This window comes from Enhydra lutris, unplaced genomic scaffold (assembly GCF_002288905.1).
Source record: "Enhydra lutris kenyoni isolate GAN:26980312 unplaced genomic scaffold, ASM228890v2 scaffoldscaffold15, whole genome shotgun sequence".
NCBI classification, from domain to species: Eukaryota; Metazoa; Chordata; class Mammalia; order Carnivora; family Mustelidae; genus Enhydra; species Enhydra lutris.
Window position 1 is genome coordinate 2,362,182 of NW_019154099.1, and position 113,119 is coordinate 2,475,300.

Here is a 113,119-nt window from a genome sequence, read left to right on the forward strand (position 1 = left end):
TTAGTTAGTCAATAGACTTCTTGTACAAATACAAACATTTGCTGGACATGTGAGTGAATTAAATTGCAGGGATGGTTTGGGAGTCAGAAATCTCCTGGGTCACTCTATAGATTTAAACAGCTACCTGAGTCTAAGGTTTCTCTAGGGCAATTCAATTCAAGTTATTTTTATCCTAAAGAAGTTTGATGTCCTAAGTGAAGAAACAAAATAATGTAAGTGTGTTATGATGTTCTTGATTTTAATTCAATTTAATATTTTTGAGTAGCCAGCAAGATCTGAGTACTCATAGTATGAAGAAAACATTGGTGTCTAATTTTAGTCTCAAAAACTTGAATTTTTGATCCCTAAATATTAATAATAATTGTCCTATTAAGTAATTAAAATATGCTGAGCATTGTACTGCCTACTTTAATGGTGTAGGTATTTGTATCTCTACAATTTAACTTACTGGAGCTTTGAAAGTTTAAGAAACACTGTGGTCACAAGTCTAGTACGAGCCAATGATTTTTTTTTTTTCCTTAAGTAATCTCTAAGACCAAATGGGGCTCAAACTCATGACCTGGAGATTGAGAGCTGCTTGCTCTACCAGTTGAGCCAACCAGGTGCCCCACAACTCTAGTGAAATACGGGAATTGAACACAGCTCTATGGCAGTGCTGTCCCATAGAACTTTCTGTGGTAATGTTCTGCATCTCTATGGTGCGATATGGCAGCTAAAATGTGGAAGCTACTGAGCATTTGAAGTGAGACTAGTGTAACTGAGGAAATCAGTTTTTAATTTTATTTTAATTAAAATTAAAATTTAATAGCCACATGTAGTGGTTGCTCAGGACATCACATTATCTGGCCTATAAATGTTCAAGCTGCTGTGATCTCATGTGTAGTACATTTAGGTATCAAAGATAGCAAATGTAAAGAAGTAGTTGGAGAAAAAAATTTTATCAAAATCAAAATCATTTATTATTATTATTTTAAAAAGTTTTATCTGGGTTTAGTGGAGCCCCTAAAAAAGTCACTTAAATTGCAGTATTTAAAGGGAGGTAGACCCCAAAGTTAAATGACTTATAAAATTTAGGCAGAAAAAACTTCTTTTGGAGAATTTCTATTATATATTTTGCTTGGTGATTATTAACATATTGACAATGTTGATTATAAGGGACATAGCAATTTGGAAAAAGGAAAAAAATGTTCCTGGAACTGTACTCTTCCTGCAAGAGTCAGATCTCTAGGCATTTTCCAATCCAGGGAATCACAAATTCCCCAAGTATCAGGAACAGAGTAATATGTTTACAATCAAACTAACGAAACTTTTTTTTTTATTAAAGATCCTATTTATTTGAGAGAGAGAGGGAGAGAGCACAAGCAGGGGGAGTAGCAGAGGCAGAGGGAGAAGCAGACGCCCCACTAAGCAGGGAGCCCGTTGTGGGATTTGATTCAGGAACTCCAGGATCATGACCTGAGCTGAAGGCAGATGCTTAACTGACGGAGCCACCCAGGCACCCATAACCATGCTTTTTTGCTTTCTACTTTCAGATGTTTCCTGCCTCCAGTTATCTTGTTTTTCATAAAAGGTTTTAGAGCTGAATATTTACAAATCAGCATCTTTAATGCTCAATATTCATAAACAGACTACGTCTCCAACAAACAGTGACATATAAACAACACATAGATGCCTACTTAGTAGAGCTCTAGATGATAACCCCTTTTTTGTCTGACCTCTGGATTTACCTTTCATTGGGCTAGGTTTTCTCCCAGCTCTGCCAATTCGACAGTCAAGTCTCTTTTCTGTAAAGACCAGTTTTCTTGCACTAGTTCAATTCATCATTTCTTAGTAACGAGTCTACCTAGATTTACTTTCTTTTTCTTTCAATTGACTACAGCTTTACTGTCTTGTGGAAACCCCTTTGTTTGCACGAGATCCAGGGAGAATCTCCATGTGCTGCAGGCCAGAAGGGGGAACATGGTTCTCAGGGGCAAGGGTCCTGCAGGACACAGGTACTTGGCCAGTCCCTGCAGATGGCCTGGCTGTAGGTTGTGGAACTATTCCTGGCCCCATCACTCTCTGTGTCCACCCTCAGAAAAACAAATCACAGATGTGAGCACTGGAATCAGATTGCCTGGACCCTATCTCCTCCTAACCATGCAGGGGTTACTAAACATTTTTTGGCCTCATGCTCTTTATCTATAAAATGGGACAGAAATAGTTTCTATCTGATAATATTGTCATGAGGATTAAATGAAAGTGATCCAAGTAAGGGTTTAGCATACTTCCTGGAATAATTATTTGTTGTTGTTATTACTGGTTATTATTATTATTTAAAGACCATAATCCCCCTCCTTACTATGGTGTGATTTTTTTATGCCATGAAGAAAAATATTTATGTTTTCTCCTCCAGTTGGTCAGTTTCAAGTTTTTTCTCTACTCCAGTTTCTGTTTTATTCATCCATCTAACATTTATAGAAGCCCCATAAAGGGCCAGGTACCATCTTAGGGATGGGGACAGAATATGGAGTGAGCCACATTTCCTCCAGGTCCTCATGTTTACTAGAAGAGATAACACAAAAACAGATACCATTCACATGGTTTAATAAAGTCATTCACACCTTAATGTGAGGAAATATTCCTTATCTGAGATGAATACTTGAGAGTGAAAACTGTGACTTGGGGTGACTGAGTGGCCTATAGCGTTTGAGAGACAGCAGATCTGGCATGCCGGACACAGTGGGGGATTCTGGAAGGTCAGAAGGTCTATGAAGGACTGGACACCAGTGGAAAAAAGTCAGAACGCTCAGCTCCAATTACGATTATTTACCACCTTTGGATTTCTCATTTATAAAATAATGAGAAATAGAAAGGATAGATGATCTCAGGGACTCAGAGAATTACACCTGTAGAAGAAGCCTGGAGATCATCCAGTCCAACCTGCTTCTTTTATAGGTAAGAAACTTGTGATTTAAGAGAGGCAAAATAACTTGTTCCAGGACATATAGCTTGTTATTTAAAGAATTGGAAGTCACTAAGCTTCTGAGACAGTGTTCCTCTCTAGAATATCATTTGGTTCTATAGCTGGGATATTGTAAACTTATAATTAAGGTCCAGGATCATGACCTTGAGATATGGAGAGGTCCTTAAGTATATTTGGAATTATTGAATCATGCTTTTTATAACTACAGTATGCTCACTGCGATTTTAACATTAAGTTTATTTTACCACATTCTGATTACTTGAGAATTGTACTGGAAGTGTAATGTATGTGTCTTGGGTCCATGGGCCCATCATTACAAAATGAAGCCACTTTATTTGTATTATCTGCATTATTATGTAGGAGTGCCTACTGGCCAGATCCTGGCCACCCCCCTCCATGTGTTCCCAATTATTTCTGAGAGTTCTCAAGTTCTTCCTCTCTGACTTCTCACCTTACTGCCACAATGCTGTGTCTGCTGCTACTAACTTTTGAACTAGATCCTCAGGCTCCACCTGCCCCAGAAAGAGATAGAAATGATCATTCCAACTGTGTTCTCAGGGGGATTAGAGATGATTTATGTAAATGCCTGGCATGCGGAAGTATTCGGAAAATGTAAACTCTTATTATTTTAAATTTCTTTACCACCAGAGTTTCTTGAAGCAAAGCTAGGTGGTTGAGTTGATGAATTTCAGTGTCATTTTCTTCAATTTTCTGTATTCACGCTTTGCTTTAGGTGCTCTTAACAGAGTAGTGCAATAGTTAAACATGATTATGAGAGAAGGAAGTTCATTCATTCATTCACTCATTCATTCATTCAGAAAACATGCACGAGATTCAATTTCTAGGCTGGGGAACACAAACATGTACAACCCATTTCATGGGTTTAGAGGTGACCGTGAGAGAGAAGACTACACAAATTGCAGCAATACAAAACAGTATGTAAATTCCTCTTTCAGGGAGGAAGATATCACTCCTGGTTGGAAAGACAATTAACAACTAATATTAATGGAGCAGTTTCAGAGCACTTCCACATGCATTTTAGAACTTGATTCTCACAAAAACCCTGGGATCAGAACTCTCATTTGCAGATGAGAAGACAATTCAGGGCAAATAAAGTGGCTTACCTGGGCTTGCTCTGGTAGGAAGTCAGCCCTAGGGTCTGACTGTTCAGGTTCTGAAGTTCTCTCCACTGCATCATACTGGGAAAGCTTCACAGAGAAGTGACTTCATGGACTGAGCATTTAAAGAGGGACCACTTTTGACAGGGAGAGGGCCAGGGCTTTTTAGGTAAATCAAACGGCAAAGATGTGAAGGCTCAAAAGGCTAAGACATATTTTGGAAAGGGTGAGTAGAACAGGTTAGCTGAAGCATAGTTATTTGTAGAGGAGTCAGAGATAAGAAAAGTACACTGCACTGTGGCTGGATCACACATGATCTGAACTACCAGACTAAGGAGTTTAGAAATGATTTGACAGACAATGGTAGAGAGGAAGGAGTGTGCTGAATACAGGGAGAATTAGGTAGATCTGGGGGTGGTGAGTCAGATTATGTGGGGAAGCTGGAGGAAGCAGGGGAACCAGTTAGGAGGCAGTGTCAAGGTAGACTTGTGGGTGGCACGGGCAGAAGAGCCAGATCTAAGAAGCACTGAATGATGTCTTAACATGATGACTAGGTGTGGGAGTTGAGAAAGAGGCAAGGAGTAAAGATGGCTCTCAGCTTTGAGTGGCATCCCTAGGAGAATGGTACCATTCTCCTAGGGACTCCAGGAGAAAGTTGGCCAACAGAGTACGCCAAATACGCCAACAGAGTTGGTGTATTTACCCGAGGAGCTGACTTTGAAGGAAACATGAGCTTCCTTTTGGTTCTGCTGTGTTTGTGTTGCATTCAGTGTATTGTCGCCTGATTACCCACTGAGAAGGTGGGTGGTGAGTCAGAAGGAGAAGAGTTTGACTGACTTCCCAGGCAGAGGGCTCTTCCTTTTTGTCTCTGTTCTGCTCCCCACCCCCCTTACTGTGTCTGATGACAGCAATGCCTGCTATGTGGTAAACACTCAAAATAAGTCTGGAAAAGAAATCCACGTAGAAGACTTGTCGGGAAAAGTTTTAGGGCAAGGGAGATTAGGGTGAGGGAAAAGAGATGGTTGCTAACCTATGGGAAACACCAAATTTGTGTCACTGTGATTTCCCAGAGATTAAGGACTCCAAGGCGTGGTGGCAGCTGCAAGTGGCAGAAATCTGGTGGAGTTAAGAATACGGAGTGAGGAGAGACTCTGGGGCCAGCATGTCATGTTTAAGTTGCTGGGGATAATGGCAAAGAGTAAAAATGTCTGAATTAGACCCAGGCAAGAGAGGCCCGTGCTCTGGATCCTGCCTTTTAAAGGACCTCACTCACTCTGTCTCTCTTCTGTATCCCCCCTTGCACTACCCACTTCATGGGGCTAAGAGGTCATGCTCACTGCTTCTAGATCCAGCTCTGGGTACCAGAGCTCTGGGATGCCCTGCTCAAATGCACAAGCCTGCATCCAGGGGCTACCCAGGCCCCTATCCTGGGTCTGTCCTGGTAGAGATATACAGTGCCACTACTTTGCACACTCCAGGCCTGAACAATGGCCAAGGATCATCCCTAGAGGTGAGTAGGGGGATATAAATAAAGTTTTGGGGGTAAGTGGCAGAACTTGAACTTCGCGGGTAGGGGTATGCACATGTGTGCTATTCCCGTGTAGGATGGAGCCAGGAGATGCAAAAGAAGGGAAACAAAAATTGGGGTTGGGGGTGGGGGAGGGTTGGCTTCCAGCCCTATTTGCATGCTCACATTCCAAAGCAGAAGTCCAAGGAGTCAGGGAATTTAAATTCAAGCCCAGACTTCCAGGTTGTAAAGAAAGTGCATTTGTCAATGTCAAATGTTAGAATATATTTTATTTAATTCTGTAAGTTTAATTTACACCTTCTCAATATTTATTTATTTATTTATTTATTATTTATTTATTTATTTTCAGGACCCAACACGGGTCCTGAACTCATGACCCAACACGGGTCCTGAACTCATGACCCTGAGATCCAGACCTGAGCTGAATTCAAGAGTTGGACACTCAACTGACTAAGCCACCCAGGTGCCCCTATATCTTCTCAACATTTAGATGTACTATGTAGACCTCCATTTGTGATCCTATCCTCATATGTTAGGGGTCTTCAGAGTCAGCAGGTTATAAAGATCGCCCCATTGTGAGTCTTGAGCTTCCTTCCCCTTTCTTGACAACCACCACACTTTTGGGGTGATAACTTGTTTTATTATCTGTCTCCTCTGATAGACATGAAGCTGTCTGGAGGCAGAAACCAGGCTGTCTTGTTTACAAATAGATCCTAGTGTTAGCACAATGACTGACACATGGTACGTGCTCACTAAATATGTTTAAAACTCTAAAATGATGAAAGACTTACACATTTGATGACAGCAAAAAGGGTGGAGAGAAGTGATGGAAGAGGGTAAAGTAACCTTTAAAGAGAATGCCTTGCTAAATTATAACATAAATGGAGCAGCAGTCTGGAAGTTTCTCTTGCAGTCAGTCAGGGAGACTGGCCAATACACACTGCTGTTGCCTTAAAAACTAAAGTTGGAGTTTCTATTCATTCTAAATTTTAGGTGAGTGCTATGGTTGTTTCCCTTCAAATGAGTGGTTGGATCAGGATCAGATATTATAACATGAGGGCCTAGAATTCTCAAGGGACTGATGCACTGAAGTGCATTTAAAAATGCAAACTGACATTTAAAAATGAAGAGAAAACACAGCCCTTTGGTTTCCTTTGAAAAACTGGATCTTTGGCAACAGTGGTCTGAAGTCTTTAAATGGGCCTGTGTTTATCAACAGGCCACATCCTTCCACTCACAAAACAAATGCCACGGCCATTGTAAGGCCTCTGAATTCATGACACCTGGACCGCGGGGTCTTTAAGGGCCCTTTGCTTCGGAAAAATGTCTTCTTTAACCTCTTTAGGGTTATATTTCTACCAACCTTTGAATTACCTCAGTATCATTTGAATTGTACTATAATGTTGCATACCTGCTTATATCTGCCATAGATGCTGAAACTGATTATCTCACATATAATCAAAGAAACCCAACTGCTCCAGAAAGCCACTTTCTGTTAGTGTTACTGATCGAAATTTCCTGTCATTAGTCCTCCGATGACCGGAAGGGAAGATACTAGATCGGAGAGTCTGCAGATGAGAATTTGACTGCTTCCTGAAGGCTGAGAAGATTATGTGTGGTGATGGAACTAGAGGGGTTAGGGACACGGAAATGCAGGAATTGCCAGTGTGAAGGTTGCAGAACCGGGTTTGGGAGGATGATGAAGAAACCGAGAAACAATGCTACAGCGCTGATTTGTTCAAGTATTTACTGAATATTCACAACGTGCCAAGAACTGTTTTGACGCGAGGAATTCAGCAATAAACCAACAAAAGTCCCTGCTCTCACTGAGCTTAATTCCATTGCAGTAAGCCAGGTCGCATATACATAAACACATCGCAAATCTACATGTCAGATGGAAATAATTACTATTTATAAAACCAAAGCAGAGCAAGGGAACAACGAATGAGGGTGGCTGCTATTCCAGGAGACCCCAAAGAAGCAAGGAAGCGAAGCACAAACCGTCGATTGGTTTCTAATTTTCTAGGCTATTGGGAGCAAGATGCACCTCCCAGGAAGCCCCGCCCCTCCCTCCCAATAGGGCGCAAGGTGCCATCTCCTGGAGAGCCCCTCCCACTTCTCCGCCCAGGGGCTGCCTTGGGGGCGGGGCTTCGCGCTCGGCGCACCGAGCGCCCGGCACTGAAAGCCGCGCGCGCAGAGTTCCCGGCATTCTTCCCGTTCTGTCAAGGCCGGGAGAATTAACCCCACTGGTACCTGGCATGCTGGGAACTGTAGTTTTTGCCCGCAGCTCAGCGTCTCAGGGGGCAGTGAAAGCCGCTCGATCCGGCTCCATTCCTGGCACATGACTTGCATCCTTCAGAGATTGTGGGGAGGCCCTAGGGGAGGTGGGGGTCATCCCGAGAACAGTCGGGTGGCGTCCAGACGGGGGCCGTCCCGGCCACGTGACCCCAGCAGGCCAGGCGCGCGCGGCTCCTCACTGCTATTCCCGCCCCGCCCCGCCCGGCAGTCGGCCTGCGCCTCCCCCGGCGCTGCTGCCACCTCGCGCTCGGAGGCGTCACGGAACGTGCTCTCCTCTCCCCCTCCCCCTCCCATTCCCTCCTGCCCTCCCCCACCTCCCCCTCCCGCGCCGAGACTCGCCGCCGCCGCCGCAGCCGCAGGAGTAGCCGCCGCCGGAGCCGCGCGCAGCCATGGCCGAGAACCCGGGCTTGGAGAACCACCGCATCAAGAGCTTTAAGAACAAGGGCCGCGATGTGGAAGTGAGTGTGCTTCCGTGGTCTGGGCCCGCCCGGCTCGCCCGCCTGGCCGCGGCGGCCCCACGGCGGCGGGGAGGGGCGGGGGACCGGCGCCGGGCTGGTTCTCGCCGGCTCGCGGTGGGTCGGAGTTGGCCGCCGCCTCCCGTCACCGTGGCCGCGGGCTGGGCGGAGCGGGCGACGGGACCGCGGGCCGGGCTGCAGCCACCCTCCGGAACTGCCGGCACGGGGACCGGGAAATGCCGGGGTTTTCGGCCCCGTCACGCGGGCGCGGCCTGCTGTCGGCGAGGAAGGGATGTGGAACTGAGGCGGGGTCCGCGGCCGGGGCCTCGCGGGCCGGGGATGCTGCCGCCCCTGTCCGTCGACCGCACCGCGGAGGGGGCGGCCGCGACTCGCGCGGGCCGCGGGTGCAGCCTCCCTCCCGGCGCGGCCCCCTCGGTGTCTCCCGCGCTGCCGCACATGGAGCTGGGGCTGTGCGGGTCTCCGCGCATATCTCCTGCGAGCCGGGCCCAGGCGGGCGGTGGCGGCCCGCCGAGGGGGGTGGGGACCAGCCGGGTAACTGACTTGTTTGAGGGTGGTGGATGGGGGAGGGTAGGATGCGCCAGGACCATTTTCTCATATTCCAGTGCTGTCCTTTGGACCAGTCTTGATAAGCTATTCCAGCTCATAGTCCTGTTACTGTTGGCATTTGGAGCAAGCTGAAGGTGGACAATAGTTTACCATCTATTGTGTTGAGGCTTTGGAAGAGACGTTGGTCGACCTCCGCTCACAGGACCTGTTTTCTTAGCCGTTCTTGTAGTGGGATTGTGCATGGGATAATAATTTCTTTGACATATTCTACCGGAATAAATTGGATACATAGCTTCTTAGGGCCTTGTATATATCTCTTTCTTCAAGCCGGTACAATTTCCATGTGGTTGCAAAACTGTAAACATCTTGGTCACTTAGTTCGTTGCTACTCAGCATGTTGCCATTGTTTTATTAAGGTGACATTAGCAGGTACTATTTGCAAACTCGGCTTATTGAAGCAGCGCTAGAGGTCTCTCTGCAGCTACTGAAAGCAATGTAGTATACAGCACAAACTTCCCTGGGACTCTGACCTCTGGAATTGTTAGGGAGAACGTGGCTTTAAGTCCACAGCGTCCTTTTCTAATACTAGGTGACATGATTTGCAATTTTGCAATTCTTGATGAAGGGCCAGTGTAACTGAGGAGTGTGCATTTTTCCTGTCTTAGAGAAGGTGGTGGAGAAACTGTCCGTGTTCTGTTTTGTAGAGAAACAGACAAAACCCAGGCGATTTTTCAGAGCTACAAAATTAAATGCTAATTGGGAAAAACCTAAGGAATTCCCATTTGAATAACACAAAAGTCATCTATCTCTATTCTGGTCATGGTTAAATTTTTTTTTGCGAGAAGTGTTTCTAAGCAAAAGTGAAACTTAGAATGGCAACAAGAACATTTTGGAACTGCCTCCTGTTATTGGTCCACTTGATGATAGTTAATTTTGAACTTTTCCCATCAGTAATTGTTTTTGAAGCTTACCACTATTATAAAGAAAAACTTACATTAGTTTGAAAAATACTCATATTGTTTGTACCAAAGAACTAATAACATTGTTTCCTCTCTTGGATATTGGTACAGGTTTTTGTTTTATTACTTGCCTATATTATTGTGTTCTGGGAGCTCAATGCTACCTCTTAAGGACTCCTGCACTTAATTGGTATGCAATAAATATTTGCTGATGATCAAAATGTAATTAATGACTTCTGTATGCATGAGAAATAGAGGCATTCCTGCCAAGCCTTTTAGCCTGAAAATAGTGGTCATAATATTACATTTCCCAGGATACATTAGGGTAACTAAGGCATGAAATAGCAGACATTCAAATGGTAGTTCTAAGGGGCGGACACTATACTAAGAACTTCATGAGACTTCATTTAATCCTTATAAGAATTTTATGAACTAGGTATAGCATTATTCCTACTTGACAGGAGGAAAGTACTTTAGGGGAGGAAACGGGAGAGTGCTTATGTAGCATGTACAATTTCATGAAGTGGGTATGAGCATTCATTCACTAATTGTCAATTGGATGTCTAACTGTTGGGTCTTGGGCATGCACAAGAGAATAAAATTCAGCCTGTACCTCAAGGAGTTTACAGTTCAGTGGGGTAATAGAAAAGTAAACTGATAATTACAATGTAGTACATCAATAAATATATTCTGAGAAAATTCTAACTTGGGGATGAGCAGTCAGGTGGGGGATGTTCTGGTTGATTTCTAGTGGATGAATTAGAGTAAGCTGATCCTGAAAGTTGAAAGAAAGTTGGCCTGGTAAAATGCAGGAAAAGGGAGGGCACAAGGAAGGGGCATTGCAGGCTTGTGGGAGGAGTAATTCAGCAGTCCTGAGAGAATGCAGTAGGACTGCTGAGAGAGAAGGGAATATGACTAAAGGGTAAACTGGGGTCAAATGTGGTAAGTGTCTCTGTTGTGGATTTAGGTATAACCAAGACTAGACACTGTATCTAACTTAGTTTTATCCTTTAGCAACTGTGTTAAATCAGAAACCTACACAACAGTTTAGCTTTGTGACTTAAATAGTTGTGATTATCAGGCTATTTCAGAACAGTGAGATGTACTTTGATGAGATGTGATTCCTACCTTTTCATGTGTAGGATATACAAAAGATAAAACATAAAATATACAACCAGCTGATACATAAATAAGGTGCTATGTGCAAGTATAAAATACATATTTTCTAAAGAAAATAAAAGTAAAGAGGAAATTGTGTATGGGGAGAGGGTGGAGGAAGAGCACAATTTCATAGTCAGTAAAGAATGGCTTCATAGAAAAGAGGTTGGTGAATTTTATAGGAAGTATGTGCTAAACTTGAACAGGGCACAAAAGAAATTAATGAATGAAATCTAAGGCGAGAAAGAGAAAGGAATAGTTTAGGGAGTGAAGAGATGAGACTTCCATATGGCCCGTGGTGGTCTGAGAAATATGTCTTAGCAAAGAGTTGCTTGGACACTTACTGACAGGGAGATCTGAAGGAATTTATTCCAGAGTAGAGTTAGAAGGTACAACATGATTAGAGCAATTGAAAAAGGTGACTGGCAGTAATATCTAAAATTAGTTCTGGAGGAATAATGCTCTCATCCCATATGTAAGGAGGAATTTTTTAAAAAGTTGAGATTGGGGATGGTCATAACATTGAAATAGGATTTGAACTTCTCCTCCTCCTCCTCCTCTTCTTCCTTTTTCTTCCTGTTCTTCCTAAAACTCAAGTAGAGAAAAGGGATAAAATGTGTCTTGAGGTCTGTAGGTATAGTTAAGGGAGGGGAGTAATTATCACAGATAGCAGTTTGGAGTTTGAGTAGGGGGAATGGATTTTGTAGCTAAAAACCAGGGAATAGATTGTGAAAAGGAAATTCTTAATTATCTTCATGTGCTTTGGAATGTGTGTTTTAATAGCAGTTCTTTTTATGTAAGGCATTGTTCTTGGACTTTTTTCCCTTTTACGAAAGTATTTAAAACTTTCCAATCTACTTACAGAAAAGTGCACAAAATGGAAATGTTCCATTTAATGAATAGCTATAAGTCAAACATTCTGGTAATTGCCACCCAGGTCAGCTTTGCTTTTTCTTGCCCCTGTATACCTCAAGAATGTAACATTTTTTTATCAGTAACAATAACTAATAACAATTATTTTAAAAATCTTAACATTTATTGTTTGCAATGTACCTGTACCAAGTATTTTATGTGGATTATTTAGTCTTCACAACAATCCTGGGAAGTATGTACTGTTATTATCCACATTCACAGCTGAGGAACCTTGAGGCCCACGATTCTTAAGTAACTAGCCCTACGTCATGGGTGAGGGGGTGTAAGTGGCAGGACCTAGGCTTCTAGTTAAGCAGTATGGCACTAACACCAAAACTCTTGCTCCTGTTCTTTGCCGTCTCTCCACTGCGTGGAGCCTTAGACCTGACTTGTATGAAATACATCTGAAACTTAATTAATGGGAAAAAATATTTAAGAAATCTTGGCTATTTCACAGAAGCTCCTGTCTTGGTGTTTTAGAACCTTGCTAATAAAAATTGTTGATATCTTAATTATCATTTGGTTTATTTGCCTTTTTCTTTCCTTTTTACTATTAGAAAGTTGCCTTATTAGTAAGGAGCTAGTTAGTTGGTTTCACCAAGGATGTAACAACCCGTATCCTTGGGCTTAACACTTAAACTTTATGCTTAAGTTTCTGATGCTGGGGATAATACACATTTTCTCATTTGCAAATTTGACCAGCATTACCAGACTTGCTTTTTTTTCTGGAACCTCTGTTGCTAAATGGTACTACCTAATTGCTCAAGCTTGAAACCTATCCTTGACTCCCTTCTCTTCCCTTCCTTCACTTTTCTGTACTGGTCAATTATCTGAAGAGCCCTCATAATTTTACCTTTGATATTGACCTTATTTACTATAGCTACACTAGTTTGGGCTGCTGTCTGTCTACCTGTGTTAAATATGATAGTGCACCTGATTTCCCTGTCACAAGTATCTTCCCTTCCCATTGTATCTTGTGGGTTGATCTTTCTGAAAAGTTTTCTTGTGTTGCTCTTTTGATAAGGTCATTCCCAATGCCTTCGGCATAAAATTAAAAGTCCTTAAGATACCGCACAAAATTCCTTTTTTCCCAGCTGTGATTAAGGACTTGAGATGGTGGAGTAACCAGTATGATTTCCTCTCCACGCCTCTGCACACGCTATTCTCTGTATACCTTCTTTTACTGTCTGTTTAGTGGGGCTCACTCTAGCAAACTCTTGCTTCACTCAGACTCCTTCCTATATCTCTGGAACACAAAGATTATAATTCTGCCATACCAAGTCATCCTAGTTAAAAAAAAAAAAACCAAAAAACAAAAAACAACCCTTCAGAAGTTCTGTATAGGGCCTTTCCTGACTGACCAATAACATACTCGTACTGTTACTTTCTAGTCTTTTCCGTCTCTGTAAAGCTTTCCTCAGTGAATTTTCCTTTACCTCTTTGGGATAAATTGCTGTGATCTACAACAACTTCTGTGTGTGTGTGTATATAGCTGTTAAATGTAGGCTCTGGGGAGGTGGGTGTGGGTATGGGGTAACTGGATGGTGTTCATTAAGGAGGGCACCTGATGGAATGAGCTCTCGGTGTTATGTGCAACTGATGAATCTCTAAATTGTACCCCTGAAACTGATAATACACTGTATGTTAACTAAGTTGAATTTAAATTAAAAAAATTTTTTTTAAAGAAGTAGTGGACTCTGTAAAGAATCTCACTGAGGGTAGAGAGCTTGGGCTGTGAGTGGTCACTTAATGACCAGTTTTAAAAATTCAATAAATACTCTTGAGAAGAGAGACTAGATAATATACCTAAAAACACTGTACATTTGGGAGTGAGTGGTACACTGTGATTCTAGGACATCAATAATTTCTTTTGGTGTTGACTCCATGGCATTGATATTGTTGCCTAGCCCTCCTCTGACCGTCTGTTCTGCTGTATTTTTGTAACATGAATTAATTCATACTTGAATGCTGAAGAGGAATTGAAGAATTCATGTTGGTTCATATTTGTTTTTTGAGTTTATTTTTACCAGCACATTAACTATTTAGCACTCCCGAGTAACAGCACTTGAACATAAACATGTGAAGTACAGAACATTGTTGAACACAGCAAGTCCAACAGTATGCACATGGCCCTTCACCCATATTCTGCCTCTAGGCTCCATTTAACCTGGAGTTCTGTCTTAAAGATGCTTATTGCCCTAACCACCTTGATGTATTACCCTCTTTTTTCTTAATTTTGCAGACCATGAGGTTTTTCAGGAATCTATATATCACACAGCATAGAGGTTATAATTATCTTTTCCTGAATTCATTAATGGCATAGAATCTCTCCTTGTCCTTCTGCCTCATTGATTACTTCTTTTTGGTTGATTTTGCCAACTTTTCGTCCTACCTATTAAGTTTAGGCATGTTTTAGGATTCTGTCTGTGACTCTGTTCGCCATAGATTACTTTTCTTGCCCACATCCAGCAGCTCCCTTAGTTTTAACTATCATTTCAGTGTGGGGGACTTAAATCTGTTTTAAGCATCTGCTGGAAATTAATCAATCACATGAACATCACATCAGCTCCTTAAGCTCAAAGTGTTTAAAACTATGTTCTGCCTTTTTTTCTTCTTTTTTCTGTTTATGGCATAATCATCACCCTCACTGCGACCTGAACTTGAAACTTGAGAGGCTTCTTGGACTCCTTCCTCATCTTCCACATTCAGTCAGATGTCGGTCACGTAGCTTGAATCTCTGTGCTGTCTCTGGATTTTGGCTCTGCCTCTCTATTCACTGCCTCCAGCCCCCTTTTGGGCTTCATACTTATCATCTGGCAATTTAAAAGTTGCCCCCAAAGTGGTGGTCTTTCTCTAGTCCGTGAGATCTTTCAGGGAGTCAGATAACTGATTATTTTTCCAGGTTCAACTTTCCTTCCCCTCTCTCCCTGCCCCTTTAAGCTCTAGCAACACTGAACTTCTTATATGCTTATACATAATCTGGAATCCTGCCCTCCCCTGCTTGCCAATGCTATTTCTATTCTCAGGGCAATCCTGCTGACTGGAATATCCTGCCCTGCCTCCTGTTGCCTGGCTAATTCCTACCCCTCTCTAAATACTCGACTCTAGGTTTAGCTCTTAGGAGAAACCTTTTTGGATCTCTCATCTTCCCAAGTTGAGTTAGGTACCATTCTTCGCTCCTGAATATATATCTTTCTCATTGCAGTTACGATAATGTATTTCAATTATGTTTTCTCTCTTTCTCCTACTAGATTGTGAACTTTTTGAGCACATAGACTCTATATCTCCTTTGCCTACTTCTTAGTACAGTGGCTGGAACAAAATAAGCACTAAAATATTTTTTGAAAGACTGTATCTATACTAGGTACCACCAGCACAATAATTTCCTTAGAATACATTTTTGAACCGATGCTTTTTATCTTTTAGTGCCTTTTCCTATTGCTTTCCAAATCAAGTTCAGACTTTTACTATAATAGGTAAAGTGTTGGGAGGTTAAGACACACGCATACTGAAATAATTTTAAAATTTTTTCTTAATTTTTATTTTATTTTATTTTTTAAAGATTTATTTATTTTAGAGAGAGCATGTGAGCAAGTTGGGGAGGGGCAGAGGGAGAGAGAGAGAGAGACCCAAGCAGACTTCACACAGAGGGCAGAACCCAACTTGGGACTCAATCCCCAGACCCCACAGTCACAACCTGAGCCAAAACCAATAGTCAGACACTTAACTGACTGTACCACCCAGGTGCTCCTCTTATTTTTTAATCATAGAGATATTCTAATATGTAGTAAGGTAGAGAGAATAGTATAATTCCATATGCACATCACTTGAATTTAATAAGTAACAGTTTGCTCTTTGTTTCATCTTTTGTTCCATCTGTATATATAACAGACATCATGACATTTTACTCCTGAAGACTTAAGGCTACTTCTCTAAAAATAATGCATTCTTACATAAATACCATATCACGCTGACACAATAATTTCCTAATAACGTCTAATCTAGTCCACATTTTAAATTCCCCCAGTTGTCTCTTACTCTTTTTTCCTTAACATTTGGTCATTAGAACCAGGATTAAACAAGGTCAGATCACATTTGGTTGTTTCCTAGGTCTTCTTTAATCTAGAATAGGCTCCTCCCCCCATTTTTTTTATTGTAGTAAAATACACATAACAGAATATACCATTTTAACTATTTTAAGTGTACAGTTCTGTAGCATTAAGTGCATTCACATTGTTGTGTAATGATCATCACTATTCCATCTACAGAACTTTTTCATCTTTCCTAACTGAAATTCTGACCTCATTAAATAGTAACTCTGCATTCCCTCTTTCCCCAGTTCCTAGCAACCTACCTTCCACTTTCTTTTTTAATTTGACTATTTTAGGAACCTCACATAAGTAGAATCATACAATATCTGTCCTTTTGTGACTGGTTTATTTCTCTCAGCATAATGTCTTCGAGGTTCATCCATTTGTAGCACGTGTCAGAATTTCATTTCTTTGTATGGCTGAATAATATTCAGTTGTATGTAGGTACCACATTTTGTCCATTCATCACTGGTGGACTTAGGTTGGTTGGCTGTTGTCCCGCATCATTTTATAAATGCTGTTAATTTGTTGAAGAAATCAGGTCAGTTTTCTTTTATTAGGTTGAACCACATGAAATTTCCATTTTTGAGTCAAGTTATTAGTCAAATATCAGCAATTTCATGTAGTTCAACCTAATAAACTGTCCTATTACTAGATATGTCTGTTTCTTTGTGATATTGCTTAACTTGTTCCCCCTATTTCTTACTACCCTCTGGATTTTCTGTAAACTGGAGGTTAGCTTCAGAGGCATGATTGTCTTCAGTTTAAGCATTTTTTATTAAAAAAAAAAAAATACTTCCATTGGTGATGCTGTGTACTTCAGACTATATCCCTACAGTGATACTAAGATCAGTGAGAGGGTTCAGGTAATAAAGAATAGATAAAGATAGTTCAGATAAAGACTAGGGATGCCTGGGTGGTAAATTTAATAAATTGGTTAAGTGTCCAACTCTTGATTTCAGCTCAGGTCATGATCTCAGGTGAGATGGAGCCCAGTGTTGGGCTCCACATTGGGCGAGGACCCTGCTTAAGATTCTCTCCCCCACCCCACCTCTTTGTTTCTCTCTACCCCTCCCTCCCTCTCTTGAATTAAAAAAAAAAAAATAAGAATAGTTTAATGTTACAATGTCATAAGCAATACATTTGGTAAAATGAATTTCAGTTATTTGGGTGCAATGTGATACAGACTGGGTAACACTTGAAGTGAAAGAGTAACCTGACTTCTTGGTATCCAGCAAAGGAGTTAGAAAATGTATCTGGAGAATCTAACTTCAGAATCAGTGACAGTCTCTTTCCATGACTGTTCCTAAGTTGACTTTGGTTTCTTAGCGTAGAGTTCAGCTGTATTCTCACTTACCAGTTTCTGTTCCTTTACTTTGAAGGTAAAGCAATAGTAGAATCTTAAGGAGGATATATCTGTACTATGTGCAGTTTTGCTATTAAGAAAAATTTTGTCACAGCCTAGGATACCAACATTAATAGTTAAAATATGGTAAAAATAAATCATGATTATATTTACTTGGAATTAGTCTTTCCCAATGGTTATGTTTTCTGGGCTCTACATTTTATTTGTTTACATATCAAACTTTCTTTTATTTTGAAATGTCATTGTTTCTGTGTCCTATACATTTCTCTGCCTTCTTAGTTAGAATCTAATTTACTTATTTTCTTGTTTCTTTAGAATTACCATTATGCATATGGATATCAAGTTTTACTTTTATATAAGTAATGCCTTTAGGTTCTTAAATTTGTAGAATTTTATCCTTAATTTCTGTGTTTGTGGAGTTCTTGCTCTTCATAATTCTTTTGACTGTCCTTCCCTTGCACAGTCAGCTTTCTCTTTGATATTGTCAGCGTGTTTACTTATAGTAGTTCTCTTCCCTTTTAATTTGATGCTTTGTATATCCTAGTGACTTGGATAATGGATGTATTAAACACATATTTATCATTTGCTATGGGCTGGGCAGGCATTGTTAATGCCAAAGATAATAAATATAAACAATATTGTCCTTGCTCAGTTTAGTGGGAGAGACTGATACCTAAGTATGCTCTTGAACAACATGGGGATTAGGAATGACCACCCTTGTGCTGTCAGAAATTCACATAAAACTTTTGATTCCCCAAACACTTAACTACAGATACCCTGCTATTAACTACAAGCCTTACAGATAAGATAAACAGTCAGCTAACACATATTTTGTATATGTATGTCTTATATACTGTGTTCTTATAATAAAGTGAGCTAGAGAAAAAAATGTTAAAACCACTAGGAATAGAAAATACATTTATAGTACAGTACTGTAAAAAAATTGTGTGTAAGTAGACCCAGCATAGTTCAAACCCATGTTGTTCAAGGGTGAGCTGTACTCTGTATAGCATGGTACAGGTACATAATTTGCAAAGTACCATGAGAGCATGGCGAAAGGTAGTGACTATACCTGGGGAAAGTGAATGAAGTTACGCAGAAGATCACACTTTAGCTAGGTCTTGAAGAATGAGTAGGAGTTTGCCAAAATGAAAGAAAAATAATGAATAACAGTGACTGTGTCATGGAGTCTTAAGTCGTGATGTGTTCAAGAAGTAGTTGATGTGGTGACCTTTCATACACTCCCTTCTTTTGGAAACGACATTCTGTTTTGACCTTTCTTGGCAAGGTACTTTTCTGCTATTAGATATCTTTTGGGGAGATTTTTAATCTAAGTGTTCCTGCCTCCTTTGGTTAATTAAAGTGACTTACTCTTTCTGGTTAACACAAAGCCTATCAAATGCAGTCCCTGGCATTTAAATCTTAAATGAGCTGATAGTGGGACCTAAGTTGTTTGCCTTGCAGAGGTGCTATGAAGAAATCTTTCATTAATTCCTGCCACTTAAATCTGCCGAGTTGTTTTCATCCCGAGTTTTTCATAGATTAGATTCTACAGCTTTTCATTTGGTTCTGTGAATTGCTCTATATTTTTCAGTAAATTCTCCCTGCACTCCTTCCCCCCCCCCCCCTTTGTTTCTTAAACTAACTCAAGTCTGTTTTTATGGTTGGCGCCATAACTCTAATTTAAGGTGACCAACTGTCCTGGTTTGCCCAGGACTGAGGGAGTTCTCAGGATGTAGGACTTTCAGTGTTCAAACCAGTAAATTCCTGACCAGATCTTAACAAGTTGGTCACTTTACTGTAATTGAAACAGTTTGGGAGTAAAGATAATGAGTTTGGGGAACCAAATGTTCAGAAATATCTAGTATGCGGCTGAAAATAATGTGTGCAGAACTAGCTTGCTTTGGTTATTTCACTCAGCAGTTTTTTGAATTCTGAACTAACTATGAGAGATAAAACAGTGAATACAATGATAACCAATAACTCCCTATGTACAAGGCACTATGCTTCTTGGAATAATAATAAGTAATTCTCACATAGTTGCCATTATACAGGTGAAGAAAATGAGTTAAGAAATCTGCTTAAGGGGGGAGCCTGGGTGGCTCATTGGGTTAAACCTGTGCCTTCGGCTCAGGTCGTGATCTCAGGGTCCTGGGTTCAAGCCCCGCATTGGGCTCTCTGCTCAGCAGGGAGCCTGCTTCCCCCACCCCCTCTGCCTGTCTCTCTGCCTACTTGTGATCTCTTTCTCTCTCTCTCTCCCTGTCAAATAAATAAATAAAATCTTTTAAAAAGAAAAAAAAAAAGAAATCTGCTTAAGAACATACAACTAGGAGGAGGCAAAACTGGAATTCAATCCTAGATTTCCTACTTTAAAGCCCTCTTCCCTTAGTAACCATTCTTCTACTGTGCCTCAGGATCCCTGCTCAAGGAATTTGTGGATTAATATGGAAATGATGTAAAACCAAATAAACACTTACAATGGAAGTATGTTGAGAAAACAGCGGGCACGTAGGAAAGACTCACCATGCGTGAGTCAGAGAAGGCTTCATGGAGATGATTGTGCTTAAGAGGAAACTGGAAAGTGTATAGGTCTTTCTTTGGTAGTAAATCTTGGGTGGGCCTGGAGATAAGAGACAGCATGATATATTCTGGGGAATAAAGTAAATCAGTATTTCTTACAGGTGGAGTGCTTGGAAAGTTGGATAGGATAGACAGGGTGGGCAGGACCAGATTGTGAAAGACCTCTCCTGGGTTTTGTGCATTTAAAACCATGGCTTGGGGCACCTGGGTGGCTCAGTGGTTAAACCTCTGCCTTTGGCTCAGGTCATGATCCCAGAGTCCTAGAATTGAGCCCCACATCAGGCTCTCTGCTCAGCGGGGAGCCTGCTTCCCCCTTTCTCTGCCTGCCTCTGCCTACTTGTGATCTCTCTCTCTGTCAAATAAATAAATAAAATCTTTAAAACCATGGCTTCAGTTGCATCATAGGAGATAGATTGGTGAGGGTGAGAAGGGAGCTAGAGAGGAACAGTGAGAAAACTCTCAGAGGTCTCAGAGATGGATGGTCTGACTAACAGCACTGGTACTGGGGTCCAGAAGCAGGAAAAGATTGTTTATTTGGCATATGTTAACCTTCTCTGTGTGTGTGGTTTGTTGTTTGTTTTTTTTAAGATTTTATATGTTTATTTGAAAGAGAGTGAGAGAGAGAGAAAGAGCCAGCGCTTGTGCCCAAGTCGCGGGGGATGGGGACAGAGGGAGAGAGAGAAGCAGATTCCCTGCCAGACAGGGAGCTGATGTTTGGCTTGACCCCAGGACTGGGAGATCCTAACCTGAGCTGAAGGCAGTTGCTTCACCAGCTGAGCTACCAGGTGCCCCATGTGTTACCTTCTAGAACAGATGTTAGCAAACTTTTTTTTTTTTGGTAAAGGGCCATAATATTTTTCAAAGTGTAAATATTTTAGGCTTTGAGGGCCATATTATTTATGTCACAACTATTCTTCTCTGCTGGAGCATGAAAGCAGCCATAGATGATAGGCAAACAGATGAGTGCGGCTATTCCAATAAAACTTTATTTATAAAAAGAGGTGGTAGGCTAGATTTGTCTTGTGGGCTGGATTTGGCTCAAAGACTATGGTTTACCTAACCTCGTTCTAGGATGATATGGCCAGTAGTGAAGATTTGGAATATAGTTCAAGCAATGATTTTTAGTGATTAAGATGATAATGTAGACGAGGGTTCTTGGGTATAAGAAGAAAAGAAGCTAGGGGAGGAAAGAACCCAAGGAAGTACATCATCTTAGGGCTGTAGTGAAAATGCCACTGAAGAAAAGTAGTGTATCAGAACTTAGGGGAGGAGAGTTTCCTGAAGGAGGGGCAGTAGTTGCAATATCAATGCTGCAGAAAGGAGAGGTATGGTGAAGGACCTGAAGTAAGCCATTCATTGTATTTGGCAATTAGGGCCAGGGAAAAGTGGAAAATAGACAGTGGAAGAGGCTGGGAGCTAGATTATGATGGAGTGAGAAGTGAATTGCTGTTGAGGTAGTAGAACCAGTCAGTAGAAACTCAATTTAAAAATTTAGTAGCCGTGGGAAGGAGGAACCAGAGGTTAGCGAGCAGAGGAAGTAGGGGTGGAGGAAGGCTCTTTGTTGTTTTCTATTTCTTTACACATATGAAATTGACTGTTGTTTGTAGGCTGAATTGAAGAAGCCAGAGTAAAAGAGTTAAGAGGCTGGCTAAGAAAAGGAATAAGTGATTGTGCCAGGAGTAAGCAGGGAGCTGTTAGGGAGGTGATGTAAGAGATGTTAAGTTGTGGTTGGATTTGGAAGTGCCTCAGGTGGAAATCACTTGAAGAAGAACAGACAGGAGTGAGGATGGGCTGAAGTAGGGTAGGGAAACTGAAACAGATTATTTCTAATAGCCTCTATTTTCTTTGACGTCGTTATCTCTAGAGAATAAAGGGTCTAAGAGAGGTAGTACGTGAAGAAAGGGTGTTTTGGAAAATGCAGGTTATTTGAGGAGGAAAATACCTAGGAATAAGGGCCCAGCTGAGTGAGACTATATTGTTATTTTGTAATAGTTGTAAATAGTTTTCAGTTGATTGTATCAGATTTAGCTGTAATTGCATTTTAGATTATAGTTAGAATTGTTAAACTAAATTCAGCGTATAGAGGTCATATTCAGTTGAATCATAAAAGAATTGAACAAACAGGAATATTAGGATTTAATGAGTCCAAATCCCGTTTTTCATAGATGTGGAAACTGAGCACGCACAGAAAGAATGAATGTTGTCCACTCATCTGGTTGGTAACCAGGGATATTTTTTTTTATTCTAGTACTTGTGTTATTTAACACAACACACTTAAAGATGACAAAAGCTATACTTTATTGATTGACTGATTGATTGATTATAGGCTCCATGCCCAGCATAGGGATTGAATTTATGACACTGAGATCAAGAGTCGCATGCTCTACCAATTGAGCCAGCCAGGTGTCCCAACAAAAGCTATATTTTAGAAAACTTTCAAACATATACAGAAGTACAGAGAACGAGATAATGAATTACCATGTACCATTTTAAAACAGTTACAGTTTATGGCTGTTTTCGTTCATTTATATCCCTTATCACTTCCATCTTCTTCTGGATTATTTTGAAGCAAATTCTAGACTTTTTTTTTTTTTTTTTTTTTTGAGAGAATGAGAGAGAGCAGAGGGAGAGGGAGAGAGAGAATCTTAAGCTGGCTCCATGCCCAGCTTGGAGCCTGAAGCTGGGCTCAGTCTCATGACCCTGAGATCATGACCTGATCAGAAATCAGGAGTTGGATGCTTACCCAGTTGAACCATCCAGGCACCCCCAGGCATCATTTTTTATGTGTTAGTATTTTAACATGTATGTCTAAAAGTTAGTTTGATTTTGAAACCAATTCTAACTTTGGAGTTTTTCCTCACACCAAGTACTTTCTCCCACACCAGGAGGGTATCCTACAATTCAGTTCAGTTCTGACACTATGTACCTGATAGCATCAAATCCCACAGGTTAAGGGCTTAGTTCTACAAGATTTCATGCTTGCCCCCTACCCCCTTTTGATCTACCAGGTATAGATTGGAGGTTCTCACAATCTACCCCTCCTCCTGTTTAATATGCTGGAGTGACTCACAAAACCCAGAGAAACATTTTACTTACTAGATTACCAGTTTATTATAAAAAGATACAACTCAGGAATGGCCAGTGGAAGACATGCTTTCTCTTGCAGAGTGCCACTCTCTGTGTACCTCCACGTCTTCACACCAGGAAGCTCTCTGCACCTGGTCATTTTGGATATTTATGAAGCATGCTTAATTAAATCATTGGCTATTGGTTACTGAGGTTAATCTCCAGCTCCTGTCCCTTCCCTGAAAGTTGGGGTGAGTGGAGGGACCAGAAGTTCCAGTCCTCTAATCACATGGTTGTTTCGCCTGGCAAACAGCTCCCAGCCTTAGGTGACCTAGGGGGGCTTTCCAAAAGTCACTTCATTAACATAATGAAAGACACCTTTATAGTTGTCAACACTTAGGAACCCCTGAGGGTTTTAGGAGCTATGTGCCAGGAACACTGCATGGAAACCAAATATATATTTCTTACTATAAATCATAGTATCACAGTAAGACATAAAGTATTATCCTACTTAAAAACCCCAAAACAGTGTTTGTCATATCATTAGCCAATTAAAAATATACTTTCTTTTTAATTTTTTTAATAGATTTTGTTTATTTGAGAGAGAGAATGAAAGAGCACAAGCGGGGGGAGCAGCAGGCAGAGGGAGAGGGAGAAGCAGGCTCCCCACTGAGCAGGGAACCCTTTGTGGGGCTCAATCCCAGGACTCTGGGATCGTGACCTGAGCTGAAGGCAGATGCTTAACCATCTGAGCCACCCAGGCACCCCAAAATTGTACTTTCAATATAAAATTTCAAAGTAAAAATACTTGCTATTATATCATACATTTGGAGACCAAAAGAACCTTCTTGGTCGGTTGTTTGGGGTTGGGTGTGACATAGAAAATTAATAAATAATATTTTAGATAATTTTTCCCTTCTCTACTCCAACTAAAAAGAGAAATAAAGGAATAATCTTACCTCTGTTAGAATAGGTCGATATTAATGTGTAGTTAATTTTTATGAAGGTAGTATAGAAATTGTTACAGAGGAGACTTCATGGAAATCAAGCTATATCTGTGTTTGCAATATTTTAATAGTGATTTTTCTTTCACTTTTTTAAAATGAAAATGACTAATGAATGCTCTACATTATCAGAAAGATATTAAAGTACTCTATGTGTCTTTGAAATAGCTTGATACATTCCAGTTTGTTATACCTTTACTGTTAAGAAAACACAACAAAAAGTTTTCGTATCAAAAGTAGAAGCATTAGAATTATAGAGAGATCAAGTGGGACAGCAATGGATTTGTGTAATGGTTCTTCTATATTAAAACACTATGTTCTGGGATGCCTGGGTGGCTCAGTGGGTTAAGCCGCTGCCTTTGGCTCAGGTCATGATCCCAGGGTGCTGGGATTGAGTCCTGCAGCAGTCTCCTTGCTCAGCAGGGAGCCTGCTTCTCTTTCTGCCTCTGCCTGCTTGTGCACACGCTCTCTCTCTTTCTGACAAATAAATAAATAAATTAATTAATAAATAATAAAATCTTAACAACAACAACGCTTTGTTCTTTCTTTGCATTCACTATCTCAGAATTGCAAAGCTGGTAAAGATTCAGCTTTTCTGGATGTCTTTTTGATGTATACAGAGGGTGTTAAGGTAGATGTTGTCATTTTTCTGTATTTAAGATAACAGTAGAGAGACAGGGGTAGAAAGCTGAACAGAGTATGGAGGAAGGTAGCTGGACAGAATTGAAATAACTAGAGATTGGGTAGTGTCTTCATCTTCCTCTTAAATTCACATGTGCAAGAAAAAAAGGAGTTAGTAGCCCGAGAAGGATGATCATGTTAGCTGGGTATTGGGCTATAGATGGTAGAGATGCAAACAAAGATGGTAGAGGAACAGCCTACAAACTTTGTGTTATACAGTGTTAATCTCAGCTAGCAGAGAGCTAGGATCTTTTTGTAAATTTTAAGCTTAATTTGCTAAGTTGAACCTAGTTCCAAGAATATATTCATATACGTGCATACACACACACACACACACACACATTATACATATATTATATAACATATAATATATATTATGTAACATATTATATATATATATATATATATATCTTGGTTTTAGAATAAGGTATAATTAGGAACATTTATTGAAGCTTTTTTTAATACTTCATAAAAACAAATTTTTAATTACTTCAGCATCTGGTGTTTTAAAAACATAGGAAGTGGATAGAATGTTTTGGGAATGGTGCTGCATAACACTGATTTGTGTACTAATTCATATTAGTAGTTATTCACTTACTAGTTAAACTTGTAGTATAACTAACTAGTTATACTATGCTTTTATCTTAAAGTTAAATTTATTTGAAGGGGGAAGAGAAGACAAAAATATAAATCATGATTTTAGTGAGAAAATTTCAGCACATAGATATATTCACAAATTTTAGGGAGAAAGTTTATAAACTGATAATTCCCAGGTAGAGCTATCACACTCTTTAATTATAAAATGCAGTTTACTCCTGTATGAAAATAAGTTCTCATTGACTGAAATCCTGTAGTAAGAGTGACAGTAATTTGATGTGCCTGAGTACTGCAGTCGGTTAAGTGACTTTCGGTTTTGGCTTGGGTAGTGATTTCATGATTGTGAGATAGAGCCCTGGGGATCTACTTAAGACTCTCTCTCCTTCCCCCTCTGACCCCACCCCCAAATCAATCAATCAGCCTTTTTTTTAAAAATATTTTATTTATTTATTTGAGAGAGAGAGAGAGAGACAGTGAGAGAGAGCATGAGCGAGGAGAAGGTCAGAGGGAGAAGCAGACTCCCCGTGGAGCTGGGAGCCTGATGCGGGACTCGATCCTGGGACTCCAGGATCATGATCTGAGCTGAAGGCAGTCGCTTAACCAACTGAGCCACCCAGGCGCCCCGGCCTTTTTTTTTTTTTTAAAGTGACAGTAATTTAAAATGCTTCTTCGTTCCCCTTGGACAGTTTACAGTTACTGTCATGGACTGTGGCTGCTGGTAGCAGTGTGGTGTTCAGTTATGCATTGCGTTTTGGGAACATTGTTTTTGCTGGAATAAAGGAATTTGTACTTAGATGTTTAAGTTCTATAAGGGTTCGATATTTGCTTTTTGTTTTCTAATCTTCATGAATGTGGGGCAAATACAAACACTTTTCCTCATCCTTTTGAGCTTTGAAACTTTGGGAAAGTAGAATATTTGAGAGACTTGGAGCTAAATTAATCTAGATTTGGAGTATAGAGGGAGAAAAAACATGGACTGTATACTGTGATTATGGTATAGTGCAGACAGCATTGTCACTGGTTATGACTCGTGCGAGTTCAGATTTAACATTGGTTGTGTAGGATACCCTTATGGTCTTGTGGAGCAGAGGGAAATAACGAATGAAATAAGATTCCTGCTTTCACGGGGCATTTAACTTAGTAGGGTAAGTAATACAGCTAAAGGTAAGTATAAGGTAGAATGCAGTGGTTTAATGAAAGTAGATAGTTTGAGAACACAGAGGAAGGACAGGTGAATTCCACCTTTGAAGATTTGGCAGAGCTTTATAGCAGAGCTGACATGAGGTGGACCAAACGTTTCATGGTTTGAACAAGATGTTGAATTAGAATAGCAGAGAAAAACACATTTTTTTTCCTTAAGCTAATTTATTTGTGACCATGTATGAATGAATTTCCCTCTGATTCGTTGCAGTGACCCAGAGCATTACCATGAAAATCTCTGTTTCCCATTTGGTGTACTGCCCTGGGGGCCAGCTGAAGACCTAGGTGGTGGAGTCCTTGCAGTCTTGTTTCTTAATCTCTGTGTACTATATAAATATTTCCTGTGTGCCATGATGTGAAAGAGATCAGGATTTACTTTTTTTTTTTAAGATTTTATTTATTTATTTGGCAGACAGAGATCACGAGTAGGCAGAGAGGCAGGCAGAGAGAGAGGAGGATACAGGCTCCCTGCTGAGCAGAGAGCCTGATTCGGGGCTCAATCCCAGGACCCTGGGATAATGACCTGAGCTGAAGGCAGAGGCTTTAACCCACTGAGCCACCCAGGCGCCCCAAGATCAGGATTTTAGATGAATTTTAGATTACTTAATACTTCATTCCTGGTCATAAGTTCTTTAATATATTGTTTAGCTTTTGTCAAAAATAGCTAGATAATACTCATAATAAGAACACATTCTGAGTACGTTGTATTAGTTACCAGTGCAGTCGTCTGATATATTAGATATTAGCTCCATGCAGTGATTAGGGGGCCCCCCCAGCCAGGTTTTTCACTTTCATTCTGTGATTTTGTATTTGTGAACATGATGGCATTAAGTGAGGATGTGTTACATTTAGGGTCATGACTAAACTTTAAAAATTATGTGATCAAAATATCCCTCCTTATGCTTTTCCTCTTGGTAAACATAGTAAGTACTGGACCTGTTTCTGAGAGAAATATGTATACTCTTCACAGCAGAATAGGTATGGGGGAGGAAGGAAGGTTGGGCAAATCTGTGTAGGGCAGCTTGAGAGGAAATCTAGAGCTGCCTTCCTCTCCCTTCCTCCCTGAAAAGGGAGAAGGAACTGGAAGACAAACTTAGTTTTAAAGTTTCGAATTTACAACCCTGAAGAAATCAGGCGGCTGGATACCCAGGCCTAGGTGTTACAGGAGCGCTCTAGTTGTGTGACTGTTGGCAAGTGTTGAATTCAAGCTCGGGCTCTAGATTCTGGGGCTAGTGTGACTTGAAATACCACCTCCTCCACCCCCAGTAGTATCAGAGAGGAGAAACTCTGACTTTCTTATATCACAGAAGGAGGCACTAAGATGATTCTAGGAGAGTGATAGTTTTGTGCCACAGATTTTCAGAACATGTTACTTTTTGTGTGTGTGTGTGTGTGAGGTGAAAGATATCTGATGCCTAAGGGTGTTTTAGGGGTCTTCAGAAAAGATTCAGCACCCTCTTACTCTTTTTGTTTAGTTCTTCTGCCTAAGAGACTTTAGTAATGTTAGTTTGGCTACATAACAGTACTATAAATAAAATGATCACTTTTGCTTAAAATAAATGTGACATTAATTAAATGTCATGTAAACATCATTGTAAGTTTTATTATAACACTGTTGAAGGTTAGCTATTGACCACTTACAAATTTTGTTTAATTATAAGGAATATATATCAACTGCCAAGTGATGATAAGCAGTACAACCAGTACATAATACAGTTTTTAATAAGAGAAAAAAATTAGAATGTTATTGGTAATTATATATTATAGGAAATTAATCTTTGAAGCAAATTAATTTAGGAAGGGTTTTACATAATTTGAGGATTTCTCAGTAGGATAATAAACTTCTTTTAAATCAGAGGTAATACACATAATTGGTAATATAAATTCAAAGGAGAAAATGAGACATGTCACCCTCCCTTGCCACCTCTCTTTCTGCAAGTAACAACTCCTTTTAATAAATTTTATTGGGGTATATTTATCCATCTTAAGTATTTAGCCTGATGAGTTTTGCAAATGATTACTTCCTTGTAAGCACAATCACAGTCAAGATGTGGAATATTTCTGTCTCCCTCAGAAGTTCCCTCATGTCCCTTTGCAGTCCTTTCCTCCAGCCCCAAGCAGATACTAGTCTGCTTTCTGTCACTCTAGATTAGTGTGCTTTTTCCACAATTTCATGTAAAGGTAATCTTAATACATACTCTTTTGTGTCTGTTTTGTGGTATAACTAATATTTTTTTGTTTACTTGGAGTTCAGTATTAGTTGCTGACACATATTCCACTATATGAGTATATCACAATTGCTTTACCATTCACCTGTTACTGGACATTTGGTTCTTTTAGTTTTTGGCAGTTATGAGTAAAACTGCTGTGATATTTGTTTACAAACAAATGTGTTTTTTTTTCTCTTGGATAAATACCCAGGAGTAAAATGACTGCATTATAAATAGTAGGTGTGTATTTGGCCTTAGAAAAAACTTCAAAACTCCTTGGGACCCCTGGGTGGCTTAGTCAGTTAAGCGTTCGTCTTCAGTTTAGGTCATGATCCCAGCCAGGGTCCTGGGATTGAGTCCCGCATGGGTCTCCTTGTGCAGTGGGAACCTGCTTCTCCCTCTGCCTCTGCCTGCTGCTGCCCCCGCTTGTGCTCTCTTTCTCTAACAAATAAATAAATAAGATCTTTAAAAAAAAACAACAACAACAACTTTGGAACTCTTTTTCAAAGTGGTTGTAGTATTTTATATTCCCACCGTAAGTAATGTGAGTTCCAGTTATTCCACACCTTCACCAGTACTTTGTATTGGTAGCCTTTTTAATTTTCAGCATGTAATGACTATATGTTGGTATCTCATTATGGTCTTAATTTGCATTTTTCTTTTTCTTTTTTTTTTTTTTTCAAAGATTTTACTTATTTATTTGACAGACAGAGATCACAAGTAGGCAGAGAGGCAGGCAGAGAGAGAGCAAGGGACGCAGGCTCCCCGCTGAGCAGAGAGCCCGATGCGGGGCTTGATCCCAGGACCATGAGATCATGACCCGAGCCGAAGGCAGAGGCTTTAGCCCACTGAGCCACCCAGACGCCCCTTAATTTGCATTTTTCTGATGACTAATGATGTTTAGCAATTTTTTGTTTATACACTCACAGGCTAGTTATAGATCTTCTTTGTGTAGTGTCTGACTCTTGTTCATTTTAAAAGTTGGGTTAATTTTTCTAACTACTAAGTTGAGTTTTTTTATAATCTGAAGATAAAAGTTCTTTGTCTGATACATGTATCATGAATATTTTCTCTCAATCTCTTGTTTGCCTTTTCATTTTCTTAACAGTGTCTTTTGAAGAGAAAAGGTTTTAAAGGTTTGAAGCCCAATTTATCAAATTTTCTTTATGGTTCATGCTTTGTGAAACATTTACCTACCCCAGAGTTTTCCTTATCCAAAGCTTTTTTTTTTTTTTTTTTGGCCGTGTTTCCTTCTGAATTTGTTACTTTCATTTTTTTGCATTTAGGTTCATGATTCATTTTGAATTAATATTTGTGTATACCATGAGATAAGTTCTTGCAGCACTTCAGTTACCGTGGCACTTTTGTTGAAAAGCAATTGACATGGGTGCCTGGGTGGCTCAGCGGGTTAAAGCCTCTGCCTTTGGCTCAGGTCATGATCTCAGGGTCCTGGGATCGAGCCCCGCATCGGGCTCTCTGCTCGGTGGCGAGCCTGCTTCTTCCACTCTCCCTCTCTGCCTGCCTCTCTGCCTACTTGTGATCTTTGTCTGTCAAATAAATAAAGTCTTAAAAAAAAAAAAAGAAAATCAATTGACATGTATACATATGGGTCTCCTTCTGATCTCTGTTCAGTTTTATTGATCTATGCCATTATCTCACTGTCCACCGCTCTAGGTTTGTAGTAAGTCTTTTTTTTTTTTAAAGGAGCAGTGTGTTTGTTATAACCCCATTGTTCTGAGAAAACATTTTATAGGAAATATGGGTATGATTAAGTTTTTTTTTTAATTTTTTTTTTAAGATTTTATTTATTTATTTGACAGACAGAGATTACAAGTAGGCAGAGAGGCAGGCAGAGAGAGAGGAGGAAGCAGGCTCCCTGCTGAGCAGAGAGCCCGATGTGGGGCTCGATCCCAGGACTCTGAGATCATGACCTGAGCCGAAGGCAGAGGCTTTAACCCACTGAGCCACCCAAGCGCCCCTATGATTAAGTTTTGAAGTCAGCTTATGTAATCTTCTAATGGTGTTCCTCCTTTTCAGGATTTTTTTTGGCTATGTAACAGACATCTGTAGAAAACTTTACCCAACAAGGTTAGAATATACATATACATTCTTTTCAGGTTTATAAGGGTCATTCTGTAGGCTAGATCATATGTTAGGCCATAATAAAGTCTCAATAAATTAAAGGATACTAAAATCACGCTAAATATGTTTCTTGACCTCAGTGGAATGAAATTCACAAATTATGTATGAATCAAACAGCACACTCCTAAGTAACCAGTGGGTCAAAGAAATTACAAGGGAATTGGGAGATGAAGAAGTTAGAGAGGAAGATTAGAAGAAATTTAAGATGAATAAAAATGAAAACACAGTATGTCAAAACTTACTGGATGAAGTTACAGCCATGCTCAGGAAAATGTATAGCTATAAATACCTGCATTAAGGGGCACCTAGATGGCTCAGTTGGTTAAATATTTTTTTGTTTAACCTTTTTTGTTTAACTCTTGGTTTTTTTGTTTAACTCTTGGTTTCAGCTCAGGTCACGATCTCTGGGTCATGGGATCGAACCCCATGTAGAGCTCTATGCTCAGGGCAGAGTCTGCATGAGATTCTTTCCTCTCATTCTCTCTCTCTTGAAGATAGATAAATAAATAAACAAATAAATAAAATCTTTAAAACTACATTAAAAATGAAGTATAAAGTAAACATAGTAAACAGAAGGTCGGAAATCATAAAGATTAGAGAAGACAAACATGAAATCGAGAATAGAAAAACAATAGAGAAAACCAGTGAAATCAAAAGTTGGTTCTTTGAAAATGTCAACAATATTGACAAACTTCTAGCTAGATTGATGGGGAAAAAAGAGAAGACTCAAATTATCTTATAGAAATAAATCAGATAATAAGGGAATACTGTGAACAATTATATGCCAGCAAATTACATAACCTAGATTAAATGGAAAATTCCTAAAAAGATACAAACTACCAAAATTGACTCAAGGGGAAATAGAAAATCTGAATAGATTTGTAACAGGTAAAGAGATTGAATCCATAATCACAAAACTTCCCACAAAGAAAAGCCCTAGACAGAAGGTAGAGGGAACATTTTCCCGCTCACTCTATGAGGTCAATATTAACCCATTACCAAACTAGATAAATGTATCACAAGAAAAGAATATTACAAACTCATGTCTCTTATGAGTATAGATACACATGTCCTCAGGAAACTGGGAGCAAACTGAATTCAGCAATATGTTAAAAAGATTATACATGGGCGCCTGGGTGGCTCAGTGGGTTAAGCCGCTGCCTTCGGCTCAGGTCATGATCTCAGGGTCCTGGGATCAAGTCCCACATCGGGCTCTCTGCTCAGCAGGGAGCCTGCTTCCCCCCCTCTCTCTCTCTCTCTCTCTCTGCCTGCCTCTCTGTCTACTTGTGATCTCTCTCTCTGTCAAATAAATAAATAAATTCTTTAAAAAAAAATTAAAAGATTATACATTATGACCAAGCAGATTTATTCCTGGGATGCAAATCTAGTTTAATATATGAAAATCAGTCAGTGTAATATACCATATTGATGGAATAAAGGACAAAAAAACCACATGGTCATCGTAATAGGTATAGATATAGCGTTTGATAAAGTTCAGCACCCCTTCCTAATAAAAATATTCAAACTAGGAATTGAAGGGAGCCTCCTCAAGCTGATAAAGAGCATCTACAAAATATCTACAGTTGGCCTCATATTAATGGTGAAAGATGGAAAGAAAGCTTTCCCCCTAAGATCAGGGACAAGACAAAGATATTCATTGTTCTTCCTATTCAACATTGTACTGGAGGTTCTAGGCAGGACAATTAGACAAAAAAAAAAAAAAAAAAAAAAACACAAAAAAAACTTTTTTAATGAAAAAAAAAAGAGCAGATTGAAAGTAAGTAAAACTATTCTCTTTTTCAAGATGACACAATCTTGTATATGGACAATTCTAAGGAATCCACTAAAAATCTACTGGAGCTCTAATATGAGTTCAGTCAGGATATATAAGATCACTGTATACATAGCAGTTGTATTTCAACACACTGTCAATGAACAATCTGAAATTAAGGAAACAGTTCCATTCACAAAGAATAAATACTGAGGAATAAACTTAACAAAAGTTTAAGACTTCTAATTGAAAACTATAACTTCATCAAAAGAAATCAAAGATCTAAATATTGTGCAGGCATGGATTAGAAGAGTTAATACTGGTAAACTGAGATAGATATTCCTTATATGATCTACAGATTCTATGCAATTCCTATCAAAGTCCAAGCTGGCTTGCTTTTTTTCTTTCTTCTTCTTGACATGTTGATACTAAAATTTACGTGGATATAAGTGACTCCAATTGTCAAAACAATATTGAAAAAACAAAGTTGGAAGACTCCTACTTAGCAATATCAAAACTTAATACACACCTACAGTAATCAAGACTGTGCAGTACTAGCATACGAATTAAACTCTACCTCACAGCATATACAAAAGTTAGTTCAGAGTTGATCAAAGATCTAAAGAACTATGAATGTCTCAGGAGAAAACAGGTATAGATCTTCATAACCACAGATTAAGCAGTGTTTTCTTAGTCTGACACTAAAAACACAAGTGATAAAAGGAAATGTCTAATTGAACTTCATCAAAATTAAAATCTTTTGTGCCTCAAAAGACACCAAGAAAATGAAAAGGCAGCCCACAGCTGGGAGAAAATCATATATCTGATAAGGAATTTTTACTTAGAATATATAAAGAACTCAGTAGAAAGACAGTCCAATGGGTACCTGGCTGGCTTTGTTGGTGGAGTGTGCAATTCTTGGTCTTGGGGTTGTGAGCTCAATCCCTACTTTGGGTGTGGAGATTACTTGAAAAAAATCAATAAAATTTTTTTTAAAAGTCCAATTTTTTGGGCACCTGGGTGGCTCAGTGGGTTAGGCCGCTGCCTTCGGCTCAGGTCATGATCTCAGGGTCCTGGGATCAAGTCCCGCATCAGGCTCTCTGCTCAGCAGGGAGCCTGCTTCCCTCTCTCTCTCTCTCTCTCTCTCTCTCTGCCTGCCTCTCCATCTACTTGTGATCTCTCTCTCTGTCAAATAAATAAATAAAATCTTTAAAAAAAAGTCCAATTTTTAAATGGGCAAAGGACTTGAGTAGAAAATCCTCTAAAGAAATTATACAAATGGCTAATAAGCACGTGAAAAGATTTTCAATATTATTAATTATTAGGGAAATGTAGATCAAAACTACAATGAGATATCCCTTCATACACATTAGAATGGCTAAAAGAAACAATAAATAACAGGGGTTGGAGGAGGATATGTAGCGGTTGAAAAACTCATATACTTCTGGTAGGATTGTAAAGTAGTGTAGCCACTTTGGAAAACATTTTTGCAGTTCTTCAAAATACAGAATTGCTGTATTACCCAGCAATTTTACTGCTAGATATATACCCAGGAGATATGAAAGCACAGGTACACAGGTATTCTTAGTCACATTATTTGTAGTAGGCAAAATGTGGAAACAACCCAGTGTCCATCAATTGATGAATGGAAAAGTGTGTTATATTCATACAGTGGATGAATTATTATTATTATTCAGTAATTATTATTATTATTCAGTAAGTATAATTATTATTATTCAGTAATAAAAAAGTGAAGTACTGATATGTGCTATACCCTGGATGAATCACAAAAACATTATGCTGAGAAACCAGACAAAAAAGCTCACATACATGATTCCATTTATATGAAATGTCCAGGCAGTCAAATTCAGATACAGAAAGTAGATTAGAGGTTGCCAAGAGTTGTGGAGAAGTACAGAGAATGATTGATAAAGGGTGTGTGGTTTCTTTTTATGATAATGAAAATGTTGTAAAGTTAAGTAATAGTGATGGTTGCACAACTCTGAATGTACTAAAAATGAACTGAATTTACCCTTTATAGAAGTGAATTTTATGGTATGTGCAATCTCTGAATAAAACTGTTATTAAAAGAAAAAAAGGTGAAGTACACCTAATATTAGCACAAATTACGTAATGAAGGCATTTTCAGAATGGAAAATTATATGTAATAAGGATAATGTGGAGTTCTGGTATTTAGATTCGAAGTTGTTGGGTTGGGTTTTTTTGTGACAGGGCAATGTTGTTAAGATTCAGATTCATAAGCTGTGAGTCTTTGAGAAAAAAAATCACTTAAGAAATGTCATCTTTTCTGGGAAATTCCTCTAATACTCCAGGGCAGAACCAGTTGGTGTTTCTAGTGATCACAAACAATGTAACCCATACTTAAAGGCTAAGAAAAGATTGAAAAACAAATTGTAGCCAACACTGTTCTAAAGTGGAGTATCTTTTAGTGGGATAAAATATGTATCTAGAATTCTATGTCCCTGTGCAGCTAAGTCGTCCTTTTCAGTCTGCATCCATCCCAGGAGGTGTTCTCTTCTCAATATGCAGTCAAGGGCCTTTTAATGGCTTTCTGCCATAAAAATCCCGTGTTCAGGAATATTAATAGGATTTAAAATGGAAAATACAGAGAGATCACAACCTGTAGAAAAGGAAAATAAACACTGATGACTACCTACTTTGTGATACAAACTGTGCTTTTGTTAATGTTTATTCTCATTTAATTCTCAGAACCATTTTTTAAGGTAATTTAATATCCTACTTTTGAAAGGTGCTATTATCTATGGATAAGATAAAAACAATGGGTGAGACAAGATCAATGAGAAAAATGATAAGCTCCGTTTTGAATATGTTAAGAGACTTGGGGTTTCTTGGGGAGTGATACAGGAGGCACTTCAGCTCAGGAGAGAGCGTTGAGCTTAAGTTTTAAGCTGCTCAAATTCCCAAGGGTGTTGGTTTTTCAGAATATACCAAAACCTGTTTGTTTACAAATACAGCAGTTTATTTAAAGTATGCTGGCTAAAGGGAGCCATAGTTGACAGGATGATTCAAGTCTGGCATCTGAAATTTACATCAGCTGCCTTTCCTCCTCAGAAGCTAAGCTTCCTTATACATTCTTTCCCTGTCCCCATCACACATTTTATTTTTTATGGATAGCATCTTAATTTGTTTTAATTCTGCACAGACTGATCAGCTGGAGTAGATAGTCGCTTTAATTTTTAACTAATTTTGTATTTTGGTGGGGGGGCTTATTCTTGAAGTCTTCAGATATTAGTAGTACTGTTTTAACAGCTTATCAACCAAAAGTAATGGTTCATTAATCAAGATTGTGTGGTACTGGCATAAGGATAGGCATACAAATCAATGGAATAGAACTGAGAGTCCAGAAATAAACTTTTACATTTACAGTAAATTGATTTTCAAGGGTGCCAAAGCAATTCAACAGTAAAAAAGTCTTTTCAACAAATGGTGTTGGAACAACTGAACTGGATATTCTGATGCAAAGGAATGAAGTTGGACCCCTACATTACACTATAAAATTAAGGGCGCCTGGGTGGCTCAGTGGGTTAAAGCTTCTGCTTTCAGCTCAGGTCATGATCCTAGGGTCCTGGGATGGAGCCCCGCACTCAGCAGGGAGCCTGCTTCCTCCTCTCTCTCTCTTTGCCTGCCTCTCTGCCTACTTGTGATCTCTGTCTGTCAAATAAATAAATAAAATATTTTAAAAAATTAACTCAAAATGTGTCAAAGACCTAAATGTAAATGTAAGAGCTCATCCATAAAAAACTATAGGAGGAAAAAAAAATCTGTTCAAATCTTTGTGATCTTGTATTAGTTAGTAGTTCTTAGCAACAACATCAAAAGCAAAAGCAATCATAAAATGGATAAATTGAACTTCATTAAAGTTAAAAATCTTTGTATTTCAAAAGACAACATCAAGAAAGCAAAAAGAAACCCACAGAATGGAGGAAAATATTTGCAAATCCTACTGATAAGGGACTTATATCTAGAATATATGAAGGACTCTTAAAAAACTCAATAATAGGGGTACCTGGGTGGCTTAGTCAGTTAAGCATCCAACTCTTTATTTCATCTCAGGTCATGATATCAAGGTCCTGGGATGGACCTCTGTGTCAGGCTCCCTGCTTGTACTCATGCACACATGCTCGTCTCCCTCTCTCTCAAATAAGTAAATAAATCGTAAAAAAACAAAAACAAAATCCTCGATAATTAAAAGACAGCCCAATTCAGAAACGAACAAAGTACTTAAATAGACATTTCTCCAAAGAATATATATAAATGGCCAATAAGCATGTGGAAAAATGCCAAGTATCATTGATCATAGGGAAATATGAATCAAAACCACAATGAGTTACCATTTCACAAAATGGATTTCACAAAATACTAGGATGGCTAAATAATAAAAACAGATATTAATAAGTGTTGGTGAGGATGTAGTGAAATTGAAACTCTTGTCATTGTTGGTAGCATTATAAAATGGTGTAGCCACTTGGGAAAACAGTTTGGCAGTCTCAGAAGGTTAAACATTAAGTTACCATATGACCCACTAATTCCAAGTCATATGCCCAAAAGAAATAAAACATATGTCTCCATAAAAATTTATTCATAGTAGACAAAGAGTAGAAGGAATCCAAATGTCTATCAGCTGATGAATAGATAAATAATATGTGGCATATCTTTATAAGGGAGTATTATTCAGCAGTAAAAAGGACTGAAAGCTAATTAAAAAGCTAACATGGATAGGGATGCCTGAGTGGCTCTGTTGGTTAAGCATCTGTGTTTGGCTCAGGTCATGATCCCATGGTCCTGGGATTGAGCCCCACATTGGGCTCCTTGCTCAGTGAGAAGCCTGCTTCTCCCTTTGCCTGCTGCTCCCCCTGCTTGTTCTCTCTCTCTTTCTGACAAATAAATAAAATCTTTAAAAAAAAAAAAAAAAAGCTAACACAGATAAACCTTGAAAACGTTACGCTGAGCAAAAGAAACCAATCACAGAAAACACATACGGTATGATTCCGTCTATATGACTATCCAGAAGAGGCAAATCTATAGAGCCAAAAAGTAGATTAATAGTTGTGTAGAATTGGGGAGGGAAGGAGGGTAGAATGGGGGGGGTGACTACTGCAGGATATAAGGATTCTTTCTATAGTGATGAAAATAACTCAAACTTATTTTGGTGATGGTCACACAACTCTGTACTAAAAGCTATTGTATACTTCAAATGGGTGAAACATGGTGTGTAAATTATATCTCAAAGCTGTTATGATACAAAAAAGTAGTGGTTCCATGATACATTGACTAATTGCAACCTAGACTATATAAAGGTAGAAAAAACAATATACTGTATTATTTTAAACACTAGATATAAATATTTCTCTATATTTAAAGATTATATGTTTCCTATTATGTGTATTCTGTCTGTGACCCTACTGAAAAGTTACACTTTAATATATTTCAGAATTCATCAGGAAACAAATCCAGATGATTCAGTTATTTATATGTAGTTGTTAATTGAAGCCACAGAAATATATGTGACATGCTAGGTAGAGTGAGTAAATGAATAGGCCTACAGGGTTGTAGACAGAACATAAGGAAGAACAACGTAGATGAGTGGAGGAAGAAGATCATAGAGGATGGTATGGAAGTTAAGGAGGTGAGAATGAATGGTTAACTGTTTTTCTGCAGAGATGCCATATAAGGATTGTGTTCCATGAATAGAAGGTTGCTGATGATCTTGGCAATAGCAGTGTCAGTAGAAATTTGGTTGAGAGTGGACTAAGTGAATGGAAGTGAAGACAGTATAGACCACTCTTTCAAGAATTTAGCTAAGGAGAAGAAAATGTAGGGTAAGGAAAGGCTTTTAAAAAAATAAGATGAAGGAGACATGATGATGGGAAATAGAGGTTGAAACATGGAAGAGAGGCAATAATTGATGAAGTAAGGCCCCTAGGAAGATTAGAACAAAGACAAGCATCTCTTGCTCTGTCATTTGTGATAGGATAAAAGGTGACAAGTTTGTCAGGGGATGCGGGTTATTAGGGATGGGATTGGGGAGGAGATTTGGATGTGCATGATGGGAAGTTGAGGGAATTGCTATTGATGGTTTCTGTTTTCTTCAATAGGAGACCTGGTCTTCTGTTAAAAAGAAGGAGAATATAGAGAAGGGGGGTTGAAAGCAGTAGTTTTTTGTACAGAATCAAAGACAACCTGGAAAGATTTCTGAAAAGCATTGAGATCTTGAGATTAGAGACCTGGAATTGGTAATACCCATAATGGAGGGAGGTTGAGTCTTTTTTTTTTTTTTCTCTCTCAACAGCACTTAGCCCAGCTTTTAGAGTGAGAATTGAAGTGACCCAAGGTGAGCTTTTTGCCAGGGCAATAAGCTAGAATCACAGGGGCCAAAACTGTTTTAAGTATGAAGTATGTAAGAAGGAAGTGAAAACAAGAGAGGATTGATAAATTGGGAGAAATTGAAGGAGTTAGAGATTAAGGTAATTTTTCTGGATCTAGGTCGATCTTTTGAATGGCTAATTAATGGAAAATTGTTCAATGCCTTAATTGGCTCTAGGGAGAGTTCTGCTGCTAGGGTCAGAGATTTTTTCAAATTAGAGAACACTGTACAGGGTTTTAAATTCATCATATTAAAATGTTGAGCATTTCATAGTTTTTGAATGAAGTGTAAAACATCTAGAAATTATCATAACTGGACAGGCAGCTCTGTGGCTGGTTCTTGATTGCTACAGAATCTTGAGTCATGGAGAAACTGAAATTTAGGAAAAAAGAAGAGCCTTGGTATGTCCCTGACCAGTCTCTTGAACTGGATTATTTGAAAAGTTGTTGAAGGTACCAGGGATATTGTCAAGGCTTGGTTTGGGGAGGAAAATTGAGCTAGCTGCTAGAGTCTTCAGTGAATATGAGGGAGATGGTGACAGAAGTGAGAATGGACACAGGAGGATATGTGGCTAAATGATACAAGCCTTTTCCACAACTGGGTAGAAGCAGTGGTCTTGCAGTGGTATAGAGATAGATAAGATGTTGACCTTGATACATGTAGAATATGGGAGCATTAACAATGATGATGAAGATAACTAACATTTATTGAGGGCTTTCTATGCCAGACATTGCCCCTGTAATTCACAGTTAGCATGAATTTGATGTATTTGTTTCAGTAACTCTGAGGTATTGTTATTTTATTTTATGTTTTACATATCTTTTATGTAAAATATGTTTATTTTATGGATAAAGAAACTGAGATATGCCAGTGATATTCCTAAAATATCATAAAGTTGCATGTGAGGGAGCCAGGATTTAAACCTGCCGACTCCTAAGCAGGGTTTCTAACCACCATGTTGTGCCAGCAGCAGTGAACTAAGGTAATTTGTCTAATATATATGTATTCCATGTGCATTGAGTAATTTACATTGTTTATAAATATCTTAGAGAAAAATTGTTCAGTAGAATTTTTTGATGCTTTCTGATTGGTGATTGTGTTGTTAAATGTTTTATGGACATATCCTAGAGTTGTACCCTAGAATTGTGATTCTTAATAACGTGGGTCCTGGACTAGTAACATCATCCTGAGATCTTGTTTGAAACAAATTCTTAACCCTTACTCCGGACCTGCTGCTCAAGAAATTCTGGGAATGGAGCCCAGCAGTCTTACAACAAACCAGGTCAATTCCGATGCAGGCTAAAGTTGGAGAACTAACCCAGAGCAAAGTGTAGTATGAGAAGGTGAATCAGAGTTTGAATTAGATGCTTAGAGTAGTATTGAGATTGTAAGTGTTTTTCGGATCATATTCTATGAATTGAAATCTGATGGGGAATTATTAGCATTAGTTTATACTTTCCATGGCTGCATTTGGTATGTTGATGCTAGACTCAAGTGAGATGAGAGGGAGAATGTCAGTGGATCACAACTATTGACAACTCAAAATGCATATTAGTACACGTCAGCAGTATTATTTTCTTTCCGTTAAACATTTTAAAATTATGTAATATTTGATATACAAAAATAGGTAATGTCCATACAAGTTTTGAAGCAGTAAGAAAAAAGACTAATCAATTTAAGAACTAGGACAAAAACGCCTGTGTTTTCCTCTCTGATCACACTCCTAGGTCCCTACTGGAAATAATTCACTGTCACAAATATATTTAAGTTATTACTTTGCTTTTCTAGATTTACCATACATGTCTGTATCCCAAAATAATAGTGTTTAGTTTTGCTTGTTTGTTTTATAAAAATAATATGAAGTACTCACATTTATGAAAAAGGGTGGGGGTTTTTTTGTACTTTGTTCATGTAATGTTACATCTCTGGATTTGTTCATGTAGCTATAGTTCATTCCTCCTAGCTGCTGGGTTGTACCTCACAATTAATTTATTCCCTCTTGGTAGATATTTGGGTTGTCATATTTTTGGTTTTTTGCTATCACAAACTGATAATGTCAGAAACCACTTGTATGTGTCTCATGGTGCATATATGCAAGAGTTCCTGTAGAATTATACTGTGGTGTAGAATTATGTGCCCTTGGTGTTTTTCAGCCTTACCAGATTTTTGCCAAATTGTTTCCCAAAAATGATTGTACCAACAGACCTTTTATCAGTTGCTCTGCATCTTTATGAACACTTGGAGATATTATACCTATTAATATTTGGCAGTCTTAAGTACAAGATGGTATCTCACTGTGGTCTTAATTTATTCTTTGATTAAAAAGGTTGGCTGCCTTTTCATGTTGGCCATTACCTTTTATGAAATGCCTTTTCTTGTCTTTCTCTTGTTTTTTCTGTTGTCTTATTGTTGTGTGAATATTGTGTATATTCTGGGTATTTATTCACTATTTGTGCTCCAAATATCCTTCCAGTTTGGCTTGTCTTTTCACATTCTTTGTAGCATCTTTCAAAGAACAGAAATTCTAAGTATTAACAGTGTTCTTTTGGTTTTAGCATTTTTTATGTCCTCCTTAAGAAATCTTTGTCCACCCAGGGATCATAAAGATAATTTTCTTTAAAAACTTAAAGTGTTGCTTTTATAAGTGTTCAAACAATCTGGAATAGATTTTTCTGGATGGTGATATAGTAGGAATCCAGTTTCATCCCCCGCCGCCCCCCGCTATGGATAATTATTTGGCCCAGCACCATTTACTGAATAGTCTATTTTTCCTAGTGTTCTGCAGTGCCATCTCCATCATATCAAATTCCCATATGTGTTTGGATTTTTGGGGGGTTCTTTTCTGTTGGTGAATTTAATTTTCTTCTTTAATGTGTATATACTTTTTACATGCCTTTGAAATTTCTCACTTTTTAAAATTATAGCTAAACATAGTTAGTAATAGTAATTTACCATTAAATATCCAGTCAGTGTTAAAATTTCCCCAGCTGTCTTGTATGTAATAAACATGTGTTTGGATTAGTATCCAAATAAAGTCCACTTACTGTGACTGGTTGATGTGTTTCTTAAATTTTTTAGATCTGTAGGCTCCCACTCTTTTTGCTAAACCACTTACTAGGATGGATAAAATATGCAGACAGGTAACTATTGCTGAAGATGTGGAGAAATTGAAACTCATACACTGCCGGTTGAGATCGTAAAATGCTTTTTTGCTTTGTTGCCTGTTGCTAGAGAAATGGGGTTATTTTGTATTTGGCTTTTTGTAACCCAGTGATGTTTAGTATGTCTTTCTATTCTCTATATTTCCTGTAAATTGGATATAGGGGCTCGATTTGGTTTGTTTATTTGCCACAATTGACTTATAGATGGTATTATATACTGTTTTTAAAAAGAAGATTTATTTGTTTGTCAGAGAGAGACAAACAGGGGATTGGCAGGCAGAGGGAGAAGCGGAGTCTCTGCCGAGCAAGGAGCCTGATGCTCATGACCTGAACCAAAGGCAGACGCTTAACCAACTGAGCCATGCAGGTGTTCCAACTTTTTTAAAAAACATTTTATTGAGATACAATTCACATACATTTCACATACCATATAATTCACTCATTTAATGTGTATTCAGTGGAGTTTTTAGTATATTCAGAGCTGCACAACCATCACCACAGTCAATTTTAGAATATTTTCATCACCACAAAAAGAAATGTTGGGTGTCTGGGTAGCTCAGTCATTCTGCCTTCAGCTCTGGTCATGATCTCAGGGTCCTGGGATTAAGCCCTGCGTCTGGCTCACTGACCAGCATGGAGTCTTCTCCTTATACCCCAGCCCACTTGCGTGCGCACTGCACATGCTCCCCCCCAATGAATAAAATCATGAAAGAAACATTATGCCCTTTAGTAGTTCCTCCCCATTTCCCTATCCTCCCTAAACAGGCACATTCCCCAGACCTAAGCAACAATGAATCTACTTTCTATCCATAGATTGTCTGTTCAGAGCATTCATATAAGTTGAACCATGTAATACACGGTTTTTTGTGACTGGCTTCTTGCACTTAGCATAATGTTTTCAAGGTTCTTGCATGTTATTAGTATGTGTCAGTATTTCCTTCCTTTTTACTGCTGAATGCTGTGCTGTAGTATGGCTATATCACATTGTATTTATCCATCAGTTGATGAAGGTTTCGGTTGTTTACTCTTTTTGGCTATCTTGGACAGCATTGCAGTGAACATTCGTGTATAAGTTTGTGTGCAGACATATGTTTTCCTATCTCTTGGGTATTTACCTAGGAGTAGAATTCCTATCAAATGTTGATTTGATGTTTAACCTTTTGAGGAACTGCCAAACTGTTCCAAAGTGGCTGTGCCATTTTACGATCTCAACCGGCAGTGTATGAGTTTCAATTTCTCCACATCTTCAACAATAGTTACCTGTCTGCATATTTTATCCATCCTAGTAAGTGTTTGATTATAGTTCTGATTTGCATTTCTCTGACAGCTAATTTTGTTGAGCATCTTTTCATGTGCTTATTCACCATTTGTTTATCATCTTTGGAGAACTGTCAGTTCAGATCCTTTGCCCATTTAAAAAATTGTGTTGTCTTCTTATTGAATCAAAAGAGTCCATTATATTATCCTAGATGAAAGTCCCTTATCGTGTATGTGATTTGCATATCTTTTCTCCCGTGAGATGGCTTTTTAGTTTCTTGGGTATTATGTATTTCTACTAGGTGGTACATAATGTCATGTTCTCTCTTTTTGTGATACTAGCAAGCCTTGATGATCATTGCCTAGATCCATTAATTTATTAACTGTTGTAAAGTGGTAGTATTTGAATTCTATCATTCCTTTTTTGTTAGAATTTTGAGTTTGAAGTTAATATTTCAGCACATTGAAGGTATGATTTCACCGTTTTTTGTTTCCATTGCTTTTCAGAAGTTAGTTTTGTCATATATTCCTTGAAACATGGATGCCCAGTTGGTGGTAGTCTTAGATTATTAGCACAATACCCTTTAGGTTTTGTTTTGGTTTTTGCTTTTGGGGCTTTTGTTTGTTTGTTTGTTTTGTCCCAGAGATATAGTTTTCAGTTTTCTAGCTCTATACCCTCTTGAAAAGGGAATTTTGTATCCTTTTATACTCTCCTACTTCCTTCGTCCTAAATAAAATGTATACATTTGCTTCAGTTGGTATACTTAGAAAAACAGAGTTCCTAGCCCAGGGAACAGTATATAAATACCCATACTACAGAGGATTTTTAAAGGAACAGGTTTATTGAGATACTGTTTGTATATCATATAATTCATTCATTGTTACTGTAAATTTTGATTTTTAATAAGTTTTTACAATTGTGTTACCATCCCCTCGGTCCAGTTTTAGAACACTTCCATCACCCCAAACCCTGTCCTTTTCTGAAATTATTTATTTATTTTTATAAAGATTCTCAACCTGTGGTTGACATAGGCTTCTTTTTTTTTTTTTTCCTCTTACTTAAGATTTTATTTTTAAGTGATCTCCACAGCCAACATAGGGCTCAAACTTAAAACCGGAGATCAGGAGCCACATGCTTCACAGACTGTGCCAGGCTTTTCATAGCTTTAGAACCACCTGAAATTGCATGTCAACAATATGTTGTATAGGTCCTGTGTTTTGAAAAAGCAAAATTTTAGTAAAATGACAGTTATGAATTATTGTCAAAACCAAAACCATTGAGTGTATCTTGTTAAACTGAGTCTGAATTGTTCCTGTGACTAAAAAGGTTTAGGAAAGAAAAAGATGGGGATATGCTGTTTAAAAAATAAAAATAAATTAAAATTACAATTTCATAATAAAGTTATAGACCTGTAAAATATAGCCATTTATAAGGCCCATCTGTAGTGAATATAATCAATAGAGAAATTTTTTAAAGTCTGTTTTCAGGCTGTTGTGTTTTAAAGATAATCTGTTTTTCTCTGGCTGTTTTCAGGATTTTTTACTTTTATTTTTGTTTTTTCCTTTTGTGTCTTGCAGTTTTACTGTGATTTCTTTTTATTTTCCTGCTTAATGTTGTTTGGCTTCTTAAATCTGTGGTTCAGTGTTTTTCATCAATTCTGGAAAGTTCTCAGCCAATGTCTCTTCAAATATTTTTTCTGTGCAATGTCTCTGCTATCTTTGTGAACCCAAATAAGCCCTGTTTTGTAACGTCTTACTATACCTCTATGTTTCTTATCCTTTCTTCTGTAATTATAAAATTTGTGCTTCTTATTTTTCATTATTGATCGTTTCTTCTTACTTGCCTTACGGTTCACTGAATCTCTGTTAAACTCCATCAAATCTACTTATAAAACCTATCTGTTGAGTTCTTAATTTTGGTTGTAGTACTGTATTTCAACAATTATTTTTCATATCTCAAAGTTCTTTTGGTCCTTTTTTTTTCCTCCTTCCAGATCTGGCTCTTTCTTTTGTTTCTTTTCTTTCTTCTTTTTACAGTAATCTCTACACCCAGTGTGGGGCTCAGACTCCCAACCCAAAGATCAGGAGTTACATGCTCCATTGACAGAGCCAGCCAGGTACCCCTAAATCTGGTCATTTCTGATAATTTCTTATGGCTTGCTTATAATTTCTTTTTTTTTTTTTTTAGAAAATATTTTATTTATTTATTTGACAGACAGAGATCACAAGTAGGCAGAGAGGCAGGCAGAGGGAGAGGAAGGGAAGCAGGCTCCCTGCTGAGTAGAGAGCCCGATGCAGGGCTAGATCCCAGGAGCCTGGGATCATGACCTGAGCCAAAGGCAGAGGCTTTAACCCACTGAGCCACCCAGGCGCCCCTATAATTTCATTTTTCTGTTCCTTGAATATTTGTTATAATTATTTTATATTTTGTAATTTAATTTTAGTATTCTGATTCCAGGGAGGGTGGACCTGTAGTCCTAGTTGTTGTCATTGAATCTATGGTTATGACTCTCTCTCCCTTTTTTTTTTTTTTTTTAAATATTTTATTTATTTATTTGACAGGCAGAGATCACAAGTAGGTAGAGAGGCAGGCAGAGAGAGAGAGAGAGAAGAGGAGGCAGGCTCCCCGCCGAGCAGAGAGCCCGATGCTGGGCTCCATCCCAGGACTCTGGGATCATGACCTGAGCCAAAGGCAGCGGCTTTAACCTGCTGAGCCACCCAGGCACCCCTCTCTCTCTCTTTTTTAAAGATTTTATTTATTTGAGAGACAGAGATAGCAAGATGGAGCTTGAACAGGGGAGAGAGGGTGAAGGAGGCTCCCCAGCATGGAGCCTGAAGTGGGGCTCTATCCCAGAATCCTGGGATAATGATCTTAGCTGGAACCAAATGCTTAACTGACTGAACCACCCAGGAGCCCCATGACTCTTAAGTGGTTTATTTTCTTGTATATTTGGTGACTTTTCCTTAATCCTGAGAACCTGATGGAACTGCTTTTTAGCAGAAAAGGTTTGCATCTGTTGAGGAACAGTGCATTTTGGCCATCTTGAGAGTTTGGGCTAAATGAGAAGTTCAGGGTGGTGGTTTTTTTTTTTTTTTTTTAAACATTTTATTTATTTATATGACAGAGATCACAAGTAGGCAGAGGCAGGCAGAGAGAGGGGGAAAGAAGGCTCCCTGCTGAGCAGAGAGCCGGATTCGATGAGGGGCTTGATCCCAGGCCCCTGAGATCATGACCTAAGCCGAAGGCAGAGGCTTAACCCATTGAGCCACTCAGGCACCCCAAAAAGTTTAGTTTTTTAACCTGGACTTATTTTTCTGTTCCCAGTGTGAATAGATTATTAACCTCATACTTTCCCTTTCACATATTTGCTTTTGACAACTTGCCCCATGGTGAACTTTACTGACTTTACTGACTCCTTTACCCCCTTAGTACTTATGTGAGTTTAGCAATGCATTTAAAACGTATTTCTTCTGTTACGGCTTGGATCCAGTCTAATGAAACAGAAGACTTCTCAGAAGTATGAGGTCTTCCAGAAGTGACATATTTTGTTACTAGAAAGATGTATGCATAGTATTTAAAATAAATACCATTATTGCATTTCTCTCTCTCTCTCTCTCTCTCACACACACACCCTCACCCCTGACCCTAACAATAACTTCTTTAAAACTAACAAAGTATCCAATTGTTCAAATTTCTAGTTATCTCAAGTGTTACATATTTTTGTACTGCTTGTTTGGATCAGTATCCAGATAAAGATCTGTAGCCTTACTCTGAGTGAATTTGAAGTCTCTTTTTAAAACTATAATCTTTTTTTAATTCAACTAGCCAACATATAGTACATAATTGGTTTCAGATGTAGAGTTGAGTTATTCATTAGTTGCATATAACATCCGGTGTTCATCATATCACATGCCTTCCTTAATGCCACCATCCAGTTGCCCCATCCACTCACCCACCTCCCTCCAGCAACCCTCACTTTCTTCCTTATAGTCTCTTAATCTATAATCTTTTAATCTCACTTTTTTTTTGCCATTTATAGTATCATTTAATGTGTTTATTTGCCCTCTGTATTTTCTGTAAATTGATAGTTGAATCTGGAGGCATTATCAGATTCAGATTATTTTGGGCAGAGGGGACAAGAGTACATCGTATGTGATGGTTTTCTCTTCCACCAGGATGGCACATAGTGTGTGATCGTCTCTCACTGCAATGCTGACAGCCATTGAGGAACATCACCTAAATTTATTATTTACTAGGAGTTGTAAACAGTGATATTCTAATTCTGTCCTTCCTTCTTTATTAGCTGGACTACTATTTTAAACAGAAACTTCCCCTCATTTATTAATTGGTTACGTTACCCTCATGATAAAATTTGTTTAGGTAAAGGCAAAATTTGTGCTTGATTCTCTCCATTTATCAGTTTTCAGAACAATGAGGTGGTTCATTAGCACCTTCCAGTGATGACCAGTTGGGTTTTTTTTTTTCATATTCTGAATTCATGAATTGAATCATATGTATGATTCAGCTCATTGTGTTGTTGTTTTTTTACGGTTTTATTTATTTATTCAAGAGGGGTAGGATGGGAGGAGCAGAGGAATAAGGACAAGCCCACTCCGTGCAGAGCTCAGAGCTTGATGTGGGGCTTGATCTCATCACGCCGAGATCATGACGTGAGCCAAAATCAAGAGTTAGATGTTCAACCGACTCAGCCATCCCGGTGCCCCCATAGTAGTCATTATTTTTATTGATACACTGATTGACCATCCTTAACCAATTGGAGCCCCTTCAAGGTAGATTTTGAGTGTTTTTGACAGATCTAGGAATTTTAAGTACACTGATAGAGGAATGTTTTTAAAATGATATATTCTGCATGTATTGGTATTTCCGATTCAAGTTCAAGACAAAAAGAAGGGTTTTACTAAAGAGCTTCGACCATATATCTCTATCTCCTTTGTCCCAGGTTGAAATTCCTTGTTTTCTTTGATCAGGGTTGGTAGAATTAGAATATCATATTACTACTAATTTCATCTATTCCAAATACTTACACAACAGTGTCAGAATAATAATCTCAATACTGTAACCAGTAGTAGGATTACTGAAAATGGTATAGTTTCCTTTTTTATTTACCTTGTCTTTAGGGTTGACTGGGAACATACAAATTACTGTGTTGAAAGTTATATGGGATAGTGTAACTGTGTCACCACAGTTTAGATTAATTAATTTTTAAAATTCTTTTAGGAATTGCTTTTGTCATACTTATATGTAATTCATTTTCATATAGGTCTGAAATCAAAGGCTGCCTGGTTTCCTTTAGCTCTTTACCCTGTTTCCTCCCTATTCTTGTATATTTTTCTATGTGATCTGTTTCATTTACTATTTTTTAGTTTATTTTTGGTATTTTGGAAGGTTTGTATATTTGTTACAGTGGTTAACTTTATTTAGTCCCCCTGTTTTTTAGTCATTATTGTCTATTGATTCCCTATTATGTGCATGATTGAATTTGATTGTGACCTCTTTTTTCCCTTTTCCTCAGCATCTGATAGGAAGTATATCCTTTTTTAAAAAGTTCTTTTTAAAAATTGATCATTATTTTGAGATATATATTGACATGCAGTTGTGAAACGTAACATAGAGATATCCATTGTACCCTGTACTCAGTTTCCCCAATGGGAACGTCTTGCAACACTCTAGTAAAATATTGATATTTATACAGTCAAAATACAAAGCATTTCTATCACCACAAAGATCTCTCTTATTGCCAATTTGTAGCCATGCTCCCTCCTTTCCACCCTACCTCTCTTCAACCCCTGACAACTACTAATCTCTTCTCCATTTCTGTAATTTTGTTGCTTTAGGAGTGTTATTTAAATGGAATTGTATGGTATGTAACCTTTTGGGATTAGTTTTTTTTGTTTTTGGTTTTTTTTTTTTTTTTTTTTTTTAGAGATTACAAGTAGGCAGAGAGGCAGGCAGAGAGAGAGGAGGAAGCAGGTTCCCCGCCGAGCAGAGAGCCCGATGCGGGGCTCGATCCCAAGACCCTGGGATCATGACCTGAGCCGAAGGCAGAGGCTTTAACCCACTGAGCCACCCAGGCGCCCCTGGGATTAGTTTTTTTTCTGTTAGCATAATTCCCTGGAGATTCATCCAAATTGTTCCTTGTCTGAATAGTTCCTTCCTTTTTGCTGTTGGGTAATATTCTATGGTGTATATATAGTTTGTTTAAACTGTGAAGGATATCTGGGGTTTTTCCAGGCTTAGGTTTTTATGAATAAGACAGGTATAAACGTTTGTTTACAGATTTTCTGTGAACATAAGTTTTCATTTTTCTGATACAAAGTTCTAGATGTGTGGTTGCTGAATACTGTGGTGTTTGCATGTTTCATTTTTTAAGAAACTGTTTTCCTGATGGCTGTACCATTTTACAATCCCACTAACAATGCACGAGCTTCTACATATCCTCATAAACATTTGGTGTTGTCACAATCATTTATTTTAGCTGTTCTGATAGATGTGTAGTAATATCTCACTGTGGTTTTAATTTGTATTTCCCTAATGGCTAATAATATTGAACATCTTTTTTCTTGTGCTTATTTGCCATCTGTATATCCTCTTTAGGATATACACTTCATTTCTTTTGCTTATTTTCTAATTTAATTAACTTTCTGTTGGGCTTTGAGAGTTCTCTATATATTCCAGATACTAGTCCTTTATTGCATATGTAGTTTGCAAATATTTTTTTCTGTCTCTAGCTTGTCTTTTCATCCCCTTCCCATGGGGGCTTTCTCAGAGCAATGTTTTTTAATTTTGATGAGGTCCAACTTACCAGTTATTTCTTTTTCTTTTTTTTTTCTTTTTTTTTTTTTAAGATTTTATTTATTTATCAGAGAGAGCACAGGCACGCAGAGTGGCAGGCAGAGGCAGAGAGAGAAGCAGGCTCCTCACTGAGCAAGGAGCCCGATGCGGGAATCAATCCCAGGACCCCCACCTGAGTCGAAGGCAGTGGCTCAACCGACTGAGCCACCCATTTCTTTTATGCATCATGCTTTTAAGGTCAAATTTAAGAACTCTTTGCCTAGCTCCAGAACCCAGAGATTTTTTTCTGAATGAAAAAATAGCTTTATAGTTTTACACTTAAATGCGATACATTTTATATTAGTTTTTGTGTAAAATATGAGACTTAAATTGGATTTCATACATTTTGTCTAGCAGTGTCTACCTGTTCTAGCAACATTTGTTGAAAAGCCTCTTTCCTTTATTGAATTGCTTTTACCCTTTGTCAAAAATCAGTTTGAGCATATTTATATAGGTCTATTTTTTTTTTCATTCTGTTCTGTTGATCCACCAGTATCACACAGTGTTTATTATTATAGCTCTGTAATCTTGAAATTGGATAGACTGGTCCCTCCCACTTTATTCTTCTTTTTCAAAAATTGTTTTAGCTCTTCTAATTACTTTGCCTTTCTGTATAAATTTTAGAATATTATTTTCTGTATCTACAAAGAATGCTGCTGGGATTTTGAGAGGAATTGTGTTAAACCTGTGTATTATTGTGGGGAGAATTGAAATATTTATACTATGTTGAGTCTATCAATCCATGAACACAGTGTATCTCTCAAATTTTTTTGATCTTTGGATTCTTTCATCAGTGTTGTGTAGTTTTCAACATGTATGTCCTATGCATGTATTGTTAGGTTCATACGTAAGTATTTTTTGAGAGATTATGAGAGATAATGCTACAGGGTGTATTTTTAATTTTGGTACCCATGTATTCATTGCTAGTATATAGACATAAAATTGATACTTGTATTTTTATGTTGTATCCTGTGACCTTGTTGAACTGACTTCTTATATCTACCTAATAAATCACTGGAGTTTTTTTTGTTGTTTGTTTTGTTTGTTTGTTTGTTTTGTTTTTTACTAATGTCCAGAGGCATTTTACTTTCTTTCTTTCTTTCTTTTTTCTTTTTGGAAATTCATTCATTTTTTCTGATGTATTTTGGTTTCGGTTTCTCTCAGTTAATGTCCCAGGAATCAGTGTACTCTTTCAATATTTCATTTAAAGACTTCTAGTTGTAGGACTTTTTTCTCTCTAATTATAGTTTTTGGTATTTGCTTTATTTCAATGCTTTGGTTTTATTCTTTGAAGTCTTCTTATTGTATGGATGTAGCATCTTTGCTTAGCTTTATTGTCACTTTCATTCTAATATTTTCACTTTATTTATTTACTTATTTACTTGATTTTAACTAATCTCTACACCTGGTGTGGGGGTCGAACTTACAACCCTGAAATCAAGAGTCACATGCCCTGCTGACTAAGCCAGCCAGGTGTTTCTCACCTTTATTTCTTTTGATTAAAAATTTATTTGCACATTCTTGATCTCTTAAGCATTATCTGTTGTGTATTCAATCTTATAACTATTCTTGATTAGGTTTCCTTTCTGAAATAATTTTTTTCTTTTACTTCAAATTCTTTTCTGATTTCTAGCACCTGATTTCTGAGTTTTTTGCATTCTGATTTGAAATGTTATTTCACATTTTCTTGAATTAAATTTTTATCTGTTTCGTAGGTATGGCTTTTTGGTGGCAATCTTTTAGTGTCAACGTTCTGCTCCTTATTTTCATTTTTTTTTTAAGATTTTATTTATTTATTTGACAGAGAGAGAGAGGGATCACCAGTAGGCAGAGAAGCAGACAGAGGGAGAAGGAGAGGCAGGCTCCCTCTGGAGCAGAGAGCCTGATGGGGGCTCAATCCCGGGACCCTGATATCATGACCTGAGCTGAAGGCAGAGGCTTTAACCCGCTGAGCCACCCAGGTGCCCCTATTTTCCCATTTTTTTTTTTTATGGCATGGAATTTGATCTCAACCCTTTTCTGTTGCTCGTTTATAATAGGTTTTCCTGAACTTTTTGGAGCAAGGGATTGGTCAGGATAATTTTTCTAGCATTACCGCTCTGTACCCCCTTCTTCTGTTGATTTTTACAAAGTGGTAAGAAATATTTAGCTTTCTGTGTTCTGAGATTGTCTCTTTAATTAACCCACTTTTGTCTGATACCTCCTTTTTTTTGCTTCATTGTGCCTGTCTTGCTCAACTGAGATTCTTCTCCCAGAAGTTCTTTTCAGTGTAAGACTTTGTCCAGGAAGGGAGTCTTCAGTCCTTAGTTTTTGAGTGTAGAGCCTTATACCTTACAGTGTTGGTGTATACAAAAGAGCTTTTCCATTTGTAGCTATTTGCATATTGCCTTTCTAAACTCTAATGATTTACGATTTGGGGTTTTTCTGACCTCAAGTCCTTCAGTTACCTACCCTATTACTTGAGCTCTTCTGTTTCCTTTGGTGTATACGTGCTATACCATGTGACTCCTATAGTTGACAGTTTAACCCAGATCCTGCTTGTATTTGAGAATTCGTGGGGATACCCTGTCACTTAGCCTTGTAGATTTTGTCCATGGGATTTGGGTTTGGCTGTCCTGGTGACTGTGTGTGTGTGTGTGTGTGTGTGTGTGTGTGTGTGTGTGTTTCTCTTTCAGGGGAGTTTATAGAAGATAAAAAACTTCATTGAGAACTTTTATTCAAGAGAAAGACCACACAAGTAGACTAGTTAGGAGGCTATTATGGCAATCCAGGTGAGATAACGGTGACTTAGTCCAGGATAATGGCAGTTGAGCTAGAAGGGTTGAATCCTAGTTTTGCTGCCTTGTTGGGTGTCAGAGAGTGAGAGACTGTGCAGACATGGATGATCTCCTAAGATTGGGGTTCTTACAACTGTTTGGATGCTGATAATTTTTCCCAATACTGGGAATATTCATGGAAGAGTAGTTTTTTGGGGGAAAGGGTTTTTTTGGGAGGGGAGGAGGAAAGGGAGCAGCTATTAAGGGTATTTGTAAGCATCCTAAATTTGAAGTCTTGCAACAGTCTATCCCCAAACCACGTATAGATATATTTCATTTCTTCAGGGAGCTTTTTCCTGATTCCCTAATCATGTCTCCTTCCAACATTAAACTTTATTTTCCTATCTTAACATTTAACATGTTTATTTTTTTTTTCATTTAACACGTTTATATTACTGCTTATCACTAATGTGTTTTTCACTAGACTGACTGTTGGCAAACATTCTTTTAAAAGGAGAGAAGGTAAATACTTTAGGTTTTGGGAGCCAAGAGACAAAAATAGGTATATTGCATGGATACTTAATATCATTTATAATACAACCACTTGAAAGTGTCAAAACCATTCTTGTTCATTCCTACAGACAACAGCCCAAGATTTGGGGCACAGGCTGTGGTTTACTGACAACTGTACTAGACTGTAAATTCTATATTTGTCTCCCAGTTGCAGGCATATTGCCTGGTCCATTTTAGATGAATTCAATGAATTTTTGTTGAGTGAGTGAATATAGTACTTACATATTTGAGATCAGTCAAGAGGGCTGAACTAAGATAGATACTTGAGAGTGGCCATCAAATAGTCACTGAAAACATGAGAGTAAATGAGATCACTTGGGAAGAATGTTAGGGAGGAGAGGGCCCAAGATGGAGCCTTTTTCTGTAATTCAGAGAACAGAACGCGTCATGACTAATTCAGTGGTACTTTTATCATATACATAGTGGTCAGTACCTGTTGCTGATTGACCTAAGCCATCTGGCTATTTTACATGCATATGGTTCTTTTGGGTGAGTAGGAAGCCTACTCACTATTGTGACTATTAGAGATAGGTGAAGTAATAGATATTTTTTCCTTAGAAATTTTACTACAGTGAGTTATGTTATAATAAAAGAAGCTTTAGAATTCTGCCACTTATACAAACATGTGTTAGCAAGCAATTACCACCTTGCAATAGAACTTGAACTATAAGCATATACCACAAAGAACTGATTAGGACTAGGTGACAGAATCTTCTAAGAAAGGGTGATATATAGGATCAAAGGGAGGCATAGATTCAAAAACTTCCCTGAAGACAGACTGCTGGACTTGCCAGATTCTTAAACTGCAAATAGACAAGAATCAGGCACATGTACAGTATTCCTAGTCAATCTGTATATCTTGCACAGTTCCATTTCAGCAATAAATAAGTTATTTCCAACATCTCATACTAATTAACAAACCGTTGTCTAAATTCAGATGTTGATATTCGGAGCACTTACTTAACTGGGAGCTAATTTCTGATATGAATGCTTCACATGCTACTAACTTACTTTGAAGTGTGGAGTCCTAATTTAGGGAACTTTCAAAGTTGACTCACCACTCCTATTGATGCTGAAGTATTTTTTTTTTAAAGATTTTATTTATTTATTTGACAGAGAGAGATCACAAGTAGGCAGAGAGGCAGGCAGAGAGAGAGAGGAGGAAACAGGCTCCCCGCCAAGGAGAGAGCCCGATGCCGGGCTTGATCCCAGGACCCTGGGATCATGACCTGAGCTGAAGGCAGAGGGATTAACCCTCTGAGCCACCCAGGTGCCCCGATGCTAAAGTATTTTAATGTGAATTACAGTATAGCATTAACCTGATCATATTTTGTAAGAGATATGTTGCCTAAATCTTTTTTTGTTGTGTGCCTATCATCTTATTAACAGTTCATAAATAATTAAGTGTAGTAGTTATTGCAATGAAAATATTTTTCCTTCTCAATTCTAGTAACAGTTTGATTAGATATTCATATAGGCAAATTTTATCTGTAGTGCAGTTCTAATCTTCAAGTAAATCAGGACAGTTTAGAGTTATCAAAATAACATTGGTATTTGAAAATTGCTCCACGTTTATTACCATTCTACATGATGAATTTATACACGAAGCAGTCTGTGTATTCATCATATTAAAATCAAAACACAGAAACAAAGAATTAGATTCAAGATTGAACCCTACTAGTGATAATAGTTTTATCAGTGCATCATTTCTTCACATTAAATGAATGCCACTAATTTGAATTTTGTTTGGCAGTTTTGTTTACATTTAATATATATATATATATTTAAGCATAAGCTAAATCTAGGTTAATATTTCAGTATATTTAACAGACTTTGTAATTTGATTTTCATGGGATTTTTTTTCCTAAAAAGAGAATTAATTTATCATTGCCATTTACGAAAACTTGATAGAGATACCATAACAAAAGAATTAGTAAATAAAATAGTACCATACTGAATCTGGCAATATATTAAAATAATAATATACCACAACCATGTAATCTTTATGTAGCCTTTAATCCAAAAATTTAAGGATTTTACCATACTTATATGTGTACTAAGATAATCCATCCTATCAGTACATCAGGGGGAGAGAGGCTATCTGATCATTTCAGTCATTTCTGGTAAGACCGGGCCTGATAGAGCCTCGCTGTAAACTTAGAAGGACTCTTTGCCTTTTGATGCAAAATATCTATCTCAAATTTATATCCCTTTTCATGTGGTTTTAAGGCCATTACAATTAAGTCTTTTACTTTTTTTTTAAAGAATTTATTTATTTATTTAACAGACAGAGATGACAAGTAGGCAGAGAGGAAGGCGGGGTGGTGGGGGGGAAGCAGGCTCACTGCTGAGCAGAGAGCCCAATGCGGGGCTCGATCCCAGGACCCTGAGATCATGACCTGAGCCGAAGGTAGAGGCTTAACCCACTGAGCCACCCAGGTGCCCCAAGTTTTTCACTTTTTAAAAAACATGAATCATTTGAGATAGATTTCATCAGTTGCAAACGTCAAAAACCAACTGTGGCCAACTTAAGCAAAACCATAATTTATTGGAAGAATATAGGTAGTTCATAAAATGAGTAGGGACACCTGAGAACTGGGACTAGAGCAACTCCAGGATATAAGTATTATTCACTATCTTGTCCAGATATTTCCTTTGGAAATTAATGTGCTGCCCCTCTTTTTTTTTTTTTTTTCCTTTCCACTTTGCTCAAGGTTCAGAGTCATGGGGGCGAAAGCTCTGCTAGCATGATTTCAGTCTCATGCCCTATTCAAAACTAGGAGAGAATGAGATACTTTAATAGGAGTTTGATCAAGGCAGTCCACAGCGGAAGGTATATAATTCCCCAGAGAAACCTGGGTGCAGTTAGACAAGGGGAATGGATTCTAGGCAGCCGAGCCCCACCTTCAACTCCCCCAAAATTAAAAAACTCCCCACAAGATTAATCAACAGATATCCAGTAAAATAGACAGGAGTTTTGGCTTTTTAAATTCCCATGGTTCATTTAAAGTCTAAAACTGATCAGTCCTCAATCCTTAACAATGAATTACTTCTAGAAAATTCTATATATTAAATGCCTTAGACCTTAATTTTTTTTTATTGTGTTATGTTAGTGATCATACAGTACATCATTAGTTTTTGATGTAGTGTTCCATGATTCATTGTTTGCATATAACACCCAGTGCTCCACGATTTGCATCAACATGGACAGAACTAGGGGGGGGATTATGCTAAGTGAAATAAGTCAAGCCTTAGACCTTAATTTATCTACTAGCAGTATCAATATTCAGTACTTATGTGTTCTTTATTTTTCCTTTTAGACAATGAGAAGACACCGGAATGAAGTGACAGTTGAACTGCGAAAGGTAAGGGTGATTGCATTTAACAGAAAGTAATTAGGAGGTTTTTCTGATTTTAAAATTCTGTATAACTTGAATAGTGAAAATTTTATAGCAAATTAGTGGTCATCCCTAAACCACACAGCATGAAAATGTATCATTAAATAGTTAAAATGGTATTTACTTAAAACAGCTTTCAATTATTGAGGTACTGTGTTCTGTGTGAAGTATTTTAGTACCTGCATTGAAATTCTCACATCTGGTGAAATTAGATACTCTTCTGTTTCATTTTTACTTTTTTTCTCAAGATCCTCTCTTTCTTTGGGCTGTGGGCTAGACAGGATTCCTCTACCTTTTTCATGTAAAAGTTACACAAACTTGTTAAAGATACTTTAGAAAAATAGAAGTAAAATAACCTTTTATCTTACCAGTTAAATGAAACTGCTGTTAAAAATTGCATTTTCTTCTTTTTTTTTTTTTTGAGGACTTTAGAATTAACCTTCATGAGATTGTGTATTCATGCAAGCTCATTTTATTTGAAGCTAGTATTTTAATTCCCAATCAAGAAAGTATACATAACTCTCTATATTACATGTACATTAAAAAAATAGATTTTAAAATTTATTTCTAAATCTTTGTGTTCATCTTAGATTAGCTTCTTTTCTTGATCTTAATTCACTCCTGAAATTTCTATATTAAATTACCATCTTGAGACTTTTCAATTTTGGAGAAAAGAAAGGTCTCAATTCTGAGAGTAACACACTCCCAGTTACTAAAACTATAAATAGACTTGTGCATTTATTTATTTAGTATTTATTAAATACCCACTTTGGGTCATGAATTTTTACTCAGCATCAATATTAAACTCATTGGTATTTAGTTCCTGAAATTCATTTTCCTAACTCCCTATGTGCTCTATCCCCCAGTCTTTAGTAGAATTGAAAACTGCTAGCTAATTCCAATGTTCTTGCAACTTAAATTCTTCAGAGATACTTACAGATTAATAACGGTGATTTGGCAATCATATTTTCAAGTTTTTTCAGATCCTTGTTTCATTTGGACCAGAGAAGTAAACTAAGCCTTAGTTTAATAAAGAGAGTGAGGTGAGCTCCTTGCCAATCTTAACACGTCAGACCTAGCTTCTTTTTTTTTTTTTTTTTTTTGCTTTTTAACTTTTTATTAGCATAGAACATACATAGAAAAAGGTCAATACATCTAAGTGTACAGCTTGATGAATCTTCACAAAGTGAGCACATCTGTGTAATAAGCTCCTAGATCAAGAAAGAGAACATTACCTGTATTCCAAGGCTCTTTCCCAGTTATCCTTTCCCCCAGGGGTAAGCATTATCTTGATTTTTTAATATTATAGATTATTTTGCATAGTTTGAACCTTATATAAATAGAACAGTAAGTGTCCTTTTATGACTAGTTTTTCATTTGTCATGTAAAGATCATTCTCCTCAATAGAGGCAGTAGGAGTAAAACATCTGTTAACATTATACCAACTATCCCCAGATGTGAGCCTTTATTTTCCCTTAAATTGTCATGCTTGGAAAACAACTCTAAAACTTTGTGTTGGTCCTGGTATTATTCAGAATCCTCCTCTTATTTTAAGCTTTTTAGCTCTTCTAATATGCTTATAAATACAAGCTGTTCATTTGTATTTATATTTGGCTGTTTGTTCCTCCTTCTGTAGTTGTGCTGTCTTCTGGACTTAATTTATATAATTAAATTTCTTGCTTGTCAGAATGCATCTTTTTAAATATCCATTTTGGTTACCTTAGACTCCTCTTATCTCTTCTTTTTCTCTGTAGATAACATTATTTCCTTTTCAGTCACCAGAATTAACTCCTAGAAATCCTTACAGAAGGACCAAAAATGAAATTAACTAAAGAAATCTCAAGAAATTCCTTACTTCACATTTCAGAATTCCCTGGTTAAGCAGCAGAATGTGAACCATTCCTGAAACAAATCCTAAACTTCAGACAAAGCTTAATTGATTTTGGTGATTCTACAGAGGTGTGGAGAGCCCTCCAGGAAAAGATTCCTTTTTATAGCCAGTGTCTGTCTCTACTTCTAGTCTTTCTTTTTCTATAGCTCCATTGAGGAGAAAATCACAGCGTTGTTGTTTCTGATATTGAGATTCTTGAAAAATACAAGAAAGCTAGTTTCCCGTGATTCATAGATGAGCTCTACCATTTGCATTAGATTGTAATATTTTAAAGTGAGGGTGATAATCACACTCCCCTACCCCAGGTACTCTGCAGTGTCTCTCCGAGACTATCCCTAAATGCCTAGTCAAATTCTGGTCCAGTAGTTGGTACTTGCTAAATGCCAATATTCAAGAATTAAATTGATTATGATATCTTAAAATTTTCTATATATTTAAATCATTTATTGAACTTCTAAAAAATCATTTATTGAATTTTTAATACAAATACTATAGATACAAAGCAGTACTATTTGAAAGTCTTAATCTGTGACAAATTAGGGAGCTTGTTTCAAAATATTAAACAAGGAGCTTCTTCCTTTACCAAAAAATCCTTCTGCCTAAATACATAAATAATGGAACTAAACAATGTGTTTAGTTTGTAGTTGATTTCTGGCACAAGCTCCATATCTTGTAGCAGACCTGTAACAAATTGAGAAATTTTAGCCAGTCCATGGATCATACTTTGAATAACACTGATAGTGCTCTGTCAAATTGAGAGTGAGATCTAATTATTAATATATACTGTTTTTACTAGCCTCACATTCTTTTTTTTAAACTTTTTTGCCTTCTTTTACCTCTTTGATATCTTACTTTCCTATTTAAGTGGGTACTAATGCATTGGCACTTACACAGAAGTCTGTACTTCTGTTTTATATCATATTGTAAACAGAGTTACATAAGAGTTAAATAACTTTTCTAAAATCACACAGCTGATAAATGATAGCTGAACTCTTAATCATTATCCTATAATGCCTCTCAAAGTAAATGTTTGTTGAGTGAATAATACCTCATGAGTTGAAAATCAGTCCAAAACTTATCACTGGCATTTTTAACTTTAGCACGTTATATTAAACTTTATATAATCTTCTCTTGGTGATTGATCAGTCAGATAGTTCATTAGGATTTTATTGTCATTAGATCTAGGGGTAGGGCTGCTTAAGTTCTTACATAATGAAAAACACCACAAAAATGCCCTACTTGACTAATCAGATACAGTATAATTGTTTTAATTGTTTGTACTTTTAGTAAAATATATTTTTTTAAAGATTTTATTTATTTGTTTGACAGAGACACAGTGAGAGAGGGAACACAAGCAGGGGGAGTGGGAGAGGGAGAAGCAGGCTTTCCACTGAACAAGGAGCCTGACGTGGGGTTCAATCCCAGGACCTTGGGACCATGACCTAAGCTGAAGGCAGACGCTTAACGACTGAGCTGCCCAGGTGCCCCAGTAAAATATCTTTTTAAAAATAGCCTGAATTGTCTTATGTCAACAAGATAATAAAGTTCATATGATCATATCGATTAATATGGAAACAAAATCCGGCACTCATTCCTGATAAAACTCTCAATAAATTACAGATAGAACTTGCTCAACTTGATAAAGAACATCTGCAAAAAAACCTACAGCTAACATCATACTTAATGGTGAAAACTGAATGCTTTCCCCCTAAGATCTAAGAACAAGGCAAGGATGTCTACCCTTAAAGCTCTTACTTAGTAGAGTTCTGGCAATTCTAGCCAGTGCCATAAGTCAAGAGAAGTAAATAAAAGACATTAGTTTAAAAAGGAAAAAATAAAACTGCCCCTGTTTCTAGATGACATGATAGTCTATATAGAAAAATCTGAGGAATCTACTACAGAAAATCTCCTTGAATTAATAAGTGAGTTCAGCAAGGTCACAGATTACAGGAGTAACATATAAAAGTCAATGGCTTATATATGTTAACAGTGAACATGCAGAAATCAAAATTATGAATACAATACTATTTTTTAAAGATTTTATTTATTGATTTTAATTATTTTAAATTCAGTTAATTAACATATAATGTATTATTGTTTCGGAGATACAGGTCTGTGATTCATCAGTCTTATATAACACCCAGTGCTCATTACATCACATGCCCTTCTTAATGTCTATCATCCAGTTACCCCATCTCCCCACCTCCTTACCCTCCAGCAACTCTCAGTTTCTTTCTTATGATTAAGAGTCTCTTATGGTTTGTCTCCCTCTCTGGTTTCATCTTGTTTTATTTTTTCCCCTCTCTTCCCCTATGATCCTCTGTTTTGTTTGTTTCTTTTTTTTAAAAAGACAAGGATATCATACATCCTGCTTTTTGAAAAAAGATTTTATTTATTTATTTATTTGTCAGAGAGAGAGAGAGATAAAGAGCACACAAGCAGGCAGAGTGGCAGGCAGAGGCAGAGAGAGAAGCAGGCTCCCTGCTGAGCAAGGAGACTGATGCAGAACTTGATCCCAGGACCCTGGGATTATGACCTGAGCTGAAGGTAGTGGTGTAACCGACTGAGCCACCCAGGTGTCCCTCTCTGTTTTGTTTCTTAAATTCCACATATGAGTGAGATCATATGATGATTGTCTTTCTCCGATTGACTTAATTCGCTTAGCATAATACCCTGTAATTCCATCCATGTTTCAAATGGCAAGATTTCTTTTTTTCTTTTTGATGGCTGAGTAATATCTGGGCCTTTTCCATAGTTTCACTATTGTGGACATTGCTGCTGTAAACATTCGGGTGCATGTGCCACTTCAGATCACTACATTTGTATCTTTGTGGTAAATACCCAGGAGTGCAGTTCCTGGGTTGTAGGGTAGCTCTATTTTCAACTTTTTGAGGAACCTCCATACTGTTTTCCAGGATGGCTATAACAGCTAGCATTCCCACCAACAGTGTAAGAGGGTTCCCCTTTCTCCACATCCTTGCCAACATCTTTCGTTTCCTGACTTGTTAATTTTAGTTATTCTGACTGGTGTGAGGGTCTACGGCTGTACCACCCTGAACGCGCCCGATCTCGTCTGACTGGTGTGAGGTGGTATCTCACTGTGGTTTTGATTTGTATTTCCCTGATGCCAAGTGATGTGGAACGTTTTTTCATGTGTCTGTTGGTCATTTATATGTCTTCTTTGGAGAAATGTTTGCTCATGTCTTCAGCCCATTTCTTGATTGGATTACTTGTTATTTGAGTGTTGAGTTTGATAAATTCTTTATAGATTTTGGATACTAGCCCTTTATCGATAGGTGATTTGCAAATATCTTCTCCCATTCTGTCAGTTGTCTTTTGGTTTTGTTGGCTATCTCCTTTGCTGTGCAAAGGCATTTTATCTTGAAAAGTCCCAGTAGTTAATTTTTGCCTTTTTTCCCTTGCCTTTGGAGACCTGTCTAGCAAGAAGTTGCTATGGCCAAGGTCATAGAGGTTGCTGCCTCTGTTGACCTCTAGGATTTTGATGGATTCCTGTCTCACATTTAGGTCTTTCATCCATTTTGAGATTATCTTTGTGTATGGTGTGAGGAAGTGGTTCAGTTTCATTCTTCCGCATGTGGCTGTCCAATTTTCCCAGCACCATTTATTGAAGAGACTGTCCTTTTTCCATTGGATATTCTTTACTGCTTTGTCGAAGTTTAGTTGACCATAGGGATGAATGTCCATTTTGGGGTTCTCTATTCTGTTCCATTGATCTATATGTCTGTTTTGTGCCAGTACCATACTGTTTTGGTGATTACAGCTTTGTAATGGAGGTTGAAGTCCAGAATTATGACACCACAGTTTTGGGGTTTTTTTTTTTTCAATATTCCTTTGACTATTTGGGGTCTTTTCTGGTTCCATACAAATTTTATGATTATTTGTTCCAGCTCTGTGAAAAAAGCTGATGGTATTTTGATAGGAATAGCTTGAATGTGTAGATTGCTCTAGGTAGCACAGACATTTTAACAATATTTATTCTTCTCATCTGTGGGCATAGAGTGTTTTTCCATTTTATTTTATCTTTCTCAATTTCTTTCATGAGTGTTCTATAGTTTTCTAAGTACGGATCCTTTTTTCTGGGGTCATTTTTGCCATTTTAGTATTTTTTTCCCTCTCATCATTTATTCTTCTCTGAGGGACAGAATGACAAGATGGAAAAATTCACATCAAAAAAGGCAGTACTGACTGCCAGAGACCTAATCAGTATGGACATAAGTAAGATGTCAGAACTAGAGTTCGGAATAACAATTACAAAGATACTAGCTGGGCTTGAAAAAACATGGAAAACACTAGAGACTCCCTTTCTGGAGAATAAAAATAAATCTAAACAAGTTGAAATCAGAAAGACTGTTAATGCAATGCAACCAAAATGGAAGCCTAACTGCTAGGATAAATGAAGCAGAAGAGAAAATTATTGATATAGAAGACAAAATGATAGAGAATAAAGAAGCTGAGAAAAAGATAAACAGTTACTGAATCACGGGGTGGGGAGTGGGAATTTGAGAGATAAGTGATACCATCAAGGGGAACAATATTAGGATAATTGGGATCCCAGAAGAAGAGGAAAGAGAGAGGGGGCAGAAGGTATATTGGAGCAAATTATAGTGAAGAACTTCCCTAATCTGGGGAAGGAAACAAGCATCCGAGTCCAGAAGCCACAGAGAACCCCCCTCAAAATCAATAAAAATAGGTCAACACCCTGACATATAATAGTGAAACTTGCAAATTTCAGAAACAAGGAGAAAATCCCGAAAGTAGCTCAGACAAGAGATCTGTAACCTACAAGGATAGAAACATTAGGTTGGCAGCAGACCTATCCACAGAGACCTGGCAGGCAGAAAGAACTGGCATTATATATTCAGGGTGCTAAATGAAAAAAATACGCAGCCAAGTATACATTATCCAGCTAGTGTGTCTTTCAAAATAGAAGGAGTGATAAAAATCTTCCAGGACAAACAAACTAAAAGAATTTGTGATCACCAAACCAGCCCTACAGGAAATATTAAAGGGGGTCCTTTAAACAAAGAAAGAGCCCAAAAGTAACATAGACCAGACTGGAACAGAGACAATCTACAGAAACAGTCACTTTACAGGTAATACAATGGCACTAAATTCTTATCTTTCAGTAGTTACTCTGTAAATGGGCTAAATGGCCCACTCAAAAGACATGGGATTTAGATTGGATGAAAAAGCAAGACCCATCAATATGCTGGCTATAAGAGACTCATTTTAGACACAAATCCAGATATAAAGTGAGGGGATGGAAAAACATTTATCATGCTAATAGATAGCAAAGGAAAACTGGCAGTGGCAATCTTTATATCCGACAGGTTAGATTTTAAACCAGACTATAATACGAGATGAAGAAGGATACTGTATCATAAAGGGTCTATCCAACAAGAAGAACTAACAATCATAAATATTTATGTCTCTAACATAGGAACAGCCAATTATGTAAGCCAGTTAATAAAAATCAAAGAAACACATTGACAATAATACAGTAATAGTAGGGGAGTTTAGCACCCCACTCACAGCGATGGACAGATCATCTAAGCAGAAGATCAACAAGGAAATAAGGGCTTTGAATGTCACACTGGACCAGATGGACTTCACAGATATTCAGAGTATTCCATCCCAAAGCAACAGAATACACATTCTTTTCAGTGCACATGGAACGTTCTCGAGAATAGATCACATACTGGGTCACAAATCAGGTCTCAGCTGCTATCAAAAGATTGAGATCATTCTGTACATATTTTAGGACCATGATGCTTTGAAACTGTAATTCAGTCACAAGAGGAAATTCGGAAAGAACTCAAATACGTGGATACATGGAGTCTAAAGAGCATCCTACTAAGGAATGAATGGGTCAACCAGGAAATTACAGAACAATTAAAAAAATTCATGAAAACACAACTGTTCAAAACCTATGGGATACAGAAAAATAAAGTCCTAAGAGGGAAGTATATAACAGTATAAGCCTTTCTTGAGAAACAAGAAAGTTCTCAAATACGCAGTCTCACCTTACAACTAAAGGAGCTGGAGAAGGAACAGCAAATAAAGCCTGAACCCAGCAGAAGAGAACTAATAAAGATTAGAGCAGAAATCAATTAAACAGAAACCAAAAAAAAAAAAAAAAAAAAAAAAAAACCCAAAACAGTAGAACAGATTAACGAGTGTAGGAGCTGATTCTTTGAAAGAATTAGTAACATCAATAAACCCCTGGCCAGATTTACCAAAAAGAAAAGAGAAAGGACCCAAATAAATAAAATGATGGATAAAAGAGGAGAGATCACAACCAACACTGAAGAAATAGTTACAGGAAAATATTATGAGCAAAGCCACTAAATTAGGCAATCTGGAAGAAATGGAAGCATTCCTGGAGATGTATAAACTACCAAAACTGAAACAGGAGGAAATAAAAAACCTGAACAGACCCATAACAAGCAAGGAAATTGAAGCACTAATCAAAAATATCCCAGCAAGCAAGAGCCCAGGGCCAAATGGCTTCCCAGGGGAATTCTACCGAACCTTTAAAAAAGAACTAATACCTACTCTTCTGAAGCTGTTTTTAAAACATGGGAAGGGAAGGAAAACTTCTAAACTCTTTTTATGAGGCCAGCATTACCTTGATCCCAAAACCAGACAAAGACCCCACCGAAAAGGATTATAGACCAATATCCCTGATGAACATGGATACAAAAATTCTCACCAGGATACTAGTGCAGCTTAACCTCATGATCTGAGCCCAAATCAGGAGTCAGACACTTAACTATCTGATCTACCCATGTGCCCCCAGACAAGCTTATTTGTAAATGTTTATGGAAAGGCACAGGCTCTAGAAAACCTGAAACAGTCCTGACAGAGAATAAAAACAGGAGCAATTGCTCCAGCCAATATTAAGCTTATGGGATAGCTACAGCAATGAATACTACATGATATTGGCTAAAGGACAGACACATTTCTCAATGTAACAGAAGATAGAACCCAGAAATAAACCCACACAGATACACCCAAGTTTCTTTTGGCAAAACTAATTCAGTGGCAGAAGAATAATTTCTTTAGCAAATGATACTAGAGCAATTGGAAATTCATAGGCAAAAATAAATAACCTCAACTTCATTTTCACACCTGTACAAATACATGAAATGGATCCTAGACTTAAATGTAAAAGATAAAACTATAAAACGTTTAGGGAAAAAATGGAGGAAAATTTTCAGGATCAGAGCCAGGCAAATGGTTCATACAGTTGACCACAAAAGCATAATCCATAAAAGAAAGTTGGACCTTAATAAATAAAAAAAATTTATTCTGTGAAAGCTCATATGAAAGGATGAAAATACAAGCTGGAGATAAAGAAGAAAACCACACATCCAATATAGGGCTAGTATCTATAATGAACTCTTAAAGGTTAACAGTAAAAACAAAAAAAACCCCTAATTTTAAAAATGGGCAAGGATGAGAAGAGATGTTTCATTGAATGGAGTATACAGATAGCACTTATTGTGATTATGATTATTAATGCATTATTAGCCATCAGAGAAATATGGATTAAAACCAACTACGCATCTATTAGAGTGGCTGAAATAAAAAATAGTAACATGAAATGCTAGTGAGGATGTAGAGAAATTGGATCACTCATATGTTGCTGATGGGAATGTGGAATGGTACTGTCACTCTGGAAAACATGTTGCTAATAAACATCCTACCAATTAAACTCCTACTCATTTATCTCAGAGATATGAGAACTGGTGTTCATACAAAATCTGTACTTGAATGTTCGTAACAACTTATTTTGGAATAGCTAAAACCTAGAAACAGTCCAGATGGTTAAACTTTAGTAGGTCTTTGCCATGAAATACCACTCAGCAATTAAAAGGAACCAACTATATATTTTTAAAAAGATTTTATTTATTTATTTGACAGACAGAGATCACAAGTAGGCAGAGAGGCAGAGAGAGAGAGAGAGGAGGAAGCAGGCTCCCTGCTGAGCAGAGAGCCCGATGCGGGGCTCAATCCCAGGACCCTGAGATCATGACGGGAACCGAAGGCAGAGGCTTAATCCACTGAGCCACCCAGGCACCCCTAAAAAGGAACCAACTATTGATAGAAGCAACAACTTAATGTGAATTTCTTGGGAATTATGCTGGGCAAAAGAAAGCCCATCACAAAAAGATTATATACGATGATTCCATTTATGTAACATTTTTGTATGATTCCATTTATGTAACATTTTTGAAATGATAAAATTTTAGAAATGAAAACTGGGGGTGCCTGGGTGGCTCAGTGGGTTAAAGCCTCTGCCTTTGGCTTGGGTCATGATCCCGGGGTCCTGGGATTGAGCCCCGCATCGGGCTCTCTGCTCGGCAGGGAGCCTGCTTCTTCCTCTCTCTCTGCCTGCCTCTCTGCCTACTTGTGATCTCTGTCTGTCAAATAAATAAATAAAAACATTTTTTTAAAAAATTTAAAAAAAAGAAATGAAGGACTGATTAGTGGTTTCAAGGGTTAGATTCAGGGACAGGGAGGGGACAACAGGGCAGTTGTTTGCTTAAAAAGGGGCAACAGAAGGGCATCTTCGGTTTTTGGAACTGTTTTGTATTTTGGTATAATGGTGGATGCATGAACCTGTGCATGTGATAAAATTGTATAGAATTAATAGACATAAACTTTCATACAGTGAATGTAAATAAGACAGGAAATCTGAATAAGATCAGTGGGTTATATCATTGTCAGTGTCTTCATTGTAATATTATACTACGGTTTGGCAAAATGTTAATTAAGAGAATCTGGACTAGGGGTACCAGGGTGGCTCAGTTCATTAAGCATCAGCCTTCGGGTCAGGTCGTGATCCCAGGGTCCTGGGATTGAACCCTGAATCAGGCTCCCTGCTTCTGCCCCTTCCCCCGATTAAGCTCACGTGTACTTGCATGCTTGCTCGCTCGCTCTCTCTCTCTCTGTCTTAAATAAATAAAAAAAAAAATCTTTTTTTTTTAAAGAGTGATTTATATATACAGTGGAATATTATTCAGCCATAAAGAAGATTGAAATTGGGCCCCGCATAGGGCTCTCTGCTCGGCGGGGAGCCTGCTTCCCTTCCTCTCTCTGCCTGCCTCTCTGCCTACTTGTGATCTCTGTCTGTCAAATAAATAAATAAAATCTTTTAAAAAAATGAAAAAAGAAAAAAGAAAGATTGAGATCTGGGGCACCTGGGTGGCACAGTAAGTTAAAGCCTCTGCTTTTGGCTGAGGTCATGATCCCAGGGTCCTGGAATCAAGTCCCATATTGGGTTTTCTGCTCAACAGGGAGCCTGCTTCCCCCTCTCTCTCTATCTGCCTACTTGTGATCTCTGTCAAATACATAAATAAAATCTTAAAAAAAAAAAGGAAAGATTGAAATCTTCCCATTTACAATGACATGAATGGAGGTAGGGAGTATTAGGCTAATAAACAAAATAAGGGAAAGACAAATACCATATGATTTCACTCATATATGCAATTTAAGTAATAAGTGTGCAAAGGGAAAAAAGAGAGAGAGATAAATCAAGAAACAGACTCTTATTAATTATAGAGAACAAACTGATGGTTACCAAGAGGGGAGAATTTGGGGGTTTGGGTTAAATAGGTGATGGAGATTAAGGAGTACACCTATTGTGATGAGTGGGTGTTTTATGGAAGTATTGAATCACTTTATTGCACACCTGAAAGTAATATAATGCTGTATATTAAGTAGCTGGAATTAAAATAAAAACTTAAGAAAAAACTAATTCAGGGTTTCATTAATTGAAGTTTTGATTGATCAAGGTTTTACTAATTGAAATTTTGATTGAGACAGTTATAAATGTGAATGCAGTTATAAGAAATAATGCAAAAATCCCTAGCCCAGGTTCTCTTTTTAAAAGATTTTATTTATTTATTTTGAGAGCAAGAAAGCAAGAGAGTATATGAGTGGGGAAAGGGACAGAGGGAGAGAAAGAATCCCAAGCAAACTCCACACTGAATGTGGAGCCCGACATGGGGCTCGATTTTACGACCCTGGTATCATGACCCAACTTAAAATCAAGGGTCAGACACTTAACTCTACTGAGCCACATCTTCTTTATCTGTTTATCAGTTCATGGACACTTGACTGCTTCCATATCTTGGCTATTGTAAATAATGGTGCAGGTAATCCCTTTTTTTTTTTTGTTTTTGTTTGTTTGTTTGTTTTTTTAATTTATTTGACAGACAGAGATCACAAGTAGGCAGAGAGGCAGGCAGAGAGAGAAGGGAGGAAGCAGGCTCCCTGCTGAGCAGAGAGCCTGACGCGGGGCTCGATCCCAGAACCCTGGGATCATGACCTGAGCCAAAGGCAGAGGCTTTAACCCACTGAGCCACCCAGGCGCCCCAGGTAATCCCTTTGAATTAGTGTTTTTGTATTCTTCGAGTAAATACCCAGTAGTATGATTGCTAGATCATAGGGTAGCTCTATTTTTAACTTTTTTTTTTTTTTAAGATTATTTATTTATTTATTTATTTGACAGAGAGAGAGATCACAAGTAGGCAGAGAGAGAGAGGAGGAAGCAGGCTCCCTGCCAAGCAGAGAGCCCGATGTGGGACTCTATCCCAGGATCCTGAGATCATGACCTAAGCCGAAGGCAGAGGCTTAACCCACTGAGCCACGCAGGTGCCCTACTTTTAACTTTTTGAGGAACCTCCATACTGTTTTCCAGAATGGGTGCATTAGTTTGCATTCCCACCAGCAGAGTAAGAGGGTTCCTTTTTTTTCTTTTCTTTCACATCCTCGCCAACACTTGTTTCTTGTGTTTTTGATTTTAGCCATTCTGACGGATGTGAGGCGATATGTCATTGTAGTTTTGATTTGCATTTCCCTGGTGATCAGTGATGATAGGCATCTTTTCATGTGTCTGTCGGCCATCTGTATGTCTTCTTTTAGAGGAATGTCTGTTCATGTTTTCTGCCGTTTTTTAGTTAGATTATTTTCTTCAGATACCCTTTATCAGATATGCCATATGCAAATATCTTCTCCCATTCCATAGATTGCCTTTTAGTCTTGATGATCATTTTCTTCACTGTGCAAAAGCTTTTTATTTTGATGTAGTACTAATAGTTTATTTATTTTTGCTTTTGTTTCCCTTGCCTCAGGAAACGTGTCTAGGAAGAGGTTGCTATAGCCAATGTTCAGAGCTTACTGCCTGTGTTCTCTTCTAGGATTTTTATGGTTTCAGGTCTCACATTTAAATCTCTAACCCATTTTGAATTTATTTTTATGTATGGTGATAGTGAAGAAAGTGATCCAGTTTCTTTTGCATGTTGCTTTCCAGTTTTCCAAAGGGCCATTTGTTGAAGAAACTGTCTTTTTCCCACTGGATATTCTTTTCTGCTTTGTCAAAGATTAATTGACCATTTAGTTGTGAGTTTACTTCTGGGTTTTCTATTCTGTTCCATTGATCTGTGTGTCTATTTCTGTGCCCATACCATAGTGTTTTAATTACTACAGCTTTATAATATAGCTTGAAGTCTAGAATATTGATGCCTCCAGCTTTGCTTTGCTTTTTCAAGATTATTTTGACTACTTGGAGTCTTTTGTGGTTCTATACAAGTTTTAGAATTGTTTGTTCTAGTTGTGTGAAAAATGCTATTGATGTTTTAAAAGGGATTGCATTAAATGTGTAGATTGCTTTGGGTAGTATAGACATTTCCACAGCATTTGTTCTTCTAATCCTTGAGCATGGAATGTGTTTCCATTTCTTTGTGTCATTTTCAGTTTCTTTCATCAGTGTTTTATAGTTTTCAGAGTACAGTTCTTTACCTCTTTAATTAGATTTATTCCTGGGTACCTTTTTATTTGGGGTGTAGTTGTAAATTATATTGTTTTCTTAGTTTGTCTTTCTGCTGCTTCATTATTGGTATGTAGAGATGTAACAAATTTCTGTATACTGATTTTGTATTCTGTAACTTTACTGAGTTTATCAGTTCTAGCAGTTTTTTAGTAGAGTCGGGTTTTCTGTGTAGGGTATCATGTCATCTGTAAAGAGTGAAAGTTTTAATTCCTTACCAATTTGGATGCCCTTTTTAAAGAGAGGGAGTGGGGGAAGAGTAAGGGAAGAGGGCGAGAATATTAAACAGACTCCACACCTGGAGCTGGGTTTAATCTCAAAACCCTGAGATATGATCTGAGCCAAAATCAAGAATCAGATGCTTAATTGTACTGGCCACCCTGGTGCACTACCTTTTATTTCTTTTTGTTGTCTGATTGCTGAGGCTGGGACTTGCAGTACAATGTTGAATATAAGTGGTAAGAGTGGACATCCCTGTCTTGTTCCTTACCTTGGGGAAAAACCTCCCATTTTTTTTCCTATTAAGGATGATGTTAGCTGTGTGTTTTTCATATATGGACTTTATTATGTTGAGGTATCTTCCCTCTAAACCTACTTTGTTCAGGGTTTTTAATCACAAATGGATGTTGTATTTTGTCAAATGCTTTTTCTGTGTCTATTGAAATGATCATGTATAAAACCTTAAATTAGTAAAGAAGAATCCAAAAGAAAGCAGCTATTTAATAAGATTAGTTAAATGATTCTTCAGGAAAAATAATTTCTGTTATGTATTCATATTTTTACATGATTGGTGAATCAGTAGTGTTTTGGTTTTAAAAAAATTTTTTTAAAAGATTTTATTTATTTATTTGACACAGAGAGAGAGAGATCACAAGTAGGCAGAGAGGCAGTCAGAGAGAGGTGGGGAAGCAGGCTCCCTGCTGAGCAGAGAGCCCGATGCGGGGCTCGATCCCAGGACCCTGAGATCATGACCTGAGCTGAAGGCAGAGGCTTAACCCACTGAGCCACCCAGGCACCCCAGGTTTTAAAAAAAATTTTAATCAAAGTATAATATATTGAGGAGAGTGGCCAAAATGTAAATATAACATATACAACTTGTGGCTGAATATCCATGTATCTACACAGCAGTAGTATCATTTCATAAATATTAATATTGAGGGAAAGGTCTTATCTTTTGATAAGACCTTTTTGATATCTTTATTTTTTTCTACTTTCTAAATTTTATTTTATTTATTTATTTGAGAGAGAGAGCATGAGTAGAGGAAAGGGACCCAGAGAGAGGGAGAGGGAGAAGCAGACTCCCTGCTGAGCAGGGAGCTTGACTTAAAGCCAGGCTTGATCCCAGGACCCTGAGATCATAACCTGAGCCGAAGGCAGATGCTTAAGCCAGGTGCCCCTTTTTTCTACCTATTTAGAAGCATTTACATGCAACCAGAGTTGGGCTACTTAAAAAAAAAAAAAAAAAAAAGTAAGTTGTAGAATATATTTAAGAAACAGCTCTGTAGCCACAACAAGGGTTTAAATCTTAACCGATATCTTTTTTTTTTTTTAAGATTTTATTTATTTATTTATTTGACAGAGAGAGAGAGAGAGATCACAAGTAGGCAGGGAGGCAGGCTCCCCGCTGAGCAGAGAGCCCGATATGGGGCTCGATCCCAGGACCCTGAGATCATGACCTGAGCTGAAGGCAGAGACTTAACCCACTGAGTCACCCAGGTGCCCCTTAACTGATATTTTCTAGATATACAAGTTAATTTAGGCTGGTTCTCTGTATCCCCATACTCATCTGTGAAATAAGAGATTTTAATTTTACAGGAACTAAAACTAGATAAGACTTAACACAATGAGTATATTGCTTGATAAAAACAAATTTAATTATGTCACATTCAAAATGGGGCTGATAATATCTTTTTTTTATAACATGTTTAAGAAGTAATTGCTGACTTATTCCACAAATTTAGGTATAGAATATTCAGCCACTTTTTCAAGGTAAAGAGAAATTTGGGAATGAAAAAGAACTTTATATAGAGGTCAATATACAGAATTTGTTAACTCAAAAAATATTAGGTTGAGTCTTAGAAATTACCCATAGTTAACCTTCTTAACCTACAAGGTGTTAATTCTGTGTGGGTCAACTCTAATAGAAAACAGAAAGTCAAAAGAGATTAAATACATAGTTGGGTAATAGATTAATAACAGATTTTTAAAGGAACTTTTGAAATGGATCTAATCTCTGTGTGTGTGTGTGTGTGTGTGTGTGTGCGCGCGTGCGCGTGTGTGTGTATGTGTGTAGATAAAGTAGATGTTGAAACTAGGTTAGTTTCCATATCTTCCATATCTTCTGTGCTCTCCTCCCACTTGGCAAAAGAAAGAGATACCTTTTATAGATGCTGAATTTTTTTTTTTAAAGATTTTATTTATTTATTTGACAGAGAGAGATCACAAGTAGACAGAGAGGCAGGCAGAGAGAGGAAGGGAAGCAGGCTCCCTGCCAAGCAGAGAGCCCGATGCGGGACTCGATCCCAGGACCCTGAGATCATGACCCGAGCCGAAGGCAGCGGCTTAACCCACTGAGCCACCCAGGCGCCCCGATGCTGAATTTTTTGAAGTACAGTGTCCAGGAGAGTAAAAAGCTCTAGGTTATTAAGTAAAGGGACAGTTTAAGTTACTGATTTTGATGAAGCTTCCCTTAATGATTAATTAGATCACCAGAAACCTGCCCAGGGATTATCTTTCCTTAGCTCATACATAGTTTTTGTTTTGTGAAGAATAAAGTTTGATGGGACGTCTGGGTGGCTCAGTGAGTTATGATCAGGTCATGATCTCCGGGTCCTGGGATTGAGTCCTGTGTTGGGCTCTTTGCTCAGCGGGGAGACTGCTTCTTCCTCTGCCCACTCCACCCCACCCAGCTTGTGCTCGCTCATGGGCTCTCTCTCTCTGACAAATAAATAAAATCTTAAAAAAAAAAAAAAAAAGAATAAAGTATGATTTTCTGCCCTAAGATATTTTTGGCTTATTTTAGGATGCTATCAATTGAAATTTGGGAGTTATCACTTAATTTTTGATAAAAGAAACATTTTACTGTGAAGCTACAATAACTTTAAACTTGTATATGCTTAATAACATATGTCCAAATATATATAAAGCAAAAATTGACAAAGTTAGAAGGCAGAATTTCTCAAAGACATAATCATTGTGGGAAATTTTCTTGTCGTTAATAAACACACCAATTAATAGGGGAAAGAAAAGTTAAATAACTTAATTTGCAAGTGTTGTTTAAAAACACATATAAAACCCAATGAAAAATAGTTTTGTGATAGTATAAAGCTATAATTTCCAAACTGTGTGCTGAGGTACCATGGGGCTCCGTGATGAAATCAGAGAGACATTTGGGATATGCTACATTTTTAAGAGACACATAGCAACATTTGACATCTTTCAGATACCACAGAACTATTAGGTATTGAGGTAGTTCACAATTTAAATATTAGATCTCACTGCATTCCTTTTAATCACATATTTTATTTAAGAGTGAAGTGAGATTTATTTTTTCTTTCAATTTATATACCCACAGCCCCCCATCCTTCACAGCCCCATGACCCCCTGCCAATGACTATTAAGTTGTTTGGACCTAACTACTTGAATAAGAAAACTTAGGTATTTCTTTTGGCCTATACTGTGGACTGAGAAGGTTCAGGAAATTCTGGTGTAAAGCAAATACCAGTTAATTTCACAGTGTTGTAGAGACTATTTCTGATCACCATACAATTAAATTAGAAGTCCAGGAATAAGATAGTTACAAAAATCTCATAATTGTGGAAAAAAAAAAGAAAGAAAGAAAGAAAGTACTTCTGAATACGTTGAGCATCACAGAAATCCTAGTGGCCATTAGGATTACCTAGAAAGGAACAATAGGAAAAATATTACATGTCAGAACCTGTGGAATACAGTTAAAAATGTACTTCAGAAGAGAAATTTACAGCAAGTAGAGATACAGAACAAAGAATAATAGTATTTAAAAGGCATATTAATGCATCTATAGCATAAGTTTTAAAAGATTAGTACATCACTTAGTTTTTGCTACATAATAAACCGCTCCAAAACCAAGTAGCTTAAAACAGTTGACATTTTAGTCAGCTAGTAATTCTGTGGGTAGGCAGAGTGGTTCTACTGGTCTGGGCCAATTCAGCTGATCTCTGCTGGGCTCCTTCCTTCATCTCTGGTCAGTTGGTGGGTTAGCTGGTGACTAGGTGATCAAGGATGGTCTCACACAAGTTTCTGGCTTTTGGATGAGACCTTGGTTGTCTTCTATGTAGCCTCATCCTCCAGCTGGCTAGCACAGTGTTGTTCACGTGGTGGTTTTAGAATTTTAAGAGCAGCAAGAGAGGACATTCTTAGATGTGTAAGCACTTTTCAAGTCCATTTGATTAATGTCCCGTTGCCAAACCCAGCCACACAGCCACACCTAGAATTAGTACAGGACCAAACTGTCCAGAGGCCATTTTTGCAAACAATCTACCACAGTTTGAATATAAACAATTTTTTGCCAGTAGATTTGAAAACTTAGCTGAAATGAACAGTTTTCTAGTGGAAAAAAAGATTTACCCATTTAACTCAAGAAGAAATGAAAAACATGAAGAGATCTTAAAGTAAATTATATCAGTAGCGAAACATTTGTCTTCCAACCTAAGATAGAAAAGGTAATCTTGCTGTTAGAACTCCAGCAAACATTCAAAGAACAGATAATTTCAGTCTTATTAACTGATTGTAGAGAAGGTAAGGAGGTAACAATTATCCAACCCATTTTGGGAGGCTAGCAGAGCCATGACTTCAAGAATGAGACCTAGACAGCATGAGAAAAGGTGCTTGTAAGCCAGTTTCACTTATTAACATAGATAAGAAAAAAAATTATAAATCAAATATTAGCAAATTAAGTCCAGTAGTGAATATCTTTTTAAAATTTGCAGGAAAGATTTATCCCAGGTCTTGTAAATGTTTAACTTTTACATTGCAAGGTTCTAAGTTTAACATTAAAAAGTCAGTTAATTTACCACATTTACAGATGAAAGAAGAAAATTACATGTCCATATCAATAGATGCAAAAGAAGTACAGTTTAATAAAATTAAGCACCTGTTTGTGGCTAGAAAGAAAAAGAAAAAGATCTTAACAAATTAAGAATAGAAATGTGATTCCTTACGAGGTGGGGGGCGGGAAAGACCGCAAGCATCATATATTACGATAAAATGCTATTCCTGTATTGGGCATCGGTGTATTTAGGAGGTTTTAGTTATATTTATGCTATTATGTATTGTTATTGTGCCTGAAATATCTGGTGGAGTTGGAGAAATGGAGAGAGTACAATTTCTAAAAGGCCTTTGGAAGTTTAATTATTCAGACTCAGAAGGTTAAAGGAAAATAGGGAATAAAATGAGATAAAACCTTAGTGAAACATTTAAATAAATTCCAAGAAATGTTAGGAAATAATAAATTTTAAGATTAACCCTTGTACGAATGACAAAGTACAATGCATAGATTTTTTTTTAGGTCTTGAAATAATTTCAAACTTGCAGTTTGAAATTCAAATTTACATTAGTACAAAAACCACTGTGCACTCTTTACCCAGTACCCAGCTTCCTTGTTTGTTAGCTTTTTTCTGTATTTGCCTTATTCTTGCTCCTTTCTCTCTGATTTAAACACACACACACGCACGCACACACACACACACACACACACACACTTAAAACCGTTAAGTTGTTGGCATAATGCCCCATTATCCTTAATTTGTCAGTTCATATTTCATAAAAATATACACTTTCCTATGTAACCACAGTCCATTTGTCAAATTAACAGATAAATATCTACCATCTAATTCATGGACCTAACTCATATTTTGCTAGTTGTTCCTAATGTCCTTGATAAATCCAACATCCAATCTAGGGTTAGACATTGCGCTTGTCACGTTTCCTTAATCTCATTCAGTCCGACAGTTCTTCTGTCTTTATCTCTCAAGACTACATTTTTGAAGAGTACAGACTAGTTCTTGTAGATTGGCAGATTTAGGTTTGTCTCACTTTCCTCAGGTGGTGGTTGTTATTATGGTAGGAATACCACAGACATGATACCGTTTTCTCAGTACATGAGACCAGAAGGCTCATAATGTGGATTTGTTTTTTACTCATGATAGTAACCTTTGTCAGTTCCTCAAGATGCTGTCTGCCAAGTTTTTCCACCATAAATTAATAAGTATTTTGTGGAGAGCTACTTGAGAATATAAAATATCAATGCATGGATTTTAATATTTGGAAAATACATTAATTTAAAATAATGTAGAACTGAGTAGTTGCTAAAGAAGTATGCTGTGATAAAACTGCAAGTTGATAGGTTATCTAATGATTAGCATATATATATATATATATATATATATATATATATATATATACCTCAGTTTGTTTAAACATGTTTGCTTCTACATAGGACAAAAAATAGTATACAGATAAGCCAGTAAACTGCAGATATGCATATATTTCCAGTTTTAACTTTCTACTCGATCTGAATTTTAACATAAATATTAATACCTCTTCAGATAATTTCTGTTATCAGAAACTTCTATAAATACTGTATTGAAGACTAGATAGTATAAGCTCTGAAATTTTGAGTTGAAAAGGATTTTGAAAATCATTCAGTCTTTTTTTTTTTTAAGATTCTTATTTATTTGAGACAGAGAGAAAGCGAGCAGGTGTGTGCATGAGCAGTGGGGAGGGGCAGAGGGAGCAGGAGAAGCAGGCTCCCTGCTGAGCAGGGAGCCCTAAGTGGGGTTCGCCTGGATTCCAGGACCCTGAGATCATGACCTGAGCTGAAGCAGGCACTTAACGAGCCAACTGAGCCAGCCAGGCACCCTAGAAATCATTCAGTCATTTATCTAATTTATTTTTACTTAATTCCATAGAAAAACTATAAACTTAAAAGAAGATTGATTTACCCAAAGTGATATGTGAAATGGCACATGTTGCTGCCATTACTAACAGTTGAAACCCCATAAAATGTAGAAATATATTTGCTAGTAGAAAATTTTTGTTTTTAAAAGCCAGATAGCAAGAGTTTATATCTGAGGTGATGGCAAGTAGGTGGCATTTATGCTGATGAATTCCCATTTCCCCCATTCCCAACAAGCATACAAACTTTAACATTTGAGCTTTGAACTCTTTCCCATCTAGCTGACTTCTTGCTTTAGTAATTAGGTGAAAGCTATCATACCATTTAATGTATTTGCTAGACTTTTATAGTAATAATGCATCTCCAAATTTGAATCTTTATTAAAAGACTGGGAAGCATGATGTTGGTCAGAACTACTGGTGTTTAATTGTGTGCGTGTGTGTGTGTGTGTGTGTGTGTGTGAAAGCTGTACTGTCACCAGTTAATTTTGTTACCTGATCTAGAAGGTAGCCTGTTACTGGTTTGTAGTATGCACATTTAATTCATGTTCTCCTTATCCAGAACAAAAGAGATGAACACTTACTGAAAAAAAGAAATGTTCCCCAAGAAGAAAGTTTAGAAGATTCAGATGTTGATGCTGATTTTAAAGCAGTAAGTTACTTTGGTGTTATAAAGTGTTTTTACAATAATTTTTATTATAAGCAGAAAACCTCATTTGTAATCTAAGACCAATTTTACAATGATAATTAATGTATATTAACTCATAACTGTAGTAAATAGACTTAATAAATATAATTTTATTTAAAAAAATTCTTTCCTGAACTGTCTTTTTTTCCTTTTAAGCAAAATGTAACACTAGAAGCTATATTGCAGGTATGTTATTAATTTAATATAATTCTCACTTTGAAGTATTTTAAAATTGATATTTTTAAAATTTCTTAAATTTATATTTGCTGTTACAGAATGCCACAAGTGATAACCCAGTGGTCCAGTTAAGTGCTGTTCAGGCTGCAAGGTAAATACTAATTTGTCCAGGGAGTTATTGTAGGTGTCTTAGCTGGTAGTCTAGAAGTAATACGTTGTTTTTTCTGTTCATAGTTTGAAAATTGTAGCAGTTAATTTCTTATATTTCTTTTTCTAGAAAGCTATTATCCAGTGACAGAAACCCACCAATTGATGACCTAATAAAATCTGGGATTTTACCAATTCTAGTCAAATGTCTAGAAAGGGATGATAAGTAAGTATGGATTTGAGTCTCTGTTCACTTATTTTTAGTTAACTGAAAATTTAGGATTATAATTTAACTAATGAGTTCAGTTAGGTTTTGCATTTATTATGTTTTTCATTTGTCATTTTTTTTACAATCATCTTAAAAGTTATGTTTATCTTTTTTTTTTCATTTTTTTTTATTTTATTCTTCTTTTTTTTTTTTTTAAGTAAATGTATAATGTGTTTTTATCCCCAGGGGTACAGGTATGTGAATCACCAGGTTTACACATTTCACAGCACTCATCATAGCACGTACCCTCCCCAATGTCCATATCCCCTCATTTGTCATATATTTTTATGTAACTTTCTAATTGTATGATCATATTCAAAAGATCTGAAGTTTAGTTTTGTTTTGTTTTTTGTTTTTTTTTTAGTTTTTGAAGTATGTGTGTATTTTCTAAGAAAATTTTAGCTTTATGTTTATTGCCTATTCTAACTTACTTCAAATATTTATAGTCTTTATTTATTTTGTTTTTGTTTTGAATAATATTTTAAAACAACCCAAATAGTGTTTGAGTCACTCTTTGCTTATGAGTCTATATATAGATTAACCTCATGACTGAGTCAACATGAATGGTTTCCAGAACTGAGTGGCTCTTACCCTGGGAATATTCCAGCTGATCCACTGATCTTCTGCGAAGTCTTTAATAGAACTCCAACCATGATTATTTGTCTAAATAATATGCTTTTTATTTGTGGTAAATTAAAAATCAGATTATACTTTTCCAGAATAGAAAGGGAAAAACACTACTTTGTATCTTTTGAGGCATGGCCCCATTTCTGTTAATGTTTAAGAGATATCCCAGTGTGCTGTATCGTAAGACTCATCGTAAGACTCATTGAATTAACGGAGAAGAACCAAAGTTTTAACTCCAAAGTATTTTATTTAATTTTTTAAAAAAGATGTCATTTATTTATTTTAAAGTGAGAAAGAGTAAGCAAGGGGAGTGGCAGGTAGAGGGAGAGGTTGCAGGGGGTGGGATGCAGACTCCCTGCTGAGCAGGGAGCCCAACACAGGACCCTGGGATCATGACCCAGGCCAAAGGCAGAGGCTTAACTGACTGAGCCACCCAGGAGCCCCAGTGAAATTAAATGTTGCCACAAAGGATTTTTATTATTTAAAAATACTTCCTTCTGCTTTCATTATGTGCTACAGCCATCCCTCCAAAAATGCTTAACACTTATTTTATGTAATCATGTGTATTTTCTGTAACAAGTATTTAAGTAAAAATACGTTTTATTTCAGCTGTTTAAAAAACAGTCTGTGGGGCGCCTGGGTGGCTCAGTGGGTTAAGCCTCTGCCTTTGTTCGGCTCAGGTCATGATCTCAGGGTCCTGGGATCGAGCCCCACATCGGGCTTTCTGCTCTGCAGGCAGCCTGCTTCCCTCTCTCTCTCTGCCTGCCTCTCTGCCTACTTGTGATCTCTGTCAAATAAATAAGTAAAACCTTTAAAAAAAAATAGGGGTGCCTGGGTGGCTCAGTGGGTTAAAGCCTCTGCCTTCGGCTCAGGTCATGATTCCAGGATCCGGGGATCGAGCCCCGCATCGGGCTCTCTGCTCAGCAGGGAGCCTGCTCCCTCCTCTCTCTCTCTGTGATCTTTGTCTGTCAAATAAATAAATAAATAAATAATCTTTTTTTTTTTTTTTTAAATAAATAAATAAAAAACCAGTCTGTTTTACCTGTACTTTTAGGGACTCCCTTCTTCCCTTGATCTCCTTATCTTTTTTTTACTTTACATTCCAGCCTTTGGCATAGGCTCATATTTTGTGTGTGTGTGTATCTGTGTGTCTGTGTGTCTTTGAAATATAGGATATATATAAAAATTATGATTAAATATATACAGGCCTGTACAGCTACCACCCAAAGCAAAAACAAAATTGTTGGTTGTTTGGATTTGACTTTATGGAATTGTCATGGGAAATTGTGTTATCATATAAAAGCCCATAAACTTTGGAGCCAAATAGACATTGGTTTAAATGGAGAGTTTGCTATGACCAAAACCCAAGTGGCTTTTGAGCCTCAGATACCTCATCAGTAAAAATTAGTTAGTTGTAAGGAATGGAAATAATATACACAAAACACTACAGTATCAAACTTAGAGTAAATGCTCATTTATAGTTTACTTACTACACATTATTTTTCTATATCTTCTTTTTTTCTTTTTTTTGAATGTGATCTTAGAATACTCCCTGCTTTATAATTTTTATTTTTTATATCTCACTGTTTTCTTACTTAAGGCCCTAATTTCCAGTATTTTGCCAAGCTACCTGGACTAACTTAATAGATTAACCCAAAAACACTTTCTTCTTCCAGCCAAGAACAACATAAACTCATCATCTTTGATCTTATTGTCCTTTTGCTTCTTCTCTGCCTCTGATTCCCTGACTTCATCAAAATTCATCATGTAGTTCTTACCTGCTACTCCATTTTCTTACTGGCCCTTTTCTTTCTTTCTTTCTTTCTTTTTTTTTTAACCTCACTGCTTGTTCTGTCTGTGACATTTATTCTCTTTAAAATCTTTTTCCTTCTTGGATTTCTCTAACCTTGTTACTAACAACCTTACTTTCTTTGATATTTATAGAGCTTTCTTCTAAGTCCCTAACCTTCGGCTCTCAGTTTTTCCCCACTATACCCCCTCCCACCTTGGTATTCTGTTAAAAGGAACTTACATTCTTTCAGCCATCTATCCTAACTCGATGTATATAATTTACTTTCCATCAGCCTTTAACCTTTTTTATCCATTCTACATACCATGGACTCCAGCATTATTTTCTTTACTCTCCTTTTCAGTAGCCCTCTATATTAGTATGTCTATAGAATAAATTCCAAGTTCTGAAGCTTAGGATTTTGAGTTCTACTCCCCTTCACCACCCCAGCACCCTGACCAGATACCCATACTTGATAACCTACCCTTTCCAGTTTCATCCCCTGTTAAATTTCTGCATGCTTTCTTAGCTTCCACTCTCTTGATCTGTTCCTTGTCACCTGTACACATCATGGTCATCCCACCCATGATACTTTTATTTGTATTTCCAGCTATTAGTGGCATTCTTTTGTTATCTGTCTGAAAATCTAGTTGAGTTTTCACTTTCTGTGTGAGGTCTTTTATCATAATGCTAAATTGTAAAAATCTCATCTTTTCAGTAAAATTATGCAACCTTGTAATATCTCCAGTACGTAAAGCATATGATGTAGTGGATCAGATGGGGTCTCAGCTTTAAGACCAGTCTAGAGGCTATAACAGTATTCAAGTGAAATGGCGAGGGCCTCAACTAGTACAGTGATTTTAAGAGTGATGCTATAAATATAAGAAATATTTAGGGCGTAAAATCAACATGACTTTTTGATTAGATGTTTATGGGAAAGGAAGGAGTCAAAGAAAATAAGGACTGGCTAAACGTTGTGACTGCCAGTGGGGATAAACAAGTAGGTTTATATTGTCTGACTTTGGAAGCCAGTGAGACAGTAGCCGATTGGATATAACAAGGTGAAATTCAAGGACAGGGTAAAGAATAACTGTATAGGTCTGTGGGTCCTAAATTTAACTGGTAGTTATGTGTCTCAAGATTTTTTTATTGTGTTTTACAGTCCTTCATTACAGTTTGAAGCTGCTTGGGCGTTAACTAATATAGCATCAGGAACTTCTGCACAGACTCAAGCTGTTGTACAGTCTAGTAAGTAAAACAACATCCTTACTTGCTGGGAGTTTTTAAAAAATAAAGGCAAGAACGTGGAGTTTTATTGTAAAGACTGAATTTTTTACAACATTTTAAACTAGTGAATTTTATGAGTTTCTTTTGATGGTTGATATCTTTCCCATAGCTATCATTAATCTATCACTAAATAATTTTAATTGTGGCTACTAAAAAGTGAACTAAGTTTTATCTTTTTGGGTAGAGACCATCTCCTAACAACAGGTTTTATATTTTCTGTTTCTAGTACCTCCAACATGCTGAGTAACTTATGCCTTCTAACTTGTAACATACATTTTTAAAATTTTGCCCACCTCAGGATGGGCTAACTATGATTCGTGTATTGATCCAAACTGACAAAAAAAAAAAAAAAAAATCTTTGAAAAAATTAGATGTCACCAAGAACTCTTAACGTGTAGGTTAAGAAAAGCGGCTTTAGGGACGCCTGGGTGGCTCAGTTGGTTGGGCGGCTGCCTTCGGCTCAGGTCATGATCCCAGCGTCCTGGGATCGAGTCCCACTTCGGGCTCCTTGCTTGGCAGGGAGCCTGCTTCTCCCTCTGCCTCTACCTGCCGCTCTGTCTGCCTGTGCTCGCTCTTGCTTCTCTCTCTATGTCAAATAAATAAATAAAATATTAAAAAAAAAAAAAAAAGAAAAAGAAAAGCGGCTTTAGGTGTCCCGGGAGATGATTTTTTTTTTTTTTTTTTTTTTTTTTTTTTTTTTGGTCAGAGAGAGAGGGAGAGAGAGCAAGCACAGGCAGACAAGCAAGCAAGGAGCCCGATGTGGGACTCGATCCCAGGGCGCTGGGATCATGACCTGAGCCGAAGGCAGCTGCTTAACCAACTGAGCCACCCAGGCGTCCCCCTGGAGATGATTTTAATGATAGGTAGTATATGATACAGCAATAAATTACATTGAATCAGTTAGTGAAAATACCAGTCTCTTTCAGATATTTCAAAGGAGAACGTTCCCAGTTAGGTATTAGTTGTACCAGAAAGGTAGCAGGTTTTAGACAAGAACTTTTAATAAAGGCAAGGAGGTATAATTTAATTAACAATGTTTTATTTGCATTTTTAATTTTTTGGTTACTTTCTGTTTGTGATACTGGTAAATGATACTGGTCTTCTATTTATAGAGGTGATAAAATTAGTTAAATTACTAATGTGACGTCAGTTGAAGCTTATACATTGCTGGTAGGAATGGTGTGGCTTCTCTGGAGAAACAGTTTATCAAAAGACTAATCATAGAGTTACCATATGACCTAGCAGTGCCACTACTAAGTGGACCTAACAGATATGAAAACATGTCCACACAAAGACTTGTATAATAGCGCAAACATGGAAGTAATCCCAGTATCCATTAACTGATATAAGTAGATGAACAGAATGTGTTCTATAATAGAATACTATTCAGCAAGAAAAAAAGAATGAAACATTGATATGTGCTATATATGGATGACCTTCAAAAACACTATGCTAATTAAAGAAGCCAAACCAGAAAAAAAAACCCCACATATTAATACAATTTCATCTGTATAAAATGTCCAAAATATGAAAATCTATAGAGACAGAAAGCAAATGAAGTGGCTGTCTAAAGCTGGAGGAGTGGGCAATAGGACGGCTGTGGATATAGCATTCTTTTGGGGTTGAAGGACATGTAAAATTAAATTGTAGCGATAACTGTACAACTCTGTATAAATACTAAAAATCACGGAATTGTGTACTTAAACATATATGTATATAAATTATATCTCAATAAAGCTGTTAAAAGTTGATTTTAGTTTAAGTGTTAAGTAAATAATACAGATAGTGCAGAGATCCAACAAAAAATCCTGGAAGTAGTACACAATTGACTGAACTTTAAGAAAAAGTGATCTGGCTTATATTTAGTTTCCTACCTGAAGTGAGTATGATATCAGTGTTTTACATTACACTTATATTAACGTGTAAATTATGTAAGAGTAAAGATTATAATGATAAATTAATTTATAAGATAAGCCAGTTAGGGGAATGATCAGTTTTTTAGATAAACTCCCATATCAGCAATTGGGATCGTACTGACTGAAGTATTATATTCTAAGTTTATGTGTTTGGCGGGAATCTTTTTCTTTTTTAATGCCTTAAAGGAAGAATTTCCTGCTGCTGTTTTCTTTTAGTTAATGATATATAATAGCAACTTGTAAATCTTTTCAATAAGTGTGTTACTTGAATATTACTAGGGGAAAATACTAAAATGAACATTTTTTATGGTAACGTTATTTGCCACATCTATTCATTCAATGAACTGTAATTGGGTAACCATAGTATGCCGGGCTCTGTATATTTTATCAGCTTATTTAGTCTGAAATCTGTAAACTCTTAAACATTTTGCAGTATCAATATTTGTTTTTATTATAGATGCCGTACCTCTTTTTTTGAGACTTCTCCATTCACCACATCAGAATGTTTGTGAACAAGCGGTATGGGCTTTGGGAAACATTATAGGTAAGTTGGATTTAGGTTTAGAAAGACTCTAATTAAGAATCTTAATTAACTTTTTTCCTACATTGGCATAGCCATTACATCCTATGTTTCCTCTAATTTTAACGTGGGTTGACTATCTTCTTGCCTCATAAATACTAACTTAAGATGGTACGTCTTGAAACAGATAATGCAATTTGCTATCAGGATTTGTAGGTTAAATTTGTGTTCTCCAAATCAAAATCTAGAGAAAGAGCAACACTTGATGCCCTTGACTAATGGTGAGGAAACATAGAACATCAGTGTCCCAACATGAGCCATTGCATACATTTCAGACTTTCTCATCCTGAATGTAATTTTTTTTTAAATACAATTTTCATTTCTGTAGGTGATGGTCCTCAATGTAGAGATTATGTCATATCACTGGGAGTTGTCAAACCTCTTCTGTCCTTCATCAATCCCTCCATTCCCATCACCTTCCTTCGGAACGTCACATGGGTCATTGTCAATCTCTGCAGGAATAAGGACCCCCCACCGCCTATGGAGACAGTTCAGGAGGTAAATGAAGAATTGCAAAGCCCAGATGGTATATTTTCCCTATGTTTATGCTTTAGATTTTCATTCAGGGAATGAAATAATGCATATACTTACTTCATTGCAACTATGAGATCTTTGAAGTAACATATTGTATTTAATTTTTGACTCCCATGAAATGAAAGTTGAGTATCTTATGGCATCTCACAAAATGTTCATCCACCCTAATTCTTATTTTTTATTGACTATTTTCATGAAAAAACAACTTTCAAAAAGAAAAATACAAAAGGAGAAAACCAAATCTCAAAGGTTTTATTACTACATTGCATTGTTGGTTTATTACTAAAAAAAAAAAAGGGAGATTGCTACAAATAAAACTGGTATATTTACATGCAGATGTTCTCGAATGACTTTACATTAAGTCCAATTGAAATTTCTCTAGATTTCTGACAAAATCAGTGTTCTTAAATGTGTGACATATTTTGTGTTAAATCTACGAATTAAAGTAAAAACTTTTCTATCTACATTTAAGTTGTAAATGGATCTGAGTATTTTAAGTTTTTGAAAAATCCTATGCAACCTTTAATCACTTGACTGTCAAAAAATGTTAACTGTGAACCTTTGTGATAGACATCTTCACCAGTTTCTGTGTTTTGCTGTTAGAGAAAGGGTACTTAGTGTGATTCCCTCACACCCCTACTTCCTCCCTCCCAGATTAAAAGAAAAAAAAAAAAAAGATATGTAAGGCCTGAATTCAGCAAACTATATACTTTGTACTGGTTATAATTTTCTTGATTAAATCTGAAATCAGAAACTTTAATTTGACTGAAGTAGCTAATTAAATAAAATTTTATCTTATTCTTTAAGCAGGTAAGTGAGATGACATTTTTAAAGAATAGCTTTTTTTAAGGGGCACCTGACTGTCTCAGCCAATAAAGCATGTGACTCTTGATCTTGGGGTTGTAAGATTGAGCCCCACGTTGAGTATAGAGATGACTTAAAAATAAAATCTTTACCAAAAAAAAAAAAAAACAGCTATTTTTTAGCTAGCTGTATTGTATAATTGCATCTTCATTCTTTCCATTTGACATTATATATTAGAAAGAAGGTTACAGAAAACAACTGTTTTTCCTTTAAGGTGCATTAATCTCTGCCAGACTTATTTGGATATTTTAATTGAATATCTGAACTATGTTCTTGGTTTTTTCAGATTGAACTGAAATCAGATTTTCACTTTCCTAATAGAGATTTAAACAAATTTAACGTTGTCTTTTCTTGCTTTGCAAGTAATATTTACTGGTTTTTGTATCACAGTTAAATTCATTTTTACAAAGACATATTCATCAACTCTAGTGTTATTTATTATCTTCTTTCCTCAGATTTTGCCAGCATTATGTGTCCTCATATATCATACAGACATAAATGTAAGTAAAGTAGAATCTTAGATTTGGGATTTTGCTCTTGATGGGACTGGAAGGGTTATTTATTTTTTAAACTTTTGTAAGTGTCAGCATGTATTTTATTAACTTGTGAATCTTCCACAATGTTAACCTTTTTCAGAAATAGAATTAAGATTATATTAACTTTATATCTTAAATCATCCAGATAGCAAAAATGCAAACTTCAGAGAAATCTCACATATGTCATTATTTATCTGTGTCATTCATATTATTTTAAGTATCAATATTTATAAAGTGGTAAAAACTTTATAAAGCACCTTCATATTTCTTTAAACCTCATTAGCGGGTTAAGAGTCCAACTCTTGATGTTAGCTAAGGCAATGATGGCAGGGTCATGGGATTGAGACCTCAGTTGGGTTCTACATTGGTCTCCCTGCTTAGCCCTAAGTCTGCTTGTCCCTCTCCATCCCCCCTCTTGCTCTGTCTCTCTCTTTGTCTCTCTCAAGTAAATAAATCTTTTAAAAAAATAAATCTCTTTTGATACTTTTAATAGGATTGATATTATGCCATCATAGAATTTCTTATAGAATAAGAAACTGGGCCTCAGGGAAAGATTAAATGATTCATCCAAGGTTGAAGAGCTTATAAGAATTAAAGTTGATGTTCAAAACAGAGATCTTCTTAAAAAACAAAAACAAAAAAAATTGAGATCTTCCAATGGCAGATTTTGTGTGCTTTGTGTGAAACCACACTGCCTCCCAAGACAACCTTTGGAGGTATATGGTATTGAAGAATATCAAGTATTCTTTTTAAGTTTAAGTATTCTTTTTAAGTTTAAATGCAAAGGCATTTTCAGGTGATTTGGTCATTACATGAGATTTAGTTAAGAATTTACTATATGTATTCTAGCAGATTTTTTTTTATTAAATAATCTGAAAACTCCCCTTAATGTAGCAAAAAGCAAAATGTTATTTTTCCATGGAGTAAAATAATGAATAAATTTAGTTAGTGTTCATCTAGCATTGATTTGGCTTCTCTTGTTCCGGCTAAGATCTTTCTGATTTGCTATATGTTTCTGTTTTATAATGCTGTCTTTGTTTACATACACATGTAATAAAAAATGTGTGTGTTTGCCAGAGCTATGTGTGCGATTTATCACTGGCATGAAGAAAATGCATTTGCTAACATTGCTAACCTTGAACCACATTTCTCTTACTCATTTTAGAACTTTAAGCTCTTAGGATGGAATGTTTTTGCAACTAAATAACTTGTCATTTGTGCCATATTAGCCTGAAATGTCATAAAAATTAAGTGAAACCTGTTTAGTCATATACTGTCCTATTTTTAAAATGAATATAAACATGACTTAGTAAAAGTGAAAAAAGTAGTAACTATCTTAACAGCAAGAAGGAGTAAAATTATATCACAAAATGTATTCGTTGCTAAATTTATTTCTAAGCATTCCAATCGCAAGGTTATAGGTAAAATAAACAAAATATCTGATATTGGCGCCAAGACTTTTACCCCAGGACATTATGGAATTGATTCCAGCCAGATGAAATCTTCTACCATCTATTGATGATCTTTATTTGAAAGCCAGGGGTATTGAGTTACAGGTATATTTGTCGAGTTGAACAAATACATGGATTAACCACTTAAGCTAAAATTGTGCTTTGAACTGTAGGCTCAAAGATAAAAAAGACGTAGAGACCCTGCCTTCTAAGACCTTTACAGTAGTAGCAGGTAAAAAGTTGGAAGGAATAAACTTTTGTTGACAACTTGCTATGCTGAATCTGTTACTGTAATTTCCTTCTACCTTAACTGTATCCTTATGTGATCAGTTTTATTCTCCTATTTTATTAATAAAGAGTTTAAAATTCAGTAAAGTAAAATAACCTAAGGGTCTATATGATAAATAAGAGCCATAGCTTAGACTTGAAGCTATGTCCACACTCTGTGCGTTTTTTATAACATAATCCCATAAATACAGAATATGGTGTGAAAACAGAGTAAAAGTGAAATAGAGGAATGACCAAAATGCTAATTATGAGAGTGCATGTTCTCTCTGGCAACCAGAAAGCTTCACTGAGAAAGTAACATTTGAAACTAGTATCTGTGGAGAAAGATGGTGGTACAAGTGGCAACAGGGGTAACAAAGATGGATTATTTTAATAGCTAACATTTATTAAGGGTTGAAAATGTGCGGGGCATTACTTTAAGCACTTTTCATATGTTAACTCATTTATTTTTTATTAAAATGAGATTGGTACCATCATTATCTCCCTCTTACAAATTTGGTAAAAGAGGCAGATAGTTAAATTATGTAATGTCATACAGCTGGGACAAGTAGTACTTTGTCAAGTTGGGAAAAGTCATTTCAGGCATATGAGGAAAGATAAGAAAGACTCAGGAGCATACTTGGAGGGTTTGGAGAATACAGGTAGTTAGTAACCCAATGTTTGCTGGGGAGTTAAGTCACAGGGTTTTCAATCCTTTGTTGAACAGTTTTGGCTTTATCTTGTGATCAGTGGAGAGTCATTGAAGATTTTTAAATAGAGGAGTGATGTGCTTATATCTGTTATGGTCAGATAACTGAGAAGAGGTATGCAGGGTTTGGAATGGGGAAGGTATGAATGTAATTAGGCTTATTTTACCATCATAATTGGTTTAAAGAAGTTGATGAGGTCTAAGTTAGAAACAGTAATGATTAAAAGAGGAAAAGTTTGGGTGTTAAGAGATAAAATAAGTAGAACTTTGAGAGGAAAGGATCGAATTGAAGGAAAAGTAAAAATTACTTTGGTTTCTAATTTAGCAGTCCGCATGGGTAATAATGCCATAACCACCAGACGGAGTAAAGCAAAAGGATGAGACTGGTAGAGAAGGTTGATGAGTCTATTGTAGGGCAGACACATTGATTCTGATTTACTTGCAGTTCCTCCATAGCAGTATTCTAAGAAGGAAAACTCAATATAGACTTGAGATTTATCGTATTTAAGGGATTCATGAAAATATGGAAAAAGAGCTAAAAGTTGAATTCTAAGAAATGCTCTGCATTTGAGTAGTGGCATCAAGGGAGCCAGCAAAGCAGTTGTTAAAACTAGAGAGATGGAAGAATAAATTATAAAAACAAAGAATGGGGGAAAATACAGCAGAAATTTAGCAGTGTCTGAATCACACAGCATCTTATGTACCACCTTAAGGGCCCTATGTCCTTTTTATGTAGCTGATTGCAAACCAAAGAATAATGGTCTAATTTGTATTCTGGTTTAATGATTCATATCATTAAGTGGAATGTAGATTTTAGGGGGAAGGTGGAGTTGGGAAGACAAATTGGTGGTGATTTTCTGGTATGGATGAGAAAAGATTAGCACCAGTACTAGAGCTTAGATATCAAGAAGGTAAGAGAAGACTCTAGAAATGTTTCAGAAAGATAAGAGAAGACTCTAGAAATTTGCTGGGTTTGATATGGATGGTAAGAAAAGAGGAAGTCATATACATCTAATTTGAGTTTTAAGGTGTAGGACACAACAAATCAAGAATAGCAGGCAGAGGAATGAAACAGTAGGAGTGACTTGATTTATGAGACAGAGACTAGTGAGAATGCTGAGGAAGCTGGCTTGGGGTGTAGAGATAATTAGTTGGTTTATGGATTACAATATGCCTATGTGATATTAGAAGAAAAACTAAATATTGACAAGATTAGAGACAAAATCTGGACTGATTCAGGTTAGTCTCTGTTTATTGCTCTTTAGTTAGTGTACTTCTTTTTATTTTATTATTGTGTTATGTTAATCACCATAAAATACATCATTAGTTTTTGATGCAGTGTTCCAAGATTCATTGTTTATGTACAACACCCAGTGCCCTATGACCTGGCAATTGCACTACTGGGTATTTACCCCGAAGATACAGATGTAGTAAAGAGAAGGGCCATATGTACCCCAGTGTTCATAGCAGCAATGTCCACAATAGCCAAAGTGAAAAGAGGTGAGATGCCCTTCAACAGATGAATGGATAAAGAAGATATGTTCCATATATACAATGGAATATTATGCCTCTATCAGAAAGGATGAATACCCAACTTTTGCATCAACGTGGACAGGACTGGAGGAGATTATGCTGAGTGAAATAAGTCAAGCAGAGAAATTCAATTACCATACGGTTTCATTTACTTGTGGAGCATAAGGAATAACATGGAGGACATTAGGAGAAGAAAAGGAAAAGTGAATTGGGAGAAATCCAAAGAGAGACAAAGCATGAGAGACTGTGGACTTTGAGAAACAAACAGGGTTTTAGAGGGAAAGGGAGTAGGGGGATGGGTGAGCCCGGCGGTGGGTATTAAGGAGGGCACAGATTGCAGTTAGTGTGCTTCTTAAAGTTAATTTGCAGTTGCAGTGACTCTGTAGCATTTGGTTTTCCTGCCCTTTTCAAAGTTGTTCATCCATGGCTTAACATGCCTAGACAATTTTGAGTGTTACCTAACGTTTGGTACAAATCTAGCTTATTGTATTGCTGGTGCAAATGAAATTAATCAGTTGTAGCAGATTGGTTATTGTGGAGACTTGATTGTTAGTGACACTTGATGATAAGCCTGTCAGGGATCCCTGAGACCACCCTAAGTTCAATGAACTAGAAAGAGTCACAGAAAACTGTTACACTCATGCTTATAGTTTATTACAGCAAAAGGATACAGATTTATTTAGGAAAAACTTAAGTTTTTTTCCTTCCTATATAGGGAAAATCCCAGCCCTTCCCATCTGTGTGTTCATCCTCTCTGTGTTCTCCTTTACTACTCACATGGACTGCTTCACTTCCGACAAGTCTGGTTGCCAGATGTATAGGGGTTTTCCCCACAACAAAAGGCAAATCTCTGTGATACCATCTGGGTACCCTATAATTTAATTTGATTGTGACACGGTCTACCTAGAAAGAGTATCCGATCCCACAGGTTAAGCATTCATTTCTCTCAGGTCCGCAACCCCCACCCCAGCACTCACACTTCAGATGCCAGTTGCAAGCCCAGATTGTCACCTGTGCTTCTGACTAACTGGCTATAGATAGGAAGTTCCAACAACCCTGTCCTTGAGTTCAGTTAGGTTAATTTGTTAAAGTGGCTCACAGAACTCAGGGTAACACATTTGCTGGTTTATTAAAGGAGATGATAAAGGATACAGGTGAAGAGATACAAAGAGCAAGATCTAGGAGGGCCCTAAGGGCAGGAGCTCTATCCAGGAAGCTCACTAAATTTTGTACTATTGGGATTTTTATGCAGGTTTCTTCATTAGGCATGATCCATTATTAACTCAATTTCCAGCCCTTCTCCCCTCTCTGGATAGGGTTGAAAACTCCAAATTTCTAATCAGGGCTTGGTCTTTCTGGCAACCAGTATCCATCCAAGAGCCTACCCAGAGTCATCTAAATAGAACAAAAGATGCTCCTAGTTCTCTTATTACTTAGGAGTTTATAAGAGTTTAGGAGTCCTGTGTCAGGGACAGGGTCAAAGGCAGAATCTAGAACAAGAGGTGTTCCTAGTGCTCTTACTGCATAAGAAATTAGTTTTAGGAGCCCTGTGCCAGGACACAGTGCCAGGGACAGTCACTTATATATATATAAATATTTATACTGTTTACATATTTATATGTGTATATATATATATATTTCTTACTATTTCACAAGATTAAAATCAACAAAGGCAAAAGGCAGAGGGCAGAGTTTAGGAGAAACCAGTTACAAGCTTCCAGTTCTTCTCTCCCAGTAGAGTTGTAAGGACAGTGCTTTATTTTCCCAGCAACCATGAGTGACACATATGAACACATGAAATATTGCTAACCAGGAATCTCCTGAACTGCGGTGTGCAGGGTATTTATTGGGGGGTCAGTCATATAGGCATGGACAGCCTGCACCGACTGTCCTTACCTACTGAGTCTTCATCCCCTCTGGAGGACAAACTGATATAGTGTCGCCCACAACTTCAAACTAAAAGAGATATTCAACATAAAATCACATCATTACATAAGCTAATTTTCCCAAGATCTCAGGTATACAGTGTAATCAGACAGGATAATCCAAGAGTGCAGAGGTTATCTCAAAGGAGCTAATCAAGGGCAGGTCCTTCTTTGGAATGTGTAGGATGTGAGCACCCCTAGTCTTCTAAGTTACCCATTGCTGCATATAAGGATAAAGTATAAGTACACACTTATAACCCAAGTTGGCTCTAGTTGGCTCTGAAGCATGTGTGAATTTGACATTCCGTAGACATTCCACGGATACCTAATCTTCTAGGAAATGCTGTACGTATTAATAGCAGTCTTCTGTAACAGTGCCTAACAGGACATTTTTTGTTAGCACATTTATTGGAGGTGACATAGATCAGTGAAGGTCTTTGAGCTGAACTTATTCTTATTGGAAGACTTCGAGTTGCTGGAGATTTTCGTTTGGTTCATATGCCAGTTTTCAAAACTATTATCTCAGAACATTAACCATGTAGAGTTGTCAGTCTTTTGCGTGTGTGCATATATGCCCTCTGTTGTGTGTCTGGAGATCAGCTTTCTAGCAGTCTTCAAGTATCTGATATACTAGCTGAAGTATAAACTTTTAAAGCTTTCTAGCAGAGAAAAAACAGGCATGCATAGTGAAAAATAATTAAAGTAGCCCAGGATTACTGAAGACTTTGTTGGCACATCATTAATCAAATGATTAGCTGGAAGAATATACTCATTGACTATTAGTCACTGTAAAACCCAGATAGTTTAGCATTGAAATCAAGAAAAAGGGAAAACCGAAAAAAAAGAATAGTAGGGGGGAAGGTATAAAATAACAGAAGCAGCTTACATGGGAAAAGGCAACAAAAAGTAAAATTACAAGCATCAGAGACATAGAGCACTCGCTGTTAGCCTGATAATGGAGATGGAAAAAAGCAAACTTTGATGAAAACAGAAGAAGCTAGAATGGCCTGATAATCGTGTGCTGTGAATTTTAAAGTTTTTAGAACTTTTTTAATACAGAATTTTCGGGGGCACTTTGGTGGCTCAGTTGGTTAAGCGTCCCAACCCTTGATTTTGGCTCAGGTTGTGTTCTCAGGTCCTGAGATCGAGTTTTGCTTCAGGTGCTGCACTGGGTGTGGAACCTGCTTAAGATTCTCACTCGCTCTCTCTCTGCCCTTCCTCTTGCTCCTGCACATCGATGCGCACTTGTGTGCTCTCTCTCTCTTTTCAAAAGTTAAATACAAAAATTTTTTACATAAAATGAAATTTTCAGTGAAGACCCAATTATATTACCAAACAAAATTAAAGAGAGACTGGAAGTGTCTGCAGTTTCAGGAGGCCTAGGACTTAGCTGTAACTTACCTTACCCTACCAGTTTTTCAGATACTGTTGTGGAGATCCCACTGAAAATTATTAATTGACCTCAGCTTAGAAACCTTAAATATTTCATTTTTCTAGGTATCTGAATATTAGAAAAAAGTGGTCTTCTACCAGTAGTATGTGCCACATGATGGAGAGAAAGGTTACATTTTATTTAACAGCCTCCTAAAATACAGGCCAAGGCAACCAGTTTTGTGAACATGATTTATTCAAACACACCATTATGGATAGGTATTCAGACTATTTCCTGAATTTTGCAACTATAAATAACATAGCATTAAATAATCCTGTGTATTTTCATATTATTGGAGATACTCTTGAGGATAAATCCCTAGAAACAGGATTGCTAGATGAATGCATTATAATTTTGTTATATACTGCCCAAATTCCTTGTCTTAGAGGCTGTGCCGTTTTGTATTATCCAACAGCATCATACAAAAGCCTTACAAATAGAATGTGATGTCACATTTTTAATTTTTGCCAATCTGATAGGTAAAAAACTGTGTATCAGTTTTAATTTGCATTTTTTTTAAATTAAGTGAAGTTGGACATGATTTCATGTATTTAAGGGCCATTTTTACATCTTTGCAAATAGCCTGTTTTCATTTATTGCCTGTTTTTCTATCAGATTTTTGTTCTTTTTCCTTAGCTTTCAAGAGTTCTTTATATATTAAGGATATTAGCTCTTTATTTTGTGATACATATTTCAGATATTTTCCTAATTTGTCTTTTGTCATTGATATATTTTGCTATGCAGACTTTTTGCTTTTTATGTAAACAAATTTATCAACCTCTTCTTTTTGTTGAATCTAAATTTGTTTCCTATGTTAATAGATTTTTTTATTATGTTAAGCGAATATCCATAAAATCCTGTTATGAGTGTTGACATCAAGAATGGATATTGAGGGGCACCTGGGTGGCTCAGTGGGTTAAAGCCTCTGCCTTCGGCTCAGGTCATGATCCGAGTCCTGGGATCGAGCCCCACATCGGGCTCTCTCTGCCTGCCTCTCTGCCTAATTGTGATCTCTCTCTGTCAAATCAATAAATAAAAATCTTTTAAAAGAATGGGTATTGAGGGGCATCTGGGTGGCTTAGTCAGTTAAGTTTCCAACTCTTGATTTCTACTCTGGTCATGATCTCAGGGTTTTGAGACTGAGACTCCCCACTGGGTATGGAGCCTGCCTAAGTTTCTCTCTTTCCCTTTCCCCCTCACGCCCCCTTAAAAGAAGGAATGGGTGTTGAATTTTTCATTGTCTGTGGAGATAACCAGGGTTTTTCTCCTTAAATTGGTTAATGTGACATATTGATGATATTTCTAAAATTGAACCATCTTTGCATTTCTTTATTTTTTTTAATACTGATTGATTGATTGATTGATTTTAAGCAGCTGGGAGAACATGGTGGGGGAGGGACTGAGGGAGAGAGTGAGAGAGAAAATCCCAAGTGGACTCCCCACTGAGCATGGAGTGCCATGCAGGGCTTGATCTCATGACTGCAAGATCATGACCTGAGCTGAAACCAAGAGTCAGATGTTCAACCAACTGAGCCACCCAGGCGAACCTCTTCTTTGCATTTCTTAAATAATTCCACCTGATCATCATACATTGCTTTCTTAGTGTGGTTTGGGATCCTGTTTGCTAATGTTTTATTTAGAATTTTTGTACCAGTATTCACGTAAGTGATACCAGTCTGCAGTTTGACTTTTGTGCTATCTTTATGAGGCATTAATATCATGTTTTTATTGATTTTTTATTGACGTTTAGGTATTAACATTATGGTTCTTTATTTTTTTATGCTCTAAAACAATTTATATAACATTGGGTCTATCTGATCTTTGAAGAATGGTAGTGTTGCCCTTGAAACTTTTGGGTCTTAGTACTTTGTGGGGTTAATTCCTTGATGATTTTCTTTGTCTTTGCTATGGAAATTATCTTGCTTAAACTGTCTATCTTTTCTAAGGTCAATTTTTTGTAAACTGTTATCCTAGGAAATTAATTCATTTCATCTAGATTTTTAACTTTACTTCCATCCACTATTTACTGTTCTTTTATTTTTAGCCTTTTTGAATTACTTAATTTTAGATGTGTCTCTTGTACACAGCATAGAACTGGGTTCTGTTTTGGGAGCCAATTTAAGAATCTTTTTATTGTTTATAGGTGAGTTAATCCTATTCATATTGTTTAATATGTTTAGTGTCAACTCTGTCACATTATTTTTTATAGTATTTTATGTGTGTTTTATTTTCTATTTAGTGTGCTTTTTTTTCTTATTTTAGTATTTAGAAAACTTTGTTTTTGTTCTAATGTTACCTTTATACTTAGACCTTTAAAATGCCCTTTTCTTCTACTATCTGATTTGACAGTTTTTGGTGGGTTTTTTTCATTGTTGTTGTTTTTTTTTTAAGATTTTATTTATTTATTTGACAGACAGAGATCACAGGTAGGCAGAGAGAGAGGAAGGGAAGCAGGTCCCTGGTGAGCAGAAAGCCCGACTCGGGGCTCGATCCCAGGACCCTGGGATCATGACCTGAGCTGAGGTAGAGGCTTTAACCCACTGAGCCACCCAGGCACCCCTGATTTGACAGTTTTAAATAGTATTTTTTGACTCCTGCCTAATACCTATACAATAATTGAAGAGCTTATTCTGCTTTCTTTTCTCTTGCCTCATCCTCCCCTTTTTGAATCTGCTTATCTTTTGCCAAATTTAGGAAATTTTATGCCATTATTTCTTTAAATATTTTTCAGCTCCACTTCTCTTGGGACTCTTTTTTTTTTTAAGCTACATTTATTCAGGTCATGATCAGATTATTACATTTAGCAATCAGCAGCATGGGTGCAAAAAAAAAAAAAACTACATTAAAACCCTCTGTTGGAATGCATTATGATTTCCACAGAACAGAAACTACAATAACCTGTTATACAATTAGTCACAAATACAGTCCTCGAGTTTTTTGCCCTTGCACCTGAGTATTGTCTAAAATAGGTCTTCTTTGTAGCAGCTAGGCCCTGCCACCACTGTGCTTGGGTGAGTTCACAAATCTGTGTAACCTGTAGCTTCCCTGTCATTTCTCTGGCTCTCTTCTCCCGCTAAGCTTTGTTTCCTGGCAGTTATTAAAACCTTCTGCCACTGCCGTAGTTACTACTCCTGCTGGAACCACCATAGCCACCTTGGTTTCATGGTTTGGCAGAGTATTGGCCTCCACCAGCATAGGGGCCAGAGCTTCTGCCTCCAAAATTTCCTCCTTTCATGGGTCCAAAATTTGAAGATTGATTGTTGTAATTGCCAAAATCATTCTAGCTTCCACCACCTCCATAGTTGCTTCCATCGTTACCAAATTGGTTATAGCCATCATCACTGCCACCGTATCCACCACCACCTTGACTGCCACCAAAGCCACCTTGACCACTGAAGTTCCCTCCACTACCAAAGTTGTCATTCCCACCAAAACCACCTCCACGACCACCTCCAAAGTTTCTAGAACCACTTCAGCTTCTTTGGCTGGATGAAGCACTAGCCATCTCTTGCTTAGATAGGGCTTTCCTTACTTCACAGTTGTAGCCATTGACAGTATGGTATTTTTGAATGACAGTCTTGTCTACAGAGTCATGGTCATTAAATGTTACAAAAGCAAAACACCTCTTTTTGCCACTGCCTCGGTCAGTCATGATCTCGGTCACTTCGATTTTCCCATACTGTTCAAAAGCATCTCTTAGATGATATTCTTCAGTGTCTTCTTTAATGCCATCAACAAAAATCTTTTTCACAGTTTAGTGGGCACCGGGTCTTTGAGAATCTTGAGACAGCCCTCTTTGGTTCCACAACTCTTCCATCCATCATGTGTGGCCTTGCGTTCATGGCTGCATCCACCTTCTCCACAGGGGAGTATGTGACAAACCCAAAACCTCTGGAGCACGTGGTGTTTGGATCTCTCAACACCACAGAGTCCGTAAGCATTCCCCATTGCTCAGAATGGCTCCTCAAACTCATTGGTTATTTGAAAGCTCAAACCTCCAATGAAGAACTTCCGCAGCTGTTCAGGCTCTTTGGGAGGCTCTGACTTAGACATGATGGTAGTGGGAAGGGAACTTTAATGATGCTTACTCGGTGGCGCCCACCGGCAGAAAGTTCTCTTGGGACTCTTGATGGCACAATGTTCGATCTTTTGTTACTGCTCTACAACGCTCATGAAGTTTGTTTTTCCTGTTACTCAGATTGGGTGATTTGTATTGATCTATCTTTGAATTTGTTGATTTTTTTTTCCTTTTCTCCATTTTACTAGTGAGTCATTCCAGTGAGTTTTAAGTTTGGATTACTGATTTTTTCAGCTTAAAATGTTCTGTTTGAGTCTTCCTTATATCTTTTATTTCTTTGCTAAGATTTCCTATATTTGTTTGTTTTAAATATATTTGTAATTGCTCACTGACGTATTTTTATGATAGTTCTTTGAAAATCTTTGTCAGATAATTTCAGTATCTGTGTCATCTTGGTATTGACATCTGTTGACTGTCTTTTTCCTTTTGAGTTGAGATGTTCCTGGTTCTTGGTATGACAATGTAAGCCTGCACATTTTGGGTGTTATGTTATACGACTCTGGTTTCTGTATAAATCTTATTACCTGTTACTGCCAGACTGAGTAGTAGACAGGTTTTGCCCATACACACAACATCTGCAGACACCCTTCAGTAGGGTGGCCTCAGTGCTGGGTAGAATTGTAGGTGCTTTCAGCTCTCAGGCATAGCTCCCTTCTGGCCTTCCATTTTTGAAGTTGCAATATTTCTATTTTTGCAGAACATACACCATTTGTAAATTATTCTTCCACTCCTATCCCATGTTTATTTTAGTCTGTAATTTACAATGAAATATTTCTTCAGGCATCTCTTAGTTGAATGAAGCTCATCCTCTTGTATAGAAGGCATCAGCATATTTTTCTGAAAAGGACAGATAGTAAATATCAGAGGCTCTTGGAACCACATGGTCTCTGTCCCACTAGTGTGACATAGTTTTACCTAGGATATGTTGCTTTTAAACACTTAACTCTCTTTCCCTCTTCTCTTCTCTGAAATCTTACATAGGCTTGGGGCAGGAGGCCCAAACAAAAACTAGATTTTAATTTTTTCTTTTCTTACAGGTAATTTGAAATTTGTAGTATTTTCTGACTCCTAGTAATGCTGAAGGTGTGGACTGTATTTGTTTGTATGTTTTTAAGATTTCATTATTTATTGAGCGAGAGAGGGAGCATGCAAGCAGGGGGAAGAGGCAGAGGGAGAAGCAGACTCTCCACTAAGTAGGGAGCCTGATGTGGGGCTCAATCCCAGGGGTCTGAGATCATGACCTGAGCTGAGGGCAGATTCTTATCCAACTTGGGTGCCCAGGTGACCCCACCCAGGCACCCCTCTGCCTGTTTTCCAATTCATCTGTCTGATATATAAATGCAGAAGTTAGTGTAGACGTTGTCTCAGACTTGTCTCATTTTTGTGGAGAATGGTCTGAGGTAGGCATTGAGAAGAGTTCTCTGCTGCTTAGTAGATTTATCAGGTAAGCAGATACTTTTGCCACCAAACTAAAAAATAAAGTGTAATTACTTTTTATGTTACCACCTCTAAGGTATGTTAATGTATTTTAAGCATTCAAACGAATACCTAAACTGGTAATTCTTTTTTACTTTCTGTAGATTCTTGTAGATACTGTTTGGGCTCTGTCATACCTAACAGATGGAGGAAATGAGCAGATACAGATGGTTATCGATTCAGGGGTTGTGCCATTTCTTGTGCCCCTTCTGAGCCACCAGGAAGTGAAAGTTCAAGTAAGTATCTTATTTTTCTTACTTGTATAGAATTGTGTTTGCTATATAACCTGTTAACATGAGCAACCAGGCTCCCGTTCTGTCTTCCATATTTCTGTATAAGATATGTACAAGATATGCACATATCTTCCATATTTCTTCTCTGTTTTACTGAACCTGATTTTGTTGGTTTCCAAATCTTTATCTCACCCAAATTCTTTGCAGAGTTTCAGACTGACAGCCAATTGTGCTCGAGGTCTTAGCTCCCCTAAGAACTACCTTCAAGCATTCCATTGCCATTTTAACCAGACAAAATTAAAATGTATCATCTTCTCCCACAAACCTGCTCCTCTTTTTATATCCCCTTTCAGTAGACCACATAGTCCAAGCTTGAAACCTTGATGCCTCCTTTCATTTCCCCTCCATACAGAGTCCTGTTAATTCTTATTACATAGCTTTCAAATCTGTCTGCCCCTTATCTATCTAGAGCCACTGATTTAGTTCAAGACTCTTTTTCCCCCCACCAGATAATTGCAACAGCATCCTAACTGCATTTCCTTCCCTCTCATTTTTCCTCACTCTAATTAGGGGTGGGTGCCTGATAGAGATATTCATTCCACTTCTGCCAAAGTGACTGTCTAGATGGAAATATGTGCCCATTACAGGCCTTTATTAAAATATTTCTGTGGTACTAATTAAGTAATAATTTAAAAAATAGCTGCTGTTAAAATGAAACTTTACTTTTTAAATTTTCATTTCTTTTTAGTATTTGAATCTTTTCAGCAGTTTTTCACACAATTTTTCTATATATTTCCATTTTTTACAAGACTTGTTTAAAATTCAAAATTGCCTCTCAGTTCTACATAGTACTTTGTCTAAGAATACATTAAGTGCCAATCATTTACCCCTTGTATTTTTACATTTTCTCAGGATTGTGAAAAATAGAGAATCCACTTCATCATAAACAAATAAATTTATAGTGTTTTTTATCCCCGCCTAGACAGCAGCACTCAGAGCAGTTGGCAACATAGTGACTGGTACTGATGAGCAGACCCAGGTTGTTCTCAACTGCGATGTCCTGTCACACTTCCCCAATCTCTTATCACACCCAAAAGAGAAGATAAATAAGGTAAGGCATATAATTGCCTCACTGGTTCATTTCTTTCTCTCTGTATATTTCATTTTTAACTGTCCCCTTGTTTTCTGTTGCTGCTTGTTTGATCATGATTGTCTTCAATACCACTATAGTTAAGATGAGAATTATTTCAAATCATCTCTGTAGTTATTTTGTTATAAGTGCTCCCCCGATAAAAATAACCAGTGTTTTTATTAAAATAGATTGGGCAGTAGCAAGAGTCAGTAAAGTAGTAGCCACTAAGTGAGAATACATACAAAATCTCTCATTGGATGACTGGTATCTTTTATAAACAGAGAGATCATAATTTAATCTCCCTGTGAAATTAGGTTGGACCAAAAGAGGCAGTGCTTAAGTTAAAGGATCAAAAAAGTCTTTTTTAAAATTTCAGAGTTGAAATACAAACTTAATTGTTAATTGTTAAATAATATACTTAAGTACTTAATTCCTTTTATGTCTGCCTTATTTCACATTGCATAATTTTTTTAAGGTCCATCCATGTTGGAGCATGTATCAGAACTCTGTTTCTTTTTATAGCTGAACAAATATTCCACTGTACATATATATATATCACATTCTGTTTATCCATTCATCTGTTGATGGACACTTGGAGTTTTTCTGCCTTTTGGCTGTTGTGAATAATGTTGCAATGAACACTGGCAAGCAAGTGTCTATTTGGGTCCCTGCTTTCAGTTCTCTTGGGTATATATCTAGGAGTAGAACTGCCCAGTCATATGGTAATTCTATGTTTAGCTTTTTGAGGAACTGCCAAATTGTTTTCCATAGCGGCTGTACCATTTTACGTTTCCACAAGCACTATATGAGGGTTCCAATTCCTTTTTTTAAATTATTATTATAGCCACCCTAGTAGCTGTGAAATGATGTCTTTTGGTTTTGATTTGCATTTAGTCTAATGTAGTTTTATCTTCCTGAAATGCCACCATCCCCAAAACCAACATAACTGATCATTTCTTCTGTGTCATAGCTATATTTATATAGTTACCCAACTATAATTTGACAGTTGGATTCTTAAGAAAAGTATGTTGTCAAAAAGCGTATTTTATGAATACATTTGTTCCAATGAAGGGAAAGAAGCCAGAGTCTTTTAGACTCTGGGCCAGTTATTTTTACTGTAGAAATTTCAATAATATAGGTGATTTTTACAGCTAAAATGTATTCCATAATTGGAAACAGAGCTGAGAAGTGAGGAAGCCGGACAGAAGTGGGTGCAGAGAAGTTCTGGCCTGTGATCGATATGCTCTAAGTGAAGGTATCATGGGGGAAAGAAAAATGGTTCATATAGTTACCTACTCAGCCTCAGCAGCCAGTTAGTCTCCTCCGAAGTTTTTCAACTTGAGCATTTGTGTTATTTGCACTTGGGATCATCATGGGACCCTCATGGTGGAATAAAACTCTATTGTATTCCCCTCAACATATTTTAAAAAAGATTTGTTTATTTGAGAGAGCACACACGAGTGAGTGCAGTGTGGTGGCAGCGGGGGCGTGAGAGGCCAAGGGAGGGAGAGAATCCCAAACAGACTCCCCACTGAGTGCAGAGCCTAACATGGGGCTCAATCCCAGGACCCTGAAATCATGACCTGAGCCCAAATCAAGAATCAGACACCTAACCAACTATGCCACCCAGGTGCCCCATATTCCCTCAGCATTTTAGTTTGAAATTTTTCAAACCTATGGGAAATTTGTAAGAATAGTATCCCATATACTCTAAACACTGATTTACCAGTCCTTAACATCTTACCACAATGGGATGGCCAAATATTTATAGTGAACTTTTTTAATTGTTGAGGAAGAGACAACATTTAACACTGAAATTGAAATAGAACCTGCTGGTTTGTGACTTAACAAATTCTTTAAGGTTATAATAAAATTTGTTATATAGACCCATTCCAGACTAATCAGGTACTTAATTTCTAAATATGTCTCCCAAGTAAGTATTTTTATAATAAAACAATTCTCCTTTCCTAGAAGTTTTAACAGACTATTAGGAAATTGAGTCTTTTATTTATTTCTGTCCTTATCTTTTTAGAGGGACCTTAAGCACCAAAAATGTATGCTGCATGAGTTAGGATTTTTATTTGTTTTGTTCAATGCCATATTACCATTGTCTAAAATAGTGGTCTGTGGGGCGCCTGAGTGGCTCAGTGGGTTAAACTTCTGCCTTCTGCTCAGGTCATGGTCTCAGGGTCCTGGGATTGAGTCCCATATCAGGCTCTCTGCTCAACAGGGAGCTTGCTTCCCTCTCTCCCTCTGCCTGCCTCTCTGCCTACTTGTGCTCTCTCTCTCTCTCTCTCTGTCAAATAAATAAATAAAATCTTTAAAAATAAAATAAAATAATTGGCCTAGCTTTTATAGGCATATGTTTTATTGGCTAGATAAATGCTAGGTTATTGGGGTCCAAATATTATGGGTAGAAGTTTGGTTTATAACTTGTTTAAAATGAGAGATTATGTTTCACCTATTTGCTTTTTGGATACATTCCCCCTAATGGAACTCAAGTGATTTTGTTATAGTATATGTAAACTACATTAAAATGAAAATATAAATGCATTAAAAATAATTTTTCAAACAAAGGTACCTTGTATTTTGTTCAATTATAGGAAGCAGTGTGGTTCCTTTCCAACATAACAGCAGGCAACCAGCAACAAGTTCAAGCTGTAATAGATGCGGGATTAATTCCTATGATTATTCATCAGCTTGCTAAGGTCAGTGGTATTATAAGTTTATCATGTACATTAAATATATTATAACCAAGATTTTTCAAATAAAGAATTCATGTAATCATTTCTTTTTTAACCTTCAGGGGGACTTTGGAACACAAAAAGAAGCTGCTTGGGCAATTAGCAACCTAACGATAAGTGGCAGAAAAGATCAAGTGAGTATGGAGAAACTGTTAGGATTGTTAATACTGAAAAGTATACTGCTCTTTTATGTTTAAGAGCTGCGGATTGTTTATAAGTCCTGTGCTCTGTTCTTTTGGGGGAAAAGATAATTATATGAATAAAAATGTTTCCTTTGTTGCCTAGGTTGAGTACCTTGTACAGCAGAATGTAATACCACCATTCTGTAATTTACTATCTGTGAAAGATTCTCAAGTTGTTCAGGTGGTCCTCGATGGTCTGAAAAACATTCTGATAATGGCTGGTGATGAAGCAAGCACAATAGCTGAAATCATAGAAGAATGTGGAGGTAAGAGTGGATTGAAGAAAAATAGTTGAGCACTGGAATGCTGAAACAGTAGTTCCTTTAAAGACAGCTAATTAGGAAGAAAACTGTCAGGAAACACTGCCGTTCCATCATCAAAGTATGTTGCTGTCCTTTGTTGCCATGTTAGCATTCCAGGAAGATTTTCCAGCAGGCGTTAATCCATACTTTGGAAAAACTGGTTGTGAAGGTCACTCCGTGCTTTCCTAGAGCTTTATGTTGCTTTTTAGGTAACATAAACATTTCTCTTGAAGCCATAGTGCCTGAGAGCAAATTGAAAGCTGAAGAACCACTATAGCAGAGAAACTTACAAGCTTTGTTAAACTTAGAGTCGGCCACAGTAAAACACTTCTTTCATGTTACACCTAATATCATGTGATTCTGTGGACCGTACTTTGTGAAATACTGTTCCATGTTGTTGGCAAAGGTTAATGATTCCAGACTCGTCTAGATATTTTATTTCAGCCTTAGATTGCTAGAGCTGCGTGCTGAACTTACTACCACAGAAGTTACTTCAACATTTTAATGAGAAAACTGTGATTTCAAATACTATATTAATTATTTCTCTGGTAATGACGTATAAAATATATTTTTTAAAAGTTTTATTTTTAAAGGTACCTGTTCATTATGTACTAAATTGCCCAAACCTTAAATTAACTCATTCTGTTGTGATGTTTTATTTTCTATATCTTGTTATTACGTGTAGTTATACTACCCATTTTATTTTTTAAGAGAAAGCAAACGTAATAGCATCATAAAATATTCGGACTGGAAGTATTTTCTTAATAACAAGAAGAAATTATCCTAGAGATGTTAAGGAGTTTAATCTATGGTCATAGAAGTAGATCTTCATACTATTAATTCACTGTTCATTCTGGTTTTAAGATATTTTGAGATAATTTGAAATTAGCATTGTAGTCTAATACAGAACAATTTACCTCCAGAGAGTTTAAACTGAAGAATTGTAACTCTTCAGCTTTTTATCAATATAGTTGTTTTGGTCTATGGGAGGTATAGTTATAGTTAGGATACACGTTTACTTAGTATTTTATAATTATATAAACAACTTTACATCCATTACCTTTGTCACTTATATTCCCATTTTTCTGGGTTTTATATTACTATATAAAGAAAAAATGCAACTATTTCGAAATAACCTAGCTAAAAAGACATTTCAAGGAAGAATACTGTTAAGGACTTAAATTTATAGACTTGTGCATCTGATGCATGGAGTAAATATATTGAGAATAAAAATGAAAGTATTCTACAGTTCTGGAAAATTGTTTCCCAGTTTCATTATGGCTATAGGAGATAAGGACCCTATTTAATTACTTCAAAATTTAAAGCTTTGTCTTCTGTTTATATGAGTCAATCATGAAGTTTCTGAAAACTTGTTATATAAAAGTAGTAACATTTGGAAAACAAAGGGAAAGTTAAAAATTACTATATGAGATAGTGTGCTTCCAAGGGGAGGCCTTGGTTCAAGGTCTGTCACTAACTTGCCACGCAGCCGGCAGTAAATCACTTTACACTTCTGGACCATAGCTTCCTTGTCTGTCAGATGGAGTGCTTAGGTGTTTTTTTAAACCTAAACTGCCTCAGATACAAGTGTACTTCAGGGGTTTGTAGAGAGGAAGAAATTAGTGAGATACAGGTCCTCCAACCAGAGCAGCTCAGAGTTTTATCTGTTTTTTAGAAAACTGTTATCTTTGGAGAGTGGTGGGAAGGTGTTCTGAGTTCTTTCAGATTTTCCATGGTGAAAATGAACAGTTTTTATTTGTGTCTGCTTAATTATTAGATATTTTTGTTTTTATCAGGCTTGGAGAAAATTGAAGTTTTACAGCAACATGAAAATGAAGACATATATAAATTAGCATTTGAAATCATAGATCAGTATTTCTCTGGTGATGATGTAAGTATGCATTATGCCTGGATGTACATTAAAACCTATACATACTGTAAGTTTGCTAAGAATTTTCCTTTTATCATTAATACGACAAGTTTATATTTCTATCAGATACTCTTGAGGTGGCAATTCTCTAGTTATTTTTAATAATCTAAATTTTAGGGGGGCCTGGGTGGCTCAGTCGTTAAGCGTCTGCCTTCGGCTCGGGTCGTGATCCCAGGGTCCTGGGATCGAGCCCCACATCGGGCTCTCTGCTCAGCAGGGAGCCTGCTTCCTCCTCTCTCTCTGCCTGCCTCTCTGCCTACTTGTGATCTCTCTGTCAAATAAATAAATAAAATCTTTAAAAAAAAAATTTTTTTAAAAATAATCTAAATTTTAAAAAATTAATGATTGTTTTCCATCAGTGAGTTTTTTTAATTTTTATTTTATTTTTAAGATTTTATTTATTTGACAGTACAAAAGGGGGGAGGGCCAGGGAGAGAGGGGAAGCAGACTCCCCACTGAGCAGGGAGCCTGACTCACTGCTCAATCCCAGGACTCCAGGATCATGACCTGAGCCAAAGGCAGATGCTAACCAACTGAGCCATCCAGAAGCCCATCAGTCAGCTTAAAAAAAAAAATACTGAGTTTGAAACATCATTACAAGGTAAAAGTACAAAAATAGGTCTTTGAGGGGCACCTGGCTGGCCCAGTCAGTAAATCATGAGACACTTGATCTCAGGGTTGAAAGTTTGAGCCCCGTAAAGATTACTTAAAAACAAAACAAAACAAAACAAAAACTTCTTGTTGCATTTGTAATCTGTTAAATGGGAAGAAATAGTACAGTTGACTCTTGAACAAGTGTTTGAACTACACAGGTCCACTTATAGGTAGTTTTTCTTTGGTTTTTGGTTTTTTGTTTTTTGTTTTTTTTTTTAAGATTTTATTTATTTATTTGACAGACAGAGATCACAAGGAGGCAGAGAGGCAGGTAGAGAGAGAGAGAGAGGAGGAAGCAGGCTCCCTGCTAAGCAGAGAGCCCGATGTAGGGCTCGATTCCAGGACCCAGGGATCATGACCTGAGCCGAAGGCAGAGCTTTAACTCACTGAGCCACCCAGGCACCCCTAGTTTTTGTTTTTGTTTTTTTTAAAGATTTTTTTTTTTATTTATTTGACAGATCACAAGTAGGCAGAGAGGCAGGCAGAGAGAGACAGGAGGAGGAGGCAGGCTCCCTGCTGAGCAGAGAGCCCGATGCGGGACTCGATCCCAGGACCCTGAGATCATGACCTGAGCCGAAGGCAGAGGCTTTTACCAATGAGCCACCCAGGCGCCCTGGTTTTTGTTTTTTATGAATACAGTACAGTACTGTAAATGTATTTTCTGGAGTACTGGGTGATTCAGTCAGATGCATGATTTTAGGGTCCTGGGATCGAGCCCCGTGTGGGCCTCCCCACTCAGTGGGGAGTCTGCTTGTCCCTCTTCCTCTCCCCCTGCTTATGGTCTCTCTCTCTTTCTCTCTCTCAAATAAATAAAATCTTTCCAAAAAATATATTTTCTCCTTCTTAGAATTTTCTTAGTAATATTTTCTTTTCTCTAGCATACTTCATTATAAAAATACAGTATATAGGGGCGCCTGGGTGGCTCAGTGGGTTAAGCGTCTACCTTCAGCTCAGGTCATGATCTCAGGGTCCTGGAATCAAGCCCCGCATCAGGCTCTCTGCTCAGCAGAGAGCCTGCTTCCTCCTCTCTCTTCTGCCTGCCTCTCTGCCTACTTGTGATCTCTGTCTGTCAAATAAATAAATAAAGGCTTTAAAAAAAATCCCTTTAAAAATACAGCATATAATACATATAATATACAAAATATGTGCTAATGAACTGTTTATGTTTATCAGTAAGGCTTCAGTCAACAGTAGGCTTTCTACAGTTAAATTTGGGGGAGTCAGAAGTTATACTTGGATTTTTGACTCTGCATTGGGGAGGGGTTGGTGCCCCTTGCCCCCGTATTGTTCAAGGGTCAACTGTAATTATAGAAATGATGTGTGTTCAGATAGGTAAAATAAATCTACAGGTACAGAAGCTTAAGAATGGACTAGGGAGGGCGCCTGGGTGGCTCAGTGGGTTAAAGCCTCTGCCTTCGGCTCAGGTCATGATCCCTGGGTCCTGGGATTGAGCCCCACATCGGGTTCTCTGCTCAACAGGGAGCCTGCTTCCCTTCCTCTCTCTCTCTGCCTGCCTCTCTGCCTACTTGCGATCTCTGTCAAATAAATAAATAAAATCTTAAAAAAAAAAAAAAAGAATGGACTAGGGATGGGGGAGGGGATAAAAAAATTGGAGCACTTTTTAAATGTGTGTTCAGTTTAATTAAATTGTTAAATTACTTGGGGCACCTGGGTAGCTCGGTTGGTTGAGTGTCCAGCTCTTGGACTCTTGATTTTGGCTCAGGTAATGAGATTGAGACCCACTTTGGGCTTAGAAGTCAGCAGGGAGTCCTGCTGGAGATTTTCTGTCCCTCTGCCCTCCCCTCCCCAACAGCTGGCACACCCGCACTCTCTCTAAAATAAATAAATCTTTAAAAAAAAATAAATTGTTGGGGCACCTGGGTGACTCAGTGGGTTAAAGCCTCTACCCTCGGCTCAGGTCATGATCCCAGGGTCCTGGGATCGAGCCCCCAGTCGGGCTCTCTGCTTAGCAGGGAGCCTGCTTCCTCCTCTCTCTCTCTCTCTTTGCCTGCCTTTCTGCCTACTTGTGACCTCTGTCTGTCAAATAAATAAAATCTTTTAAATAAATAAATTGTTAAATTTCTTAATATTATTGATTTAAATATTTTTATTGATTGAAACATACAGAATGATTTCATAGCATTTGAATAGAACTCTCATAAGAAGTTCTGCTTATACCGTAACATGTAGTATCTTAACATAATAAGGACTTTTTGTTTTTTATAGATTGATGAAGATCCTAGCCTCATTCCTGAAGCAACACAAGGAGGTACTTACAATTTTGACCCAACAGCCAACCTTCAAACAAAAGAATTTAATTTTTAAGTTCAGTTGAGTGCAGCATCTTTCCCAATTCAATACGAAGCACCACCAGATGGCTACCAAATGACAAGAAGAAGAACAACAACAAAAGGCTCCAAAACACACATGCCTCTTCGTTTTGATGCTTCTAAAGCAAGCCATGTCTCAGTCACTTTGCAGTTGCCAAAAGTTACTATCACATGGACTGTAAATGCATATGCATGATTTCCTAAACTGTTTTAGAATTCTCCTTAACAATCTCAACTACCCTATTTTTCCCTCTTCCCTGGTGCCACATGCTGACAACTGCAGTCTCCAGTTTAGAATATTCCATAGTGGTGGCATGTCAGCTGCCCACTTGATATTCCTTTGGAAAATGGTGCGCTGTGGATCAAGACACTTTGGTATGATGCATATACACGTTGGAAGACTTTAAAGAGGTGCAGTCTGATCTGAGCCTCCATCATTGTCCTCCACAAACATATTTTCATATTCTTTATGTGGAAGAATAGATTTTAAAGTACAAGCCAAATGATTTTCATTGGTGGAACTGACACACAAAAAAGTAACTTAAAAAAAGAAACTTGGTTATTGATTAAACAGATAAGTTTAAAAAAAAACTGTGCTTCATCTACCAGTAATTGATGTGTTTATTATCTGCCTCAGAAGCCAGGGTTGGAGGAAGAACTTTAGCTATGGATGGTAATGCTTTCGCCATTATACCTAATTTTTGAGAACAGCAAGCCCTATTTGACCACTCACTTCAGCCTGTGTGTTCCTGCTGTTTTGAAGTAATCAAATGCTGTGCATGGTATTTTACCTGAGCTGCAACCTGTTACGGACTTGAACTTCTGTTTAAGTTGAAAGCAAGAGTCCCTGACTATAAAGAAAAAAACAAATATAAAACAACAACAAAAAACAAAGGTCTGAAGTACCAATTGGTGATGTTTAAAAAAAAAAAATCTTGCTTTCAGCTTTCAGGAGTTAATATTTTTTGTTTTAAATTGATAATTGGATATGGTTGATTTATATTGGGTTTAAACTGTGGAGCTTTCATGTTTACTGTAATTTAGTCTTAAAATATTTTTTACTTAGTAACCAGTGCTTTTGATAATGTGGTTGGCAACAAACCAGCAACTATTTAGAAGTGTTATAAAACTTCATTCTTTGAGTATTGGGAAAGTTAATTCAGATCCTACTCTAAAAGCATATTCACATATTAAAAGATTCAGACAAGGATCTGTGTAGAGGAATAATCTGCAGTTATTTGACATAAATCTGATTTTCAGTGATCTTTAAGCAATTCTGCAAAATTTGGTATTACTATGTAAAGTCCTTGCTTTCGGTAAATTGTCTGACCCAGTTATTAATGAAAGAATATGAATTTGAAAATTTTTAAACTGAATAATTTGTGCTGTCACAGAAATGGTTTTGTTGCTATTGTTTACTGGGTATAATTTCCCAATGCATTGATGTGAAGGGATAGAAAAATCTGAACTAATCTAGTATCCGATGGGGGGTTTATTTACTGTGATGAAGATGAGACAGATGCCATCAGAGCTTCGTGAATCAGCTGGGGTGTTTTCACTGATAAACAACACATAGCAGGTGTGCGTTCATGACAAACATATGTATCTGCCAAGGTGGAGCCACTTTAAAGAGCGAGTTTTGTCTTGTATCTAAAATGGATACAAGCGTATGTTTAAACTGCAAGATTTTTACTTGCTAGAGAATCTGTTTTAATATAGTGGTTTGGCCTCTGATTATTTATAGGTTTTATAAATTTTAGAATCAATTTCTCTTTAAGGTGGCTCAGATTTTTCAACTCTTGTGCACATAAAATTGAGTTGAAGTTCATTGTGCCTTTTTTCTTTATCCAAATTTTGAGTTAAAGCTTCATATGGTAACTGCATCCTGTTCAGACACTGTAGTCGAAATTTTTGAAACTATGTGGTGTTCACTAAAGGTAGGAATAACAAAGTCAAAGCTAATTAAGGTCACAAACTTCGGTGAAACCCTTAAAGTCCAAATCTTCTCGATATTGTGAATTGTACCCCTTCCAGTTTAGTTTCTTCTGGACTCTCCCTACTACTTACTGACAGTTACCTTTATAAATTTTGCACACATCGAGATTAAACTGGGCCTCTACTGTGCCGATTCCTATTTCCTCTTGTGTTTTAAGCGCGAACTAACATAAGACATTAGCATCAAGTAGTGCAGACATACGTATGCATTTGCTTGATTCAATTTGTTGTGACCTTATCAGTTTGGAATTGGAATTGCACCATTTCGTAGACAAAGGAAACTTAAGTATATTGCTGCACTTTTAAGTTTTCAGAACAGTGTTGAAAAATTGCATTGTTTTTATTTTTTTTTAAACTCAGTTAAAAAAAACTAAAACGTTCTTTCAAAAGAGGCATCTAAATGTGTTCCTAATTTTGTATATGGGCTTAGGTTTTGTAACCAATAAAAAAAGCTGCTATCAAATATGATAAAACATTGAAGAACTTATTTCTAAGAGTTTCTTAGTTTCGTAGTTTTGTTTTCTGAGTGGTTAAATTTAAATTTGGAACTATTTTTCAAACAACCACAACGGGGGGCAAGTCATGCTTTACTCTTTCATTGTATTTTAATTTCTCTCTTACATTATAACAGACCAGGACAATAACAGTGCTAGATTTCAGAGTATTTTGTGAAAAATAAGAAGTGCCCAAATCTTTATTATTTTCTGACTTGCTCTAGCAGTACCACAAACCAGGTGGCTTCAAACAGGAGGAACTTACTGTTGTCCAGTTCTGGAGGCCAGAAGTCGGAGATCAGGTGCAGGCTGGGACCCTCTCTGGAGGCTCTGGGGAGGACCCTTCTTTGTCTCTTCCCAGCTTCTGGGGTGCCGGGCAGTGCTGGGAGTTCCTCAGCTTGCAGTGGCATCCCTCCAGCCCCCGCTGTCGTCCTCGTCACGTGGCCTTCTGCCTGCGCACCTCAGGTTTAAATACCATGACTTAGGCTGTTTGAGAAAATGGTGTGATTATGACTTTCATGAACCAAGCAGCAAAATCAAACCTTACGGCCTGTCTAATCCTTGAGAACAAGTAACTATGGAAGATAGGAAGTGAAGTAAACTTGGAAGTTTTAACCTGTGAGATAGAGGTTGTGGCTCTAAATGAAATCTTGGATTAATTAAATGACAAAGGAACAACTGAACTTTTGAATATACAGATATTTTTACTTTAGTATAATGCCACTTCAAATTATTTTTGAAAGAAGTCAGTGTGTAAAGTAAATAAATGTGATAGTACTTCTATGTCATCTTGCCATGATTTCCTTCAGAAGAGTTGTCCTTTTTGGAGGATTATTTAATTATTACAAGTGAAAATTTATGAATGTCAGTTGTCTTACAGTGATGGTTGTAACCCTAGTTGCACCAGGGGATTTCAATTAAATCTATTTGGAGAAAGGGAGTATAATTTCTATACATTGAGCTTAAGCTGTAAGTCTTAAGGCATATAACCCAAGGAGTGTTCTATATAACCCACCATTAATTTGTCTGAAGTTTTTTTTTTTTTTAAAGATTTTATTTATTTATTTGACAAACGGAGATCACAAG

General features: G+C 37.2%; 1 protein-coding gene and 1 pseudogene across 1 annotated transcript; one reads left to right on the plus strand and one right to left on the minus strand.

Annotated features, from left to right (window-relative positions):
• The first annotated feature begins 8,206 nt into the window (after window positions 1-8,206).
• LOC111147051 (karyopherin subunit alpha 3) lies at window positions 8,207-112,562 on the plus strand. Its single transcript, XM_022502919.1, has 17 exons — window positions 8,207-8,367; window positions 56,995-57,039; window positions 78,316-78,405; window positions 78,598-78,627; window positions 78,717-78,769; window positions 78,896-78,991; window positions 82,612-82,697; window positions 85,110-85,196; window positions 85,561-85,730; window positions 87,086-87,130; window positions 100,142-100,273; window positions 101,253-101,381; window positions 104,006-104,110; window positions 104,209-104,280; window positions 104,432-104,594; window positions 106,427-106,521; window positions 109,441-112,562. The coding sequence occupies exons 1-17, from the start codon at window positions 8,299-8,301 to the stop codon at window positions 109,537-109,539; spliced, it is 1,566 nt and encodes a 521-aa protein (XP_022358627.1). The 5' UTR covers window positions 8,207-8,298; the 3' UTR covers window positions 109,540-112,562.
• LOC111147052 lies at window positions 97,581-98,536 on the minus strand (annotated as a pseudogene).
• Window positions 112,563-113,119: the final 557 nt, after the last annotated feature.

Bases quoted from the DNA above. Each gene is read 5' to 3' on its own strand.
- LOC111147051 (XM_022502919.1), top strand. From the start codon at position 8,299: ATGGCCGAGAACCCGGGCTTGGAGAACCACCGCATCAAGAGCTTTAAG. The intron at 87,131-100,141 runs GTAAGTAAAGTA...TACTTTCTGTAG, and splicing joins TATATCATACAGACATAAAT to ATTCTTGTAGATACTGTTTG. The intron at 101,382-104,005 runs GTAAGGCATATA...GTTCAATTATAG, and splicing joins CAAAAGAGAAGATAAATAAG to GAAGCAGTGTGGTTCCTTTC.